The sequence below is a fragment of the Trichosurus vulpecula genome, chromosome 6 (genome assembly GCF_011100635.1).
Source record: "Trichosurus vulpecula isolate mTriVul1 chromosome 6, mTriVul1.pri, whole genome shotgun sequence".
Classification (NCBI taxonomy): Eukaryota; Metazoa; Chordata; class Mammalia; order Diprotodontia; family Phalangeridae; genus Trichosurus; species Trichosurus vulpecula.
In genome coordinates this window covers 260,068,432-260,212,610 of record NC_050578.1, presented here as the reverse complement: position 1 = coordinate 260,212,610, position 144,179 = coordinate 260,068,432, and the positions used below count along the sequence as shown (strand labels likewise).

Sequence of the window (144,179 nt, the reverse complement as noted above, 5' to 3'; positions counted from 1 at the left end):
AGATACAAGAAGGGATGAGATAGAAACTGCCTGCAACACCTACTAGCAGTATTGTATTAGTCATCATTTAACCTCTCTCAGGCTCAGTGTCCTCATCTCTAAAAGGGATATTATCACACCTAGTTGTCAAGATTTTCCTCAGACTTTAATTACATAATATGTATAAAATGTTTTATAAGGTTTAAAGTGCTATACAAGTATTATTATTGGGAATGTTAATGTTGCTATTAGTTATTTAACAATCTAAAACTACAATAAAGACAAACCAAAGCAGTAACCATTAAATCACCATTATAGACCAGAACACCTTCACAGGTATGGCAAGATTCCTATGCCCACCCTCCTCCACAGTCTGATTTTCATATATTCTTTATCCATTAATCCTCAATTTGTCCCTTTTACCGCAAAACTGGTCTATCCTGTCTGTATCATATTATGGCTCACGTGTAGCAAGACCCATAAGTAGTGAGGACCTGTCCCCAACACATAGCATGAGGGTGTCATTACGTGGCTCAAAGGAAAGAAGAAGAGACATTTCTAGTTTTTCTTCTCCCCATATTTCTCTGGAGGAGACTCAAATTCCTAGAAGAAAGTCGTGTCTTAGACACCACTCTGATCTTTTCAGAGATAATGAATATTGAACTAAAATTATATGTCTTTGCTCAATCTAGGTACTCAAGTGTGACCTTTGGACTGAATCCAAACCTCACAAAACAAATCCACTTAATGAAAGGAAGTATTCTCTAAAACTTGGACTCAGTTCAAAGGATACACCCAAGGACCTAGAAGGCCACATGAGGACTCAAGGCAGCAGGTTTCCCACCCCTAGTCTATGAGATGTGACCTTGTGGAAGCTAACTTCTAATCACTATTTCATTGTTTGGGGGAAAGAAGCTCTATATTCAAGGTTTGGCCCTGTTCTCTAAATACCATTTTAAAAAGGAACACACATATAACATTTGGCACAGAAAAGGCGTATGTCTAAATTAGTAATAAAACAGAAATCATAGAAGGTTGCATGAGAGAATGTATAAGAGCCAATACGGTGTGAAGGAGCACTCCCATTGGGAATGAGGTAACTCACTTTGACCAAGAGCTAGTCCTAGATCACACCCAAGAGGAGGTTGCCCAAAGTCTCTAGAGTAGCAAGTGAGGGAGAGGGAGATGATGGAGCATGCCAACTCCTCTCATCTCTTCCCAGAGTCGTTTTTTTCAGCAGCCTGAAATGAAGTTGGTCTCATCAATCTTCGCTCTCTAAGTTAGAAGCCAGAAGTTCCCAAACCCTGAAGTGAATTGAAACTTGAAGAGAACTCAAAGAAGATTCTTGAGCTTAAAGAAGGTCTGTACGAGCCTGGAAAGCTCTTTCTCTCTCTTACACACTCAGCCCCAGGGCTCACTCAAGTTAGGGTATTCAGCACCTTCCCTGAGAAGAAAGTCTTCAACCAATGAGCTTTGGGAATGAAGTTCTAATAGAACCTTGCCACATGTTGAGTCTAAATGACTTCTCCAAGGATGAATAGGCAATAATTTTCAGAGATCGGTTTGAACCCACTTCTCTGACTGCAGAACCATCAATCACTACTGCATCTTATTGCCTCTACAGCTGTCATTGTCCCTTGTACCATGCTCCCTAGCCCTTTCAACATGCTACTTCCCTCCTTTACATGCTCTCAAGGATATCAATGTCATTCCAAAACTGGCCACAGAAATTGATACAATACTCAAGCTGTGGTCTGACCAGGGAAGAATATATTGGGCCTCTAAATTTCCTGGTCCTGGACAATACTGCTCTTTGAATATAGTCTAAGATCTCAGTAGTTGTCTAGTGGCTGTGTATGTGTGTGTACATATAATACATATGTGTACAATAAAGATACATAAGTGTACATATGTGTGTATAACATATATATGGTATACATGTGTGTTATGCATATGTGTAACATTTTCCCCCATACACACATATACAAACACATAAGAGAATGTAGGAGAAAAAGTGGCAAGCAAGAGGGGAATTCCTTGTTTGGCAATGTCTTCAATACTCTGTCAACAGAGGAGACAGATCACCTCATGCACTATTTGAAATTTAATTTTATATCTCTATCAATATGCCTCTCATAATGGATCAGGTTCCCTGATATAAAGGACTTAGCTCCACTGTATCTTCTTCCAACCTCATCCCCAGGACCTTATCCAAAGCTAAAAGCATAAAACACAGAAGAAAGGGAACTGGGTTTGGATTGAGAGGTTCCCTTTTCAGTTCTTTCCCCAACACTTATTAACTGTGTGAAATTGAGAGCCAGTTAGCATTTAGGAGATTCAGCCTCCTTGATGCTACAAGTTTCTGAATGAGCTACAACACAGGGGACATCACTTTGGACCACTCACTTCCCAGAAGGTCTAGAAGGAAAGTATTTCCTAAAATGGCTTTGACCCATTTTAACTGGGAAGAACTTCTGCTTCCTATTGGAAAAATAAGGAAATTATAAAATCTCATCAGAAAGCTTAGGCTTAGATAGTCAGAATTCCATTTTTTCCTCCTCAGGTGGCATTGGATTGGAGAGCAGTTCTACTAAGCAAATCATCTAAGGAATGACTTTCAATGATGAATTCATGGGAATTATCTACCTGGTGCAGATGCTAATTGGAGTCCTAGGGAACTTTTTCCTCATTTACCATTACTCTTTTCATTTTATTACTCAGAAGAGGCCCAGACGCATAAACTTTATTCTTATCCAACTGTCCTTTGCTAATGCCATTTATCTTCTTTGCAGGGGAATCCCCAGAGTAGTATTTTCTTGGGAGGCCAATATTCTTCTGAATGATGCTGAGTGTAAAATCATCGGTTATCTACAGAGAGTATTCCAAGGCCTTTCTCTCTGCAGCACATGCCTCCTTAGTAGCTTCCAGGCCATTGCCATCAGCCCCAACAGCCCAAAGTGGGTAGGCCTCAAAGTTAAAGCCCCAAAGGGCATCATTCCCTGCTGTGTTTTCTGTTGCGTCCTCAATCTCATAATGGATGTTCCTCTTCTTGTGTACAGAACTGGTCTAAGACAGAATAGCACAAAGATTAAAGGCAGACAACCATCAGGGTTTTGCACTGTTAGCACATATATCACGGATTCACTAAAATTTCAAATCTGGAAGTCTTTTTATGATTCTGTCTTTGTAGTTTTAATGGCTGTTACCAGTGGATACATGGTGTTTCTCCTGTACCGACACCACCAGCAAGTCCAGCATATTCATAGCACCAGCCTTTCCCCCAGAGTCTCCCCTGAGATCAGTGCCACGAAAGCCATTCTGTTGCTGGTGAGCACCTTTTTCTTCTTCAACACAGCTTGCTCTGTCCTTACTATTTATATATCTTTTTCTCGAGTACTTAGGCCATGGATGTTCTATGCCCCTACCTTTCTGTCCATGTCTTTTCAAGCAATCAGCCCCTTTGTACTGATTAGTAGTGAGTCTTGGGAGCCTTGGGAATTCTGTTGCTTTATCCAAGTAATGAAAGACTCACATGCTACACCCATATCATGCCAAACACATACAGTACCACAAAACCAAAGATTTGGGAAGTAGAAGGGAAAATTGGAGACCATCTAGCCCATTCCACTAGGGCTTCCAGAGGCCATAATCAAGATTCCTTTAAATAAGAAGGATTTTTTCTTCAACAATAGGTACATTATATATGAACAATTCAAGCAAGGACCACTGTTACCTTGGAAAGTAAATAATAAGTGAATACACACTGAAAAGTGGTTACTCTTTCAGGTCGAGACATTTATATGTGCCTAAAAACAGAAACTCTTTCCCTTTCCCCCGTGGTATTTTTTAAACCAGCATCCACACAACTGGCCACCAAGATGGAGAGTCCTATTAAGATGATCAACATTACTTCTTTTTCTAGAAATAATATCCACTGTAAACTTTGAAATTTAGTCTCCTTAGTGAACTTGACCCTTCCAGTTCATTGCCATGTTGTGGCAGAAGGGCGTGCATAGTTCAATTAAACTATGAGCGATATGTGCAGGTTTACCCAAGACATAAGGTTCAAAACTCATTGGATTATAGAGAAATTGTGGGATTCACAAAAACATCCCTTTCTAATTAATTGACTAGAATAAAGCATTTGACTATGTGGATCGCAACAAAATGTGTCCAGTCCTCAAAGAGATAAGAGTACCTCATCATCTTATTTGTTTCCTGAGGAACCTGTATGAGCTAAGAAGCAACAGTAAGAAATGAATATGAAAGAACTGATTAGCCGAAGACGGGGAAAGTCTGTATATTGTCACCTTATTTATTAAACTTACATGCAAAGTATATCATGTGAAATATCATGGTTGATGAATCAAAAGCTGGAATTAAGGTTTCTGTGAGAAATACCAACAATCTCAGATATGCAGATGATACCACTTTGCTGGCAGAGAATGATGAAGAATTAAGAAGCCTCTTGATGAGGGTATAAGAGGAAAGTGTAAAGCTGATTGGAAGCTTAACATTAAAAAATTAAGATCATACCAATTGGGGCAATCATTTCTTGGCAAGGAGAAGAAGAAATGGAAGAAGTGTCCGATTTTATAGTTAAAAATTACTTCAAACAGTGACCACAACCATGAAAGTAAGACAGTGGCTCTTTGGAAGGAGAGCTATGTCAAATCTGAACAGCATGTTAAAAAGTAGAGACATTACCTTGACGAAAAGGTCCCTATAGCCAATGCTATGGTTTGTCCAGTATAAATATATGATTGTCAGAGTTGTGTGTGATAGTGTGTATAGTGTGTGAGAGGCAGCTGAGGGCTGCCTGGAGAATCGATTTTCAAATTGCAGGCTAAGGAAGAATGTTGGGAATCCTTTGCACAGCAAGGAGATCAAATCAGTAAATACTTCAAGAAATTAATTCAGACTGTTCACTGGAAGGACAAATACTGAAGCTTAAGGCCACCTAATGAGAAATCAAGACTCATTGGAAAAGACTCTCATGTTTGGATAAATTGAGGGAAAAAGGAAAGGGGGAGAGCAAAGGATGAGATGGATAAAGGAAGCAATGAACATAAGCTTGGACAAACTTCAGGAGGTAGTGGAGGATAGAAGGGCTTGACATACTCTTGTCCATGAGGTCACAAAGAGTCAGACATGACTGAGTGACCGAACAAAAACAACAAATAACTGGTGTTATAAGATTGTCAATGTCTTCTAACCGTATAATAGCAGAGAAGGAAGCATAATCCACACTGATTTGAGAAAAATGCTTTTATAAATTGGATTGATACTCTTGTATGTCTCTGGTTACTTTAACTACATAGCTATAATGATAGCTACAGGTATTTCATTAGTTCTAATTCACACTTAACTTTCACTTAGGAAAATCTCATCAAATGTTTTCCAGAAGAAACATTATCAATCTGAATTTTCCCAAAACTCTCTGCTTCTCAACATTGAACAAAAATCTATTTTTCTATCACTTTGAAATGTTATCTTATTAGATCTAGCCAATCACTCCAATTTGTCAATACTTGAATCCCTATTTTGGCATTCTACATCATAAATGCCCCTCATAATGTAGCGCCATCTTTAAAATTAATACACCTTGCATTTATACTTCATTTAAATCCAGTCTCAGACATTAGCTGTATGACTCTCAGTAAGATACTCACTTTCTTCTTGCCTCAGTTTCCTCAAGTATAAAATGGAAATGGAATGGAAAATGGAAAAATCAGAAAAAAATAACAGCACTTCACTTTCAGAGTTGTGGGGCTCAAATGAGGTGTTATATGCAAAGGAGTTAGCATAGTGCTTGGAGTATAGCAGATGCTTTAGAAATGGGTATTACCTTCACTTTGCACAAGAAATTAATAAAAATGAGTGGGCCAAAGAACAAATCAGAGAAACAACTAATAACTTCATTCAAGAGAATGACAATAATAAGACAACATACCAAAACTTATGGGATGCAGCAAAAGCAGTTCTTAGGGGAAGTTTTATATCCCAAATGCTTACATGAATAAAATAGGGAAAAAGAGATAAATGATCTGGGCATACAGCTGAAAAAGCTAGAAAAAGAGCAAATTGAAAATCCCCAATTAAATACCAAATTAGAAATACTAAAAATCAAAGGAGAGATTAATAAAATTGCAACCAAGAAAACTATTGAATTAATAAATAAAACAAAGAGCTATTTTTATGAAAAAACCAATAAAATTGATAAACCTTTGGTCAATTGTAACCACAATGGCCTTTCTTTTCTTTGAATGACTCAGTTTACCTCATTGAGCTTCCCTGGACACTGGGTCTTGCTCTTCCGGGGCAGGAAGCCCAGAGACCATGTCAGGAATCAGAGAACTTCCTGTGTGATGAGTCATGGGGCTGGCTGAGGGGAGGTTTGTTAACCTGGTCTACGCTAGGGGGAGGGGCCAAGTCAAGAACCAATTGTCCCTGGTCATTCAGGCGGCGCTTGATGATGTCAAAAACTCTTTAAGAGGGGAGAGGACAGCTTGAAGACCCCTTTTCCTTTTCCAGTTGGAGCCAGAGACACCTACAGCCAAAGCTGAGCTGCTGGTAGCAGAGCTGACCCACATGGAGCGAGGAGTGCTGAGCCAGGACTGGAGGCCAGTGGGTAATCTTCTTACTGTAGAGGGGAAGCATGTATACGATTTTTCCTTATACCATCTCGCTTCTCTGTGGCCTCCTGGTTACCCTTGTGAGGCGGACTTATTGGGCCTGGAAGCTTTTGATGAAAATATCAAAATGGGGACGCTGGTTTGTGGGCTTGTTACTGTGGAGTGTAAATACATGCTTTAGTTCTCCTGCCTTCTGCTTAGGGAATTCCTTATATCCTGCGGTTCCGAACCTTTCAGGCACATATGAGATTCTCTTTGAAATCATGAATTCTGCCTTCCTAATATATTTGGAGACGAGGTGGATGGGATTGCTAGTATAACATCTCTATTCAGAATCAGAAGAACTTCAGAGGAAGAGATGAATATCCCGGGGTGGGAGGATCCATTTTATTCCTCCCTAGCAAAGGAATTGGCTAAAAAAGCCGGACCTGTGAAAACTGGGAACCAAGGCTACAGAGAGGAGATCCTAAGGATTTGGAAAGGTGTTTACAAGAGGTTGGGATTCAGTCAGGGGCATCACTATCTAGGCAAAGCTAGATAGTGTTATTAGCCTACTGGCTAGTATATGAAAGATTGAGATTAAGTGAAAGAGATGGGGGCACTCCTACCCCACAGCAAGAAAGGGAATCTCAGGTAGCAGGAGAACAAATTACTGCTCAAGAACCCACTGACTCAGATGAGAACTTTTCTATTAATGTGGCTAGGAGCAACAGGAGGCCAAATAAGCCAAGAGTGCATCCCAATTCAGCCCAGACCAAGCCTGACTGCCTGCTTTCTCCTTGCCATGGTGGCAGGGGAAGCAAGTGCAGGGAAAATGAGACAATGTTAGGGGCTGAGACAGAAAATGCTACTAGGGTTCAGGACATCCCTCGCACAGAGAATGGGAGATGGTTAAATACTCAGACAAGCATTCATCCGGTAGAGAGGAGGAGGACAGAAACCCGAGGTGGCAATTTAGTTATGAGGGAATTTCAGGAAGATTTCTCACCACAAGAGGTCACAGATATTTTGAGTAGATGCAGCCAAAGAGTAGGAGAACCATTAATATCTTGGATGGTAAGGCTCAGTGATCAAGAGGCCAGTGGAATATTAGTAGATAAGAGGGACTGTATGAGATTCATAGGTGTCAGCCATGATCCTCTAGTTCAGCAAGCTTTTAGGTAACATCATCAGCAAGGAGATGATGCTAGAAGGACTACTCTGCTGGCATTAGCTGCTGCGGGATGCAATAAGAGATATACTAATGATTCTATGTGGCCCACTGAGCACAGACCCTGGTATTCACTTAAAGATTGTATCACGAGACTAAAGGAGGAGGTAATGAAGACTGCTATTATGACAGCGACTGCAGACAAATATTACAATGATCCCATAGGAATCCCTCATAGGAATTTAATAATTAGGACAGCTCCCCCTGCTTATAAATAACTAATTTTGAATCTGTTACTTGGGGAAGTAGGGAGCCATCTTACAGAGGTGATAAATAAGATTTTACAGTTACATGACTTAGGAGACTGGGGAAGGAATAGATCTCCTTGAGAGAGAAGGGTGAATAGCCAGCAAACTTGGTGTCAAAATGGAGTGACAAGAAAAGCAATGTTCACTGCTCTATTGAGAGCAGGGGTAGGTTTTGGAATGATAGATGGCATTCCAACCAATGAATTGTACAGGATATACCAAGATAAAGGACTCAATAACAGGATTAAAAAAAAGAAGAAAATCAAATTACCAGTATCAAAAATGAAAAAGGTGAGTTCACCTCTAATGAAAAAGGAAATCAAAACAATAATGAGGAATCATTTTGCCCAATTGTATGGCCATACATTTGACCTTAGAGATATGGATGAATATCTACAAAAACATAAATTCCCCAGGTTAACAGAAAAGGAAGTAAAATTTCTAAATAACCCCATCTCAGAAAAAGAAATTGAGCCTGCCATCAATGAACTCCCTAGGAAAAAATCTCCAGGGCCAGATGGTTTTACATGTGAATTCTGTCAAACATTTAAAGAACAACTAATTCCTATACTTTGTAGACTATTTGGGAAAATAGGTGAAGAAGGAGTCTTACCAAATTCTTTTTATGATACAAATATGGTACTAATACCCAAACCAGGGAGAGTCAAAACAGAGAAAGAAAATTACAGACCAATTTCTCTAATGAATACTGATGCAAAAATTTTAAATAAAATATTAGCAAAAAGACTGCAGCAACCTATCCCCAGAATAATACACTATAGCCAGGTAGGATTTATTCCAGGAATGCAAGGCTGGTTCAATATTAGGAAAACTGTTAACATAATTGACCATATCTACAACAAAACTAGCAGAAACCATATGATCATCTCAATAGATGCAGAAAAAGCCTTTGCCAAAAACAACATCCATTCCTATTAAAAACACTAAAAAGCATAGGAATAAATGGAACCTTCCATAAAATTAAAAATAGCATCTACCTAAAACCATCAACAAGCATTATTTGTAATGAGGATAAGCTAGATGCATTCCCAATAAGATCAGGGGTGAAACAAGGATGTCCATTATCACCCCTACTATTCAATTTGGTACTAGAAACATTAGCTGTAGCAATAAGAGAAGAAAAAGAAACTGAAGGAATCAGAAAGGAAAAGAAGAAACTAAATTATCACTTTCTGCAGATGATGTGATGATTTATTTAGAGAATCCTAGAGAATCAAGTAAAAAACTACTTGAAATAATAAACAACTTTAGCAAAGTTGCAGGATATAAAATAAACCCACATAAATCCTCAGCATTCCTATACATTACTAACAAAGCCCAACAGCAAGAGATAGAAAGAGAAATTTCATTCAAAGTTACTGTAGACACTATAAAATATTTGGGAGTCTATATGCCAAGACAAACTCAGGGCCTATATGAACATAATTATGAAACACTTTTCACGCAAATAAAGTCAGATCTGAATAAATGGAAAAATATCAGTTGCTCATGGTTAGGCAGAGCTAATATAATAAAAATTACAATTTTACCTAAATTAATCTGTCTATTCAGTGCCACACCAATTGAACTACCAAAAAATTATTTTACTGAGCTGGACAAAATAATAACAAAATTCATCTGGAAGAACAAGAGGTCTAGAATATCTAGGGTATTAATGAAAAGAAATGCTAGAGAAGGTGGCCTAGCCATACCAGATATTTAACTGTACTATAGAGTAGCAGTCATCAAAACTACCTGGTACTGGCTAAGAAACAGAGTTGTGCATCAGTGGAATAGGATAGGAACACAAGAAGTAGAAGTCAACAACTATAGCAATCTACTCTTTGATAAACACAAAGAGGCCAGCTTCTGGGCTAATAATGCACTATTTCACAAAAATTGTTGGGAAAATTAGAAAATGGTAGGGCAGAAACTGGGCATAGACCAATATCTTACACCATATACCAAAATAAAGTCAAAATGGGTTCATGATTTAGGAGTAAAGGTTGATACTATAAGTCATTTTGGACAGCAAGGAATAGTTTACTTATCAGATTTATGGAAAAGAAAAGCATTCATGACCCAACAAGTAATAGAGAGCATTACAAAATGCAAAATGGATAATTTTGATGATGTTAAATTGAAATGTGTTTGTACAAAAAAAAATCCAATGCCACAAAAATTAAGAGGGAAGAAGAAAATTGGGAGAAAATCTTTACAACTAGTATCTCTGATAAAGGCCTCATTTCTACAATATACAGGGAACTAAGCCAAATATATAGGAATACAAGCCATTCCCCAATTGAGAAATGGTCAAAGGATATGAACAGGTGGTTTTCAGAGAAAGAAATTAAAGACATCTATAGGCATATGAAAAAATGCTCTGGATCACTACTGATTAGAGAAATGCAAATCAAAACAACTCTTAGATACCACATCTCTCCTGTCTGATTGAGTAAAATAACAAAACAGGAAATGATAAATGCTGGAGAGGATGTGGGAATATTGGAACATTGTTATATTGCTGGTGGAGTTGTGAGATGATCCAGCCACTTTGGAGAATAATTTGGAACTACACCCAAAGTGCTATAAAAATGTTCATACCCTTTGACCCAGCAATACCACTTCTAGGGTTGTATCCCAAAGAAATCACTCAAGCGGGAAAAGGACCCATATGTACAAAAATATTTATAGTGGCTCTTTTTGTGGTAGCTAAGAATTGGAAATCAAAGGGATGCCCATCAATTGGGGAATGGCTGAACAAGCTGTGGTATATGAAGGTAATGGAATACTATTGTGCCATAAGAAATGGGGATGATAACGGACTTCATAACAACCTGGAAAAACCTACCCGACATAATGCTGAGTGAGCGGAGCAGAGCCAGGAGAACCTTATACACAACCACAGATATATGGATTCTGTGAGGACCAACCCTGACAGACTTCGCTTTTCTCAGCAACACAAGGTGCAAGGATAACTCCAAAGGACTCACCATGAAGAATGCTATCTACATCCAGAGAAAGACTACAAAGCATGAATGCAGATTGAGGCACACTTCATGGTAGCCTTCCCCCTCCTTTTTTTTCCTTTTCTCTCCTTTGTTTTTGTTTTTGGGTCGTTTTATTTTGGTCCTGTTTCTTCTCTCGCATGATTCATTTCATTGATCACAGTTCTTCTCCATGACTTGACTAGTGTGTAAATCAATTCAATGCAAAGTTATTCCTGGAAGCTATATGGGATTCCATGCCATCTTGGGGAGGGAGGGAGGAAAATCTGGAACTCAGAATTATGCATGTTGTAAACTAAAAATAAAAAAAATACTAAAAAAAATTAATAAAACTTCTGCCAGCACAAGTCTCATGAAATACTACACTAAAACTCTATCTCCAGGGGGACATCTATTCTTTCATTGACAATCATGGGTTCCCATGATACGAAAAGTTCTGGATTCACCTAATTATATTCTCCTCTATCCCCCAGATTCTTTATTATTGTATGCAATATTGTGCTGAAAGATTTTCTGAAATGTCTGAATAAATTCATGTTATATTGTGATTTTATTACTCACTGGATCGGCCAGGAAGATATTTCTTTATTCCAAAAATGTATGTGTGTATTTCAGATACTAATATTGCTACCCTTGATGATTGCCTGTAGCCCTAAAATTTGCTACTTTGTGAATAAGCTTTCTTTTGTAATGAGGAACTCCGTATTTGATAAGGCTAGCCCAATAATGCATTAACGGGTCTACTACTCACTTTTGTAGGACTTGCCAAAGAAACCATGGATGAAGCATTGATGTAGGATATAAATGAATGGAAGGGATATATATTCGGACCAAGCAGAACCTTTCAGATCTATGGATACAGGGAAACCTGTCAAAACTGTGGATAAGGGAAAAATTTATGACCAAACAGGAGATAGAAAGGATCACAGAATGAATAATGTATAATTTTGATTGCAATATATTAAAAGGTTTTTCACAAACAAAACCAATGCAACCAAGATAAAAAGGAAAGTAGGAAATAGGGAGATTTTACAGTGTTTTTTTTCTAATAAATGTCTTGGTTTTTTCCAATATATATATAGAACATAATCAAATTTATAAAAATGAAGGCTATCATCCAGATGATAAACGGTCAAAGGATATGTAGAGGCATTTTTCAGAAGGATGACTATCTGTATTCAATTGAAAAATGCTCTAAAATCACTATTGATTGGAAAAATGCAAATTAAAATAACTTAATTACAACCTCATAGCTATCAGATTTGCTAATATAAGAAAAGGAAAATGATAAATGTTGGAGTAGTTGTGGAAAAATTGGGACACTAGTGCATTGTTGATGGGGCTTTATACTGATCCAACCATTCTGGAGAACAATTGAGAATGATGCCTAACAGGCTATAAAACTGTATTTATTCCAGAAATATGGGATATTTGATCCAGAAATAACACTGCACAAACAGACACATACACACATACATACACACACACACACACACACACACACACACACACACACACACAAACAGAGCAAGGACTCTGCCTCAATTACCCCTGCTCCTTGACTGAGAAATATGATTCAGCAATGAGTGCGCTGCAACCATAAGTAGAGTAAACTTTCCTCTTTCTTCTATACTTCTTCTGCAGAGGGTGACAAAGGTTACAGCTGTGCCCTATTGCTTATTTCCTTAGATTACTAATGTGAGGCCAGAAGCAAGTAGTGGGTTTTCAGTTTGCAAAAAATGTAGCAGCAGCAGCAGAAGCAGCAAGGAAATTTCTGAGGGGATGTCAGAATACAAGTCTATGTCAGCTTTCTATTTGTCAGAAATTTATTATCCTTCTATACATAATAAGACTTTGCTTTGTGCATGTCTAGGTCACCAAAAACAGATGTTAAAAGCAAAACTACATGGGTCATAATGCAAAAGCAAGCAAGTAGAAAATCCTTTTGAGTTGAAGGAGGGAAATATTTAGTAGAGTGTTAACCCAGTATTTACATAGGTCCTGAGTCCTAGTCATTTCTTTATCTGTGTCTTTTTCAACATCTTGGAGGAGAGGAAATGAACGCAAATCAAAGGAGTCATGGCACAAGTGTTTGAGTGAGCAGACTAGAAAATTGACTAATATCGTAGCCTTATGTTACCTCTAACAGGCAAAACGGAGTGAACAGATTGCCTGTGGACAGGATACAGAGAAGCCATTGGCAACCACAGACAGTCACATGACAGAGTATTAGATTCTAAACTGGCCTAAATTCCAAAGTCCATTGTGAAGTCTCTTGGAGGACTTAACTACAAAACAAAATTCAAGATGAGTTAGGAAACTCTGCCTCTCCTGAATGATCTGTCCTCTTTAGCTTTTCATGACACTTTTTGCCCCTGGTTCTTCTATCTGTCTTACGGTTTCCCTATTTTCCTTTGATGACTCCTTATTCATATCATGCCCACTAAAAGGACACCAGAATCCCTCCCTAGTCTTTTTTTTCTCTTCTCTCTACCATTTCACTAGATCAATACATCAGTTACTTTAAATTCAATTATCCTGTCTACGAATAGTAACAACAATCATGATGACAAATACTTTAATTCGGATGTCTGCTTGCTGTTTCTTGTTGATGAAACTGTGCATATATGTTGATGTATATGTATATACATATATGGATGTTTATATACATATATGTGTGTTTACACATATAAATGCATTTGGAGGCATAGATATGTATCCTTGAACATTTCAAGGAGTTTGATTCCTATGAATTTCTAGATACCTCAGTGTCTCATCTCTTATTTATTCTTCCTTGCAGCTTATCTGAATGGTATATAAGTTAGGTTTTGCACATTCATAGCCTTCCCTATTTTTTTAGCTTGAAGCTTTTTTGATTAGGTTCCCGTTATTCCCAGAAAGTACAATTATAACAACTTGTATTAGATGTACTTTATCTCTCATCAGGAATCCCTGGAATCCCTATAATTGAAGCAGCAACCCATGTTCTGTCCTCAGATTCCCATTTACTTATGAAATGGGAACTTCTTAAAATAAAATTTTTAATCGATTGCCTTCATTGGAAAATGGTAAAAAAAAATACAATTGATATCCCCAGGATACTGTTTCTTGCCAATACTTCCATCATTATTGGCACTTCTAAAATTTTTAATGTAAAATATTAAATCATTATGTTCTTTTTTGCTATGTAATGTATGTTGACTTGAATCACATGAAATTGGATATGATACACCTGTTAAATCCATGAGAATTCTCAGTTGTCACCTGAATAAGTGGCCCATGAAGAAAAGTGGTAGAAACTTCAAAAAATCATGATGACTGGGCACATTACAAATTTATGTTTCATAATCTGAACTTGGCCTTCACTGCAGCATGGCAATCCCTTTACCTAACTAACCAATACAATATCAAACTAAACAAAGTAACTTTTTCAAAGCCCTCCTGACTATCTGAAAACTTTTTAAGCAATTTACTGAAAAAATTATTCACCAAAATCTCTCTCTTCTGCCCCTCCTGATCTCATATCACTAAGATATAATGACAATGCCACTTGCCAGTACTGTGGCTGTGTAAGACCAATAACACCAATGCACAGTAGGACAACTAGCACAAGTTCTTTGATCTACTTTTCTAAGGAAAGCAACTTTAAGGGGTTTACAATATCATTTTTATTATATATATATATATATATAATTTAGTTAGTCACTTTGTTCAAGGGTAAAGTTAGCACCCTGAACTTCAGAGAAAATGCAAAAGGAAATTACAAGGAGAAATTACATAAACAGAGCAAATAACACAAATAAGCAGACAAGGGCTTCCAACCGTCTGCCCATAGCAATACATATAGTATTGAGAGAAAAGCATCAACATCTGGGTTTTCCTTAATGACTACCCAGAGTCTTATTGGACTGAATCACGGGAAAGCTCTACTAACAAGTAAGCCCCAAGCAAAATATATATATGAATGTGTGTGTGTATATATATATATATATATATATATATATATATATATATATATATATATATATATGTGTGTGTGTGTGTGTATATATGTATGTGTATATACACACACATACATATACATACACATACATATACATATATACACACATGTATATATAATAGCAGTATGTAGTAGTATAATACTACTATATATACACTATATATGTGCACTATATATATATATATATATATATATATATATATATATATATATATATATATATATATATATACTACTTCAAGGTCAGAGGGTGTCATAACCTTGCAACTTAAGGCCATGTGACCTGGGTTCTTGAGTGACTTAAGCAGGTCATCAAAGCCTCCCCATTCAAATAAAGACTCTTGATTAAAACAAAGGCAAGACTCAAAGGCACTTGATTGCCTTAGTGCTGAAAAGCACTCCAAAATAATAAAACAACAACAAAGAGTCCACCCTGCCTGCCATTACTTAAGGGATCTTCCACCAGTACCTTTTCCTTTATCACTGTCCCACATAAAGGGGTTGCCCTTAATGTCAAGGTAAACTCATCTTTGCACAACAATGATGTTATCCCATCTTTTATTCTCTAGTGTTTTGACCTTTTTACCATCCACACTCTCTCTTTAATTTTCAAACTCTCTCTGATTATTGGCTGCCTCTATGTCTCCTGCAAACAAACCAAGTTTCCTCCATTTTGAAAAAACCTCCTTTGATCCATCCTTCCCTCAAAGCTACCATGCTATATTTCTCCTCCTTTTCATGGTTAAACTAGAGAAAGTAATTTTCAATCAAGGTCACCATTTGTCTTCCTCTCTCTCTCTCTCTCTTATTACCTTTTGAGGTCTGACTTCTAGGCACAACCAAAAGTATCCCCTCCTAAATAACTAACATGTTTTCAGTCATCAAATCTAATGGCATTTCTCATTCCTTGATTTCTTGATAGTCTCTGACACCATCAATTGTGCTCTTCCTGATTTTCTCTTCTCACTAGGTTTTTATGATATTATCTCTACTGATTCTCCTCCAATTTTTCTAACTGCTTTTTTCCCATCCTTCTTTCCTGGATTGTCATCCTTGCTTCATTTGCTAATGGCGGATCTTCACCCTACCCACACCAGAAGAAATGAAGCAGATGGAAGAAAGGAAATTAAAAAAAAAACAAAATGGCATTGTCAAAGTCTATAAATGAAATAATATATAATTTAGAAAGGATGGGGGAAAATCATGCCTAACTGGTATTTCCAAAGTACCTTAATTATTAAATGGAATCAACAGAACTTAATGACTCCTAAGGAATGCAAAATATTGTTCCCAAAAATTTAATTATCAACATAAATAGCCTAGGAAGAGGTTCAGGCAAGAAAATTTATGAATCACAGACTCTTTGAAAATCATAAACAAAAACCTGGATTATACTTCCGGAAACCATGAAAGAAAATTGCTCAGGCTTTTTGAAAATAGAAGAAAAAATGAAATGAGAAAAAATCCATTAGCCTCAGAATATTAAAAAAAACATTGAGGAATAGGTGAGGTGATTGGCCATCCTGTAACCTTCCTTTATCTGAAGTGGATAAAAGAATGTTGAACACACAGAGACACATACATGCACACACACGCACAGACATATATATAGTTATACATATATATGTATATAGGTACAGAGTTTGATTCATTAAAATCAACAAAAAAGCAGCTAAAGACAGGAAAAAGGAGAGAAATGTGAGTGAATGCAGATTCTGGAAGAGGAGTGTCAAAAGTCAGTAAGTCAGTCATTGAACTAACATATTAACCACCTACTATATGTCAAGCACTGTGCTAAGTAATCAAAAAGGGATTTCATTTGTAGAGGGCACCTTATAATAGATGATTTAAAAGACAGAAAGTCTAAGACACAGAGGTTTTCATCTGGGATCAGTGAAAAAATGAGAAGAAAAATTGGAACAGACTACTTCAATTGCAGATTCACATATAATGTTGGTCAAATTTCTTCTATGACAAACACACACATATGCACTTTTTTCCCTTGTTAAAAGAAGTGGCTTGTAGGAAAACAGAAAAATGTATAAAAATGTATAAGACCATGTTTAAGAGAGAAATACAGAAGTTACAATTTGAACTACTAATGTAAAGGGGAATATCTCATTCATAAACAAGAAGAGGGAAAGAGACTATATCAGTAGATCAAATAACACAATATGTTGATTACAGTAATCTTGCTTGCATCCTAAAAGTTCCACGTAGACAAAAAAAGAGCAGATGGGATAAGATTTACTATTCTTCAGGTGAAGTCAAATTTATTAAGTGGTAAAAAAAAAAGTTACCTCACACGAAGGAATGGACAGATATTACCTAAACCAGGATTAGCAGCTCAAGGAGTACATGTATTGGCTGGAGTGATAGATTCAAATTATCAAAAAGAAATTGTTGTGACTCTCCAGAATTTGGGTGAAAAACTTGTACAATTTGGCAGGAATGATAGGATAGTTCAAGTGATTATTATCCCCTGTGAAAAAATACCCTTTGTGAAAACTGACCTTCCTCCCAAAATAACTACTAGAGGGGCAAAAGGGGCTTGATCCATTGATAGAATAAAGTTGGGAGCTAAGGTATGGGTAAAACGGAAGCCAGATGATATTCCAAAGGCTGCAGGAGTCATAGCCCATGGGAAGAACAACACTGTAACAGTTGTCTATTCAAGGGAAGATAATTACCAAATCGTACCCCTGAACCATATGTTTTACCGTGAGTAGGGCTATAATATTAGATTCACGGACCCCACAGGTATGGCTGACGCTGGTAATTGCCACAAGCCACTCAGAGGGAAGGTGACTTTGTGTGATTAACGGATGAAAGCTTGTACATCTGGGGAAAGTCTGGGAGGACAATCCTAGTCTATCTAGGATGGAATCCTCCTGGTTTCCCTTGTACATCTGGGGAAAGGCTGGGAGGACAATCCTGGTCTCCATCTAGGGTGGGATCCTCTTGGCTTAGTTTCCTCATTGTGTTCCATTTAAAAAGAAACATTTCCCATCTGAGTTTGGCTCTGATATTGGATCTCTGCATAACTGAAATTTCAACTAAACTGGAGATGAGTTTATTTGAAGGATAATAGCCCATACTTGCCTACTCTTTTTGTTCTCTGTTTTAGTTAACCTTGTCGCTAGTTCTGTCTCCTGCAGGCTTAACCACCCTGCAGTTTCCGGTGACTGCCTAAGCACATAGCATTCTTGGAATTCCTGCCAGCTCGCTAAAGAACTGAACTCTGGAATGGGACTCTTTGGGGCAGGGACACCTCTACATCCAATTTCAGCAAGAAGAAGCTATGGAAAATGAGACCTTCATGCCTTACCCCAAGATTTTGAGCCCCAATTGTTTGAGGGGGGGAATGATGATAGTGTTCTGTGTACTTATTTTGTGTTATCCTTGCTATATTGTTTTATTGTTATGATATTATTGATCCTATGTAATGGATACAAAGTTCTAGGGGTGGACATTTGAATTATTAATACTTATTTTGGGATGATTTATTGAAGAGACTATCTGGCTGGGATATAGGGGTGGATCACATTTGAATCGTAAACCAATATTTGGGAATGTCACTGAATGATATGTTTTGCTTTATTGTGAATGATATGTTTTAGTTTCCTGAATAATTGGATCACAATGTTCTAGGATATAGAATTTAATTTAAATTATGATTGGATTATGCATCCTAGAACATTGTGAGGGGTGGAGTGTAACCAGAATGGACTTTGTTTTCTTTGAATGACTCAGCTTACCTCATTGAGCTTCCCTGGACACTGGGGCTTGCTCTTCTGGGGCAGGAAGCCCAGCAACCATGCCAGGAATCAGAGAACTTCCTGTGTGATGAGTCATGGGGCTGGCTGAGGGGAGGTGTGGTAACCTGTTCTACGCTAGGGGGAGGGTCCAAGTCAAGAACCAATCGGCCCTGGTCATTCAGGCGGCACCTGATGTTAAAAACTCTATAAGAGGGGAGAGGACAGCTTGAAGATCTCCTTTTCCTTTTCCGGTTGGAGCCAGAGATGCCTACAGCCGAAGCTGAGCTGCCGGTAGCAGAGCTGACTGGAGGCCAGTGGGTAATCTTCTTACTGTAGAGGGGAAGCATGTATACGATTTTGCCTTATACTATCTCACTTCTCTTTGGCCTCCTGGTTACCCTTGTGAGGCAGACTTATTGGGCCTGGAAGCTTTTGATGAAAATATCAAAATGGGGATGCTGGTTTGTGGGCTTGTTACTGTGGAGTGTAAATACATGCTTTAGTTCTCCTGCATTCTGCCTAGAGAATTCCTTATATCCTGTGGTTCTGGACCTTTTAGGCACATATGAGATTCTCTTTGAAATCATAAATTCTGCCTTCCTAATATATCCTCCCAGCATGTAACTTAGGCTTCCTGTGTCATAAACAAGTCACATGGCCTATTAAAAGATGGAAAAGATCTACAAACCAAAATTGTTACAGCCACAGATTATTAAAAGAATAACCATTGAGGAATGAGTGAAAGGATTGAACATCCTGTAACCTTTCTCTTATCTGAAATGGATTAAAAAATTGTGAACATACAGAGAAGCATACATACATATATACACAGTTACAGAGTTTGATGCATTAAACTCAACAAGAAAGCAGCTAAAGACAGGAAAAAGGAGGGAGATATGAGTGAATGCAGATCCTGGAAGAATTTAGTCAAAAGTCAAAAAGTCAGTCCTTGAAGTAACATATTAAGCACCTACTATGTGGCAAGCATTATACTAAGTACTGGAAAATAGACTTCATTTGCAGAGGGGACCTCGTGATAGATGACTTAAAGAGAAAAAGTCTAAGACAGAGATTTTCATCTGGGCTCAGGGAAAAAAAAGGAGAAGAGGAATTAGAACAGACTACTTCAATTATAGATTGACACTATAATTTTGATCAAATTTCTTCTATGACAGACAAACCCAAATGCACGTTGTTTTTTCTTGTTGAAGAAGTGGCTTGGAGGAAAGAGAAAAATGTATGAGCATATTTTAGAGAGAAATACAGAAGCTCCAATTTTAGCCATTAATGTAAATGGGAACATCTCATTCATAAAAAAGAAGGAAACAGAATATATTGGTAGGTCAAATAACACAATATGTTGATTACAATAATCACACTCACATCATAAAATGTCCATGTAGACCAAAAAAGAGCAGATGGGACAGAATTTATAATTCTTCAGGTAAAGTCAAACATATTAAGTGGTAAAAAAAATCTCAGACAAAGCAATGTTATAGGTATTTATGGTTGAAACGATGAGCAGAAAACTACATTATGCCAGAAGTATTCATAAATAATAAAATATTTCTTTTTAAATAAATGCACTGAATGGCACAATATCTAAGTTATTCAAGGAAAAGTTAATTGAAAAGATGAGGGAAATTGACCTCTAAAGTATATTAGTGTGTTGATTGTGGAGAAAGCTTTCAACTCTGGCATGCAAAACCTCCCTCTCTCCAAAAAGTAAAAATCCTGAAAATGTCAAAATGTAACTAAACACGTAAATAGAAATTGTAAAATTAAAAATATACAAAGCTGAAGAAAATCACTGAGTTATTCAAAATGCTAATTAAATAGACGTGTCATTACCTAATATAATGGCAAACAGAAGAACATCAAGTAGCCAGTATCAAAAATGAAAAAGAACCTAAAAATGAAAGAAGAACTAAAAGAAAATATTAGTAACTATTTTGAAAGAGCAAGCAAATTGAAGAAAAGTGGGGGAATATTTAAAAACAATGAATATTGATGAGATCTGGAGAACAAGAAAGGAGAGTTTAAATAACAGTCTTAAAACAAGCAAATAAATGAGAAATAGATTCCAAAATAATAATTCAAAAATGTGACCAAAGACATTCACAAGAAATTTAATCAAGTATTCAAAGAATTAAGGGAAATTACATCCTACTAAAATATATCTATAAAATAAATATTGTCCTGATTAGTCATCCTATGAGAGAAATATCAGAGAATTATAGGTCAGAATGTGTAATGGATATTGTTGAAAAAGATGAACAGAATATTAACAAAGGGACTACAAAAAGGTCAAATACTGGAAGAGGTATGGAAAAATTGGGCCAATACATTGGCAGTGGAGTTGTTAATTCACCCCACCATTCTCAAGAACAATTTAGAGCTACGCTCAAAAGGCTATTAAACTATACTTATCTTATGACCCAGCAATATAAATACTAGCTCTGTATATCAAAGAGATCAAATACAAGAGGAAAGAAACTGTTTTTACAAAAATATTTATAGCAGCCCTTTTTTGTGGTACTAAATAATTGGAAATCAAGGGGATGTCCATCAATAGGGGAATGGCTAAACAATGTGTGGTGTATAATTATGATGAAATAGTATTGTGCTATTTGAAATGACAAGCACAATGGTTTCAGTAAAAACCTGGAACAACTTCCATGAACTGATGCAAAGTGAACAGAACCAGCAGAGCATTGTATAGGGTAATAGCAATACCGTAAAGAAAATCAATTGTGAAAGATAGCTACTCTGATTGAGACAATGATCCAAGATAATTCCAAAGGACCCATAATTAAAAATGCTATCCACCTCCAGAGAGAGCTGATGAACTCTCAGTGCAAAATGAAACATATTCTTTTTTACTTTCTTTATTTTTATTGTTTTATTTTCTTTTTGTGCTCTTTTGCAGCATAGCAGAAATGGACATATGTTTTGCATGACTTCACATGTATAATCAAAATATGATTGCTTCACTTCTCAAGTAAGAAGAAGGAAAGGAAGGAGGTGAGAATTTAAAACTCAAATGTTTAAAAAATATTACCAGAATTTATACATTTGATTGAGATATATTTGATGAAATAAAAATATTTTAAAAGTTTTGAATTTGAAAAGTTATTGAAGAAAACATAAATGGAGAATTTCGTTTGACCACTTAATGGAAAGGAAGAAGAGAGTGAAAAATAGCTAGATAAAAGCAAGCAAGAAAAAGGAACTAATAAGTGAATCTCCAAAACGAGGAAAAATTGTAACAAATAGGGATGGGATGATAGTTGCTAACTGGTCAGGGGATAAGAACTGTTGGAATATATTTTCCTTACACCTGATAAAGATAAAACAAATGAAGAAACATAATCTTGTTTTTATGAAGAAAGGGGGAAAGAAACCTAATATTAAGAAATATTAGAAAAATGAAGAAAGTATAAGTCTAATTATCATAACTTTAAATCTGAATGGAATAAACATTCCAATTTAAAGAAAAAGAATGACAAATTGGAATTACAATAAAACATAACATGTTGCTTAAAATAAAAGCACATAGAGAAAAAGACACAAAATAAAATTGAAATATGTGAAAAATTATTTATTATGATGAATCCAATAATGTTATCAGACAAAGCAACACAATCATTCAAAATATGGAGAAGGGGGACAAAAAGGGAAACATTAAGCTGAAAATACCCATTGAAAACCAACCAACATCAATATAAAATGTAGTTGCTACAAATACCTTAGCATCTAAATTCATAAACGGCACAGTAACTACAAGAAAATCTTGGAAAAACACAATGGCAGGAAATTTCAATGACGCTTTCTCAGTTTTAGATAAGTCCAATAAAAAGATTAAAAATATATATATTTCAGTACCATCTGGAACTTCTACAAAAATCGATCAGGTTTTTTGGTGTAAAGATTTTCCAAACAAATATAAAGTGGCAAAAAGAAAATCTTCTTTACAAACTATATTGTGCTAAAAATAGTAATTAAATCAGGGAGGAAAAAAAGAGACAAAAATGGTAACAACAATGAAATTCCAAATAATTAATGACTTGAGAAACACATTATAGAAATAATAATTATGTGGAAGAAAATTATAATGATAAAAGAACATACTAAAATTTCTGGGATATACCCAGAGCATTCCTCAGAGGAAAAAATAACATCACTAGAAACATATATTAACAAAATAAAAAAGAGAGGATCTATGAATTGAATATGCAAATTTTATAATTAGCCATCAAACAAATAAACCTAAAATAATCACAAAGGACTTGATATTAAAGATAACAAGAATAGTAGATTAAATGGAACCCCAAAAACCCTATAAAATATAAATAAAAATAAATGCAGGATTTTATTGAAAAGATTAATAAAAATGTTAAACCTTCAACTAATCTAATATAAAAAGAGCATGGAAAATAATCAAAGTGACAAATGTACAAGGTAAAATAACAATAAATCGAAATGATATAAAAAGAATAATCATAACAAACTAAGACCACAATAAAAATAGGGGAATACTGTCACAAATATAAAATGTCCAAAGACCAAACAGATATTTTATATAACCCAATCATAGAAAAGAAAACACAATTTTCTCTAAAAGAACCTCTCCAGAAAAACTTTTGGTTCTGGTAGTTTTACAGAAGGATTCAATTAATTTTTAAAGAAAAATTAGTGTCCATAGCAAACAAATTATTCTCAAAAACTGAGAGAAAAGTACCCTATCAAATTAATTTTAGGAGACAAATACAGTCCTAATACTTATACCAGGGTAGGATAAGCTGGAGAACTGTAGCTCAATATTATTAATAAACATCAAATAAAAATGTTAAATCAAATCCTGCAGACCAATTACAATAATTTATCAAAAAAAAACATTCGTTATGGGGGATGAAGTTATTGTTTAACATTAGAAAAAAATCAACAGAAGTAATATTTTAAAACCAAGCACTACAAATCACATGATCAACAACGTATACAGAAAAAGCCTTTGACAAATTACCACTATCATTTGTGAAATAAATCCTACAAAATGTAGACATAGATCTTTTTGGTAGCATTAAAAATAAAACCAGAAGCAAATACTGCATGTATCAGCATTTTACAGTTGGGGAAACTGAGGCAACTGGGTTATGTTATTTGCCCAAGGTCACATTTATGTTCAATATCTCAGAACAGATTTACATACAGGTGTTCTTCAGTCCAGGCCCAGAAATCTATCAACTACACCACCTAGCTGGGTACAAAAAATGGGAAATATAAATGGATTGTGTTTCTGCAATGAGGGCATAGTTGGGATAGTGTAACTGATCTGTAGTGCAACGAGTCAGCAACTACAATTTCATAATTTTTTTTGTAGCTTCCTTCAGTAGAATGTAAATAAGGATGAAAACAGGGTATGGTGAATGTGATCCAACGTCATACTTCACATTTCACATTGGAGGTCAGAGTGAGAATAAAGAACATGGTTAGAAGTTATAAAACAAAGGGAGAGGAAAGAAAAAAAATATGATCAGACAACGGGATTTCATTAATATATGGAAGTAGAACACTTGTGGTGGTTGCCAAGATCAAGAGTACAGCCATCTCTGTGTGCAGCTTAGGTAGAATGGAGGAGTTGGTTGTTGTCTTTCATTCTCAGAGAGGACAAAAATGGCATCACTATGTTGGTGCCAAGGTACCATGTCTCCAAATGTGGTCAACATGGTGTCACTTAATAGTAAAAAAAGAGAAGCAAAAAGAGAGATGCTATTGTCATGTCAATCCTCGCAATGATTAAAGTCCTTGGTATGACAGCAGAAATTGGGGAGGCCAGAAAGTCTGTGATCTGGACACTTAACACATCAAGGGAAGAAGAAGAATGTTTTAAGGGATGGTAAAAAAAATTGCCATAATATTGACTGGGTAATTGAATTGAAGGAAAGGTAAGTGAGTTAGTGTAGTCTGAAAGTGGCAATGGGGAGCAAGGAGCATTTTGATTCTCCTACCCAGCTGATTGGGGTGGAGATGATGACAATAAGTGAAAATGTAGTAAAAGCTGGAAACAGTGGTGAGAGACACTATTTCATATGTAGGGAGACAGTCAGTGACTATAAGATGCAAGGAGTGAGGAAAGGGAAAGGTTTAAGAAGAATGCAAAATTATTACTTATGCATCAAACATTTGAGAGAACACAATGGGAAGGGTGGTTAGATATGGGATTATGCACTGCAAATGGGGGTGGGAAGGACAAATTTAAGGTTATATGAATGAGTGAGAAAGCATTGGAGAATTGGCAACAGGGATCAAAAAATGATATCCAGGGGATTAGAATCACAGAGTGTGGTATAGCAGAGGTATGCTAACAGTTAAGTGAAGAATTTAGAGTATCACACTCCACTCCCCACATTACCAGGCCCCAAGGCTAGATAGCTGGTGTATATATTGAGAATAGGAAGGAAGTGGAGCCTGTAGTAGAAAGTGAGCAGTGTGGATGGGTCTTGTCCCAAAAACCAAAAGTCATCCTGTTTGATTTTCAAGTCCTTCCCATACATCATAATACTGAAAGCATTACTTTTTGCTCCAACAGGTACTATAAGAGAATTAGCTTATCTTTTGGGGAATGACTAAAAGAATTTGGGGATATAAAAATTAATGAAACCTAAGTGTACTCTCTGAAACAATGAACCGGAGGAGTACAGAGAAGCATGAAAAACTGGTAGGAATTGCTTCAAAGCAAATAAGAAAGAGGAGGAAATATATATAGGTTAAAACAAAGTAATTGGAAATATAACCACAAAATAATCAAAATGAAAGCCATGAAACTATAATGGGCAAACTTAGTGTCATAAAGAAGAAAAAATAACTTCTGCTACTTCTTTTCAGAAGTGAGGTAATATGGATGTGGAATACTGCAAATAATATCAAATGTTCTCATATGTTGTTAGTTTTACAGTTAATTTTATATTTTTTCTTCTTTAGTTTATATGTCAATTTAAGGGATATCTCTTCAGGACAGTGGGAAGGGTTGTTGTGAGCTAGATATAACTTGGGATTGTCTCCTGGTTAATCCTTTTTCTGAATTACATTGAAATAAAAGATTTGTAGTTCACCCAACAGTTAACAAATTCAGGTACATGTCACCTTTGGCATAAAATGATTATTTAGCAATAAAGAGAGAGGATTCAGTCTGGTAAATCTAACCGTCTCCCTTTAACTTCACAAAGAAATGCATCTGAGTAGCAGAGAAAGATTTGGTGGCTCATTTCTCATCAAATCTGAAGGGCCCAAAATCCATGTGGAAAGAATGTTTTACACCTACAGGTGATCTGGAACTCCATTTATATACGGAAAGTATTTGGGAACAGGAAGATTGTGAACAGGCCCAACTGCTCAAAACTACAGTGCCTTTCTTGACTTTTGTCCCACCTCTTCCTCCTCCTTTTCTGTAGTAGACGGAAGGTTAGACAGTGTTGAGAAGAATGGATCATCAATTCATTTTATGGAATCAGTCATAGTTTTATCTAAGGCTGGACTTGGCCTTCAATTTTTTTTCTCCAGGTATAACAAGCACACCGAGTTGTGTGAATTGGACAAGAAAGACTGAGCTAGAACCAAAGGAGCACCTCGGGTGGAAGCCCAATCCACAGGGTTAAGTGAACTTATTGCCTCCCCCTGGCAGTCACCTGACAGCCCCTCATTTCTTCTTCTACTCTCATCCAGACAAGAAAAGTTTCTCCCCACTGCTTATTGATGCTACACTAGAGATCTTAAATACTCAATAATCCATGTAGAAAACTAGAAACACCTGCAACAACAGTTAACTTTCTTTTAGTCTGGTCCCAGATAACCTAGACAGACAGTGCCATTTCTCTGCAGGTGACATGATAATTAGAGCCTTGGGAAGAAATGAGCTCAGACACAGCAGCATCAGTAACTGCAACACTGGTCCTTCCCTATATATGACACACACAGTCGTACAAACACATATGCTCCCTCAAACACTGACTGCTGCTCTACATATTGACACAGACCAGCCTGGTAAGTCACTATGCCTTAGCACCACAGACAGAGATTGGTAGAACTAGAGGGAATCTTTAATTTAATGATTTTGTGCCCAGAGCCTAAGACAAGGTCTTACTGAATGCTGAAGAAATGAATCAGACTATCACAAAGCAAAATAGGCACATACCAATAAACCAGTCACTGTCCTAAGTGTACAGAGACAAAGAAAGGCAAAAAACATTCCCTGTTCTCAAGAAGTTCGTAGTCTAAAGGGATAGACAACATGCAAACAGCTAGGTACAAAAAACAGTTATGGTGTAATTTCTACATATTATCATAGAAAAGGCATTTAGATTATAAATTACTTGGAAAGGCTTCTTCCAGAAATTGGGGCTTTGGCTGATACTTGAAGGAAGCTAGGAGATCTAGGAGATAGTGATGAGGGAGGAGTTTACAAATGTAAGAGACTGAGTGATTCTGGGTAAAGGAATCCAATGTCCCTGGGTCTCTCTGGAGTGGACCTATAAACCCCTCCAAAATGATTGTGAAAAGGGATGAGACCTCACCTGCCATCTAGAACTAACAATGTACATGCTCCAGAGGTGGTTAAAGACTTCTCAACTCTTCCTGATCTGCATTTCACCTAAGATGGGTCCAGTGAGTAGTTCAGGGTTAATTTAATTGATAAGAGTTTCTGCCCCTTAGATATTTTGCCTAATTCCCTTTCCCAGCCACATACATACTTGGTCTTTGTTACAGTCTGATGAGAAGATGGTAAGGGGATATTATTACTCACTCGAACCGCAGCCTGAAGAACAGGATTTCTGTCCTCTAAACCAGGCTGTGTTAGTGAAACGGTTGTTTTATTTTGTAAGTTCAGAATAAAATAAATATTTTTTAAAGGAAAAGGATAAAGCAAAGAATTCTTTCTTTGGAGTGAGAGGCACAAGGTTCAGATTCTGGGCCACGTACTTACTGCCCATACTACTTTGGGTAAATCCCATTCCTTCCTTAGGTCTCAGTTTCATCATTTATAAAATAAAAAAAAATAGTAATGACTTGCACTAGTTAAGTTCAAATGTTCATTCCCACTCTAGATGTAATATATTGGTCTCTTTACAAGTTGGGAAAGATTCTGGGGTTCTGTTCCTGGCTGACATATAGAAGAGCCCTCAGTAATCCATATTACCCACCTAATACTTTCAAGGTTGAGAGATTGTAGAATCTGAAGGTTTCTTGAGTTTCTGCTTCATTTTTCTTAAGGAGGAAGTAGAAGAGCTAGCCACGCAGGAGAGATTGACTAACAGTGGTGATAGCAGAGAGGAAGCCTGGTTAAGAAATCACTTCATATTTGTTTTTAAAAACTTTGTAATGTTGTGATTACATGTGTTTTAAAATTAATTGCTAAAAAACTCTTAGATTTTTTATAACTCTTATTCCTTCAAGTAGGAAACAGAGACTTACTTATACGTTAGTGTCTTGTCTTATGGGATAAAATTGTATAACTCATATTCACAAAAAGCTCAGTGCTTGCAAAAATAGGAGGGAAGAATAGGAACAGCAATTAGACATTCCTGAGGGGAACAGTCGAGGGGAAGGCCTCCATCTAAGTTGAAATTATCATTCAAAGAACATTTGTTAAACATCCACTGTATGTCAGGATCTATGCTAAGAACCAGGGATCAAAAGAAAGACAAAAGACACTATCTGCTCTCTCTTAAGCTCACAGCATAATGGTGGAGGCCACATGTAAATAACTGTGGACAAATGAGTTATTTCCAGGATCAGTTGGTAATATTAACAGAGGGAAGATACTACCATGAGAGAGGATAGGGAAATCTTTTTTGTAAAAGACAGCATTTTAGAGGCTTGCAAGAAGGTAGGGAAGTCAGGAAGCAGAGATGGAGATTAAAAGCATGCCAGACATTTGGGGACAGAGAGTAAAAATCAATGGATTCCAGAGATTCATTCTCTTGTTCAAGGAACAGCAAGATGGCCAGTTTCACTGGATCACAGAGTATACAGTTGGGAATAAAGTTTAAGAAAGCTGGGAAATGTAGGAATCAACGAGGTTAGAAAGAGCTTTGAATCCCAAAAGGGCATTTTATATTTGTATGTGAACATAATAGGGAACAATTATAGTTTGCTTAAAAAAAGCTGCTGACATGATTATACCAGGACTTTAAAATTACCTTAATAGATGAATGGAGGATGGAGTGAAGTGGGGAGGGACATCAGACAGGGAAATTTTTCTGACCTCCCCAAGTGTGGTAGCAGTGTCAGAGGAGAGAAAAGAACATATCTAAGACATGACAAAAAAGTAAAATTGACAGAATTTGGACAAAAAATGGATATATGGGGGAAAGAAAAATGAGTAGTCAAAGGTGACATTTAATCATGAATAAGATGGTGGCCACCTTAGCAGTAACAAGGAAGTTTGAAAGAGAGGAGGGTTTGGAAAATAAAGATAATGTGTTAAGTTTTAGAAATGATAAGTTTACAACATCTATGGGATGTTCATTTTGAGATAGAGAATAGACAATTGTAGATGTAATAATGGAGGTCAGGAGGGAGGATGGGTCTGTATAAATTGATTTTAGAGTCAGCACAGAGATGATACTTGAATCCATGGAAAGCTAAAGATTTTTGCAAGTAAAATAGTACAGAGGAAGAACCAAAGATGTCACAGAAAAGAAACCTGGGAGACACACACATACTATGCATTGTAGTTTGTGATGTAGATATTTTAATTATTTTTTATTTTAATTTATGGAATAAAACAACTATTTCTATAACATAGTACAACAAAAACACGATTGTATAGGAAACTGCAAATCTACTGTACACACCTTACTATTCCTTTCAAATATACAACAAAATTGTCATGTAAATTTCTTCTTTTTTCTTCCCTTCCACTCCCCACCCTCCACCCTAGAGATGGTTACCCTTAGACACCAATAAGTGTATATGTAAAATTGTTCTATATGTAATTCTATTCATCAGTTCTTTCTCTGGATGAAGATAGTGTCTTTTTCATATGTCCTTTATAGTTAATTTGGGTATTTATAATAATCAAAATTACTTATTTGCTCAGTCATTCTTAAAACAATATTGCTGTTATGGGATAAAATGTTCACTTGGTTCTGCTCATTTCTCTTTTCATTATTTCATAAGGTAGATTAAGGTCCAGAAAAGAAAAAGGAGCAGGGAGTTTTGAAAAAGGCAATTATATTTACAAGTTGAGAGATCATTGCCAACTTTGGAGAGACTGGCTTCAGCTGAATGATGAAGTCAGAGTACAAGTGTCAGGGGGTTTAGAAAGGTGAGAGCAGAAGTAGAATTATGCAGAAGAAGATCATTAATAAAAAGTCTCCATTTCTTCAAAAATACTTTTAGATGCACTTAATGTGATAGCAAAGATTTGGAAAACAATTACATACCTTTTAATTGGAGAATGGCTAAGCAGATTGTAGGATACGAATGTAATGAAATATTATATTGCTATAAAAATGATTGACCTCATTATTCCACCAAAACTATTGCTCCATAGTTAAAAATATCTCTTCAATGTGAAATCTAATGGCTTTTTCTCAGTCCTCATTCTCTTTTACCTCTCTACAGCCTTTGACACTTTTGATCACTGTCTCCTCCTTGACTCTCTTTTCTCTCTAAGTTTCCAGAATACCACTCTCCTAATTGTCATGCTACCTATCTGCATGATCCTTTTCTCTCTTCCTTTGATTGATTCTCCTCCAAATCACATCCTCTAGCTGAAGATGTCCCTCAAGGTTATGAACTGAGCCTTCTTCTCCTCTATTCTATTTCACTTGGTGATCTCATTAGCTCCCATGGATTTAGTTACCTTCTCTTTCCCAATGATCTTCAAATCTACTTATCCTGGTCTCATTCCTCTGCTCACTTCTAATCAACTGCTTTCCAGAATCTCAAACTGGATCTCCAGAAGTGTAATGTTAATGATATATAAGATCTCCCCTGCTCATTAATAGGCTTTATGTGGAGTCCTCACACAGAGCCAATTAGGCTCTGGGTCACAGAGATTTCCATACCTTTTCAACTAAGTACTGATTTCCAAGCTTTTCAGCACTAAGCCAATGAAGTCCTAAGTCTTTGATTGGAAACAGTACATATTGTAATACTTGGCAAGAGAGAAGCATGTGGAGAGAGAAGCAGGCAGAGAGAGAAACAGGTGGAGGGAGGATCTTGCCTAGGAGAAATTAAAGAAAGCTTAAGAAGTCCAAGCTGCCTGGAATGGTGATGAGTACCTAGCTCAGTGTCGCCTTCTGGTATTTTAATAGTGATGTTCCAAAAAAATAATTGGGTTTTATCTTAGAGGAAGAGAGCTTATTATATTTTGTGAACCAGTCCTGGAAATACATACGCATATTCATATGAGCTGCTACAAGTATCACATTGGCATTGCAAGCAATCCTCTGGCTATGTGTAAAATTGAACTACTTATCTTTCCCCTAAAATTTTCACACTTCCTTCTATTTTCCCATTACTCTAGTGGGCAACAAACACCACACTCTCAATCCCTCATGATCAGAATTTAGGAGAATCCTGGATACCTTGCTGTCTCTCTACCTCCTACATCCAATCTGTTGCCAAAGCCTGTCAATTTCACCTTTACAACATCTTTAGAATAAGCCCTCTCCTTTCCTTGTATTTTTCTACCACTCTAAGGTAGTCCCTATGCCTCACACCTGGATTATTGAAGTAGCCTGCTGTTGGCTCTGCCTATCCAATCCATCCCCTATTTAGCCACTAAAGTGATATTCTAAAAGCTGTGGTCTGATTTTGTCATTCCCCCTACTCCATAAACCTTTGTGGCTTCTTCTTGCCTCCAGGAACAAATACAAGGTTCTCAGTTTGGCATTCGAAGTCTTTCATAACTTAGCCCTCTCCAACCATTCTAGTCTTCTTACAACATATTCCCTGACATATATTCTTCAATGGAGTGACAATGGTCTCCTGGTTTTTCCATGAACAAGATTCTTCATCACTCAGCTCCAGGCATTTTCCCTAGCTGTTCTCCATGGCTGGAGTGCTATTTATTGTCTGCTTGAACAGTTGACCTACATGGCTTCCATTTCATCCCCACTAACATCCTACCTTCTTGGCCTAGCAATATCACATTTAAAACTATGTTACAAAGGAGCATTCATGAAAACAATCTGGTACAGGTTATGAAATAGAGTAATAGATCAGGCAAATAGATTAGGTATAAAATATACAGTAGTAAATTGCCATAGTAATCTAGTGTTCGATAAATCCAAAGGTCCAAACTTTCAGGATAAGAGTTCAGTATTTGGCAAAAGTTCCTGAGAGTAGTCTATAAACTTTTGTTGAAAAAAACTGAAAATCATTATCTGAAAATCTGCAGAGGGGTTTTATCTGTTATTCCCATCTGAGTTTTCCTCATTGAATCATGTTCTTGAAGCCTGGAACTTGGGTCAAAGAAAAGATGTCTATAAATAATCTTTCAGTTTATCTAAACCAGATCCTGAGACCACTTCAAAATACAAAATGAAAACATTATGCTTACAAAGAAAAAAAAGTTCCTGGTCAACCAGGCCCAACACTCTATTCATTGTACCAACTTTCCAGGACATTTTCAGGCATAGGGAAATATAGAATTACAGAATATTTTCATCTAGGAAGGGAATTTTTGAGTTCAATAGTAAAGCACTAACCACTGTCTGAGAAATTTTATTGCTCCTTATATGGGAGATCAGAAAGTCATGGAAATTCAGTGGAAAAATTTTACTATGTAACGACCATAATTTCATGTTTTATCCATAGGTCCCAGATCATCTTCATAAGACATCTAAAGAAATGCTGACTTTTGATGAAATTCTGGGGATAGTATACCTTCAACCAACTGTAGCTGGATTCCTAGGGAACTGTATCCTCTTCTTCCTAAACAGCTTTAATTTCCTCCTTGTTCGGAGAACAAGACCTAAAAATCTAATTTTCATCCATTTGGCCTTTTCCAATGCCATGGTGCTTCTCTTTAGGGGAATACCTACTATAGCAAGACTTTGGAGGGTGAGATGTCTCCTGGATGAGATTGGGATTAAAATCATAACATACATGCAGACACTAAGCCGGAGTCTCTCCTTGTGTAGCACCTGCCTCTTGAGTGCCTTCCAGGCCATCACCATTAGTCCCAACAACTCCATATGGGCACAGCTCAAAATGAGAGCACCAAAGTGCATCATTCCATGCATTATTCTTTGCTGGAACTTCAATATACTATTAGGTATCATTATACCTCTATACCAAATTGGTCCAAAGAATAGCACAGACAGTAAATATGGATGCAACACTGGTATAGATCTATAGATGTATTTAATAACAAATATATAAAAGTTGCAATCATAAAATGTGTTCATGATATTTTGTTTGTGTTTCTCATGACCTCTTCTAGTGTCCATATGGTCTTAATCCTATACAGACACAAGAGGAATGTCAATCATATTCATAATAATAGCTCCTCTATAAAAACACTGCCTGAAACCAGAGCAACAAAAGCTATCCTGCTTCTAGTTGCCACCTTTCTTTTGCTTAATATATTCAGTCCCATTTTGATTTTGCATGTGCTCTATTTCAAATACATAAACAATTGGATGATACATACCTCAGCCTCTCTCTCTCTATGGTATCCAACACTCTGTCCTTTTATTCTGATCAGCATTGATACCCAGATCCCTCGGACTCATGCTCATTGATAATTTGAACATCTACAGGGTCCCCATAACCCTGTAATGTGGATTCACAAAGAATACCTATACAGGCCTAAAGACTCAGAACATTTCAGTTAGATGGAACATTGAAGAACATCTAAACCAGTCATTCAACAGATTCCTCAAACTGAGGTAAAGGGTCAATGAATTATAATGAAACATTTGCTTTCTCAACTCTAACATCCTTTCCATATTTGGCAGTTCCATGAAAAACTGCAAAGCACCTGAATGCATCCTAAAAATATAGTCATTCTTGGGGCAGCTAGGTGGTACAGTGAGTAGAGCGCCAGCCCTGGAGTCAGGAGGACCTGAGTTCAAATCCGGCCTCAGACACTTGACACATGTACTAACTGTGCGACCTTGGGCAAGTCACTTAAACCCAACTGCCCTGCCAAGAAAAAAAAGAATAATCATTATTCTAGGCTGGGATTGTGGGAACTTTTAGGCTTTCCTTATACCAAATCCTTTCCCTTTAAATTCCATTTCACTCTTCCCTTTCAAGCCACGTCATTCCCAGCAAGCCATGTCAGGAAACACCATTGCTGGTAATTACAAATAATAATAATAATGATAATATATAGTACCATGGGGAACTAAGAACGAAGCTAAGGCTGAGGTAGTCCCAAAAATGTTGACTGTAAATAGGCTCAGCTTAAAAAGGTGACAAGAATATATTTGTTACATGTTTTGGTAATCTCATCAGAGTTCCTTTAAACAACCAAGAGTAGGGGAAGGAGGTGTCTCTGTGTGTGTGTGTGTGTGTGTGTGTGTCGTCAAAGGTATAAACCACAGATAGAAAGTAAAAAGTATAGTGAAAAATGAGACACCTAGGATTTCAGAATAAAAAAATTCCTTGAAGACAACAAAGTATAAAACCCATTATCTCAAGTGCTTATAGAGAAAAGCCTACAAGTTAGTCAACAAATAGGAACTAGAGCTTCTATTAAGCAAGTAGAGAAATTTGACCTCTAGGTATTAGAGATCAAACTTAGGTATCTCCACTTTCTTACTCTATTTTAACCCGTTAAAATGAAGCTTCTGATCTTATGATTCCACAAGAACTCCTTTCTTCAAAGTTAAAAAAAATTATCTCTTAGTTGCCAAATACAATGGCCTTTTCTCAATCCTCAATCTCCTTGACCTCTCTGCCGGTTTTGACACCACTGATCACTCTCTCCTCCATGATACTCTCTTCTCTCCAAGTTTTCCTGCCACCTATGTACATGAACCCTCTCTCCTTTGATGGATTCTCCTCCAAATCATATCCTCTAATAGAGATGTCCCTCAGGGTTACCACCTGGGTACTTTTCTCTTCCCCCACTATACTAATTCACGTGGTGATCTCAATAGCTCCCATAGATTGAACTAACTTCTCTATGCTAATGATTCTCAATTCTAACTCCCCTGATCCCATCTCTCTGCTAACCTCTAATCTCACATCTTCAACTGTCTTCCACACATCTTTTTTTATTTTTTTATTTAAATTTATTTATTTAACATATTTAGTTTTCAGCATTGATTTTCACAAGAGTTTGAATTACAAATTTTCTCCCCATTTCTACCCTCCCCCCCACACCAAGATGGCATATATTCTGGTTGCCCTGTTCCCCAGTCAGCCCTCCCCTCTGTCACCCCACTCTCCTCCCACCCCCCTTTCCCTTCCTTTCTTGTAGGGCAAGATAAATTTCTATGCCCCATTGCCTGTGTATCTTATTTTCTAGTTGCATGCAAAAACTTTTTTTTTTATTTTTGAACATCTGTTTTTAAAACTTTGAGTTCCGAATTCTCTCCCCTCTTCTCTCCCCCCACACAAATTCCCTAGGAAGTCAAGCAATTCAACATAGGCCACATATGTATCAGTATGTATAACCCTTCCACAATACTCATGTTGTGAATGACTAACTATATTTTGCTCCTTCCCAACCCATCCCCCTTGTAGTATTTTCTTCAGTGGTATTTTGGACCTCCTTTTCCATTTGGCTAATTCTGCCTTTCAAGGCATTCTTCTTCTCATTGGCTTTTTGGAGCTCTTTTACCATTTGAGTTAGTCTATTTTTTAAGGTGTTGTTTCCTTCAGTGTATTTTTCAGTATTTTTGGGGGTCTCCTTTAGCAAGTCATTGACTTGTTTTTCATGGTATTCTCACATCCTTCTCATTTCTCTTCCCATTTTTTCCTCTACTTCTCTAACTTGCTTTTCCAAATCCTTTTTGAGATCTTCCATGGCCTGGAACCAGTTCATGTTTTTCTTGGAGGCTTTTGGTGTAGGCTCTTGCACTTTGTTGACTTCTTTAGGCTGTATGTTTTGGTCTTCTTTGTCACCAAAGAAAGCTTCCAAAGTCTGAGACTGAATCTGGGTGTGTTTTCGCTGCCTGGCCATATTCCCAAACAGCTAACTTGACCCTTGAGTTTTTCAGCAGGGTATGACTGCTTGTAGACTAGAGAGTTCTATGTTCCACGTTTGGGGGGGAGGTGCCAGCTCGTCTCACCAGCCCTACTCCTTCCCCAAGAACCCCCAACCCGGACTGGGCTTAGATCTTCAGCAGGCTGGGCACTCCTGCTCTGATCTGCCAGTTAATTCCTCCCACCAGGTGGGCCTGGGGCCAGAAGCAACAACAGCTGTAGCTGCCCCACTTCTGCTGCCCCCGGGACTGGTAGCTGAACCGCGAACTCCTTCCACTCCCGAAGCTTTTCCCACTAACCTTCTCTGCTGTCTTTGGTTTTTGTGGGTTGAGAAGTCTAGTGAGTGCCGCAGCTCACTGATTCAGGGTTCTAGGGCCCCCTCCGCCCGGCTCCTGGTCTGGTAGGTCAACACCGCTCAGGCTGGGCTCTGCTCCACTCCGTTTCCAGCTCCCAGCTTGGTGTGGGATAGACCTCACTCAGAGACCGTTCAGGCTGTCCTGGACTGGAGCCCTGCTTCCCTCTGCTGTTTTGTGGGTTCTGCCATTCTAGAATTGGTTCAGAGACATTTTTATAGGTTTTTGGAGAGACTCGGCAGGGAGCTCACACTAGTCCGTGGTTTCTGGCCGCCATCTTGGCTCCGCCCCCCAGACAGCTCTTTTTAAAATTTATTTATTTAATTTATTTCATATATTTAGTTTTCACCATTGATTTTCACGAGATTTTGAATTACTAATATTCTCCCCATTTCTACCCTCCTGCCCACTCCAACATGGCATATATTCTCGTTGCCCCATTCCCCAGTCAGCCCTTCATTCTATCACCACATTCCCCTCCCATCTCCTCTTCCCTTACTTTCTTGTAGGGCAAGATAAATGTTTATGCACCATTGCCTGTGTATCTTCTTTCCTAGTTGCATGCAAAAACTTTAATTTGAAAATCTGTTTTTAAAACTTTGAGTTCCAAATTCTCTCCCCTGTTCCCTCCCCACCCACTCTCCCTAAGAAGGCAAGCAAGTCACCATAATCCACATGCGTATCATTATGTAAAACCCTTCCACAATACTCATGTTGTGAAAGACTAACTATACTTTGCTCCTTTTTATCCTATCCCCCTTTATTCAATTTTCTCCCTTTGCAAAAGGGTTTGTTTTTGATTACCTCCTCCCCCTACCTGCCCTCCCTTCTATCATCCCACCTTTTTTATCTTCTTCCTCCTTCTTGCCTGTGGGGTAAGATACCAAATTGAGAGTGTATGTTATTCCCTCCTCAGGTCAAATCTGATGAGAGCAAGATTCACTCATTCCCCCTCACCTGCCCCTCCTTCCCTTCCAACAGAACTGCTTTTTCTTGCTGCTTTTATGAGAGATAATTAACCCCATTCTATCTCTCCCTTTCTCTCTCTCTCAATATATTCCTCTCCCATCCCTTAACTTGATTTTTTTAGATGTAAACCCTTCATATGAAACTCACCCTGTGCCCTCTGTCTATATATATAGAGACATATACATATATATGTATGTATGTATATGTGTATGTGTATGTATGTACATATGTATGTATGTATATATGTATGTATGTATATTCCCTTCAGCTACCCTAATGGTGAGGTCTCATGAATTATACACATCATTTTTCCATGTAGGAATGTAAACAAAACAGTTCAAATTTAGTAAGTCCCTTGTGATTTCTCTTTCTTTTTTACCTTTTCATGCTTCTCTTGATTCTTGTGTTTGAAAGTCAAATTTTCTATTCAGCTCTGGTCTTTTCACCTAGAAAGCTTGAAAGTCCTCTATTTTATTGAAATCCATATTTCACCTTGGAGGATGATACTCAGTTTTGCTTGGTAGATGATTCTTGCTTTTAATCCTAGCTCTATTGACCTCCAGAATATCATATTCCAAGCCATTCAATCCTTTCATGTAGAAGCTGCTAGATCTTGTATTATCCTGATTGTATTTCCACAATACTCAAATTGTTTCTTTCTGGCTACTTGCAATATTTTCTCCTTGATCTGGGAGCTCTGGAATTTGGCAACAATATTTCTGTGAGCTTTCTTTTGGGGATCTTTTTCAGGAGATGATGGGTGGATTCTTTCAATTTCTATTTTACCCTCTGGCTCTAGAATATCAGTGCAGTTCTCCTTGATAATTTCTTGAAAAATGATATCTAGGCTCTTTTTTTGATCATGGCTTTCAGGTAGTCCAATAATTTTTAAATTATCTCTCCTGGATCTATTTTCCAGGTCATCGGTTTTTCCAATGAGATATTTCACATTGTCTTCCACTTTTTCAATCCTTTGGCTCTGTTTTGTAATATTTTGGTTTCTCATAAAGTCACTAGCTTCCACTTGCTCCAATCTAATTTTTAAGGTAGTATTTTCTTCAGTGGTCTTTTGGACCTCCTTTTCCATTTGGGTAATTCTGCCTTTCAAGGCATTCTTCTCCTCATTGGCTTTTTGGAGCTTTTTTGCCATTTGAGTTACTCTACTTTTTAAGGTGTCATTTTCTTCAGTATTTTTTGGGTCTCGTTTAGCAAGTCACTGACATTTTTTTCATGGTTTTCTCGCATCCTTCTCATTTGTCTTCCCGATGTTTCCTTCACTTCTCTAATTTGCTTTTCCAAATCCTTTTTGAGCTCTTCCATGGCCTGAGACCAGTTCATATTTTTCCTGGAGGCTTTGATGTAGGCTCTTTGACTTTGTCAACTTCTTCTGGCTGTATGTTTTGGTCTTCTTTGTCATCAAAGAAAGATTCCAAAATCTGAGACTGAATCTGAGTCTGTTTTTATTGCCTGGCCATGTTCCCAGCCAACTACTTGATCCTTGAGTTTTTCATCAGGGGTATGACTGCTTCTAGAGTAGAGAGTACTTAGTTCCAAGCTTGACGGGATGTGCTGTAGTTTTCAGAGCTATTTTTATAAAGCCAGCTGTGCCACACCATCGCTCCTCCTCCCACAAGAACTGCTAACCCGGACTGGACTCAGATCTTAAGCAGGCTATACACTCCTCCTCTCATCTCCTACCAGGTGGGACTGGGGCTAGAAGCAACTTCACCTGCAATTCTGTAGCTTCACCACCCCCGCTGCCCCTGGGGCAAAGGCCGAACTCACGAACTCCTTTCACTCTGTCCCCTGCAGCTTTTCCCACTAACCTTCTCTGTTGTCTTTGGTGTTTGTGGGTTAAGAAGTCTGGTAACTGCCACAGCTCACTGATTCAGGGTGGTAAAGCCTGCTCTGCCTGGCTCCTGGTCTGGTTGGTCCTGCCACCACCCACGCTGGGCTCTGCTCCACTCCACTCCCAGCTCCAAGAGTTACAGACCTTACCCAGCGACCATCCAGGCTCTCCTGAGCTGGAGCCCTGCTTCCCTCTGCCATTTCGTGGGTTCTTCAGTTCTTTTCTGTTGTCTTTGGTGTTTGTGGGTTGAGAAGTCTGGTAACTGCCACAGCTCACTGTTTCAGTACTCTAGGGCCTGTTCTACTGGGCTCCCAGTCTGGTTGGTCCAGTGGCGGCTCATGCTGGGCTCTGCTCCACTCTGCTACCAGTTCTGTGTGATAGACCTTACCCAGAGACCATCCAGAATGTCCTGGGCTGGAGCCCTGCTTCTCTCTGCTATTTTGCGGGTTTTGCAGTTCTAGAATTTATTTAGAGCCATTTTTTACAGGTTTTTGGAGGGACCTGGGGGGGACCTCACACATGTCCCTGCTTTCCAGCCACCATCTTGGCTACACCCCCCTTCCAGATATCTTAAACTGGGTGTTCAGTAGATATCTGAAATACAATATGTGAAAGTGGAACTCCTTATCTTTCCCCCAAAATGTCCACCCTCCCCTTCCTCCTCTAGTACTGTACATGGTTAAAGCGTATTCCCATTCACTCATTCTCAAAATTTAAGAGAAATCTTGGATTCCTTGCTGTCTTTTATACTTTTATAACAATCTCTTGCCAAGGATGGCATATTTCTCCTTTATATGTCTTGGCTACATCCCTTTCTTTACTATGACTCTTCCACCACATTAGGGTAGTCCCTCCTCATCTCCTGCCAGGGCCATTGCAATAGCCTGCTGTTGGATCTGCCTATCTCAAGTGTCTCCCCACACCAATCCATTCTCCATTCAACCACTAAAGTTCTTTTCTAAAAGCTATGGTCTGATCATCTCAGTTTCCTTACTCATTAAACCATTGTGGCTTCTTATAGTCTCAAGAAACAAAGACAAGATTCTGTGTTTGGCATTCAAACTCTTCATTACCACCCCCCTCCTACCTTGCTAGTCTTCTTGCAGTATATATATCTATAACATATACTCTTCAATCCAGTGACACTGACCTTCCTGTCTTTCCCCAAACAAGACACTTTGTCACTCAGCTCCCAGCATTTTCCATAGAATATCTCCATGCCTAGAGAGTTTTCCATTCTCTGCTTGAATTGCTGAAGTCTGTAATTTTCTTTAAATCCCAATTAAAATCCCAGGTTCCTGCCCTAGCTTTCAAGATTTAAATCTATATTACAAGGCAGCAATCATGAAAACAATCTGGTACTGGCTTGGAAACAGAGTAGTAGATCAGTGGAATTGATTAGGTAAACAATATATGGTGGTAAATGAATAATAATCCCCAAAATTCAAGCTTTGGGGGGCAAGAACTCATTTTCATCAATAATTGCTGGGAAAACTGGAATGCAGTTTAGAAGAAATTAGATATCATCCAATCTCTTACCTGGTTTACCAAGATAATGCTTAAAAGGGGTATGGTTTAAAAAGAAAGGGTGATATCATTAGCAAAATAAGGAAGCTAGGAACAATTTACTAGTCAGATTTATAGATAAGGAAGGAATTTATGACCAAAAAGGAGATAGAGACGATCACTAATAGCAAATTGATAGTTTTAATTGCATGAATTTAAAAAATTTTGCACAAACAAAACCAATTTTTCCAAGTTTAGAAGGATAACAAAAAACAAACAATATTTTTTTTCTGATAAAGACCTCATTTTTCAAATACATAGCAAACTGAAAGAAATTAATCAATATAAGTGTCATTCCCCAAATTATGATCAAGGGATATGAACAAGCAATTTTCAGAAGACAAAATAATAGTACTCCATAGTCACATCAAAAAAAGCATGCTCCTAGTCACTATTGATTACAAAAATGCACATTGAAACAATTCAGCTCCCACTTCACACCTACCAGATTGGGTAACCTGATAGAAAAGAAAAAGAACAATTGCTGGAGGGGGTGTGGAAAAAATTTGACCGTAATGTACTGGTGGTGGAGTTGTGAACTGGACGAACCATTCTCAAAAGGAATTTAGAGTTGTATGCAAAGGACATTTAATTGGTACATACCCTTTATCCTAACAATGCCACTACCAGGTCTATTCTCCATAGAGATCAAGACAATCAGAAAAGAACCTATATGTGCAAAATATTTAGAGCAGTTCTTTTTCCCATGGCAAATAATTGGAAAATGGGGGGATGCCCATCAATTGGGGAATGGCTAAAGAAGTTGTAAGTAATGTTGTTGGAATATTATTATAGCATAAGAAATGATAATTGGCATGACTACAGAAAACCTAAGGAAAATGTATTAACTGATACAAAGTGAAGTGAGCAGAACCTGTAACTAATTGTACAGAGTGTCATTAATAACAGCGATGAAAACTCTGAAAGACTCGACTACTCTGATCAAGACAATGATCCAAGAAATTTCAAAGGACTCATCATGGAAAATGCTATCCGTGTTCAGGAAGAGAACAGATGAAGTTGGAGCACAGGTTGAAGAATTTTTTTACAATATTTTTCTTGCTTGTTTACAACATGGCTAATATGGAAATATTTTTCATGATTTCACGTGTATTATTCCTATAACATTGTATGTCATCTCAATGGTTGGGGGTAGGATAGGAGGGAAGGAGAGTATTCAGAACTTAATTTTTTTAATGTATTATGAAAATAAATTGTTACGGGCCGAGTTAGAGCCGAGCCCTGCCCTCCTCGGACCTCCACACCCAGGGGCCTGCTGAGATAAACTCAGACATCTGAGATATGGGTGGAGCCAGGAGGAGGGGTCTCCCCTTTGTTGCCTCTCTAGCAATTCCAGGTCTTTGCCAGGACCTGCTTGAGCACATGGAACTTCCGGCTCTCTGTCTGGGCTTGGCAGAACACATGGAACTTCTGGTTCTTTGCCTGGACTGCCTGCCCACAGGGAGCTTCGGGTTAGCTTGGGAAGAGAAGGGGAGGAGAGTAGGTGGAGTGGGGTGGTCCTAGTACCCAGGTGTCTTGATTTTACCTGTTCTTTCACCCACGTAACCAAAGAATGTACCTACATCACTAAAGATATAAAAATGCTGCTTGCTGAAATAATAAATGGAGTCATTCACCATCTTTCGGCTCCCACCCCATACATTGTCCGCGAGATCAGGCCCTTTGCTAGGCAAAGGCCTGGGGCTTGGGGGGAACCCCGAGTATGGTTGCGAGGCCGGGGACCTGCAACAATAAATAAGTAATGTATTTATTTTAAAGAAATAAAAAAATTCTACATTCTATAGGAGGTTTTCTCCAACCTTTTTTAATTCAAATTCTTTCTGTTGATTATTTCCTATTTGTCTTACATATACCTTGCTTTTTATATATTCATTTGCATGTTGTCTCCCCTATTATATTGTAAGCTTCTTGAGGCCAAGAACTGCCTGTTGCTGTTCAGCACAGTGACTCACAGTCAGTAGGCCCTTACTAAAAATAGATCAATTGATTAACCATGGCCCTAATGGGAATAATTTATTAAAGGGGAAAAAAGACAGTCCCTGCTTTCAAAAATTACAATGTAACAAAAAGAGACAAGACATACTCAGAAAAAGGTTAAAGCTAGGGAATAGGACTGGGATCTATCATGAAGGCTTGATGAACAAATCCAAAGAATTTGAAAAGAAGTTTAGCTTTTGGGAATGGGGAAAGGACTATACTGATCCCCTTTCTTAAGTAGAGACCCTGAACCTATGGCCCTTCATCTATTCAGAGAATCCAAACACAAGGGCTAAGAACACTGAAGTGATGTACCAGACATAATCAGTCTTGAGGAATAAGAGGAATTGCCAGTGATGAGTTTGCTGTGGGGGGGGGGGGGCAGGGTGGAGGAATGCATGATGAGCAAGTCCAGAGAAGCCCAAAAGCGGCATAGTTATTGGAAAATGGGGAAAAGTCTATAGTGAGTTCCTTTCTTAAATAAAGGCTCTGGATCTCATGACCCTGCCATATAGTCAGAGATTAGAATTGGAGGAGCAAAGGGTGCTAATAAATGAGTGCCTGGCAGATTCAGTCTTTCAGCCCTTTCATGAGATTTGCAAATGGTGAATATCCCGGAGAATAACACATGATGAAAAGGTCAGAAAGCAGAAGTAGGTGAGGATTAGGGGAAGTAGTTCAGAAACCTCCCATGATAGCTTGGTCAACTTTTAATGAAATCATTCAATCAATCAGATATGTTCGAAACTCTCTCTACTAAAAGCAAAACAAATAATAACTTCTTCACTTCATTTAGTAATTTTATTTTCCCAAAGATGGAGGAAAAATAAAACACAAAGATAGGCTATACTCTAAATTGGTTTCCTCATTTAGGAAAAGAAATTAGTACTTCTCATGGTTATAATGAAAATGTGGAGAGTAAGTGACATTCTCTCCTATGCATTGTGATGCAGGTTAAGAAATCCAGATAGCTTGACAGGCATTGTAGTTTTTTGGAGAACATATTGCAAAATGATTTAGCAAAAAGATAATAGCATTCAATGCACTAAATGGTGGAGGGAGTAATTCCAAGTAGGATGGGAAATTCTCAGGAGAGAATCATATTGTAAAGGTGCAAGAGGAAAGATTTCCAATTATTAGGAATAGATGAAGCTCATCTGAATTTAACCACATGTTAAAACACGGAAATCTACAACAAAGTCGATTTTAAAAAATGAATGGTCAGACTATGACAACAAAGCAAAGGAACAGCAAGGATATTTGAGTGTTGTTCTGTCTGATAAAAATACTCTCAAGAACATTAAACCTCAAAATGAGCAAAGGCTAATAAGTCACAAGGAAGACCCACAAGGAAGAAAAAGACCGTTGTGTGCTTTGGATGATAAAACGAAAACCACAATCGTGAGAATACCTAGGTACTCGAGTTTTACTTTCTTCATATATATTTTTCCCTGCCAAATGGAATGATCTTTGCACTACAAATGACAGAACAAAAATTACCAACAAAGAGTTGATACACAAGAAAGTTAACAATGTTTAATAAAGGAGAACATAGTTGATATTGATGAATTCATATGACTTAGAGAAGACCAATTGTATTCTCAGGCACCAGAGAATGTATTTGAACTGACACCTCATTGTTAAGCTGCTGTGAATGGCATTTGAAAGAGCAAAGCACATGAGAGGGTTAAACTAATATTGGGGGGAAAATGCTGCCCCAAATTTCATAAATGGGGGAAAATGAATTCCCCACACGTGTAAGAGAGATTGACTTGAATTCTTAGGGAAATTCTAGAAAAAGAACATAAAATGATAATAGGTTAGTATTTACAATGAAAAAAGAGGTTGACCCAACAAAGTTCAAAGGATTATTGCCATTCTGGATGCAATGCCCTAGTCTGTCCACTGAAAGATTCTTGGGTTTTGTCCCTGTTTCATCTGCTAACCAACAGAATAGTCTTCAGAAATCGATGATAGATACCCATTTATTTTGACATATGGTGTAAGATATTGGTCTAGGCCCAGTTTCTGCCATACTAGTTTCCAGTTTTCCCTGCAGTTTTTGTGAAATAGTAAATGCTAAACCCAGTAGCTGGACTCTTTGGGTTTGTCAAAGAGTAGATTGTTTTAGTCATTGACTACTCTGTCTTCTGTACCTAACCTATTCCACGGATCTATCACTTTATTTCTTAGCCAGTACCACCTCTTTTTGATGACTGCTGTTTTATACTACAGTTTAATATCTGGTATGGCTAGGCCACCTTCCTTACCATTTCTTTTCATTAATTCCTTTGATATTCTGGACCTTTTGTTCTTCCAGATGAATTTTGTTATCATTTTATCCAACTCCATAAATTTTTTTTGGTAGTTTGATTGGTATAACAAATAAGTGAATTAATTAGGTATAATAAGTAAATTAATTTAGGTAAAATTGTAATTTTTATTATATTAGCTTGGCGTAACCATGAGCAACTGATGTTTTTCCATTTAATTAGATCTGACTTTATTTTTGAGAGAAGTGTATAATTGTGTTCATAAAGGTCCTCGGTGTGTCTTGGCAGGTAGACTCCCAAATATTTCTTAGTGCCTACAATAACTTTAAATGGAATTTCTCTTTCTCTCTCTTGCTGTTGGGCTTTGTTTGTAATGTACAGGAATGATGGTGATTTATGTGGGTTTATTTGATATCCTGCAACTTTGCTATTTTTTATTATTTCAAGTAGTTTTTTTTCTCGATTCTCTAGGATTCTCTAAGTAAATCATCATATCATCTGCAAAAAGTGATAACTTACTTTCTTCTTTGCCTATTCTATTTCCTTCAATTTATTTTTCTTCTCTTATTGCTAAAGCAAACATTTCTAGTACCACATTGAATAATAGGGGTGATAATGGACATCCTTGTTTCACCCCTGATCTTTTTGGGAATGCATCTAGCTTATCCCTATTACATATAATGCTTGCTGATGGGTTTAGGCAGATGCTGCTCCATTTATTCCTATGCTTTCTAGTGTTTTTAATAGGAATGAGTGTTTGAATGATAAATCATTATAGAAGATCTTCCATATTGTAGTGTAAGCCCAGTTTTTCTTCCTTTCCCACCATTCCCCCTACCCCGCAAGACTCTCTGGTTTGGAACATCAGACATTCCTTTCCCCATTTCTTTCTTGCAAAGACCTTTCCAGCTTGGAATAAAGAATCAGACATCCCTCTCCAACTGATAAACCTTAAGAATGGACCTCTCAGACACTCCTCTCTCATTAATTGGCCCAAAACAAAAGAATGGAATACACAAGGAGACAGGCCCAAACAAAGAACAGGTAACTCTTAAGACAAAGGACAGGAAATTCTGAAACTGCTTCTTGAGGACCTAGCCAGTTCTCAAAAACAAAATGAGTGACAAGATCTTCCCCTTCCAAGGGGAATAGCTACCCCTTCTGGAGGAGAACATCCAGGACAGTTAGCAGTAGACCCTCCTTGCTCACGAAGCTATAAAAGTCCCCATGTGGAAGAAGCTAGTGGGATCTCACTATGGAGAGGAAGCTTCCTGGGATCAGTATCTCTTTCCGGCCTCAATCGAGCTGGGCTGTGTAAACCGGGATCCCCCTCAGCTTCGAGGGGATCAAGTGCTGGAGTTCCCCTGACAGGTGATGAATCTACGTTGTTTGTGTCTTTGTTGTGTTAACTGTGTTTGTTAGAGTATTTTCCCCGTCTTTCAATAAAAACCATGTTCTCTCAGGAGTGTACCTTATTGCCAGCGCAAATCCGAATCTGAACCTAACTATACTCAGTCTGACTCTATCCTGAGGAATAGGATTTCTGTCTTCTAAGCCAAGCTCTCTTTATGAGCAGAGAAATTGCTTCATGTCTAATGACCTGACACAATATGTTCAGGGTCTGGGATTTCTTGCTGGGTTTGGATAGGAGCATGAGAGTAAAAGTTGCCAGGCTTCTGATCTCACTTTTTCCCCATCCTAATCCATACCTTAATGTGCCCCAGAACTCGCTTCTGTATTCTGAGAGAATGAGCAAAAGGTTAAAAATTCTCATGGGAAAATTTAAATTGATCCAAATACCCCTGATAGAAAGTGTTTGCTCCCTACCTCTGTTCAATAAGCCAGAGTTTGCATTTGGGAATATAATACTGATATGCAAACTTAGAGGTCAGTGACCATAGCCTCTGAGTTCTCATTTCTACCTCCTAAATATCACCATCACTCAGCATTCCCTGTATCCCAGGATCCTCCAGGCTCTCAGTTGTGTTTAATAACAATCATACACATGATTCAGTGACTTCCTACATTTTAAAAAAGTTCTTCATATGAGGGTAAAAAGGTTCTTTGTCTTCCTGTTACGTGAATTGCAACAAGATATTGAGTTGGAAAGAATATTGACTTACTTACTCACCAAAAGAACATTGTATATAGCAGTGGCATTATTGTTTTAAGAACAACTTTGAGTGACTAAGTCGTTTTGACTATTGTAAATACCCAAATTAATTACAAAGGACATATGAAGGAAGATGCTATCAGCATCCAGAGAAAGAACTGATTAATATAAATATATTTAGAATGTTTTACATATATGTGTTTATGCATACATACACACATACATACATATATGTGTGTATGTCTAATGGTAGCCATCTCTAGGGCAAAGGTGGGGGACTGAAGAAAAAAAAAGACAGTTACATGATAACTTTATATTTAAAAGGAATAGCAAATTGCACATAATAGATTTGCAATTTCACATAAAATTATTTCTTTTCCTATTCTACTATGTTATGGAAATGTTTGTTTTATTTCATAAGTTCAGAATAAAAAAATAAATTTTTAAATGATGGCATCACACACACACGAAAGAATTCTTACTCTGGAGTTGTAGGGGCAAGGTTCAGATTCTGAGTCTCCTACTTACTGCTTATGTTACTTTGATCAAATCCCACTCCTTCTTTAGGTCTCAGTTTCATCATTTTATAAAATAAAAAAGGAGTAATGATTTGCACTAATTAAGCTAAAATGTTCATTCACACTCTAGATGTTATATTTTGGTATCTCCACCAAGTTGGGAAAAATCCTGGGGTTCTTTTCCTAACATGTAGAAATGTCCCTAGTAATCCATATTACCCATCTAATCCTTTCCAAGTTGAGAGGCTGTAGAATCGGCAGTTTTCTTTGGTTTCTGCTTCAATTTTCCTCAGGAGGTAGCTAGGCAGGAGTGATTGACAAGCAGAGGTGATAGCTGAGAGACCTTGTTAGAAAATCACTTCATATATGTTTTTAAAACATTGTAATGTTGTGATTAAATTTTAAAATCATTTTCAATTTAAATTTTATTTAAATATTTATTAATTGTATTTAAATTAAATTTGAATTTTTGAATTTCAAATTAATTGCTAACAAGCAATTTATTAATTTATAACTCTTAGTCTCTCAAGTAGGAAACAGAGGTTTAATTATATGTCTGCTCTTAGAGGATCAAATTGTATAATTTGTATTCACAAAAAGTTCAGCACTTACAAAACATGAGGGAGGAAGAGGAACAACAATTAGACATTCCTGGAGGGGGGGGAAAATGGTAGAGGGGAAGGGCCCCAACCTAAGGGGAAATTATCATTCAAAAAGCATTTCTCAATCCTCTACTGCATGCCAGGATCAATGCTAAGAACGAGAGATCAAAAGAAAGACAAAAGACGCTATTTGTTCTCTCTGAAGCTCACAGTATAATGGGGGAGTCTACATGTAAATAACCAAGGACAAATGACTTATTTCCGTTATCAATTAGCAATATCAAAAGAGAAAAGATACTACCATCAGAGGGGATAGAGAAATCCTTCTTGTAAAAGGTAAGATTTTGGCTGAGGCATGTAAGAAGCCAGGGAAGTCAGGAAACAGAGATGGAGATTGAAAGCATGCAAGACATTGGGGACAGCGAGTAAAAATCTAGATTCCAGAGATTCATCATCTTATTCAAAGAATAGCCAGAAGGCCAGGTTCCCAGGATCACAGAATAAGTAGGGAGGAATAAGGTTTAAAAAAACCTGGAAGTAGGGATTAACCAGGTTATGAAGAGCTTTGAATCTAAACAGTGTATTTTTTATTTTTGTCTGAACACAATAGGGAGTAACTAATAGTTTACTTAAAAAGGGATGTTGACATGATTAGATCAGCACTTTAGGAAGATCAGTTTGACAGATGAATGGAGGATGGAGTGAAGTAGGGAGGGACATCATGCAGAAAGCCATTGGATTTCGATGGTAAAATCTTCGTATGTAACAAACATAATGTTATGTGTTTCTCTGTAGGTCACATTGAATTTGACAGCAAATCATCTTCACAAAACAGCTAAGGAATGCTGACTTTTGATGAAATTCTGGGGATAGTATACCTGCAACTAACTGGAGTTGGATTCCTAGCAAACTATTCTTAAACAGCTTTTATATCCTCATTACTCATAGAACAAGACCCAAATACCTAATTATCATCCCCTTGACCTTTTCCAATGCCATGGTGCTTCTATTTAGATGAATACCTACTACAACAAGGCTTTGGAGGGTGAAATGTCTCTTGGATGAGACTGGAATAAGAATCATAAGATACATGCAGACACTAACCAGGGGCCTCTTCTTGGGTAGCACCTGCCTCTTGAGTGTCTTCCAGGCCATCACTGTTGGTCCCAAAAACTCCATATGGGCACAGCTCAAAATGAGAGCACCACAGTGCATCATTCCATGCATTCTTCTTTGCTATACCTTCAATCTGCTATTAGACATTTTAATAGTTCTTTATCTTTGTTTGAAGAACAACACAGACAGTAAATATGGATGCAACACTGGGTATAGGACTCTAGATGTATATAATAAGAATCAAATAAAGCTTAGAATCATAGCATGTGTCCATGATGCTTTGTTTATGTGTCTCATGACCTATTTTACTGTGTATATAGTCTTAATCCCATACGGAAACAAGGGGAATGTCAATCATATTTGTGGTAATAGCTCCTCCTTAAAAATATCACCTGAAATCCGAGCCACACAAACTATCCTGTTTCTATTATTTTGTTTAATTTATTCAGTCCTGTTTTATTTTCATGTATGTTGTATTTTAAATACAAAAACACTTGGATGATACATATCTCAGCCTTTCCGTCTCCGTGGTATCCAACAGTCAGCCCTTTCATTCTGATCAGCATGGATAGTCAGATCCTCTAGACTTGTGGTCATTGATAGGCTGAAAAGCTTTTCTTTTGGCTCGTGGATGAAATGGATTTACTTGAGACAGACTTGTGCACAGTCATTAGCCTCACTCTTTCTGTCAGTATCATCAAGTCTAGTGAAAGAACAAAATCAAGAAGACTGAAGATGGCTTGGGATGCAGTTGATGGCACTGGTATCATCAATGCCTAACCAAGGTTTAAGCACTCCACAGAGTATGCTGCCACCACCTTCATGGCCTTTTCGAAAAAGTTGTTCACATCAACACATTACACCATGGGAAGTCTTCGCAGGCTCAAGGTACTTACCCACCTGAAACATTTATGTGTTTGAGGGCTACCAATTACCCTCAATATGGTGTAGCCTCTCTGCCAGAATTGTTTTCCAAGGTGTGAATTCTGTGTATGCTATAGCTTCTTGGAGGTACAGGTTAGAATTGGGTTGGGGGGAGGTGAATACCAAAAGTGGAAAGCAGCCCTAGAACCAGAGGAATCTGTCTTCCATGACAAATGTACACCCAGCAAAAATAAACTGCAGGATCTCCACCACCCTTTAATACAGATCAACACAGAAGACCTAGACAGGCATAGAGACTTACAGTATTGCAATTGGAAGGGACACTGAAGAACATCTAAGCCAGGCATTCAACAAATTTCCTGAAACTGAGCTCCAGGATCAATGAATTATGAAGAAAAATTTGCTTTCTCCACTCTTATTCCTTTCCATATTTGGTAGTTCCATAAAAACTCCAAAGATTTGAATGACATAATTGCCATCTGGTCAGGAAAAGAAAAATTCATAACATAAAGGAAAGTAGGAAAAAGAGATAGAAAGTAAGAAAAGAAGGAAGAGGGAGGAAGGAAGGAGAAGGAAAGAAGGAAGGAAGACAGGAAAGGAAGGAAGTAAGGAAGACAAGAAAGGAATGAAGAAAACAAGAAAGGAAGGAAGGAAAACAGGAAAAGAAGGAGGGAGGAATGGATGTAGAAAGAGTGAAAGAGGGAAGATAGAAAAAAAATTAACAGCTCTCAGGAGAGAATAAGTGTATAATGCAGGGAAGACTAGAAATTACATAGTTTGTCTGTCTCATTTGCAAGTAAAGTATCCTGGATCTAAGTGATCTGGTTCCTGTATTAGGGATGCTGTGTCTTTGAAAGTTACACTATATTTCCACATGAGAGGAGATGAAGATGGACATTCATTACTGGCTGAAAGCTTTTGATATCTCATGACAGTGCTGCTGTTAATGCCAGGAGTACTGAGCTCAGGGTTGCTCTCCTGTGTTTAAAGAGATGGAAACAAAGCAAAACAGTTTGGCAGAGCCTTCTGTTTGACAATGCATGCTGCTCTGAATGGCATTTTGAAGTAATTAACATTTTTGCTGAGGGGAGGGAAAATATCTGGTGCTTTACTAGAGCCAATTTTTCAAAATCCTCTCACTGGAAGTTGCAGAAAAGTATTATATTTCACTGTTGCTGAATGTGAGCCAAGCTATCACTCCTTTTAAGCCTTTTGAATAGTTGAAACTATTCAAACACTCCTAAGAAAACACTTTTTACTTCATTTCACACATATATCTGTATCTCCAATTCTGGAATGGTGTCTGAGATCCAGGGGAAGATTAGGTATTGCCCATGCACATATACTTCTATAGACTCATACCAAAAAGCAACAATGAAAACCTCATGGTACAATTCCCATGGCCTTACAAATGTCCTCTTAAAAGTCCTAAGCAATTCTCTCAGCAAAAGCCTTCAGCAATATGAAAAAAAATCTCTCGATTTAGGGATTTTATTTTATATTACAAATCAAACTTGGAGCATGAGGGCCATACCAGAAACTAATGTGATCTTAGGCTGAAATAAGAGAGCTGTTGTGAGAAAATAAAATATAAAAGGAATAAAAAGACCAGGTAGAACAATGATTACAATGATTACTGATATCGTGAGAATACCTAGCTATGGTAGTTTTATTTTACTTTTTGTTTCCCTGCCAATTGGAATGATCTTTGCATTAGAAATGACAGGGGGAAAAATATCCATAGACTATTGACACGCAATGTAAGAAATAACACATATTAAAATAGAACATAGTCAATATTGATGAATTCATATGACTTGGACAAAAACAATTGTATTCATAGCAATGAAAGAATCTGTCTGAACTGAGTAATGTGATTGTTGATCAACTGTAAGTGACATTTGAAAAAAAAACAAGGAACATAGGAGGACGACACTTAGTTGGGGAAGAGAAAATGCTGCCCCAATTTTGATAAACAAGAAAAGGAAGTCTTCCACATATATGCTAGTGAGATTGACCTGAATTGTTAAGGAAATTCTAGAAAAAGAAAATTAAAGTGAAAATGGGCTAACATCTACAAATAAATGGGATGAATAAGAAAGGCCAGCATGGCACTATGAAGATCATGTCGTGCCAAACTAACCCGATCTCCTTTTGGCATAGGAGTGAATGATGAAGACATGTTTATGCAGATTTTAGTGAAGTATTACATGTGTTGGAGCATACCATTCTTGAGTAGAAAATGGAGAGAAAAGGACTAAACAATAATACAGTTAGACAGCTGTGTAATTAGGATGATGGAATCCAAAGAGTAACTGTAGATAGTTGCATGTTAATGTAACAATTCTCTATTGGCGTACTCAGACATCAGTGCTTGGCTGTCAAACATTTTTTTCCATTCACATTTTAGATAATGATATCTATTGAGTGATCATCAAATTTTCAGGTAATGCACACAAAGCTAACACTGGCAAATGGTCTGGAATATGCTCAGTAATTCTTTTTCTGTTGCTGCAGTCTCTAACAGCTAACCCCTCTACACACACATGCACACATACACATAAACACACCCACACACATATACATACACATGCACACACACACACACACACACCTGCCCTTTATCCATTAGTCTGTGACAACAAGCAGCAAAATTCTACCTTCCTCCTCCTTCCAACTCAGGAAGAGTGAAGATTAGAATGAAAGTGGGGGAGATAATTGGGGCCTTCTGCTAGAGAAGATGGAAAGACAATATTTTTAGAGATAGAAATGGAGGAGATAGAATGGGTTGATGTTAAAGGGATAGGAAATGAGAAGGCAAGAAGAAGAAATGCCATATGAGATGAGTTCCTCTACTGAGAAAATGTGAGGCAAGAAGGTCTGTGAGAATAGTCCTATGTTCTATAGAGAATGGGATAGGGTATGAATTCTGGAAGAATTGCTACTTTGCTGAGTTGAGATCTTAGTTAAGAGAAAATAGCATAAATTGTTTAATAGACAATAAACTCTATACAACAGTATTTTATTAGGAGCAAAGGAAATAGACTGTGAGAATATGCAATCTGCAATGAATGTTTTGCCTTCCCCCTGCCCCATGCTGGAGTTCAACCTAGCTTCCAAAAACTAACCTAGAGACAGTAGACCAAGCATCCCTTTTGTGGAGTCCTACATAGCTTGCTCTAGGGAATAGCATTTCTAGCCTTTCAATGAGAAAGGACACAATATATGGAATATGCAAAATATGTTCAGTAAGTACACTCAACTAGGCCTGGATGTAAGGAAGCCTTGCTAACACCCAGTCAAGAAACCCAGATGGAATCCAATCTTACAAACATGTAGTCCATTACTTCCCTTTTCTTGCACACCTGAGGGGGCCTCACTTAGCACTGTCATCATGACAAGGAAAACGTATCTCCCAGATGCTCATGTGTGCTCTTTAGAGATTTTAGTTAATCAGTAGTCATTATCTTTAAGGATTAGCACCTGGGACAAAAGTTCACTTGTTCTTACAAAAAGTCCCTGATTCCCCATGGAAACAGTAACTTCTCTGCAGTTGACATGATAATCACAACTCCAAGGGGAAATTAGTTCAGCCAGTGATGTCTTTATGATTTGAGTGAGACTAACAAAAAAAGGGGAAAATAGTGCAAAAGCAATAGGCACTTCACAGATATTGTGGAATGAAATACAATGGCCTCTTATCCCTCCATGTGCTGTGTCTCCGTATAGGCTGGGTCAGGGGAGTGTGGACTAGGGTCAAGGGATCCTATGGTTAGTGGATTGTACCCAAACAATAGAACCAGGCATATACATGTGGTGTCCGTAGTCATTTACAGCACAATGAGAGGATGAGCCTAAATTACTGAGGCTAGACTCAGATTCAATAGACAGAGGCCCTTTGCAGTCATCTATTATCTTAGAGTGGGCAGAAAAAGTGTATCATGTCTCATGACTAGATAGGGCAAACTCAGAGTCTTGGATAGGAAAAAAAAGTAAGGCTTTAAAGATACCTGGTATCTGTTCTAAATGCCTTCATTCACTCCCCATTCTAACTCACTAACTAACTGTAAGGGGATCTAGCAATGACCTCTACACTCTAAAAAATGTAATCAGCAGAATAAAATTTCTTTAGGGGTCATCTGAATGATGCAATTGCCCCTGAAATGAAAATTATTGTTCCCTTTCTCTGCTTCTTAACTCAGAGCCTACCAAAGGAGAATGCAGCACTCATATGGAAACTATAATCACGCTTAATGTAGGGTCTCTGAACCTTCATTTATATCTTGCAAATCTCATCCTCTGTATTTCTCTCTTCCCCTGTTCACCCTATTCCCAGTTATGTTTAATGACTCTCATACAATAGGATTGAGTGGCTTTCTATATTCAAAAAATGATCATTACAAAAAAGAAAAAAAAAAACAGAATCCTTCTCTTCCTCTACAAGCAATAGCTGTCCATACTGAATGGTGCCATGCTGGAAAGACCATGTATTTTGGAGTCAGAGGAGCACGGTTCAAATTTTTATTCTCATATTTACTGCTTGTGCAATCTTGGGCAAGGCACTTCAACTACCTTGGGCTCATTTTCGTCATTTTAAGAAGAAAAAACTGCAGTAAAAAGAAGGGTAACAGGATTCCCAAATGCCTGGGAATGATGAATATACATCAGAAGGAAGAAGTGATCATATGAAGCAGCCTGGTACAATGTGAAGACTACTGGAGGAGGGGAAAAGGACCAGGTTTCATATTTCACCACTACTTCTTCCTGCCAGATTGACCATGGGTAAATCACTTAACTTCTTTGGGATTCAATTTTCTCTTCTATACACTGAATAAAACTATTATCCCTTCAATTCTGACTGTATAATATTGTGATTTTTGAGGGTTTATGGCAGTTAGACTTATTTAAAGCATCTATTGATAGAACACGTCATATGTGCAAAGAAAGGTAGGATATGCATAAATGTATAAGATCTGGCCCCTTTCCGTAATGACTTCAGCAATTAGTTGTGGAGGTAAGACTAATTCAAGTGAATAAGGAAATGCTACTGTCCTTTAAAATGGGGTGTTGAGGATCTGAGTAAAGTATTCTAGCTAGATGTAATCAGAGGAGTGCTGAGCACAGTGGGATGATCACATCACTCATTCCTGGTACTATCACTCTCAGTGCAGCCTAAGTTCATGCTAGCTCTTGGGGAAGCTGCACAGCACAGTTGATGCCCACATTTGTGTTTATTTCCATGAGTTAGATCACTTTCAAATTCAAGAAATTTGATGAGATGCTACCTTTTGTCCAAGTCACTGAAAAAAAAATGTGAAGCAGCAATTCTCTGCTTATAGCAGATTGGAGACTTTCGTCCATGTTAGCTCCCATTCATTAATATCTCAGAAACTACGCTGGATGAATATCCTCTTCTTTTTACAGCCAAGTAAATATATTTTGTTAACTATTAAAAGACTTGCAAAGTTCTCATTTTGTTCTGGTGCTGAATCCAAACTACCCAGAAACTAGTAGTGAGTGAGATCCAGCCCAGAATATCTTTGAAGAAGACTCTATGTGAGCAAAAAATTGATATTTCCCAATGAGTGATTAAGGAAGAAGAATAAGTATCAATCACGTCTTTATTAAGCTCCAGATACTGCTAAGCTCTAAGTGCTCTGTAAATATTATCTCAGTTAATCCTTATGAAGACCCTATGATGTGGGGGTGGACAAAAGATGACAAAGTAAGTGAGGAATTTACCTGAACTCTTCCAAATTCCTGTCCCAACAACTATAAAATAATACCTTAAAATCAATTCTGAAATGATGGAACCAACAAAAGGACTGGGCAAAACAGGTTTCCAACTCAAGGTGACTTAGAAAGGCACCAGAAAAGATCTGTCTCACTAAGGTAAGAAGGGAAGCATAATCTAGGGCAGATGTTATCTGGGCAACTAAGCAGCAGGCCGAGGCCCAGAAATCCAGAGAGGTCCTGAGCCCCAGAGCAGGTCAGAGGACCCACAGCTCCAGGTTAGCAGGCCACTGAGAGGCACCAGGGTGTCCTCTTGCAGCAAACCAGTGACTAGGCCCCATACATTAGGTTCAAACCTCTGAGTAGGCACCACCTATGGCACAGCAGGGCAGCTATCATGCCTTGAGCTCCCAGCACAGCAATACAGTGGCAAGGCCCCACACCCCTGGTGCAAGAAGCCATCAAAAAAAAATCTTACATTTAAACTACTATAACAACAGTGAAGATCAAAGCACAAACTAAGAAGAACACAACAATGTCTAAATGCCTATACGTGAAGCCTCAAAGAAAATTTTTAGTCGGCTTCTTCAAAAAGAACTCCTGGAAGAGCTCAAAAAGATTGAAAATAATCAAATAAGATAGATAGAAGAAAAGTGAGAAAATAAATGAGAGGGATGCAAGACAATCATGAAAAGGCCAACAGTTTGGGAAAGAAAGTACAAAAATGGGAAAAAATGTACAAAAAATTCCTTAAAAAGTAAAATTGGCCAAATGGAAAAGGGGGTGCAAAAGTTCACATGAAATGAAGCTGATGCCTCCATAAAACATCAAGAAACAATCAAAGAAAATTTAAAAATGAAAAACTAGAAGAAAATGTGAAATATCTCATTAAAAAAACTGACCTGGAAATAAATCCAGGAGAGATAATTTAAGAATCATTGGTCTGTCTGTAAGCCAGGATCAAAAAAAAAAAATGCCTGGACATCACATTTTAAGAAAATATCAAGAAAAACCTACTCTTCTATCCTAGAACCACAGGGTAAAATAGAAAGTGAAAGTATACACAGATCACATCTGGAAATAGACTCCCAAAATGAAAACTATGAGAAATGTTACAGCCATATTCCAGAGCTCTTAGACCAAGGAGAGAATACTGCATGTAGCCAGAAAGAAATAGTCAACTTTGGTGGAGCCACAGTAAGGATGACACAAAATTTAGCAACTTCTACACTAAAGGATCAGATGGCTTGGAATATGATATTCCAGAGGGCCAATGAGCTAGTATTACAACCAAGAATCAACTACACAGCAAAACTGAGTATAATCCTTCAGGGGGAAAATTGGCATTCAATGAAATAGAAGACTTCCAGGCATTCCTGATGAAAAGCTGAATAGCACATTTAACTTTCAAATACAAGACTCAAGAGTAGCATAAAAAGATAAACAGGAAGTAGAAATCATAAGGCATTCAGTAGAGATAAAGTCTTTACATTCCTACACAGGAAAATAATACTTCTAACTCCTAAAGCTTTCTCCTTATTTGGGTAGCTGAAGGAGTTCACATAGAGAGAAGAAACAAGTGTGAGTTGAATGTGATAGAATGACTGTCTAAAATAACTAAATTAAAGGGTGAGAAAGAGGAATGAAGTAGGAAAGGGAGAAAGAGAGAGGTAAAAATGAGGTAAATTATCTCATGAAAAAGGCATGAAAATAGGTTTTATGATAGAGAAGATAGGGGAGGCAAGGGGAAGCACTTGAACATTTCTATCATCAGAATTGGCTCAAAGAGGAAGTAATATACACACTCAGTTGGATTTAGAAATCTGTCCTCACATAAAGGAGAGTAGAAAGGTAAAGGGATTAAAAGGGGAAGGGGAAGGGGACTGATACCGGGGAAAGTGGATTAGAGTGTTAAAATTCAGAAGCAAAACATTTGAGAATAGTCAGGGTGAAAGGAGAGAGAGAGCAAGATTAACAGGGGAAAATAGGATGGAAAGACAATATGGTAATCACTATTGCGAAAAAAAAATTATAACAAATTTCTCTAATGAAGACCTCATTTCTCAAATATATAGAGAACTGTATCAAATTTATAGAAATAAGAGCCATTCTACAATAGAAAAATGGTCAAATGATATGATATTTTCAGATGAAATGACTAAAGTTATCTGCAGTCATATGGAAAAAATAATTAAATCATTGTTGATTAGGGAAATGAAAATTAAAACAACTCTGAGCTACCACCCCAGACCTATTAGATTAACGAACAGGACAGAAAAGGAAAATGACAAGTACCACCTTCTACATAATACCTTACTCTATTCCACCAAGATTAGTTCCCAATCAACCTACCACACATTTATCTTGTTTTTATTTGGCATGCATGATTGTTCCAATATTATTTATATACCATTCTCTCACCTTCCACCCATAGAATATAAAGTCCTTGAGGTTAGAATATTTTTATCTTTTTTTTTCAACCATCACATGTGAACCCAGCTGGCCCATATTAGGAACTCAATAAATGCCTGATTGATTGCTTGATTGGTGATGAATAAGGGGAAAGAAGAGATAAAATGTGAAGAGGTTATGTCAGCAAAGCAACGACACTATTCTTGATCATGAAAATGAAGCAGTCATGTTTGATGGCACAATCAAGTTAGGCACATGCTTTGGTGAGTGGAATAAAAAAAAATATTCCATGGGAATTGGAGAGATTGAGATATTGGGAAATTAGGTTTCTTGACAGAACATAACGTAGATTAATATACAGCAGTAAAAATAATGTAGAGCAGCTAAAATAAAGGGGTATATCAGTTGTCCTCCTAAAATAACTTTGGAGGACCTCAGGAACTACAAGACTTCCAGAGGCTGGGCTTTGGCCTGAGTGAAGTGTAATTATCTCCAGTCCAACACTACTGAATCAACAAACAACAAGCACTCCCTGGGGGCAATAGGAGGGGTAGCAGAATAGGCCTCAAGAACTTTCACTTCCTGCCCTCAGGAACTCTCATCTCACAAACTTTCAATTTACAAATAGTGTGGGATTAGATGGATTAGTGGATATTCAAGAACTCCCACTGTTTCCAAATGCCAGGCCTAGTGGTGCTGACCTGACAGGATCATAGGTTCCAGCTGTGGGTGAAGAGGAATAAGCACATGTCTGGTGAATGCAGTGCCTCAGAGAGCAAGTACGTTTTCGGAACAGCATGACTAGGGGCCCTAAATATGACCGAGAGGAGGAGAGGAGTGCCTGAGGTTGGACCCCACCAGACAGAATTCACAAAACAACAATTTACGAGGACCAGAGTCATGGGGCACCATTAGCCACAACTCAGGATTGAAACCTGATTACAATAGTAAACTGCTAAAAATTAAATAAAACAAAATTAAAATGAATAAGCAAAAGGAAAAAAAGAACTTGACCATAGATAGATATGACAGCATAAAAGACAATTTGTGCTTCCTATTTAGAGGAAGTTAGTGGAGTTAAAAAAAAAAAAAGCCATTCCCACCCTGGGGGCAATAGGAGGGGTGGCAGACTAGGCCTCAAGTACTTTCACTTCCTGGCCTCAGGAACTCTCCTCTCACAAAATTTCAATTTACAAATAGTGTGGGATTTAGATGGATTAGTGGATAAAGATTCAAGAACAGCCACTGTTTCCAAATGGCAGGCCTAGTGGTCCTGACCTAACAGGATCACAGGCTCCAGCTGTGGGGGAAGAGGAATAAGCACATGTCTGGTGATATCAAATGGTCACAAACTCAAAAAGAGTTCTTGGAATAACTTAAAAAGGAATTAAAACATCAAATAAGAGAGATGGATGAAAAATTAGGTGAAAAATTAAAGCAATCCAAGAAAGTCATGGGGTGAAAGTTAACCAATTGGGATAAAAAAAGGTACAAAATCTTGAGGAAGAAAATAACTCCATGAAAATTAGAACTGGGCAAGAGGAGTTGAATGGTATTTAAGACACCAAGAAATAACAAAACCCTGCAAGAAGAGATAGTAATAGATAACCCATTTAAAATAACTCTAGACATTTTAAACTACTTGGGATTACACCTGCCAAAAAACAAACCCAGGAAAAATATTAACAAAAGTATTAAAAAAACTTTTTATAAAAATAAAATTATATTTAAATGATTGGAGAAATATTTAATGTTCATAGGTGGACAGGGCCAATATAATAAAAATAACAATTTTACCTAAAAATAATTTATATATTTAATGCCATCCCAATTAAATTACCAAAAAATATTTTACTGAATTAGAAAAAATAATAACAAAATTCATTTGGAAGAAGGAAAAGTCAAGAATATCAAAGGAACTAATTGAAAAAAAAAAGTAAAGATAGGAGATTTAGCAGTACCAGGTCTATAAACTATATTACAAGGTTCTAATTATCAAAACTATCTAGTGTTGGCTAAGAAATAGAAAGATAGATTGGTGGAACAGAGTAGACATACAATTTACAGCAGAAAATAAAGGAACCTTGTATTTGACATGTGTAAATATTCATTATTTGCTAAAAATTGTTGGGAAACTGTAAAGCAGTCTGGCAGAAATTGGGCATAGACAAATATCTTAAAACATTTACCAAGATAAGATCAAAATGGATACATGTTCTAGCTATAAAGAGAAATATTACAAGAAAATCTGAAGAACACGGTTGATGAATAAATGAGAGATAGAGAGCAATGTAAGTTGTAAAATTCATGATTTCAATTACATTAAGTTAAAAAAGGTTTTATAGAAATAAAACAAATATAGCCAAGATCAGAAGAAAATGAGAAAATTGGCAGGGGAGGGGAGATTTATAGACAGATTCTTAAATAAAGGTCTTCTATCTGAAACCTGTAGTAGAAAGTTAGCAGCATGGTTTGAGCTTTTCACAAAAACTATTTACTAGTATTAACTTCTGATAATTTTCAGATTTTTTTTTATCATTGCCTTTCTTGGTCAATTTTAAACATTTCTTAGGCTATCTATGGAATTCTTGACTTGTCTAGGACTTTTCAAATTACTAACATAACCAAGGGTCATACTGTTTGATTTTCCAAGTCCTTCACACACATATCAAAATACAGATAGATTGCTTTTTGTTGTGACAAGTATTATAAAGGAAGTAATTAGCTGTCCATTGAGGAATGACTATAGGAATTTGGAAGTATGAATATTAATGAAGAATACTGGACTGTCTAAAACAGTAAACCTGATGAGTACAGAGAAGCATGAAAAGACTCATATGAATTATTGGGAAGTGAATAAGTGCTAGGAGGGAAACAATGTATACAAAGATTACAATAAAGTAAATGGAAATATCACAACCAAAAAATAATCAGAACTGAAAGCTATGAAACTCTAATGACCAAGCTTAGTGCCAAGGAAAGAAGCAAAGTGGACTTCCTCTGCTCCTTAGAAGTGAGTTGGTATGGATGTCAGATACAACATATAGCATCAGACGAGTACTATCTTCTACATGATGCCTTACTGTATTCCACAATGGTTAGTCACCAACTGAACCACCACGTATTCTTTTTTATTTTTATTTGACATACACAATTGTTTCCACACATTTATATATGGACATATTGGATCTCTGACCTTCCACCAATAGAAGATAATGCCCTTGAGATAAGATTACTTTAAATTTTTTCACTATCCTCATGTGTGAACCCAGTGCCTGGAACATGGTAGGAACTCAATAAATGCCTGATTAATTGCTTGATTGGGGAGGGGCAAGGAGAGATAAAATGTGAAGTTACATCATCAAAGGAATATCACTATGTTTGATTAGGAAAGTGGAACAGTTTTTGCGATGGTAAAATCAAGGTTAGGAACATCCCCTGATGGAGTGGAGTAGAAAAGGAGGCCATGGCACTTGAAGAGTTTGAGGAATTGGGAAGTTAGGTTTCTTGACTGAACATAAACATACAGGATGGAGTCTTCTAATGTAGGAAAAGGAGTTGAGAGGAAGAGAATTAAGAATAGGCTCAATCCCTAAAATCTGCAGTGTCTTTCCTTATTTTTTCCAAGGTCTTAGTCCTACTTTTCTATATGATATGGAAAGTGAGACAATCATAAGCACAACTGATCATCAATTCCTAGTTTTTCCTGAGGCTGAACTTGGCCCTTCCTGTCTCTCCATTAGAAAGGATGCAAAATAGGGAGACAACAAGGAGAGGTATAACGGGCAAACCTAATGATGTCAATTGGACAAGGGAGACTGAACTGTACCCAAGGGACTACCTAGGGAGAGTCACATGACAGGCATTTATTTCTTCCCTACTTCCCACCCACTCATTGATACTGCACTAGAGATCCTATGTAAACAATAATTTTTATAAAAAGATACATACACAAAGGGCAAAAGTTAACTTTCTTTTAGACAAGTCCCAGGTATCCCAAGCAAACTATCATTTCTCTGCAGATGACATGATCATTAAGGCCTTGGAGAGGATGAGCTCAAGCACAGCAGCCTCAATAACTTTAACTGTGGCCCTGCCCTATATCTATAAACATTCACAGTCATATATACATATATACCCCCTCAAATGCTGACTGCTGCTCTTTTGCTGTCTACTCTATTGACACAGACCAGCATGGTGAGTGATTATGCCTTATTACCAGAAACAGAGATTTTAAGAGCTGGAGAATATCTTTAATTAGATCTGAAATTTGAGTTGTATGAAAGAAAGGGGACACAGTTCTCTAGGGTTTCAACTCCATTTAGTTGATGGTATATCATCTCCAGCATTTCATTATCAGAAAGCATTCTGGAGATGTCTTGGGAAGATGATTTGCCATCAAATCCAATGTGACCTATAGAGAAATACACAGGATAATGATTGCTATATACTCCAAATTTCCCATCCTGGGGACCAATGATGCATCTATAAGTGGGAGAGCGTGATGCAGCATCACAGTGCATATATTCTAGTGCATAATGTTCATCACTAATTGACCCACTATCCACTTACTATTGCTACTTTTCCAAATATATTAATCCCTTCTCAAACTACCCATGGCTCCTTACTATCATACCCCTTTCAAAAATCAGCAAGAAATTCAAGACCCTGAAAATGCTGTGCGAGGTCAAAGTAAACGGAGCTAACATATTTTAATGAGCAAGAGTGTGACATAGTCAGACTTGTCCTCAAGGAAAATCTGAGATCATAAAACTGATCATTCCAGCAGAAACATGGGTTTACCATAGATGCCCTACTCAGCAAGTAGTAGACTCTTTGAGAGCAGAGTGATGTCACTAAAAGGCCTATGTAGCCTTGAATTGCCACAGGAAATTACCACCTGTTAAATTGACACTTTAGTCTCATAAATTTGCACACTCCTTTTCTATAGTATGTGTCCTAATTAGAGGATGTGTCCTAAGTTTATGGGTGGTCCTCTTGCAGATGTTTTTATGCTGTTATATCTTTAAAAGCTTCTTGTTCTCACAAATAATATCCTCTACACCATTAGAGAAAGTGTGAATCTGTTGGTAAAAGGGTTACTTTGCATTTTCCTTTTGACTATATGGAGACTTAAAGAGTTAATAATTTTAATACACAGAAGTAGTTGTAGAAATAATAATGATAAGTATTAACCCAGTATTTAAGGTTTGTAAAATACTTTATAAAATATCATTTTATCCTTATAACAACCTGGAGTAGTAGATGGTTTTATTATTCCCCATCTATAGATGAGGAAACTGAGGCAGACAAATGTTAAATGAATTGCCCAGGGACACATAGCTAATGAATGTTGAAGGCTAGATTCGAAATCAGATGTTCATGATTCCAAGTCCAGAACTCTATACCCTGATCCATCTTGCTGCCTCTAAAGGCATTGTGGGGAGCTCACTAAGAAAGACCAAGTGCCTGTTTTTGCATGCAACAGGGAAATAAGATATACAGGCAATGGGGCATAGAAATCTATCTTGCCCTACAATAAAGTCGGGGGAAAGTGATGGGGGGAGGGGAAGGGGGTGATAGAAGGGAGGGCTGATGGGGGAACAGGGCAATCAGAATATATGCCGTCTTGGAGTAGGGGAGAGGGTAGAAATGGGGAGAAAATTTGTAACTCAAAATCTTGCAGAAATCAATGCTGAAAACTAAAAAACAGTATCAAATAAAAAGAATTGAATGATGAAAAAAAAGAAAGACCAAGTGCTACAATTTTATTACTTTTTTGTTGTTAATGCTGGTTAATATAGTTAATTAACTCTCTTATTTCTAATAATTCCACCTATATAGTGATAAAAAAATAAAAAGTCACCTCACCTACACAACCAGGATAACTATATTGTTTCACTTTCTTCCAGCTTAAAACATTATTTTAATCTTTGAGTTACTAAGCCAGTCGGAATTCACTTAGTTATTGAGTGTTGGATATGATGTATGTCTGTTTGCACTCAGGACTCAAGCACAGAAATAAAACATTTAATATTCAGCATTTAGAGACAAATATTACCTTGTTCTGTAACTGTAAGAATTAGAAGCTAAAGGGGATATATCAACATATATAAAAGTATAACCCCATATATACACATGTATATGAATATGTATATACATATATGTATACTGGGATACCGGCAGGATTTTGATGATGAAAAATAAAATGCAAACATGTTTGTGTGTAAATATTAATGTGAATATTTTACATAGATACACATTTATGTGTGCATTTATCAAAATGGGCATAGATGTCATTTTCATAGAGATAATAATTTAACTACAGGAGATGAGGAGTTAATCAAGACAAATAACATAAAGAGGCAGCTAAATGTCCCAGTGAATAGAGCACTGAGCTTGGTATCAGGAAGACTCATACTCGTAAGTTCAAATCTGGCCTCAAACACCCTCTGTATGACCCTGGGAAAATCACTTAACACTGTTTGCCTTAGTTTCCTCATCTATAAAATTCACTGGGGAGAGAAATGGTCAACTACTCTGGTATCTTTGCCAAGAAATCCCCCTAATGGGATCACAGTCAGACATGGCTGAAAACTAATGAACAAGGGGAAAAAAAGTATAAAGAGAAAAGAAAAGAAAAATAAAGAGAGCCAAAGACAGAACTCTGAGAAAAACTTGAGGTTAGTGTTTCTGATGTGGATGGAGAAGCATCAAAAGATAGTGGAAAAGAACAATCAGGAATGTATGAATAGAACCAGGAGAGATCAGCATCATGATCCACACATATCTTCCTAGAGAAGACAGTGTGTCTGGGAAAAGAATGCAATTAATAATGTTAATGGCTGCAAAGAGGCAGAGGAAAAGGGAATATCAAGAAAAGGCAATTATATTTACTAGTTTAAAAAAAATTATTGGCAGTTTTTGAGACCTTGACTTCTGTGGATGACAATGTCAGAGCACAAGGGTCAGAGGGTTTAGAAGTATAAAAAGAAAGGAAGTAGAGTTATAGCCAAAGAACATCATTAAAAGTGTCCATTTACTTAAAAATACTTACAAATGTATTTAATGTGATAGCAAAGAATTGGAAACCAACTACATTCCCTTTCATTGGAAAATGGATAAACAGATTATAGGACATGAATATAATGAAAGGGAATTTCATCTATGAAGAGAAGTTTGGAATTCAATAGTTAATCACTACCCACCATCTGAGAAACTTTATTCTTTCTCATATGGGACCTCATGACCAGAAGTTCATGGAATTTCAATGAGAAAATCATAGTACGTAACAAGTATGATGTCATTTTTTTTCCTTAAGTCACATTGAATTTGAGACCCAATCATCTTCACAAGACAGCTAAGTAATGCTGACTTCTGATGAAATTTTGGGAATAGTATACCTGCAACTAACTGTAGTTGGATTCCTAGGAAACTGTATCCTCCTCTTCTTAAATGGCTTTAATTTTTTCATTGCTCATAGAACAAGACCTAAAAATCTAATTATCATCCATTTGGCATTTTCCAATGCCATGGTGCTGCTCTTTAGAGGAATGCCTAGTACAACAAGGCTTTGGAGAGTGAAATTAATCCTGGATGAGACTGGAATTAGATTTATAACATACTTGTAGAGATTAACCCGGGGCCTCTCCCTGAGTAGTACCTGCCTCTTGAGTGTCTTCCAGGCCATCACCATTAGTCCCAACAACTCCAAATGAGAGCAACAGATTGCATCATTCCATGCATTCTTCCTTGCTGGCTCTTCAATCTAATATCAGATCTGAATCTACTTCTATACCAAAGTGGTCCAAAGCATAGTATAAATACTAATTATGGATGTAACATGCAGTATGGGTTTATAGATATGTATAATAAGAACCATATAAAATTGGCAATCATGGCACTTGTCCAAGTTGCTATATTTGTGTTTCTCGTGACTTGCTATAGGGCCTATACAGTCTTAATCCTCTACAGACATAAGAAGCATGTCAATCATTTACATAGTAATAGCCTTTCCATAAAAATATCCACTGAAACCAGAGGCACCAAAGCTATTCTGATTCTAGTGGGTGCTTTTGTTTTGCTTAATATGTTCAGTCCCATTTTTATTTTGCATATGCTCTATTTTAAATACCCAAGTAATTGGATGATACATACTTCAATCTTTCTTTCTCTATGGTATCCAACAGTCAGCCCTTTTATTCTGATCAGCATTGATAACCATATTCCCAGGACTTGTGCTCATTAATAGATTGAAAAGGTACAAGGTCTTCATGACCCTATAATTCAGATCCATGCAAAAGACCTTATACAGGCATACAGACTTGGAATGTTTCAGCTGGAAGAAGCATTGAAGAATATCGAAGCCTATCACTCAACAGACTCCTGAAACTGAGCTTCAGGATCAATGAATTATGAATTAACACTTGCTTTCTCCACTCTAACCTCCTTTTTCATATTTGGCATTATATACCTTTCTACCTTCATTCAATTTTATCCACAGGTCTATCATATCTAACTTTTCTAAAATTCTATCTTCCATAATATCTTTTCTGTTTATTTTGTTGTTAGATGTATCATACTGTGAAAGGGGAAGGTTTTTACTTTATTTTAACTAGTATACTGAATGTTACTATTTCCTCCCGTAACTCACTTAACTTTAGAAATTTGGATGCTATACCATTTGGCGCATATATGTTTTGTATTGATATCACTTCAATATCTATGGTACCTTTTAGTAGGATGCAGTTTGCTTCCTTGTCTCTTTTGATTACATCTCTTTATTTTGCTTTGCTTTATCTGAGATCATTATTGCTACACCTGCTTTGTTTTTACTCAGCTGAACATAATATATTCTGTTCCAGCCTTCTACCATTACTCTATGTATGTCTCTCTGCTTCAAATATGTTTTTTTTTACTTTTTTTGGTAAACAATATATTGTAGGATTCTGGTTTTTAATCCACTCTGCTATCTGCTTTCATTTTAAGGGAGCATTCATGCCATTCACGTTCATGGTTATAATTATCTTTTATTTCCCTCCATCATATTTTCCACCTGTTCATACATTTCTCTCTCTCCTTTCACCCCATCACCCCTTACTGATGTTCTGCTTCTGCCCACTGCTTCTCTCAATCTCCCCTCCTATCAACACCCCCCGAATTTTTTGTCCCCTTCTCCTCCTACTTCTCTATAGATAAAGATATACTTCTATACCCAACTGAGTGTGTATGGTATTCCCTCTTTAAGTCAAACCTGATGAGATTAAGGTTCAAACAATGCTAACCCCCCCCCCACTTTCCCTCAACTGTAATAGGTCTTTTGTACCTCTGAATGTGATATAGTTTACTCCTTTCTACCTCTCCCTTCCCTTTTCTCCCAATTTCATCCTCTTTTTCACCTCCTACTTTTGATGTCATCCCATCAAAGTCAACATACACCCACATCCTCTGTCAATGCATATTCTTTTTTAATTATTTAAATTTTAATTTATAGAATAAAACAAGTATTTCCATAATAGAGTATAATTTTAAAAAAATGATTGCTCATAAAACTGCAAATCCATAAAGTACAACTTGCTACTCCTTTTAAATAAATAATAGAGTTATCACTTAAATTACCATTTCTTTTCTTCTTTCTCCCCGCCCTCCTGCCAAGATTGCTACCATTAAACACAAATGTATGTGTGCAGAGAGGGAGGAGTTGTACTAAGTGACCTATTAGAGATACAGTCCTTAAGCATTGCAAGTACCATCTTCCTGTGTCAGGATGTAAACTATTTGACCTTATTTTATAACTTATGTGTGTTTTTCTCTTTGCTGTTTACTTTTTATGTTTCTCTTGAGTCTTGCATTTGAAAAATTGAATTTTTGGTTTAGCTCTAGTCTTTTCATCAGGAGTGGTTCAGTTTCCTATTTCATTGAATGTTCATTTTTTCACTGAAATATTATGCTCAGTTTTTCTGGGTAGTTGATTCTTGGTTGTAATTCAACCTCCTTTTGCTTCCAGAATATCATATGTTAAGCTCTTTGATTCTTTAATGTAGAAGTTGCTAAATCCTGTGTAATCTTAACTGTGACCGGTTGATATTTGAATTAATTTTTTTTTCTGGATACTTGCAGTATTTTCTTCCTCACCTGAGAGTTGTGGAATTTGGCTGTAATGTTCCTGGGAGTTTTAATTTTAGGCTCTCTTTCAGGACATGATAGGTGGATTCTTTTGAGTACTATTTTACCCTCTGGTTCAAGGATATCAGGGTGGTTTTCTGTGATAATTTCTTTTAAAAATGATGTCAAGGGCTCTTTTTTTAAAATTACAGCTTTAAGGAAGTCTAATAATTTTCAAATTATCTCTTGTGGATCCATTTTCCAGATCAGTTGTTTTTCCAAAGAGGTATTTTACATTCTTCTGTTTTTCATTCTTCTGATTTTGATAACAAAAGACCAAATAAATATCATAAAATAACTCAATGTCAGGAAAAGAAATCTAATTTGCTTTAAAATAACCTCTCAATAAAAAGTTTTGGCTATGATACGTTTATAGGAGGATTCAATCAGACTTTTAAAGAGAAATTAGGACCCATAGCACACAAATTATTCTCAAAAACTGAGAGACAAGTACCTTACCAGATTAATTTGAAGAACAAATATGGTCTCAATCCTTTCTGAGGGAAGGATGAACCAGAGAAGAACTTTAGATCAATATCATTAATGAACATCAAATTTAAAAAAAAGCTAAATTAAATCCTTTCAAAGTCTACAGCAATTCATCCAAAAATTCATTTTTATGTGGGATGAAATTATTGTTTAACATTAGAAAAACCATCAATATATTTATTTAACAAAAGAACAGCTCCCTAAACCACAGGATTATCTAAATATACGCAGAAAACTTATTTGACAATGAACTACTGTCATTTCTCCTGTATGACTTACAAAGGACAGACATCGAGGGATCTTTTTTATATCATTAAAATTGCAAGCAAAAGTAAGCATTATTTCTACCCCATTTTACAATTGGAGAAAGTGAGGCAAACAGGTTAGATTATTTGCCTGTGGACACATGTTTATAAAGTTGCTAAAAACAGATTTAAACTCAGGTCTTCATTAGAGGCCTGGAATCCTATTGTTCTATCTACCCAGCTACAATAAATAGGAGATGTAAAAAGATTTCCTTTATGTAATGATGGCCCAGTTTGGATTATGCAACAAATTTATGCAATTTTGAAATTATTTTGTAGCTTCCTTGGGCAGCAAGTGAAATGTCTGGAATTCCTTGGTGTGGATTCTCAGAAGCAGGAAGAAAAATGGAAAGAAAAAGCAATAAAAGTGTTGGAAGCATGGTATGCAAGGCAAGATGAACAGCTACGAAAACAAAAGTAAATAACAGGGCAGCTGAAGAAGCTTTTGTAAATTATGATGAAGAGACTATTCCTGGCTCTGAGTGGGAACATGTGGCTCGGCTGTCTGACTTTAACCCCAAGTCTGGCAAGCAGGCCAAGGATGTGTCCTGCATGTACTCAGTCTGCATCTCCCTCAAGCAAGCCCTCCCCCCCCCTCCCGCCCTGGTTCACTAAAGGGAAGCCCAATGAAAACACTAGGATTGTAATATCTTAATCTTACTGAGCAAAGCTGTTCACAGTTATTGGATTAATTATGTTGGGGTTTTTTGGACCAAACCTCTTGTATTTAGAGTTGATCATTGTTTGTGATTGGATTTTTCTTCAACTCTTTTCTCCCTGGCGTTCCAAGTGGGAGGGAAGTGAGACCTTCAGGACGATAGCCTCTTGTTCTTTTGTGCATTGTCATTTTAAACTCTACTAATAATAAAATTCCCTTTCAAATAGAAAAAAACACAAGGTTTTTACTTCTGATACTTTTCACATTTCTCTTATCATTGCCTTTCTTGGCCAATTTTAAACATTTCTTTGGAGTATCTTATGGAATTCTTGTCTAGGACCTCTCAAATTGCTAGCCTAACCAAAAGTGATTCTATTTATGTTATAATTTCCTGAATTATAAGACTCAAAGCTCACACAACAGTTAACTGCAGGTGCCCTTCACCTTCAGCATAGAATGGTTATTCAGCAAAGAGAGAGGACTCAGCCTGGGTAAATTTAACCACCTACCTTTTACTTCACAAAGAAATTCATCTTAATAGCGGAGAAAGATGTGGTGGCTTATTTCTCACCAAATCTGAAGAGCCCAAATCCAAGAGGAAAGAATGTTTTATACCTACAGGTGATCTGGAAGATTCCTCAATATGGAATAAGGATACTAGTAAGTAAGGAGGAAAAGGACAAGAGAGGGATGATCATAGAAGGGAGGACATATTGGGGGAGGAGGTAATCAAAAGCAAGTACTTTTGAAAAGGGACTGGGTCAAGGGGGAAAATTGAATAAAGGAGGATGCATATAGGATGGAGGGAAATATAGTTAGTATTTTACAACATGACTGTTATGGAAGTGTTTTGCATAATGATACATGTGTGGCCTATGTTGAATTGCTTGCCTTCTCAAGAAGGGTAGATGAGGAAGGAAAAGGGAGAGAATTTGGAACTCAAAGTTCTAAAAACAAATTGGGAAAAGGAACATTGTGAACATTCCCAACCCCTCATAACCACAGTACGTTTCCTGATTTTTGTCCCACCTCTTGCCCCTCCTTTTCTGTAGCAGATGGAAGGTGGGACAATGTTGAAAAGAGTGGATCACCAATTCCTAATATGGAATCAGCTCTAGTTTGTCCTCAAGTTTAACTTGCCCTTTATTTTTTTTCCAGGTATAACAAACAGACCCAATTGTGTCAATTGGGTAAAAAAGACTGAGCTAGAACCAAGGGAGCACTTCAGCTAGAAGCCCAATCCACAGGGTTAAGTATACTTATTGCCTCTCCCTGGCAGTCACCTGACAGCCCCTCATTTCTTCTTCTACTCTCATCCAGACAAGAAAAGTTTCTCCCCACTGCTTATTGATGCTACACTAGAGATCTTAAATACTCAATAATCCGTGCAGAAAACTAGAAACACCTGCAACAAGAGTTAACTTTCTTTTAGTCTGGTCCCAGATAACCTAGACAGACAGTGCCATTTCTCTGCAGGTGACATGATAATTAGAGCCTTGGGAAGAAATGAGCTCAGACACAGCAGCATCAGTAACTGCAACACTGGTCCTTCCCTATATATGACACACACAGTCATACAAACACATATGCTCCCTCAAACACTGACTGCTGCTCTACATATTGACACAGACCAGCCTGGTAAGTCACTATGCCTTAGCACAGAGACAGAGATTGGTAGAACTAGAGGGAATCTTTAATTTAATGATTTTGTGCCTAGAGCCTAAGACAAGGTCTTACTGAATGCTAAAGAAATGAATCAGACTATCACAAAGCAAAACAGGCACATACCAATAACCCAGTCACTGTCCTAAGTGTACAGAGACAAAGAAAGGCAAAAAACATTCCCTGTTCTCAAGAAGTTCGTAGTCTAAAGGGATAGACAACATGCAAACAGCTAGGTACAAAAACAGTTATAGAGTAATTTCTACATATTATCATAGAAAAAGCATTTAGATTATAAATTACTTGGAAAGGCTTCTTCCAGAAATTGGGGCTTTGGCTAAGGAAGCTACAAGATCTAGGAGATGGTGATGAGGAAGGAGTTTACAAATGTAAGAGACTGAGTGATTCTGGGTAAAGGAATCCGATGTCCCTGGGTCTCTCTGGAGTAGACCTATAAACCCCTCCAAAATGATTCTGAAAAGGGATGAGACCTCACCTGCCATCTAGAACTGACAATGTACTGCTCCAGAGGTGGCTAAAGACTTCTCAACTCTTTCTGCTCTGCACTTCACCTAAGATGGGTCCAGTGAGTAGTTCAGGGTGAATTTTGTTAATATGAGTTTCTGCCCATTTAATATCCATATCAAATATCCATTTTGCCTAATTCCCTTTCCCAGCCACATACATACTAGGTCTTTGTTACAGTCTGATGAGAAGATGGCAATATTATTACTCACTCAAACCACAGCCTGAGGAAGAAGATTTCTGTCCTCTAAACCAGTCTATGTTAAAGAAATGGTTGTTTTATTTTGTAAGTTCAGAATAAAATAAATATTTTTTTAAAGGAAAAGGATAAAGTAAAGAATTCTTTCTTTGGAGTGAGAGGCACAAGGTTCAGCTTCTGGGCCATGTGCCTACTGACCATGGCGCTTTGGGTAAATCCCATTCCTTCTTTAGCCCTCAGTTTCATCATTTTATAAAATAAAAAAAGTAATGAATTGCACTAGTTAAGTTCAAATGTCCATTCCCATTCTAGATATGATATATTGGTCTCTTCACATGTTGGGAAAGATTCTGGGGTTCTGTTCCTGGCTAACATATACAAGAGCCCTCAGTAATGCATATTACCCACCTAATACTTTCAAGGTTGAGAGATTGTAGAATCTGAAGGTTTCTTGAGTTTCTGCTTCATTTTTCTTAAGAAGGAAGTAGAAGAGCTAGCCAGGCAGGAGGGATTGGCTAACAGAGGTGATAGCTGAGAGGAGGACTGGTTAAGAAATCACTTCATATTTGTTTTTAAAAACTTTGTAATGTTGAGATTAAATGTGTTTTAAAATTAATTGCTAACAAACTCTTAGATTTTTTATAACTCTTACTCCTTCAAGTAGGAAACAGGGACTTAATTATATGTTAGTGTCTTCTCTTATGGGATAAAATTGTATAACTCATATTCACAAAAAGCTCAGTGCTTGCAAATATAGGAGGGAAGAATAGGAACAGCAATTAAACATTCCTGGGGGAAACAGTCAAGGGGAAGGCCTCCATCTAAGTTGAAAATATCATTCAAAGAACATTTCTTAAACATCCACTGTATGTCAAGATCTATGCTAAGAACCAGGGATCAAAAGAAAGACAAAAGACACTATCTGCTCTCTCTTAAGCTCACAGTATAATGGTGGAGGCCACATGTAAATAACTGTGGACAAATGAGTTATTTCCAGGATCAGTTGGTAATATTAACAGAGGGAAAATACTACCATCAGAGAGGACAGGGAAATCCTTTTTGGAAAAGACAGCATTTTAGCTGAGGCTTGCAAGAAGCTAGGGAAGTCAGGAAACAGAGATGGAGATTGAAAGCATGCTAGACATTTGGGGACAGAGAGTAAAAATCAATGGATTCCAGAGATTCATTATCTTGTTCAAGGAACAGCAAGATGGCCAGTTCCACTGGATCACAGAATACATAGTTGGGAATAAAGTTTAAGAAAGCTTGAAAAAGTAGGAATCGGCCAGGTTAGAAAGAGCTTTGAATCCAAAAATGGCATTTTATATTTGTATGTGAATATAATAGGGAGTAATTATAGTTTCCTTAAAAAAGCTGTTGACATGATTATACCAGGACTTCAAGATGACCTTGACAGATGAATGGAGAATGGAGTGAAGTGGGGAGGGACATCAGTCAGGGAAATTTTTCTGACCTGCTCAAGTGTGGTAGCAGCGTCAGAAGAGAGAAAAAAACATATCTAAGACATGATACAAAAGTAAAATTGACAGGATTTGGACAAAAATGGACATATGGGTGTGGGGAAAAGAAAAAATGAGTAGTCAAAGATGACATATAATCTTAAGTAAGATGGTGGCCACCTAAACAGTAACAAGGAAGTTTGAAAGAGAGAAGGGTTTGAAAATAAAGATAATGTGTTAAGTTTCAGAAATGATACATTTACAACATCTATGGGACATTCATTTTGAGAGATAGAATACTCAGTTGTATATGTAATAATGGAGGTCAGGAGAGAGGATGGGTCTGGATAAATTGATTTTAGAATCAGCATAGAGATGATACTTGAATCTACGGAAAGCTAAAGATTTCTGCAAGTAAAATAGTACAGAGGAAGAACCAAAGATGTCACAAAAAAGAAACCTGGGAGACACACATCCACCACACATTGTAGTTTGTGATGTAGATTTTTTAAATTTTTTTTATTTTAATTTATGGAATAAAACAACCATTTCTATAACATAGGACAATAAAAAGATGATTGTATAGGAAACTGCAAATCTACTATACACAACTTGCTATTCCTTTCAACTATACAACAAAATTGTCATGTAAATTTCTTCTTTTTTCTTCCCTTCCACCATCCACCCTCCGCCCTGAAGATGGTTACCATTAGACACAAATAGATATATATGTAAAATTGTTCTATATATAATTCTATTCATAAGTTCTTTCTCTGGATGAAGATAGTATCTTTTTCATATGTCCTTTATAGTTAATTTGGGTATTTATAATAATCAAAATTACTTATTTGCTCAGTCATTCTTAAAACAATATTGCTGTTATGGGATAAAATGATCACTTGGTTCTGCTCATTTCCCTTTTCATTATTTCCTGAGGTAGATTAAGATCCAGAAAAGGAAAAGGAGCAGGGAGTTTTGAAAAAGGCAAATATATTTACCAGTTGAGAGATCATTGCCAACTTTGGAGAGACTGGCTTCAGCTGAATGATGAAGTCAGAGTACAAGTGTCAGAGGGTTTAGAAAGGTGAGAACAGAAGTAGAGTTATTATAGAGAAGAAAATCATTAATGAAAAGTTTCCATTTCTTCAAAAATACTTTTAGACACACTTAATGTGATAGCAAAGATTTGGAAAACAATTATATACCTTTTTTTATATACCTATGATTGACCTTATTATTCCACCAAATCTATTTCTCCATAGTTAAAAATATCTCTTCATTGTCAAATCTAATGGCCTTTTCTCAGTCCTCATTCTCTTTTACCTCTCTACAGCCTTTGACACTTTTGCTCACTGTCTCCTCCTTGACACTCTTTTCTCTCTAGGTTCCCAGGATACCACTCTCTTAATTTTCATGCTACCTATCTGCATGATCCTTCTCTCTCTTCCTTTCGTTGATTCTCCTCCAAATCATATCCTCTAGCTGAAGATGTCCCTCAAGGTTATGAACTGGGCCTTCTTCTCCTCTATTCTATTTCACTTGGGGATCTCATTAGCTCCCATGGATTTAATTTCTTTCTCTTTCCCAAATGATCCTCAAATCTACTTATCCTGGTCTTATTCCTCTGCTCACCTCTAATCAATTGCCTTCCAGAATCTCAAACTGGATCTTCAGCAGTGTAATGTTAATGGGATATAAGATCTCGCCTGTTCTTTAATAGGCTTTACATGGAGTCCTCACACAGAGCCAATTAGGCTCTGGGTCACAGAGATTTCCATACCTTTTCAATTAAGTGCTGATTTTCAAGCTTTTCAGCACTAAGCCAATCAAGTGCCAAGTCTTAGACTGGAAACAGTAAATATTGTATTATTTGGCAAGAGAGAAGCATGTGGAGGGAGAAGCAGGCAGAGAGAGAAACAGGTGGAGGGAGGATCTTGTCTAGAGGAACTTAAAGAAAGCTTAAGAAGTCCAAGTTGCCTGGAATGGTGATGACTACCTAGCTAAATCTCACCTTCTGGTATCTTAATAGTGATGTTCCAAATAAATAATTGGGTTTTGTCTTAGAGGAAGAGAGCTGATTATATTTTGTGAACCAGTCCTGGAAATACATACGCATATTCATATGAGCTGCTACAAGTATCACATTGGCGTTACAAGCAGTCCTCTGGCTATGTGTAAAATTGAACTACTTATCTTTCCCCTACAATTTTTGCACTTCCTTCTATTTTCCCTATTACTCTAGTGGGCAACACCACACTCTCAATCCCTCATGCTCAGAATTTAGGAAAATCCTGGATACCTTGCTGTCTCTCTACCTCCTACATCCAATCTGTTGCCAAAGCCTGTCAATTTCACCTTTACAACACCTTTAGAATAAGCCCTCTCCTTTCCTCGTATTTTTCTACCACTTTAAGGTAGTCTCTATGCCTCACGCCTGGATTATTGAAGTAGCCTGCTGTTGGCTCTGCCTATCCAATCCATCCCCTATTTAGCCACTAAAGTGATTTTCTAAAAGCTGTGGTCTGATTTTGTCATTCCCCCTACTCCATAAACCTTTGTGGCTTCTTCTTGCCTCCAGGAACAAATACAAGGTTCTCAGTTTGGCATTTGAAGTCTTTCATAACTTAGCCCTCTCCTACCATTCTAGTCTTCTTACAACATATTCCCTGACATATATTCTTCAGTATAGTGACAATGGTCTCCTGGTTTTTCCATGAACAAGATTCTTCATCACTCAGCTCCAGGCATTTTCCCTAGCTGTTCTCCATGGCTAGTGTGCTATTTATGCTCTGCTTGAATGATTGACCTACATGGCTTCCATTACGTCCCCACTAACATCCTACCATCTTGGCCTAGCAATATCACATTTAAAACTATATTACAAAGGAGCATTCATGAAAACAATCTGGTATAGGCTATGAAATAGAGTAATAGATCAGGCAAATAGATTAGGTATAAAATATACAGTAGTAAATTGCCATAGTAATCTAGTGTTCGATAAATCCAAAGGTCCAAACTTTCAGGATAAGAGTTCAGTATTTGGCAAAAGTTCCTGAGAATAGTCTATAAACTTTTGTTTAAAACAACTGAAAATCATCTGAAAATCTGCAGAGGGGTTTTATCTGTTACTCCCATCGGCTTTTTCCTCATTGAATCATGTTCTTGAAGCCTGGGACTTAGGTCAAAGAAAAGATGTCTATAAACTAATCTTTCTGTTTATCTAAACCAGATTCTGAGACCACTTCAAAATAAAAATGAAAACCTTATGCTTACAAAGAAAAAATTGTTCCTGGTCAACCAGGCCCAATACGCTGTTCATTGTACCAAGTTTCCAGGACATCTTCAGACACAGGAAAATATAGAATTACAGAATATTTTCATCTAAGAAGGGAATTTTTGAGTTCAGTAGTAAAGCACTAACCACTGTCTGAGAAATTTTATTGCTCCTCATATGGGAGATCAGAAAGTCACGGAAATTCAGTGGAAAAATTTTACTATGTAACAAGCATAATTTCATGTTTTATTCATAGGTCCCAGATCATCTTCACAAGACATCTAAAGAAATGCTGACTTTTGATGAAATTCTGGGGATAGTATACCTTCAACCAACTGTAGTTGGATTCCTAGGGAACTGTATCCTCCTCTTCCTAAATGGCTTTAATTTCCTCCTTGTTCGGAGAACAAGACCTAAAAACCTAATTTTCATCCATTTGGCCTTTTCCAATGCCATGGTGCTTCTCTTTAGGGGAATGCCTACTATAGCAAGACTTTGGAGGGTGAGATGTCTCCTGGATGAAACTGGGATTAAAATCATAACATACATGCAGACACTAAGCCGGAGCCTCTCTTTGTGTAGCACCTGCCTCTTGAGTGCCTTCCAGGCCATCACCATTAGTCCCAACAACTCCATATGGGCACAGCTCAAAATGAGAGCACCAAAGTGCATCATTCCATGCATTATTCTTTGCTGGAACTTCAATATACTGTTAGGTATCATTATACCTCTATACCAAATTGGTCCAAAGAATAGCACAGACAGTAAATATGGATGCAACACTGGGTATAGATCTATAGATGTATTTAATAACAAATATATAAAAGTTGCAATCATAAAATGTGTTCATGATATTTTGTTTGTGTTCCTCATGACCTCTTCTAGTGTCCATATGGTCTTAATCCTATACAGACACAAGAGGAATGTCAATCATATTCATAATAATAGCTCCTCTTTAAAAACACTGCCTGAAACCAGAGCAACAAAAGCTATCCTGCTTCTAGTTGCCACCTTTCTTTTGTTTAATATATTCAGTCCCATTTTGATTTTGTACATGCTCTATTTCAAATACATAAACAATTGGATGATACATACCTCAGCCTTTCTCTCTCTATGGTATCCAACACTCAGTCCTTTTATTCTCATCAGCATTAATAACCAGATCCCCAGGACTCATACTCATTGATAATTTGAGCATCTACGAGTCTCCATAACCCTGTAATGTGGATTCACAAAGAATACTTATACAGGCCTAAAGACTCATAACATTTCAGTTAGATGGAACACTGAAGAACATCTAAACCAGTCATTCAACAGATTCCTCAAACTGAGGTAAAGGGTCAATGAATTATAAAGAATCATTTGCTTTCTCAACTCTAACATCCTTTCCATATTTAGCAGTTCTATGAAAAACTGCAAAGCACCTGAATGCATCCTAAAAATATAGTCATTTTTGGGGCAGCTAGGTGGTACAGTGAGTAGAGCGCCAGCCCTGAAGTCAGGAGGACCTGAGTTCAAATCCGGTCTCAGACACTTGACATATATACTAGCTGTGTGACCTTGGGCAAGTCACTTAACCCCAATTGCCCTGCCAAAAAAATAATCATTATTCTAGGCTGGGATTGGGGGAATTTTTTAGGCTTTCTTTATACCAAATCCTTTCCCTTTAAATTCCATTTCACTCCTCCTTTTCAAGCCATGTCATTTCCAGCAAGCCATGTCAGGAAACACCATTGCTGGTAATTACAAATAGTAATAATAATGATAATTTGCAGTTCCATGGGGAACTAAGAACAAAGCTAAGGAGGCTGAGGTAGCCCCAAAAACGTTTCCTGTAAATAGGCTCAGCTTAAAAAGATGACAAGAATATATTTGTTAAGTGTTTTGGTAATCTCATGAGAGTTCCTTTAGACAACCAAGAGTAGGGGAGGGAGGTGTGTGTGTGTGTGTGTTTGTGTATGTGTGTGTGTGTGTGTGTGTGTGTGTGTGTGTGTCCTCAAAGGTATATACTACAGATAGAAAGTAAAAAGTATACTGAAAAATGAGACACCTAGGATTTTGGGGAAAAAAATTCCTTGAAGTCAACAAAGTATAAAACCCATTATCTCAAGTGCTTATAGAGAAAGGCCTACAAGTTAGTCAACAAATAGGAACTAGAGATTCTATTAAGCAAAAATGATCTCTTAGTTGCCAAGTACAATGGCCTTTTCTCAATCCTCATTCTCCTTGTCCTCTTTGCAGCCTTTGACACCATTGATCACTCTCCCCTCCATGACACTCTCTTCTCTCCTAGGTATCCTGCCATGTATCTGCATGAAATCTCCCTCCTTTGATGGATTCTCCTCCAAATCATATCCTCTAAATGGAGATGTCCCTCAGGGTTACCACCTGGGTACTTTTCTCTTCTCCCACTATATTACTTCATGTGATGATCTCAATGGCTCCCATAGATTGAACTAACTTCTCTATGCTAATGATTCTCAATTCTAACTCCCCTGATCCCATCTCACTGCTAACCTCTAATCTTACATCTTCAACTGCCTTCCAGATATCTCTTTTTTCAATTAATTAATTTAATTTAATTCATATATTTAGTTTTCGCCGTTGATTTTCACAAGAGTTTGAATTACTAATTTTCTCCCCATTTCTACCCTCCCCCCACTCCAAGATGGCATATATTCTGGTTGCCCCATTCCCCAGTCAGCCCTCCCTTCTATCACTGCACTCTCCTCTGATTCCCTCTTCCCTTACTTCCTTGTAGGGCAAGACAAATTTCTACACCCCACTGCCTTTGTATCTTCTTTCCCAGTTGCATGCAAAAACTTTTTTTTGAACATCAGTTTTTAAAACTTTGAGTTCCAAATTCTCTCCCTTCTTCCCTCTCCACCCACTCTCCCTAAGAAGGCAAGCAATTCAACATAGGCCACATGTATTTCATTATGTAAAACCCTTCCACAATACTCGTGAAAGACTAGCTATATTTTGCTCCTTCATATCCTATCCACCTTTATTCAATTTTTTCCCTTTTCAAAAATGTTTGTTTTTGATTACCTCCTCTCCCTACCTGCCCTCCCTTCTGTCGTCCCCCCATTTTTATCTTCTTCCTCCTTCTTGCCTGTGGGGTAAGATACCAAATTGAGAGTGTATGTTATTACCTCCTCAGGTGAAATCCGATGAGAGCAAGATTCACTCATTCCCCCTCACCTGCCCCCTCTTCCCTTCCAAAAGGACTGCATTTGATTTTATTTTTTTAGATAACAACCCTTCATATTCAACTCACCCTGTGCCCATTGTGTATATATATATTTGGACCTCCTTTTCCACTTGGCTAATTCTGTCTTTCAAGGCATTCTTCTCCTCATTGGCTTTTCAGAGCTTTTTTTGCCATTTGAATTACTCTATTTTTTAAGGTGTTATTTTCTTCAGTATTTTTTTGGGTCTGCTTCACTCATTGACTTTTTTTATGGTTTTCTCGCATCATTCTCCTTTCTTTTCCCAATATTTCCTCTACTTCTCTAACTTGCTTTTCCAAATCCTTTTTGAGCTCTTTCATGGCCTCAGACCATTTCATGTTTTTCCCGGAGACTTTTGATGTATGCTCTTTGACTTTGTTGATTTCTTCAGGCTGTATGTTTTGGTCTTCTTTGTAATCAGAAAAAGATTCCAAAGTCTGAGAGTGAATTTGAGTCTTTTTTCAATGCCTGGACACGTTTCCAGCCAACTACTTGACCCTTGAGTTTTTCATCGGGAGTTTGATTTCTTGTGGGATAGAGAGTACTTAGTTTCAAGCTTGATGGGATGTGCTGTAGTTTCCAGAGCTATTTCTACAAAGCCAGCTGTGCCACACCAGTGCTCCTCCTCCCCCAAGAACAGCCAACCTGGACCGGACTCAGATCTTAAGCAGGCTCTGCACTCCTGCTCTCATCTGCCACTTAATTCCTCCCGCCAGGTGGGACTGGGGCTAGAAGCAACTGCACCTGTAGTTCTGCAGCTCCACCACTCCCACTGCCCCTGGGCCTGTGGCCAAACCCATAAACTCCTTTCACTCTGTCCCCCGCAGCTTTTCCCACTAACCTTCTCAATTGTCTTTGGTGTTCGTGGTTAAGAAGTCTAGTAACTGCCACAGCTCACTGATTCATGGCACTAGTGCCTGTTCCGCCCAGCTCCTGGTCTGGTTGGTCCTGCCGCCTCCCATGCTGAGCTGTGCTCCACTCCACTCCCAGCTCTCAGCGTGACAGACCTTACCCAGTGACCATCCAGGCTGTGCTGGGCTGGATCCCTGCTTCCCTTTGCTATTTCATGGATTCTACAGTTCTTCTCTGTTGTCTGTGCTGTTTGTGGGTTGAGAAGTCTGGTAACTTCCACAGCTCACTGATTCAGTACCCTAGGGCCTTATCTGCTGGGCTCCCAGTCTGGTCGGTCCAGGGGCAGCTCACACTGGGCTATGCTCCACTCCATTCCCACTTCTGTGTGATAGACCTTACCCAGAGACCAGCCAGGCTATCCTGGGCAGAGCCCTCCTTCCTTCTGCTATTTTGTGGGTTTTGCAATTCTAGAATTTATTTAGAGCCATTTTTATAGGTTCTTGGAGGGACCTGGTGGGGGAACTCATGCAAGTCCCTGCTTTCCAGCCGCCATCTTGGCTACACCACCCCCCTTCCAGATATCTTAAACTGGATGTTCAGTAGATATCTGAAGTACAATATGTGAAAATGGAACTCCTTATCTTTCCCTTAAAATGTTCACCCTCCCCTACCTCCTCTATTACTGTGGGTGGTTAATGCATATTCCCATTGCCTCATTCTCAAAATTTAAGAGAAATCCTGGATTTCTTGGTGTCTTTTACAGTTTTATACCAATTTCTTGCCAAGAATGGCACATTTCTCCCTTGTATGTCTTGGTTACACCCCTTTCTTTACTATGACTCTTCAAAAACATTACAGTAGTCCCTCTTCATCTCCTGCCAGGATCATTGCAATAGCCTGCTGTTGGATCTGCCTATCTCAAGTGTCTCCCCACTCCAATCCATTCTCCATTCAACCACTAAAGTCCTTTTCTAAAAGCTATGGTCTGATCATCTCAGTTTCCTTACTCATTATACCATTGTGGCTTCTTATATTCTCAGGAAAAAAAAGACAAGATTCTCTGTTTGGCATTTAAAGTTCTTCATGACTAACCCCCTCCTACCTTTCTAGTCGTCTTGCAGCATCTTCAATCCAGTGACACTGACCTTCCTGTCTTTCCCCAAGCAAGACACTTTGTCACTCAGCTCCCAGCATTTTCCATAGAATATCTCCATGCCTGGAGTGTTTTCCATTCTCTGCTTGAATTGCTGAAGTCTGTAATTTTCTTTAAATCCCAATTAAAATCCCAGGTTCTTGCCCTAGCCTTCAAGATTTAAATCTATATTACAAAGCAGTAATCATGAAAACAATCTGGTACTGGCTTGGAAACAGAGTAGTAGATCAGTGGAATTGATTAGGTAAACAATATATGGTGGTAAATGAATGATAATCCCCAAAATTCAAGATTTTGGGGGCAAGAACTCATTTTTCTCAAAAATTGCTGGGAAAACTGGAATGCAATTTAGAAGAAATTAGATATCATCCAATATCTTATCTGGCTTAAAAGGGGTATGGTTTTTAAAAAAAGGGTGATATCATAAGGAAAACAAGGAAGCTAGGAGCAATTTTCTAGTCAGATTTATAGATAAGGAAGGAATTTATGACCAAAAAGGAGATAGAGATGATCACTAATAGCAAACTGATAGTTTTAATTACATGAAATTAAAAATTTTTACACAAACAAAACCAATTTTTCCAAGTTTAGAAGGATAACAAAAAACAAAGAAATTTTTTTTTTCTGATAAAGACTTCATTTTTCAAATACAGAGCAAACTGAAAGAAATTAATGAATATAAGACTCATTCCCCAAATTATCATCAAGGGATATGAACAGGCAATTTTCAGAAGACAAAATCATAGTACTCCAGAGTCACATGAAAAAAGCATGCTCCTAATTACTATTGATTACAGAAATGCACATTGAAACAATTCAACTTACACTTCACACCTACCAGAATGGGTAACCTGATAGAAAAGAAAAAGAACAATTGCTGGAGGGGGTGTGGAAATAATTCAACACCAATGTGCTGGTGGTGTGATCTGGTGTGATCTGGGCCAACCATTCTCAAAAGGAATTGCGAGTTATATGCAAAGGACATTTAATTGGTACATACTCTTTATCCTAACAATGCCACTATGAGGTCTATTTTCCAAAGAGATCAAGAAAATCAGAAAAGAACCTATATGTGCAAAATATTTAGAGCAGTTCTTTTTCCCATGGCAAATAATTGGAAAATGGGGGGATGCCCATCAATTGGGGAATGGCTAAAGAAGTTGTAAGTAATGTTGTTGGAATATTATTAAAGCATAGGAAAAGATAATTGGCATGATTACAAAAAAACCTAAGGAAAATGTATTAACTGATACAAAGTGATGTGAGCAGAACCTGTAACTAATTGTACAGCGTTTCAATAATAACAGTGATGAAAACTCTGAAAGACTTGGCTACTCTGATCAAGACAATGATCCAAGGCAATTTCAAAGGACTCGTCATGGAAAATGCTATCCAGGCTGAGGAAGAGAATAGATGAAGTCTGATCACAGGTTGAAGAATTTTTTTTTACATTATTTTTCTTGCTTTTTTAAAACATGGCTAATATAGAAATATTTTTCATGATTTCACATGTATAATTCCTATGACATTGTATGTCATCTCAATGGCTGGGAGTGGGATAGGAAGGAAGGAAAGAATTCAGAACTTATTTTTTTAAATGTATTATTAAAATAAATAATTTTATATTAAAATATTTAAATATTTTAAATATTTTAAAGAAATAAAAAATCTACATTCTGTAGGAGGCTTTCTCCAACCTTTTTAATTCAAATACTTTCTTTCTGTTGATTATTTCCTATTTGTCTTATATATAGCTTGCTTTTTATATATTCATTTGCATGTTATCTCCCCTATTATATTGAAAGTTTCTTGAGGCCAAGAACTGCCTGTTGCTGTTCAGCACAGTGACTCACAGTCAGTAGGGCCTTACTAAAAGTAGATTGATTGATTGACCATGGCCCTGATGGGAATAATTTATTAAAGGGGGAAAAAGACAGTCCCTGCTTTCAAAAAATTACAATCTAACAAAAAGCGACAAAACATACTCATAAAAAGGTTAAAGCTAGGGAATAGGACTGGGATCTATCATGAAGGCTTGATGAACAAATCCAAAGAATTTGAAAAGAAGTTTAGCTTTTGGGAATGGGGAAAGGACTATACTGATCCCCTTTCTTAAGTAGAGACCCTGAACCTATGGCCCTTCATCTATTCAGAGAATCCAAACACAAGGGCTAAGGATACTGAAGTGATGTACCAGACATAATCAGTCTTGAGGAAAAAGAGGAATTGCCAATGATGAGTTTGCTGGGGGGAAAATGCATGATGAGGAAGTCCAGAGAAGCCCAAAAGCAGCATAGTTATTGGAAAATGGGGAAAAGTCTATAGTGAGTTCCTTTCTTAAATAAATGCTCTGGATCTCATGACCCTGCCATGTAGTCAGAGATTAGAATTAGAGGAGCAAAGGGTGCTAATAAATGAGTGCCTGGCAGATTCAGTCTTTCAGCCCTTTCATGAGATTTGCAAATGGTGAATATCCTGGAGAATAACACATGATGAAAAGGTCAGAAAGCAGAAGTAGGTGAGGATTAGGGGAAGTAGTTCAAAAGCCTCCCATGATAGCTTGGTCAACTTTTAATGAAATAATTCAATCAATCTGATATATTTGAAACTCTCTCTACTAAAAGCAAAACAAATAATAACTTCTTCGCTTCATTTAGTAATTTTATTTTCCTGAAAGATGGAGGAAAAATAAAACACAAAGACAGGTTATGCTCTAAATTGGTTTCCTCATTTAGGAAAATGAATTGGTACTTTTCATGGTTATAATGAAAATGTGGAGAGTAAGTGACATTCTCTCCTATGCATTGTGATGCAGGTTAAGAAATCCAGATGGCTTGACATGTATTCTAGTGTTTTGCAGAACATATTGCAAAATGATTTTGCAAAAAGAAAATAGGATTCAATGCACCAAATGGTGAAGAGGGAGTAATTCCAAGTAGGATGGGAAATTCTCAGGAGAGAATCATATTGTAAAGGTGCAAGAGGAAAGATTTCCAATTAGTAGGAATAGATGAAGCTCATTTGAATTTAACCACATGTTAAAACACGGAAATCTACAACAAAGTCGATTTTAAAAAATGAATGGTCAAATGATGGCAACAAGGCAAAGGAACAGCAAGGATATCTGAGTGTTGTTCTGTCTGATAAAAATACTCTCAAGAGCATTAAACCTCAAAACGAGCAAAGGCTAATAAGTCAGAAGGAAGACCCACAAGGAAGAAAAAGACCGTTGTTTGCTTTGGAACCATAAAATGAAAACCACAATCGTGAGAATACCTAGGTACTCGAGTTTTACTTTCTTCATATATATTTTTCCCTGCCAAGTGGAATGATCTTTGCATTACAAATGACAGAACAAAAATTACCAACAAAGAGTTGATACACAAGAAAGTTAACAATGTTTAATAAAGGAGAACATAGTTGATATTGATGAATTCATATGACTTAGAGAAGACCAATTGTATTCTCAGGCACCAGAGAATGTATTTGAACTGACACCTCATTGTTAAGCTGCTGTGAATGGCATTTGAAAGAGCAAAGCACATGAGAGGGTTAAACTAATATTGGGGGGAAAATGCTACCTCAAATTTCATAAATGGGGAAAAGTGAATTCCCCATATATATTAGAGAGATTGACTTGAATTATTAGGGAAATTCTAGAAAAAGAACACTAAAATGATAACAGGTTAGTATTTACAATGAAAAAAGAGGTTGACCCAACAAAGTTCAAAGGATCATTGCCATTCTGGATGCAATGCCCTAGTCTGTCCACTGAAAGATTCTTGGGTTTTGTCCCTGTTTCATCTGCTAACCAACAGAATAGTCTTCAGAAATCGATGATAGATACCCATTTATTTTGACATATGGTGTAAGATATTGGTCTAGGCCCAGTTTCTGCCATACTAGTTTCCAGTTTTCCCCGCAGTTTTGTGAAATAGTAAATTCTAAACCCAGTAGCTGGACTCTTTGGGTTTATCAAAGAGTAGATTGCTATAGTCATTGACTACTCTGTCTTCTGTACCTAACCTATTCCACGGATCTACCACTTTATTTCTTAGCCAGTACCAACTCTTTTTGATGACTGCTGCTTTATACTACAGTTTAATATCCGGTATGGCTGTGCCACCTTCCTCAGCATTTCTTTTCATTAATTCCCTTGATATTCGGGGTCTTTTGTTCTTCCAGATGAATTTTGTTATTATTTTACCCAACTCTGTAAAATAATTTTTTGGTAGTTTGATTGGTATAACAAATAAGTGAATTAATTTAGGTATAATTAATAAGTAAATTAATTTAGGTAAAATTGTAATTTTTATTATATAAACTTGGCCTAACCATGAGCAGCTGATGTTTTTCCATTTAATTAGATCTGACTTTATTTGTGAAAGAAGTGTTTTGTAACTGTATTCATAAAGGTCCTAGGTTTGTCTTGGTAGACTCCCAAATATTTTATGGTGCCTACAATAACTTTAAATGGAATTTCTCTTTCTGTCTTTTGCTGTTGGGCTTTGTTTGTAATGTACAGGAATGTTGGTGATTTATGTGGGTTTACTTTGTATCATGCAACTTTGCTATTTTTTATTATTTCAAGTAGTTTTTTTCTTGATTCTCTAGGACTTTCTAAGTAAATATCATATCATCTGCAAAAAGTGATAACTTACTTTCTTCTTTGCCCATTCTAATTCCTTCAATTTCTTTTTCTTCTCTTATTGCTAAAGCTAACACTTCTAGTACCACATTGAATAATAGGGGTGATAATGCATATCCTTCTTTCACCCCTGATCTTATTGGGATGCATCTAGCTTATCCCCATTACATATAATGCTTGCTGATGGGTTTAGGTAGATGCTGCTCCATTTATTTCTATGCTTTCTAGTGTTTTTAATAGGAATGGGTGTTGTATTTTGCAAAACCTTTTTCTGTATCTATTGAGAAAATCATATGGTTTCTCCTAGTTTTGTTGTTGATATAATCAATTATGCTAATAGTTTTCATAATATTGGACCAGCCTTGCATTCCTAGAATGAATCCTACTGGGTGGTAGTGTATTATTTTTGTGATTAGTTGCTGCATTCTTTTTGCTAATGTTTTATTTAAAATTTTGGATCAATATTCATTAGGGCAATTGGTCTATAATTTTTCTTTCTCTGTTTTCACTCTTCCTCATTTAGGTATTAGTACCATATTTGCGTCATAAAAATAATTTGACAGGACTCCTTCACTTATTTTCCCAAATAGTCTATAAAGTATGGGGATTAATTGTTCTTTAAATGTCTGATAGAATTCACATTTAAAACCATCTGACCCTAGAGATTTTTTTCTGGGGTGTTCCTTGATAGCTTCCTCAGTTTCTTTTTCTGAGATGGGGTTATTTAGATATTTTACTTTCTCTTCTGTTAACCTAGGCAATTTATATTTTTATAGATATTCATCCCCTTCCCTAAGATTGTCAAATTTATGGGCATACAAATGGCCTCATTTTTTTTTTTTGCTTTTTGGCAGGGCAGTTGGGGTTAAGTGACTTGCCCAAGGTCACACAGCTAGTACATGTGTCAAGTGTCTGAGGCCGGATTTGAACTCAGGTCCTCCTGACTCCAGGGCCGGTGCTCTACTGACTGCGCCACCTAGCTGCCCATGGCCTCATTTTTTATGAGTAAAGATGTTTGGCTGAGAAAGTAAGAGAATTTAGTTGTTTGAGAGGTTTGAGGAGATTCATGAAGATTCCTTACAGCCACTGGTGAGAATGATAAAAATAAATGGATTTGGGAAGCTTAAAACCTTTGCCTTTTGGCCTTGAAGGCTATAGTTGAGTTTACAGAATAAAAATTTGTAATTAACTCATTCATCACGCACCTCAATTTCTTCCAGCTCTTTTCAAATTCACGTGATAATAAGCAAAACATACTTAGGTGAGAGGGATGGATGAAGAAAGGAGGGGAAGAAGGGATGGATGAAAAATTAACAGATCTCAGGAAGAGAGATTATTTTTATAATGCTGAGAAGAGCAGAAATCACAAACTTGTGTCTCCCATTCCCAAGCAAAGAGTCCTTGATCTCAGTGATGTGGTCCTTGTATTAGATGATGGTGTGTCTTTGAAAGCCACACTATATTTCCACATGGGAGGAAATAAACATAGGCATTCAACACTGGATGAAGATTTCGAGAGCTCTTAACATCTCAAACTCACTATGCTAGGAATGTACAACTCAGGGTTGTTCTCCTAGAGATAGACACAAAGCTAAATATTTTGCAGAGATTTTTGTTTGATAAGATATGTGCTCTAAATGGCACTCTTTTTTAATAATTAAGATTTTTTATTTTTAGTTTACAATGCTCAGTTCCACATGATTTTGAGTTCCAGATTTTCTTCCTCCCCCCTTCACCTTTCCCTCCCCAAGATGGCATGGAATCTGATATATCTTTTACATATAACTTCGCATTGAACATATTTACACAATAGTCAAGTTGTAAAGAAGAATTATGACCAATGGAATGAATCAGGAGAAAGAAGAAACAAATCACCCCCCCCCAAAAAAAGAAAAAAACAAAGGGAAAAAAGGAGAGCCAACAGTGTGCCTCAATCTGCATTCATACTTCATAGTTCTTTCTCTGGATGTAGATAGCACTCTCCATCGTGAGTCCTTTGGAGCTGTCTCTGCATATTGTGTTGCTGAGAAGAGCAAAGTCTGTCAGGGTTAGTCCTCACAGAATCCATATATCTGTGGTTGTGTATAATGTTCTCCTGGCTCTGCTGTTGTACCAGAAGTCAGTGAGACATGCCACAGAATATAAGTTTTAAATGGAGAATTTATTAGCCGGTGACCATTTTGGGGTTCCACCCAAATCAAAATAGCCCCGAGTTGGGGTGGAGATGTGGCTTATATAGAAAATATGGGGTACAGAGGTTAATTATCTCTTGGAACTTACAGCCTAGGTCACAGCATGATGGGTGGTCCCAGGGAACAGGAACAAAGATCCTGACAGATCAAAAGATTCTGACAGGTTATGGTTAAGTGGGATAATCTTATCTATTGACATTCCTTGGAGGAGTCACTGAATCCCAGGGATGTTTGCTAAACCAAAGCATCTAACAGGTTATCGTTCAGTGGGATGGTCCTATCTACTGACATCCCTTGGAGGAGTCACAAGGCCCCAGGGATATTTGCTAAATGCCGAAGAGACCTGAGTCCATTCTTTCTGGGGGTGTTTGTCAGAGACTAGGGGTTTTCTAACAGTAACTGATTTTTCCAGTACCACACTGCTCCTCTCACTCACATTATATCCTGTAGGTATTTCCAGTTATTACAAGTCTGTATCATCCCCTTTTCTTATTGCACAATAGTACTCTATGACCTTCATATACCACAACTTGTTCAGCTATTCCCCAGTTGATGAGCATCCCCGTGATTTCCAATTCTTTGCTACTACAAAAAGAGCCACAATAAATATTTCTATACACACGGGTCCTTTTCCCACTCATGTGACCTCCATGGGATACGACCCTAGAAGTGGTGTTGCTGGGTCAAATGGTATGCACATTTTCATAGCCCTTTGGGCATAGTTCCAGCAATGTAACAGTATTCCAATTTTCCCACATCCTCTGCAGCATTTATCATTTTCCTGTTTTGTCATTTTAGCCAATCTGACAGGAGAGATGTAGTACCTAAGAGGTTTTTTGGTTTGAATTTCTCTGGTCAGTAGTGATTTAAAGCATTTTTTTCATATGCCTATAGATACGTCTAATTTCTTTCTCTGAAAACTGCCTGTTCATATCCTTTGACAATCTCTCAATTGGGAATGACTTGTATTTCTATGAATTTGACTCAGTTCCCTGTATATTTTAGAGATGAGGCCTTTATCAGAGACACTGACTGTAAAGATTTTCTCCCAATTCTCTGCTTCTCTCCTAATCTTTGTTGCATTGGCTTTTTTGTACCAAAACTTTTAAATTTAACATAATCAAAATTATCCATTTTCCATTTTGTAATGCTATCTCTTGTTGGGTCATGAATACTTTGCTTTTCCATAAATCTGATAGGTAAACTATTCCTTGCTCTCCCAAATTGCTTATGGTATCAGCCTTTATTCCTAAATCATGAACCCATTTTGACTTTATTTTGGTGTAAGATATTGGTGTATGACCAGTTTCTGCCCTACCATTTTCCAACTTCCCCAGCAGTTTTTTTTGAAATAATGAATTCTTACCCAGAAGCTGGATTCTTTAGGATTCTCAAAGAGTAGATTGCTATAGTGATTGAGTACTACATCTTATGTACCTATCCTATTCCACTGATGCATGGCTCTGTTTCTTAAGCAGTACCAGGTAGTTTTGATGACTGCTGCTTTATAGTACAGTTTAATATTTGACATGGCTAGGTCACCTTCTCTAGCATTTCTTTTCATTAGTACCCTAGATTTTCTAGACCTCTTCTTCTTCCAGATGAATTTTTTTTTTATTATTTCATCCAGCTCTGTAAAATAATTTTTTTGGTAATTCGATTGGTATGGCACTAAAAAAATTAATTAATTTAGGTAAAATTGTGATTTTTATTATATTAGCTCAGCCTAACCATGAGCAACAGATATCTTTCCATTTAATTACATCAGACTTTATTCGTGTGAAGAGTGTTTCATAATTATGTTCATATAAGCCCTGGGTTTGTCTTGGCAGATAGACACCCAAATATTTTATAGTGACTACAGTAACTTTAAAGAAATATCTCTTTCTATCTCTTTCTGTTGGGCTTGTTAGTAATGTATAGGAATGCCGAGGATTTATGTGGGTTTGTTTTATATTCCGCAGCTTTGCTAAAGTTGTTTATTATTTCAAGTAGTTTTTTACTCCATTCTCTAGGATTCTCTAAGTAAATCATCAACTCATCTGAAAAAAGTGATAATTTAGTTTCTTCTTTGCCTATTCTAGTTCCTTCAATTTCTTTTTCTTCTCTTATTGCTACAGCTAACACTTTTAGTACCAAATTGAACGGTAGGGGTGATCATGGACATCCTTGTTTCACCCCTGATCTTATTGGGAATGAATCTAGCTTATCCCCATTACCAAATAATGCTTGTTGATGGTTTTAGGTAGATGCTATTTATAATTTTAAGGAAGGTTCCATTTATTCCAATGCTCTCTAATCTATTTAATAGGAATGGGTGTTGTATGGTTTCTGCTAGTTTTGTTGTTGATATGATCAATTATGTTGATAGTTTTCCTAATACTGAACCAGTCTTGCATCCCTGGAATAAATCCTACCTGTCCGTAGTGCATTGTTCTTGTGATAAGTTGCTGCAATGTTTTTTCTAATATTTTATTTGAAATTTGTGCATCAATATTCATTAGGGAAATTGGTCTCCACTTTTCTTTCTCTGTTTTGACTCTTCCTGGTTTTGGTATTAGTACCATATTTGTGTCATAAAAATAATTTGGTAGGACTTCTTCTTCACCTATTTTCCCAAATAGTCTATAAAGTATAGGAATTAACTGTTCTTTAAATGTTTGATAAAATTCACATTTAAAACTATCTTGCCCTGGAGATTTTTTCCTAGGGAGTTCATTGATGGCTTGCTCAATTTCTTTTTCTGAGATAGGGTTATTTACGGATTTTACTTCCTCTTCTGTTACCCTGGGCAATTTATATTTTTGTAGATATTCATCCATATCCTTAAGGTTGTCAAATTTATGGGCATACAATTGGGCAAAATAATTCCTAATTATTGTTTTAATTTCCTCTTCATTGGAGGTGAATTCACCCTTTTCATTTTTTGATACTGGTAATTTGATTTTCTGCTTTCTTTTTTTTCATTAAATTGAGCAAAGGTTTATCAATTTTATCTTTTTTTCATAAAATCAGCTCTTGGTTTTATTTATTAATTTAATAGTTTTCTTTTCTTTTTTTTTCTTTCTTGACTTTTCTCCCACTTCTTACTCATGTTTTTCTACAGAAGATGGAAGGTGAACAGAGCTGATTATCAACTCCTAATGCAGAATCCCCCACAATTTGTCTTGGAGCTAAACGTGGACTTCAGTCCTATCTCCGTTAGGTAGGATACAAAATAGGGAGACCACAGGGAGAAGCATAACAAGCAGACCCAATTTGACAAGGGACACTGAGCTAGAACCAAGGGAGCATCTCAGCTAGAAGCCCAATTCGCAAGTTTGAGTGCCCTTATTGTATCTCCTGAGAGTGACCTAACAGGCCCACATTTCTTCTATACTCTCTTCAAGACAAGGAAAGTTTCTCCCCACTTGCTCATTGATGCTGCACTGGAGGATTCTAAACAATCAATAGTGTTTGATAAAAGGCATAAGCACCTGAGATAAAAGTTAAATTTCTTTTAGACAAGTCCCAGATACCATTTACCTGGGGGTGTCATTTCTCTAGAGATGACATGGAAATTCCAGACCTGGGGAAATGTGCTCAGGTACATCAGTCACTAAAACTGCAACCCTGGTCCTGCCCTATATATACACATAAACTGTCATACACACATACATGCCCCCTCAAACACTGATTTCTGCCATTCTGCTATTTTCTATTTTGTTTTTTGATTGTTTTGTTTTTTGAAAGAAATTGGACTGGTAAGTGACTATGCCATTATACCAGAGACAGAGATGGGTAGAAATGGAAAGCAGCTTTAATGCCTATAGCCAAGAACAAGAATGTACTAAATGCTTAATGAATAAATGAGTCAGTGAAAAAGCAATGTAGGCACATATCTATATACCAGTCACTTTGTTAAAATGGGGGGAAGGCAAAAAGAAAAGCAAAAAAAAATTATCCCTATTCTCAATAAGTTCAAAATCTAATGGGATAGAAAACATGCAAACATCTATGTACCAATGGGTGATAGGATGACATGTACATATTATCATAGAGAAGGCATTTAGATCATGGATAACTTGGAACAGCTTCTTCCAGAAGATGGGGCTTTGGCTAAGACCTGAAGGAAGCCAAGATATCCAGGAGATGGTGATAAGGAAGGAGATTACAAGTGTGAGAGACTGGGTAGCTCAGGTTAAATGAAACCACTGTTTCTGTTTCTCTTGGGAGTGGCCTAGTTATAAATCCCCCAAAATCATAATAAAAAGAAATGAGGCCTCACCTGACATCTGGAACTTAAATTGTACCTGCCCCAGGGCTGGCTAAAGACTTCTCCTCTCTTCCTGCTCTGGGCTACCCCTAAGAGGGATCAAGAGAGTAGGTTGGGGGAAATCAGTTGACATGAGCTTCTGACCCTGAGATACTTTGCACAAATTGCATCCTCAGGCACATACACACAAGGACTTAGTTACATTCTGAAGAGAAGATGAGAACAGGATATTATTACTCATTCTGACCCAAGGTGAGGAGTAGGATTTCTGTCCTCTAAGCCAAGTTCTGTTAATAGGCAGAGAAATTACCTTTTATCTTGTGGCCAGCACTGTATGTTCAGTGTCTGGAATTTCTTGCTGGGTGTGGAAAAGGATGAAAGTAAAGATCCCTGGCTTCTGCTCTCACTTTTTTCCCATCCTAATCCAACACCTGACCTCAACGTGTCCCAGCACTGGCCTTTGTACTCTGAGAAAATGTGAGCAAGTGGCTGAGAGTTCTTAGGGAAGAAGAAAAGTGATCCAAATACCCCGATGGGGGAATGTATGTTCCCTGTCCCTGTTCAGTAATGCAAAACCTGCTATTTCAGAATACAACACTGACATGCAAACTGAAAGGTCACTGACAGCAGTCTCTGAGTCTTCAATTCTGCCTCCAAATATCACCAGCTCTCAGTATCTTTCCCCATTCCAGGATCTTTCCTGTTCCCACCAGTGTTTTAATAATGTTTATGAATTTGGTTTAGTGGATTCTTACATTAACAAGGTTATTTACATGGGGATAAAAAGGTGTTGAGAAGGAAAGAATACTTTGGAGTTAGAGGATTCTGGGTGTTCTACTTACTTCATTCACCTTACTTTGGACAAATCCCATTCCTTCTTTGGGTCCCAGTTTCATCATTATAAAAAGTACATAGTAATGATTTGGAGCAGTTAAGCTCAAAGTTTCATTCCCATTCTAGATGTAATCCCTTGGTCTCTCAACTGAGTTAGGAAAGTCTCTGAGGTTCTGTCTCTGCCTAACCCATAGAACTGTCTTCAGTAATCCATATTACTTACCTAATTCTTTCGAGGGTGAGGGGCTACAGATATTTGTTTTCTTTAGGGTCTGCTTCATGTTCCATAAACAAGGAGTAAAAAAGCTGGCCAGCTAGAACAGAGTGGCTAGCAGAAATGATAGCTGAGAGTCTCAATTAGAAAATAACTACACATTTTTTTAAATGTTGCTGTAGTGTGATTAAATTTATTTTAAAATTAATTTCTAACAAAGTCTGGAATTTTTATAATTATTTGTGACTGAATGAGAAACAGAGATTTTAACAGAGATGTTTATGTTTCTCTTAGAGAATCAGATTGTATAATTTGATTTTCCAAAAATGTCAGTTTTTAATGATCTGGAAGGAAAAAAATAAGATCAGTCAGACATCTGTGAATGAAAAAATAGTCCTGCAGAAGGTACCCCAGTCTAAGACGAAATGATTAACCAAAAAGTATTTCTTAAAACACTCTCTATGTATCAGGAAATATGCTAAGAAACAGGGATCAAAAGACAGGCAAACGACGGTATCTGCTCCCTGGGAAGCTCACAGAATAATGGGGGAGAGTACATGCAAATAACCAGGGAGAAACTACTCATTTATTGCATGAATTGGTAATATCAGCAGAAGATAGATGCTACCATTACTGGGGATAGGGAAATGTTTCTTGTAGAAGAAAGGATTTTAGCTGAGACTTTCAGGAAGCCAGGCAAATCAGGAGGCAGAGATGGAGACTGAAAACACCCAGGCACAGGGGAAAGCAAATAAAAATCTATGCATTCCAGAGATTCAGCATCTTGTGCAAGGAACAGCAAAAAGGCCAGTTTCCCTAGATCACAGGGTATATAGTGGGGAAAATGTTTTAATAAGAATGAAAAATGTAGGGAGGGGGCAGGTTATGCAGGTGTTTGAATCCAAACAGTGCCTTTTATATTTCTGAACATAGTGGGTAGTATTTGTAGTTTAAATAACAGGGGTGTTGACATGATTTGACCAGCACTTTAGGAAGATCAGTTTGACATATGACTGGAGGATGGACTTTTAGTCAGGAGAGATTTAAACCAGGGAACCTAACTAGCACTCTATGACACAGATAAAAGGAGATAGTTAAGGGACCTCACCAAAGCAAGGAATCCTCAGGTAACATAAGGCCTCATTGTCAAAAATAGAGATGAAAAAGGTATGTTTCCATAATGATCATTACCTTGGCACCAATGTATGCGTTTGGAAGGATTTTCAGTTAGCAGTTAACAGGATGATGGTCCCTAATGGCAGTGAAAGTGTCCTGGAGATAAGTTTAATCAAAGAACATACAATTATTTTAGTCATAGACCTTTAATGAAATCTGTAGTAGACTAAAAATATTACACTAGATTATGCCCCCTATCATGTACAGACATACTGTCCCACTTAGATACATTTATTGGCCCCACAATGGGAAACATTAAGTATATAACAACCATAATATTCCATATTTCTCCACAGGTCATACTGGATTTGACAGCAAATTATCTTCCCAAGACACATAAGGAATGGTTTCTGAGAATGAAATGCTGGGGATAATGTACTGTCAACTGGTTGGAGTTGGAATTTTAAGGAATTGTATCCTCCTACTCCTATACAGCACTCATTTCATGTCTGGTCCAAGACCAATATAGTTAATTATCATCAATTTGACCTTTTCCAATGACACATTGCATCTTTTCAGTAGAATCTCTATATCAACAAGGCTTTGTGGGTGTTTGTGGAATGTTTCCTAGGTGAGCTTGGAAAAACAGTTACTATGAAAGCTTTTGTACATAAAGGCCCTTTGCATCTTCCTTAGATTCCTTTTGTATATAGATCTAGCAGTCATCTGTGGCATATTGAGCTCTTTTTTCTTCCTTCCTAGAGTCTATTCATTGTATCATTCAATCCAAGTATAGGTATGTTTGGGTGACTTTTTAAAGTTAATTTATGTATTTTTATTTTTTAATATTCACTTCCATAAGTTTTAAATTGGCTCCTCCTCCTTCTTCTCCCCCTTCCCATGATGGCATGCAATCCAATACAGGCTCTACATATACATTCCTATTACAAATATTTTTACATTATTCATGTTGCATAGAAGAATTAAAATGAATAGGAATATCCATGAGAAAGAACATAAAATGAAACAAAAAAAAAAAAAAGAAAATAGTCTGCTACAATCTGCATTCAGACTCCCTATTTCTTTTTCTGGATATGGATGGCAAGTTCCATCCTGAGTCTTTTGGAATTATTTTAGGTCCTCGCATTGCTGAGAAGAGCTAAATCTCTATCAAAGTCAGTCATCGCACACTGTGGCTCCTACTGTGTACACTCTTCTACTGCTTCTGCTCACTTCACTCAGCATCAGTTCATGTAAGTCTTTCCAGGCTTTTCTAAAGTCTTCTTGTTCATCATTTCTTATAGCACAATAGTATTATGTTACTTTCATATACCACAACTTTTTCAGACATTCCCCAATTCCCTTTAATTTCCAATTATTGGCCACCACAAAAAGAGCTGCTATAAATGTTTTTGTACATATGGGTCTTTTTCCCATTTTTATGATCTCTTTGCAATACAGCCCTAGAAGTGGTATGGAGTATACACCTTCTTATAACCATTTGGGTATAGTTCCAAATTGCTCTCCAGAATGATTGGATCAGTTCACAACTCCAACAATGAATTAGTGTTCCAGTTTTCCCACATCTTTTCTAACATTTATCATTTTACTGTTCTGTCATGTTAGCCAATCTGATAGGTGTCTTGCGGTACCTCAGAGTTGTTTTGATTTGTATTTCTCTAATCAATAGTGATTTAGATAATTTCTTCATATGACTGTAGATAGTTTTAATTTCTTTCTCTGAAAACTGCCTGTTCATGTCCTTTGACCATTTACCAATTGGGGAATGACTTGTATTCTTATAAATTTGACTCAGAACCATTAGCATAAGTTTATATGTGTGTGTATCATATATAGATACATATACAAATGGATCCCACATACACATATATGTGTGTATGCTTATATATATATATAATGTACACACATATATGCATATATATATATATATATTTACACATGACTATGAAAAATAGAGGTGCCAATGTATGTATGCATGCTTTGGTGTAAACAAAATATACAGAACCAAATGTAACAAGATACACAATGATAACACTTTAGGTTGTAAGAAGAATGAAAAGACAATAGATATTGAAAAATGTTAATAATCAAGCCTACATTAAAACAAGAGGCATGACAAAAGACCCCCACACTTTGCATAAAATGGAAGGTTCGTGAGTGTGTTCTTATATCTATCAAACTTTTTGATGCATTGTTGAGATTTAGGGGTTTCTGGCACCACAAAATAGAAACACAGGTCCTACCTGAATGAATTTGATCCAAGCCTTTCTTCAGCCAAAGACAAGATTTATGAGAACACCAGTCAGGATGGGAGTGATTCTAAAAATCTGCCATACCATCCCGACTCTTAAGGAATTTAAGCCGTTGACAAGACTCGTAAGGAATCTGAGCCAGTTAATGGAGGTAAGATCGATCTTATATACAGAAAGACTGTGGGAGGAATCTAGGAGTGGCCAAGTAGTTTGGGATGACTGGGAGGTAACAGAGAAGGACCCTGTGCCCTAGGCAAATGCCAGGGATTTAGATCATGTGGCCAAGGGAGAATGGGGTCTAGATAGAATCCAGGGTGGGAAGTAGCCAGGGGTGATCAGGAGGTAACAGACAATGAAGAGCCAGAATACATTAATGGTCACAGAGAACTGGGAGATCTGGCTTAGGCCACAATGACAGGCAAGTTGACTGGGATTAGTCAATGCCTCAGATAAATACCAGAGACTTGTTCAAGTGGGAAAATTCAAGAAGTTTGAAGGGAAAGTTCAAAGGAGAGTTCCTAGAGGCCATAAACAAATGGGACCTAAATTATTTCAAGGTAACAGGTAAAGGTTGCAGCTTGGTCCCATACTCCATCAGCATTATTTAGGTTTTATGATTTGTTCTCATTTTTTTTTCCTTAAACGTATTGTTTCTTATGATGATGGCTCTATGGCAGGGGAGAGATACTGGGAGAATTTTGGTGATGAAAAAGAAAATATCAAGAAATTCAGTAAATAATTTCATAAAAAGATATTCAGTTATATCTAAAGAGGAAAGTAACATCTAATAAGGGAGTTATAGGGAAAGGAAAGACAAAGGAAAGATGGCAAACAAGGGTATCATAGAGAAGGGAAAGACAAAAAAGTTTGCAGACAGGAAAGAGTGAGCCAGGAGATTAAAAAGTGTAGTAGGACAAAGAAGGGTGGAGTTTATCAAGTTGAATATAAATGTTATCAATAAGACTTGGGGAGATAGGGTGAAGGATTTCTTGTAAGGGCTATTTCTTTATATCAGAATGATAGGAAATAAACAGAAGGAGACAAGTGGGACCTTTCTTTGAGTGACCTCAATTATTCACTCAGTGAGTTACAAGCAAGATCCTCACCTGAGAAGGTGGGTCAGTTTGGTGCTATGGCACACATGAGAAGAGATGTGAAGGATGCTGAAAGTAACTGGAGAGAGAGAGATACCAGCTGGAGAAATGAGGAGTAGAAAATTGACCTTGGTGCAATGTGGATTCCAAGTGACACTGAATGATGCAATTTTGTAGTGAATGTATTCAGACAAGTTTCCTGATTTCCTGTATAGTCCATCAGAGACTCCTGAAGAAGAGCAATAGAGATTTTAGGAATCATTGAGGGACAAATGAGAAAGGGATACAAAAGTAGATAATAAAGTTTGCTTAATTTAATAAGGGTATTGACATGTGAAAACAACAACAAAGAAGAGTTTAGTTGCTGCAATGATGAAAGGCAGAGAAACAAAAAGAAGATGGTAGGATTGAAGGTCACTGTGAGGAAGAATAGGCTCAAAGGTCTTCTTGTTTCTGTTTTCTTGATCAGTCATGTCTAATTCTTTCTGAACCCACCTGGGGTTTCTTTGCAAAGGAGTGGAGTTGTTTGCCATTTTCTTCTATAGCTCGTTTTGTAGATGAAGACACCTAGGCAAACATGGTTCACAGAGTAACCCATAACCACACAGATAGTTAGTATCTGAGCCTGCATTTGAACACAGGTCTTTCTAACACCAGGGCCAAAACCTTATCCATTGTGCCAGCTTGCAGCCTGGAGGTTTCCAGGCCTATGGAAAGATGGAATGAGAAAAGATTTTCATCTAAGAAGGGAATTTTGGAATTCAATAGTAAGTCACTAACCACTGTCTGAGAAATTTTGTTGCTCCTCAAATAGGTGATCAGAAGGTAATGGAATTTCAATGGGAAAACCTAAGCATGAAACACTCACAATACCATCTGTCTTCTCATAAGTCATGTAGAATTTTAAAGCAAATCACCTTTACAAGATAGCTAAAGAATACTAACTTTTTATGAAATTCTGGGGATAGTATACCTGCAAATAACTGTAGTTGAATTCCTAGGGACCTGTATCCTCTTCTTCCTAAACAGCTTTAATTTCCTCAATGCCCAGAGAAAAAGATCTAAAAACCTAATTATCATCCATTTGGCCTTTTCCGATGCCATGGTGCTTCTCTTTAGAGGAATACCTACTGCAACAAGGCTTTGGAGGGTGAAATGTCTCCGGGATAACATTGGATTTAGAATCAAAACAAACATGCAGACACTAACCAGGAGCCTCTCCTTGTGTAGTACCTGCCTCTTGAGTATCTTCCAGGCCATCACTATTAGTCCCAACAACTCCACAATGGCACAGCTCAAAATGGGAGCATCAAAGTCCATCATTCCATGCATCCTTCTTTGCTGGATCTTCAATTTACTATTATATGTCGTTCTATTTCAATACTACGGTGGTGCAAAGAACAGAACAGAGTAAATACTGTTGCAACAATGGGTATAAATCTGTAGATTTGAATAATAAGAATCATTTTAAACTTTTATCATAATCTGTGTTTATGATACTTGCTTTGTGTGTCTCATGACCTTTTCTAGTGCCCACATGGTCTGCATCCTATATAGACACAAGAAGCATGTAAATCATGTTCATAGTAATAGCCTCTCCACAAAAATATCCCCTGAAACCAGAGCCACCCAAGCTATCTTGCTTCTAGTGGGCATCTTTGTTTTGTTTAACATATTTAGTCCCATTTTTGCTCTGTCTATGTTCTATTTTAAATACACAAAACTTGGATTATAAATACCTCAGCCTTTCTGTCTCTGTGGTATCCAGCTGTCAGCCCTTTTATTTTGATCATCACTGATAACCAGATTCTCAGGACTTGTACTCATTGATAGATGGAAAGGTTACAGTGCCTTCCTTACCTTGTAATACATATCCACACAGAAGACCTTCACAGGCATAGAGACTCAAAATGTTTAAGCTCAATGCAACATGAAAGAACAGCAAAGAAAGTCATTCAACATATTCCTGAAACTGAGGGACAAGACCAATGAACCATGAAGAAATGTTTGCTTCCACATCTCTAGCCTCCTTTCCATATTTTGGAGTTCCATGAAAAAATCCAAAGCATCTGAATAAACCTTAAAGAATAATGACTCTTCTAGGCTGGGACTATGGGAACTTCCTTATTTATCTGATGCTAATTCCTTTTTTTTGTAAATTCTTTTGACTTTTCCCTTTGAAGTTTTATTCCCAATGAACCATGTAGGGAACTGTGCTGGTTTCCCCTCACCCTCTCCAATTAGATATAGCTCCTCTTGTAATCCTGGCAATTTCATCTCCTGAATGAATTTTCCAACCAGAAAGTGATTGCTGATCAGAGAACATAATTATTTTCAACTTTCAACTGTTGCTTTTTATTAACAGATATATCAATTGGTTTATGAAATATTCATCTGAATTTTTTACGGTGTTAATGGATTTTTCATAAAATGAACTAATAAAAAGAGCTAAAAAATATATTTCCATGGGAAATTGAGAACCAAACCAATACAGAGGTGGCCCCAAAAATGTTGCATATAAACAGGCTCAGCTTAAAAAGACAATAAGAATATATTTTCGGAGTCTCTTGGAAATCTAATTAAAGGTTCTTTAAACTAAAAAGAATGGGCAGTGGAGAAGATTGTGTATGTATATCCTCAAAGGTCTATAGCAGAGAGAGAAACTTCAAAGAGTAATGAAAAGTGAGACACTTAGGATTCCATAGGAGACAAATTCTTAAAGGATAAGGAAAATTCCCAATAATGAGTTTCCTAGGGAAGGGATGCATTATGAGGACCTCTTCAGAAGCCCAAAAGGAGTATAGTTATTGAGAAATGGGGAGAAGTCTATAATGAGTCCCTTTCTTAAATAGAGGCTCTGGATCCCATAACCCTGCCCAAAATCAGAAGGGACAATCAGAGAAGCAAAGGGTTCAGATAGGATGTGACTGCCCGGAATCTTCAATTTTTCAGAATAACGAGATTTCCAACTAATAAAGTTCCAAGAGAAGGAAGACATGATGAAGAGGTCAGAAAGCAGAAATAGATGAGGATTGGGGGAAAGAGTTCACAATACAATTTACCAGATATGTTTGGAACTCTCCCAAAACCAGAACAAATAATAACTTCATGATTTCCCTTAGCAATTTGGTTTTCCAAATGACAAAGATAAAAAATCAAAGGTAGATCATTTTCTAAGTTGGATTCCTCACTTAATATAAGAAATTGCTACTTGGCATGGATGTAATATAAATGTGGAGATTAAATGACATTGTCCCCTAAACATCAACAAAGGTTAAGAAATCCAGAAAGTTTAACATATATGCAAGTTTTTGGGAGAACGTATTACAAAGAAAATATTAATGGTGAAGAGGGAGTAACTCCAAGTAGGATGGGCAATTCCTATAAAAAAATAATGCTTTAAAGTTTCAAAGTGAGTGATTTTCAATTTTAAGGAAAAATTAACCATGTATATCCACATGGAGATCAAAAATAGTATAAAAATGTTCTCATTATGAAAAAGAGGTAAGGTAACAACATGAATATTTGAGTGTTGTTCTACCTCATAAAAAATATTTTCAGGATGATCAAACCTCAAAACGAACATAGGCTAGGAAGTGACAATAAAGACAAGAAAAACATGTCTTAATCATGTTGTGGAAAATGGTGTATAAAAAAAATAAAAGACATGCATATTAACATATAGTTTGATTATAAACATCTAAGGAGATATGTGTGTATTTAAGTGTATGTATGTACAAAAAAATTATAGTATTTTATACAGTTTATCTTGAAATGGAAATTTATTGCTGCATATCTTGAATCCTTTCTTCCATTCTGCTATGGACATGACAATGCTATTTTTTCTTTTCCTGTTTTTATTTAAATTTTAGTATTTAAGTTTGTGTTTCTATCTCTTTTCTTGTGTATTTACTTTAGTATTTAAGTTGAAGATAAATTAATGAAGAAATTTAAAAATAAACTTTAAAACATTGTTTTTTTCAGAGAATAAAATGATAACTGATATCCTGAGAATACCTAGTTGCTCTAGTTTTACTTCCCTTAAATTTTTCCTGCCAAAGGGAATGAACTTTTCATTAAAAATGAAAGAACAAAAACTATTGAGAAAGATGATACTGAACATGAGTAATAATTTTTTAATAAAAGTGCACATAATTGGTCATGCTGGATTCATATGACATAGAAATGATCAATTACATTCCCAGGTACAGAAAAATGTGTTTGAACTGACTAGTATGATTTTGAGCTACTCTGAATGACATTTAAAAGTGCAAGGAACATGGGAAGGATATGCTAAGATTGGGGAAGAAAAAATGCTACCACAAATTTCATAAATGGGAAAAACTGAATTCCCATACACACTAGTGAGATTGACTTGAATTCATAGGGAAATTCTAGAAAAAAGGACATTAAAGTGATAATAGGTTAATATTTACAAATGAATGTGATGAATACACAGAAACAGCATAGAATTATGAAGATCTTGTCATATTAGAATAAGCTTATTTATTTTTTTGCTACAACAAAAGGAACTTTATTTTAAAATATTTTTTACAGACATGAGTGCACGGAAAAGCTCTTTAGTTGGCTTTGGGAATGAAAAATAATTAATAAATAATATTAGTATGACAGACTTCTAAAAATTAACAAAGCACTGGCAAAAAAGTGGACTTAACCTAAAATGAATCTTAACACTCTGCAAGGGGGCAGAGGGAAAATGGCAGCTGGAAAACAGGGACCCTCTTAAGCTCTCCCCCAAATCCCTCCAAAAACCTATAAAAATGGCTCTGCACAAATTCTAGAGTTACAGAAGCTGAAAAATAACAGAGAGAAGCAGGTCTCCAGCCCTGGATGGTCACTGGGAAGGGTTTATTGTGCTGTGCTGGGAGCAGAGTGCAGCCACATGCAGGACAGACCAGGGAGGAGGAGATCTAGTAAGCAGGCCCTAAGGGGCAGGAATCACTAGGCTGCAGCAGTTTCTAGACTTCTCAATCCACAAACGCCAAAGACAATGGAGCAACACAATTTGGCTAGCAGCTGCTATGGGGGTAAAAAACCAAAATGAGCCCAACAAGAACACTGCAAGTTCAGGTTCTATTGATTTGCTTTACTAAGGAAAGCAACATTAAGGGGTTAACAATCTTACTTTAATCCAACATATAAATATCATTCACTCAGCTCAGGGGGAAAATCCAGCACCTTGAACTTCAGAGCAAATACAAACAAATTACAAACATACATTTATGAACAGACCAATTACAATTCACAGTTACCAAGGAACCATCAACATCTGAGTTCAGGCTCGACAATGACTGGCTCAGAGTCAAGCAAGTCCCCTGAAGCTTGGGACAAAGCACTCTCCACTTTCAAGGCAGTCATAACCTGACCAAAAGCTCAAGGGTCAAGTAGTTGGCTGGGAACATGAGCAGAAAGCAGCATAAAAGGACTCAGACTCAGACTAGAGGATCTTTTTTTGGTGACAAAGAAGATCAAAACATACAGCCAGAAGTAGTAAACAAAGTCAAAGAGCCTACATCAAAAGCCTCCAAGAAAAATATAAATTGGTCTCAGGCCATGAAAGAACTCAAAAAGGATGTGGAAAATCATGTAAGAGAAGTAGAGGAAAAATTGGGAAGAGAAATGAGAGTGATGCAAGAAAATCGTGAAAAGCAAGTCAATGACTTGCTAAAGGAGATCCCCCCCCAAAAAATAATGAAGAGATTAACAGCTTAAAACATTGACTAACGTAAATGGCAAAAGAGCTCCAAAAAGCCAATGGGGAGAAGAATGCCTTAGGCAAAGTTAGGCAAATGGAAAAAGAGGTCCAAAAGACCACTGAAGAAAATACTACATTAAAAATTAGAATGGAGGAAGGGGAAGCTACTAATTTTATGAGAAATCAAGAAATTATAAAACAGAATCAATAGAGTGAGAAAATGGAAGACAATGTGAGATAAATATTTCATTGGAAAAACCACAGCCTTGGAGAATAGATCAAAGAGAGATAATTTTAAAATTATTGGACTACCTGAAAGCCATGATCAAAAAAAGAGCCTAGACATTGTTTTTCAAGAAATTATCAAGGAAAACTGCCTTGATATTCTAGAGCCAGGGGGTAAAATAGAAATTGAAAGAATCCACCTATTGCCTCTTGAAAAAGATCCCAAAAAGAAAATTCCTAGGAATTATATAGCCATATTCCAGGGTTTCCAGGTCAAGGAGAAAATATTGCAAGCAGCCAGGAAGAAAGAATTTGAATATTGTGGAAACACAATCAGGATAACACAAGAACAAGCAGGTTCTCCATTAAGGGATTGAAGGACTTGGAATATGATATTCTGGAGGTCAAAAGAGCTAGGATTAAAACCAAGAATCACCTACCCAGAAAAACTAGGTATAATACTCCAAGGCAAAAAATGGACCTTCAATAAAATAGAGGATGTTCAAGCTTTCTCAATAAAAAGACCAGAGCCTGAATAGAAAATTTGACTCTCGAAAACAAGAATTAAGAGAAGCATGAAAAAGTAAACAGGAAAGAGAAATCATAAGGGACTTACTAAAGTTGAACCGCTTTGTTTACAATCCTACATGGAAAGATGATATTTGTAACTCATGAAACCTTTCTCAGTATTAGGGTAGTTGAAGGGAATATACATGTACATATACATATACATATACATATACATGCACATGTACATGTACATGTGCATATACATATATAGACAGAGGGTGCAGGGTGAGTTGATTATGAAGGGATGATATCTGAAAAAAATAAAATTTAGGGGTGAGAGAGGAATATCTTGGGAGGAGAAAGGGAGAGATATAATGGGGTAAATCATCTCACATAAAATTGGCAAGAAAAAGCAGTTCTATTTGAAGGGAAGAAGGGGCAGGTGAAAGAGAATGAATGAATGTTGCTCTCATTGGATTTTACTTAAAGAGGGAATACCATACACACTCAATTGGGTATCTTAACCTACAGGAAAGTGGGGGGAAGAGGATAAGAGAGCGGGAATGATAGAAGGGAGGGCAGATCAGAGGAGGAGGTAATAGAAAGGAAACACTTTTGAAAAGGGACATGGTCAAGGGAGACAATTGAATAAAGGGAGACAGGAAAAGGATGGAAGGAAATATAGTTAGCCTTTCACAACATGACTGTCATGGAAGTGTCTTGCATAAGCATATATGTGCGGCCTATGTTGAATTTCTTGCCTTCTCAAGGAGGGTGGGTGGGGAGGGAAGAAGGGAGAGAATTTGAAACTCAAAGTTCTAAAAACAAATGTTCAAAAAAAGTTGTTTTTACATGCAGCTGGGAAATAAGATATACAGGCAATGGGGTAGAGAAATCTACCTTGCCCTACAAGAAAGTAAAGGGAAAGGGAATCTGGGAGGGAGTGGGGTGACAGAAGGGAGGGTAGACTGGGGAAAGGGGGCAATCAGAATATGCCATCTTGGGGTGAGGGGAGGGTAGAAATGGGGAGAAAATTTGTAACTCAAAATCTCATGGAAATCAATGTTGAAAACTAAAAATATTAAATAATAAAAGAAACATTTTTTTAAAAAAAGTTCTGCTAATTATTCTCTGCAAGAGTATTTACCTTCTGGTTCTTTATAGGTGAGAAGTGATTACATACTGCTAATATAAACTTTATATTAAGGACACATACTTTTTAAAATTGTCCATGAAAATCTTGTCTTGAGTTGTTTTTTTTTAAACACTGATATACAAACTGGGACTCTTCTTTCTGAAGAGAGAAAGTTACTGGTTCCTCTCTCCAGCTACACCCATATAAAGAATTTTGAAAGGAGAAATAAGTATGAATAAAAAATAACGTATCTCCCAATCCTTTTGTTAGTTACAAGTAGGGAGAAAATGAGGGGAACAAAATAGAAAAAATACTATCAAGTAGGAAAAAAAAAAAACATTTTCTTTGCTTTAAACCAAAACTTATGGCAACAACACAGAGGTTCTCTGAGGGGTGAGGAGAGAAATGATTTGTGGCTGCCTCAGATTTGTCTACCTGGGAGTCTGCCCTGTCCAGGCACTGACTATTCCATGCTGAGTTTAAAGCCTTCACCTAGGGAGAAGACCAACGTGTCAGGAAAGGCAGGAGGCTTGGAATTGTACATGCAATACACGACGACTATTCTGGTAACATGGACATTTCTACCCGTCTCTCTTTTCTGGCTAACACCTCCATGGTAACCAAATGACTTGAACCACCCCAGTGATCCTGGGACATGATGCTTTAGAGTAAGCTTATTTCATATTGGAATAGGATTACTAAACTGGAAGATAAGAGAAATGCTGAGGACTTAGTTTACCTTGATTTAGTGAAGTATGTCATATATTTGAGGCTAGTATTCTTGTGTAGAAGATGGAGCTAAAAGGACCAAACAATAATACAAATAGTTTTGTAATTTCTCAGATGATTGGATACAAAGAGAAATTGTAAATAATTCCACAGTAATGTAGCAATTAACCACTGGAGTTTCCAGGCATTTTTGTTTACCCATTAAACTTTTTTTCTATTCCGATCTTTGAAGATTTCTTATGGAATTATCCTCAAATTTGTAGTCAATGCAAAGTTGACAGAGGGCACTGCTCTGGAATTCATTTGGAAGTCCCCTTTCTAATGCTGAAGTCTCTAACAGCTAACCTCTTTGCATGCAAACATACACACACACACACACACACACACATACTGCTGCCCTTTATCCATTAGTCTCAAAGAAAAAGTAGCATTTCTACTTTCCCACTCTCTTTAGTCATATAGTAAAATGGGTAGTAATTCATTGAGTGATTGGATGATGTAGGGAAAAAGAAACCAGTACTTTGGGTTTTTCTGTGATAGGACTAGGGTTAAAACCCTGATAACAATAATGAAAAAGGTATGCTTCTTCCCTGACAAGTGGTAAGGACATCTTACTGACTTCAAGGGCCAGGCTAATGACCTCTCAACCACTCATTATCTGAATCCAGCTCTGGGCTGCGTTTGTGGAGTATGCCAGGGTCAAATCAGTTGTCATGGGATCCTGATCCTGAGATTCTACCAAAGTAAAAAGAAAACCAAGAACACATACGCTGGGTGCTTGGGGTTTATAATTTTATGAGAAGAGGGGAAGGAATTATAATTCTTTGGTGTTAGCCAACTGAGGAATAGGATTGATGTTCTCTCATTAAGCCTCTTTCAGAGCAAGGAGAAGTTGCCTCCTGTCTAATGACTTGCAGCATCAAATTCAGGGTCTTAAATTTCTTGCTGACTTTGGAAGTGTATAGGAGCCAAAACACATGGGTTCTATTCTCATTGCCATCAACTTCATACCATCCTAACACACCACCTGCTCCCAGTGGGATCCATGAATACCTTCTGGACTCACAGAGTGCAGGGTATCATAGATGTGAGATATCTGCTGCAAATGTCCCTGGTGTGACAATGGGTATCCCCTATCACTCTCATTTAAACCAGAGATTTCCATAAGAGAATGCTGCCCAAAGAGAAAAAACTGAGATGTCACTCTGATTGGAGAATCTATGAGATTTTTTTTTCTTGCTCCTAAATCTCACTCTTTGACTTTCTTTTGCCCGTAGGCTAGGATCATTATTCATCTCAGCTGTGTTAAGAAAATGTTACAGTCAGACAGTAGTGACTCATTATATTCTCAAAATTACCCTTTATATGTGGGGGGGGGGACAAAATAACTTCCCTACATGTTATATATATATATATATATATATATATATATATATATATATATATATATATATATATATATATACATACATATACACAATATATAGACACCTGTATGTGTATATGCTTATATATGCATACAAATGTGTGACAAATGGATGATATATGTAGGTATACACACATATATGTATATACACACATGTGCACATACAAACATACACATGGATTCCAACAGAGTCTTTAGGTTTGATAGAAAGAAGGTCCACCTATTCAACTAGAGTGAAGGAAGAGAAAATGGGGGAAAGAGTATGAATGACATGAGATAAAGAGTTGGGGAAAAGAAACTGTACATGAACTGCCTCACTTTTTATGAGTCAAGATGTTTGACTGAGAAGGAAGGAGAATGTGATTGTCTGATATATTTGAGGAGATTCATGAAGATTTCTTACAATCACTGGTAAGAAAGAGTAAATGGATTCATGAGGGACAAAATATTTACCTTTTGGCTGTGAAGGCTACAGTCACGTTCACGGAACAAAAATTTGTATTACACTCAGTTACCCCAATATCAATGTCTTCCAGCTCATTTCATATGCACATCATGATAAGAAATGCAAACTTAGGAGAGTGGGATAGATGAAGGGAGGGAAAAGGAATGGAGGAAAATTTAACCATTCTCTGAAGGAGAAAATACATTTATAATGTTGAGAAGAACAGAAATTACAAACTTGTCTCTCCTCTTTACAAGCAGAGTCCTGGATCTCAGTGATATGGTCCCTGTATTAGATGCTGTGTCCTGGAAGGCTACATTACATTTCTAGGTGTGAGGAAAGGAAGATGGACATTCAGCACTGGATAAAGATTTCAAGAATTCACAACATCTCAAGCTCACAATACTAGGAATATCCAGATCAGGCTTGTTCTCATGTGTTTAAAGACAGACACAAAGCTAAAGACTTTGCAGAGACACGTACATGTGCTCTAAATGGCATTTTGAAGGAATCATCATTTTTTTTCACCGAAGTGAGGAAAGCCTTCCTGTGCCCTACTGGAGCCAATTGTTCAAGGATCTCTCACTGGAAGTTGCAGAAAAGTGTTTTATTGCACAGTTGCTGAGTAGCAGCCAAGCTATCAATACTTTTAAGCATTTTGAATAGTTGAAGCTGTGCAAGCCCACCTAAGACAAGGAGTTACAATTCATCTGGTGCATCTCTCCATATCATCATTTCTGGAGATGGTCTGGAATGGTCTCTGAGCTTTAGGGGAATATTAAGCAGTACCCAGGCATATAATCTTCTATAGACCTGAACAAAAAAGCAATGATGAAAAGCACATTGCATGGTTCCCAACGGCCTCTCAAATGTCCCACTAAAAGTTATAAGCAGTTCTCTTAGCAGAGAGCTTCAGCAATTCTAAAAATCCTTAGACTTGGGGATGTTTTTGTTTTGCAAATCAAACTTAGATCATTAGGACTGTCAATTGGATGAAATTGGCCTCTCACCTGTGGATGTCCAGAGGCAAACAGAGGAGGCTAGAAACAGGACAATCAAGATTCAGACAGAAGTTTGATTTCAAAGTGAGGGAAACAGCTTACAAGCAAAGAGGCAATCTAGATACACGTGCCAGGGCCCAACCCTAGTGAAGGAGCTGCTTTGGTGTAGGCAGATCTAAATACTTGTACTACTGGCTACACAGCGAACTGTAGCCCTGACAATGAGAATTAGCAGCAAAAATGTGACAAGTTTGATTCATAGCAGGTCCTCAGGATCAGAATTTGTCTGAGGTTTGTCCAGTGCTTGTCCAAGCTCAGAAAATACCTGGTACTGGTCAAAGCAATATTTTGTCACAGTGTGAGCACAAAGGACTGTTGCTATGCGAAGCTCAGGGAACAGCTTGTTTGCTGGACCTTAGCTCTGGAAACAGGGAGGTCTCCTAATATTCTGATAGGACCATCCCAGAAATTAATATACTCTAATATTGAAATAAGAGAGCTGGACTTCCTTGAGCACAATAACCAGCATAAACACTGAACTCTAGGGGTGCAAATTGCCTTACAGATATAATTAAATTTAGAAAGCCATTGTAATTGATAAATGATCGACAAATATGAACAGGAAATTTTCAGAAGAAATAAATCCCCTAAATTATTAATAAATAAAAAAGCCAAATTAAAACATCTCTTTGGTACTACCTCAAACTCATTAGATTGGCTAACATGGAAAAGAAAATGATACACACAGGAGGAGAAGTACAAAACAGGTATACTAATGCACTCTTGGTGGAGTTGTCAACTGGCCCAAATATCTTAAGGAATAATTTGGAACTATGATGAAGGGACCAAAGAACTGTTCCTACCCTGACCTATAAATACCATAACTAAGTCAATATCCTGAAGACATCAAAATAAAAGAAAAATATTAATATTTTCAAAAGGTGTATGGCAGTTCTTTTTGTTGTGGCAAATAATTGGAACCTGAGGGGATACTCATCAGTTGGGGAATGACTGAACAAGTTTTGGTGTGTAGTTGTGATGGAATACCTTTTGCTATTAGAAATGAAAAGCAGTATGGTTTCAGAAAAACCTTATATGAAGTGATACAAAGTGAAGTAAATAGAACCAAAAGATCATTATATGCAGAAATAGCAATATTTGAACAATGATCAACTGTAAATTCCTTAGTTATTGTGATCAATACAATGATTCATAACAATCCAAAGGAGGCAGGATGAAAAATGCTATCCACCCTCCAAAGAGTAAACTGATAAACTCTGAGGGCAGATTAAATATATTTTTCTGTTTCCTTTCTTATCTTTTTTTTAAAACATGGTTAATGTAGAAATATTTATTGCATGACTCTTTATATATAATGAAAATCATATTTCTTGTCTTCACAATGGGTGAGGAGGAGGTTGGAGGGAGGAAAAGAATTCTGAACTGAAAATAATAATAAAAAAATTATCTCATCTTATCCTGCTAATGACGGTAGGAAGTGCTATAATTGTATCCATTTTACAGTTGAAGAAACTGAGGCAGACAGTGATTAAGTCACTTGACTATGGTCACATAGATAGTATGTATCTACTAGTAGATACATATGCTCTGACTATGTTCAGCTGTGGTCACATCATGTTAAAGTATTATGCTCAAATCTGGGAACCTCATTTTAAAAACAAAGTATTCACTGTTCATGTGTCTTTCTAGTACCTGGATGGATAGGCTATAAAGATTTTTATCAAAGAGGAATGCAGTGGGGAGGAGAGCCAAGACTGTGGGGTAATGGCAGGGACTCACCTGAGCTTCCCCCCAAACTCCTCCAAATATCTGTAAAAATGACTCTACAAAAATTCTACAGCAGCAGATCCCCCCAAAAGACAGAGTGAAGCAAATTTCCAGCCCAAGACAACCCATATGGTTGACAGGAAAGGTTTGGTGCACCAGGCTGAGAGAGGAGCACAGCCCAGGGCAGGCCATGACAGTACAGACCCTGCCCCAGGAAAGACAGAGCAGGACTCAGGGGACTGAATCACTGGCAGCTGTGGCAGTTTCCAAATTTCTCAACCCACAAATGCCAAAGACAACTTAAAGGTCAGTAAGAAAGGCTTGGCCAACCTTCGATCATACCAACTTGGAAGAAGTGAAAACTTATAGTTCCCTAGAAGAATATCGGAGAAATATATATGTGTCTAGAATGCAAGCCCTCATCACCTCTGCTTCATCAAATCTATCATTTCCTTTATTGTTACATTTATTAGTAGTATTTACATTAGAAAAAACACCTGACATTTATAAATCCCTTTGATGTTTACCAACCACTGTACAACAGTTATCCCATTTCATCTTCATAGTAACCTACTTTTACTTCCATTTTTGAATGAGGAAGCTGATATTGAGAGAGGTTATGTGACTTCTCCAAGGTAAAACAACTGGTGAACATCTGACAGTTTTTTTTTTAAATTAATTCTTCTTGGATCTAAATTCTGGGCTGAAAAAAAAAATATTCCAACTAATTGACTAAAAACACAGCTCAAGTGCAACCTTCTAAAAGAGACCTTGCCCTATGCCACTATGGGCAGTTCTCCAAACTACCTACAACAGATTTGTCTTGTTTTAGTTGGCATACACAATTGTTTCTATACATTTATATATGGACACATTGATTATGTCTCCGTCCACCAATAGAATGTAAAGTCCCTCACATGAGAAAAATTGTTTTTTCTTTTTTGTCACTATCACCATATGCAAGCCCAATGCCTGGAACATAGTAGCAGCTTAATAAATGACAAACTGCTTATTTGAGGATGAATAAGGGTCATAGTGAAACAAAATGTGAAGAGGTTAGATCACCATTACTCTTCTTGATCACGGAAGTGGAGTACTCGTGTGATAGCAAAATCAAGGAGAGGCCCATCCCTTGGAGAGGAGGAATAGAAGAGTAGGCCATAGCAATTGAAGAGATTCAGGAGCTGGGAAGTAAGGCAGCTTGAAGGAACATAAATATATAGATTGAAGTCTCCTATTATATGGAAAGGGGTTGGGAAAAGGAAGATTATGAACAGGACCAATCCCTCCAACCTACGCAGTCTTTCATGACTTTTGTCTCACTTCTTGGTCCCATTTTTCTGCAGAAGATGAAAGGTGAGACAGTCTTGAACAGAGCTGATCATGAGTTCCTAATGTGGAATACTCTGCTGTTTGTCCTAGAGCTGAACTTGGCCTTCAGTATCTTCTCCATTAGATAGTATGCAAAATAGGAAGACCACAGGGAGAAGCATAACAAGCAGACCCAATTGTATCAATGGGACAAGGGAGAGTGAGCTAGAATCAAGGGAGCACCTCAGCTAGAAGTCCAATATACAAGGTTAAGTGTCCATATTGTCTCTTCCTGAAAGTCACTAAACAGGCCCTCATTTGTTCTATACCCTCAGCTACACAAGAAAATTTCTCCCCACCTGCTCATTGATGCTTCAATAGAGATTCTAATCAGTAGTGATTATTAAGAGACAAACACCTGGAATAAAAGTCAACTTTCGCTTAGACAAGTCCCAGATACCATAAGCAAACAGTGTTATTTCTGTACAGGTGACATGATAATTACAGCCCTGGGGGAAGAAATGTGCTCAATTATGACAGTCACTGTAACTACAACCCTGACCCTCCCCTATATATAGGACAAGGATACTCAGACATACATACATATATACCTGCTCAAACACTGATTGCAGCCATTCTGTTTTGTTGAAAGAGATCAGCCTGGTAAGTGACAACACCATAAAATCAGAGACAGATGGGTAGAAATGGAGAGGGTCCATAAATTTAATATCTGGAGCCTAACACAAGGACTTACTGGATATTAATGAATGAGTCAGTCAGTCAAAAAGCAATATAGGCACATATTTATGTACCAGTTCCTTTGCTAAGCATAAGGAAAAAGAGAAAGGCAAAAAGCAATCCCTATTCTCAAGAAATTCAAAGTTTAATGGGTTAGAAAACATGCAAACAAATATGTACAAAGGAACAATTGGGTGACTTGTACCTATTATTATAGAGAAGGCATTTAGATTATGGATATCTTGGAAAGGCTTATTCCAGAAGGTGGGGCTTTAGCTAAGACTTGAAAGAAACAAGAGATCTAGGAGAGGGTGATGAGGGAGGGGATTACAAGTGTGAGAGACTGAGTGATTTAGGAGAAAGGAAACCACTGTTCCTGTTTCTCTTGGGAGTGGCCTAGGGATAAATCCCACAAAATCATAATAAAAAGAAATGAGGCCTCACCTGACATCTAGAACTTAAATTGTACCTGCCCCAGGGCTAGCTAGAAACTTCTCCTCTCTTTCTACACTGGGTTACACGTAAGAGGAGTGGAGAGAAGGTCAGGGGGAAGGAAATCAGTTGACATGAGAGTCTGACCCTAAGACACTTTGCACAAATTGCATCCTCAGGCATATACATGCAAGGACTAAGTCAGTTACATTCTGAAGAGAAGATGGGAACAGGATATTATTACTAAGTCTGATCCCAGGTAAGGTATAGGATTTCTGTCATCTAAGCCAAGCTCTGTTACTTGGCAGATAAATTACCTTTTATCTTGTGACCAGCATAGCATGTTCAGAGTTGTAAAGACCCCTGGCTTCTGCTCTCACTTTCTTCCCATCTTATTCCATCACCTGACCTCAATGTGTCCCAACACTGGCCTCTGTTCTCTGAGAGAATGTGAGCAAGAGGCTGAGAGTTCTTGAGGGAACAGAAGAATGATCCGAATACCCCTGAAGGAGAGTGTATGCTCCTTATCCATGTTCAGTAATGCAGAGCCTGCCATTTCAGAATACAATACTGACATGCAAACTGGGAGGTCACTGAATATAGTCTCTCAGTTTTGATTTCTGCCTTTTATATATCACCATCCCTCATTACTTTTCTCCCATTCCAGGCTCCCATCTGTGTTTTAATAACACATATAAATATAATGTAGTGGCTTCCTACATTAACAAAAGTTATTTATATGGGGGTAAAAGGGTTCTCTGGAATCCTGTAATAACAATGTCTGTCCAAGCAGCATGATACTGAGATGGAAAGAATAATTACTTTGGAGTTACAACATTCAGATTCTGGGTGTACTACTTACTGGTTACTTTGGACAAATCCCATTCCTTTTTTAAGTCCCAGTTTCATCATTATAAAAAAAAGTATAGTAATGATTTGGAACAATTAAGCTCAAAGTTTTATTTCCACTCTAAATGTAATACCTTGGTCTCTCAATTCAGATAGCAAAGATTCTGAAGTTCTGCCCATGGCTAACACATAGAAATTCATATTACCATAGCTGCAGATATTTAAGTTTTTTTAGGGTCTGCTCCATATTCCATAAGCAAAGAGTAGAAAAGCTGGCCAGGTAGAATGGATTGGCTAGCAGGAATGATAGCTGAGACTCTCAGAAAATAACTACATTTTTTTGTTAATATTGCTACGCTATGGTTAAATTTATTTTTAAATCAATTTCTAAAAAACTCAGATTTTTTATAATTCCCTGTCTCTCAAGTTAGAAACAGAGGTTTTATTTGTTACTGTTTTCTCTAAGAGGAACAAGCAGTATAATGTGATTTTACTAACATGTCAGTGCTTAAAGAATCAGAGGGAAAATAAAAACTTCAATTAGACATCCATGAAAGAAAAAAAATAGTCCTGCAGAGGCCCCCAGTCTGAGATGGAATGGTCATTCAAAAAGTGTTTCTTAAATAGCCACATGTGTCAGGAAATACACTAAGAAACAGGGATCAAAAGAAAGGCAAAAGACGGTACCTACTCTCTGAGAAGCTCACGATATAATGAGGGGTGAGAGTGGAGTACCTGCAAACAATCGGGGAGAGAGTACTTATCTGCTACAGGAATTGGTAATATCAGCTGAGGGAAGATGCTAACATTAGTGGGGATAGGGAAATGCTTCTTATAGAAGAAAGGATTTTAGCTGAGACCTTTAGGAAGCCAGTCGAGTCAGGAGGCAGAGGTGGAGACTGAAAACAGCCAGGCACTAGGGGAAGCAAATGAAAATCTATGCATTCCAGAGATTCAGCATCTTGTTCAAGGAACAGCAAGAAGGCCAGTTTCCCCAGATCACAGTGTATACGGTGGGGAGTATGGTTCAAGAAGACTGGAAATATAGGAAAGGGGCAGGTTATGCAGGGCTTTGTGTCCAAACAGTACATTTTATATTTGATTCTGAATGAAATTGGGTGGAATTATAATTTAAATAAAGGGCGTGTTGACATGATTAGACCATCCCTTCAGGAAGATCTGCTTGACAAATTAGTGGAGGATGGACTAGAGTGGGGAGAGACTTAAGCCAGGAAACCTAACTAATAGTATGAGATATGTAAAAGGAGCTAATTAGGGGACCTCACCAAAGCAAGGAATCCCCAGGTAACATAAGGCCTCACTATCAAAAATGTAAAACATAAGTTTCCATAACAAGTATTTCCACCACTTTAGTGATAATGTGTGATTGGAAGTAATTTCAGTGAGCAAATTACAGGAGGACAGTCACTGGTGGCAAGGAAAATGTCCTGGAGATAAGTTTAGTCAAAGAACATACAATTATATTAGTCATAGGCATTTGATAAAATTTGTAGCAGACTAAAAAATGTTACAACACTAGAAGATGTCCACTATGTTGTAGAAGCATACTCTCCCACTTACAGACACATTATTGGTCCCCACAATGGGAAACCCAAAGTATATAACTATCATAATCCTCTGTGTTTCTCCATAGGTTATATTGGATTTGACAGCAAATTATCTTCCCAAGACACCTAAGGAACGGTTTCTGAAAATGAAATGTTGGGAATAGCATACTATCAACTGACTGGAGTTGGAATCTTAGGGAATTGTATTCTCCTATTCCTATGCAGCTCTCATTTCATGTCTGGTCAAAGACCAATAAACTTAATTATCATCAATTTGGCCTTTTCCAATGTCACATTGCATCTTTTCAGTAGAATCCCTACTTCAACAAATCTTTGGGTGTCTGTGTGAAATATTTCCTAGGTCAGCTTGGAAAAAGAGTTGTATGAATACTTTTGTACATAAAGGTCTGTATTGGTAATTAAGGTGGGACCTTTTTTTCTCTTTTCTCTTTTGAAGCACTTAATCAAGTGCCTTTGATGAGTCTACTCTTTGTTTTCTTTTAGATTAAATCAGGAGTCTTTGATGACCTGCTTATCTCAATGGAAAGCCTAGTTTATGTAGGTTTGAGTAGCATATTTGTGAGGCCAGAAGCTTTCAGTTGACATGGGTTTGAGTCTCATGTTGTGATGCTCTTTGACCCTGACCAGGGTATATAAAATCTGAGATTGTTGTTTGACTTCTGGGGCTCACTCATGGAAGGAATGTTAAGACTCTGGGCAAGTTATAATGGTAACTGCCCCAACCCGGTTGGCTAACCCAGACCTATTGATTCTTCTCTGGTAACTAACTATTGTGATTTGGTTTGTTTATATTGTCTCTGTTTGTAATTTGTATTTGCTCTGGAGTTCAGGGTGCTGGCTTTCCCCCCTGAACTAAGTGAATGATATATGTATGTTTAATTAAACTAAGATTGTTAACCCTTTAAAGTTGCTTTCCTTAGAAAAGCAGATAAAACAACCTGTGCTGGCAGCTTTTGTTGCTGGACTTGTTGGGAAATACACCTCAGTAGCAGCTGCTAGCCACATTGTTGTTGTTACAAGGTGTTTTTCACCTTTATTAAATTTCTTTTGGATACAGATCAAGGAGTCATCTGTCATATATAGAGACCATTTTTTTTCCTTCTCTCACATAATCTATTTGTTGTACCATTAGGACCAAGCATTGGTACATATTGGTGATATTTCTAATATAATTATAACTAGTATTACTATATAGTTGGGGCAATTTGGTAACTTAATCAAAAATGTATTAGTGATCTTCCCAAAAACACTCTAACATTAACCATCTTGATTTTTTATAATCATTGTCTATCAGAACATAGTGACATCGAATCTCAGAGTAAGGTCAAAAGGAATTTCTCTTACTATAAAGAATTTTTATTGATGACTAATGGTTATTGTGGTTCTTATAATATTCTTTGTTATGCTTGTGGACAACTTGAATACCTCTTGAAAGTTTCATGATCATATATGCTTTGATGACTTACCTATCAGAGAAAAATTCCTACTCACATCTGTGGATATCATTTATACCTATACTTTAGAAACCAGAATCATATGACATAAGGCCTATAAAGATTTTCTCTTTTTACTAGTAAAGTATAAAGACAAGAATTAAGAAAGAGTACAGGTGAGAGAGAAACAGAGACAGAGCAATGGAAGCAGACAAAAACAGACAGAGACAGAGAAATGGAGATATAGAGATACAGAGAGACAAAGAAAGAGAGAGACAAAGACGGAAAGAGTGAGAGAAAAAGTAGAGAATTTCCAATTGAAATGCAATAAACTGGATGAAAAGAACAAGAGATTGGGCATTTAAGAGGTCACATAGAACTTTGGAGGGAACAGTTTCAATTGAATCATATCAAAAGCTGTATTTCAAAGGGTTTAGAGGAAGCTGAGGTAATTGGTCATGAAGCAGACAGCTTTTTTTCCTCTAAGTTGGGGTGAGAAGGAAAAAAAGAGATAGAGGACAATAGCTTAAGGGAAGATGTGGGAAATTGATCAAATATGCATTTAGAGTGACAGGCCTGGTAAGAGAAAAGACATTTATTTGTCTAAGATTGGAGAAAAGAAGAGAGTAAAGGATGACGTCAAGGATTTTAAGAAGAGAAAGAAGAAAGGGGAGCTAATATTTTTTCGTGACAGAGACTGTGACATAGTAAGATCTGTCCTCAAGGAAAGTTGAGACCACACAACTGAGAGAGGAAAGTGCTAACAAAGACAGTTTGCCAAGCACTTGTCAGGTGGCTTCATTCCAGCAGAACCGTGAGTTCACCATAGATGTCCTCCTACTCAGCAAGTAGTAAAACTTATTGAGATCAGAGTGATGTCACTTGAATTGCTACATGAATTTCCCATGCATATAACCATCAATTTAGTCTTATGCATTCTCACAGTCTCGATATATAGTTTTCATCCTTATGGAAGAATATGTCCTATGTTCATGGGTGGTTTTTGCTAATGTTTTTAAAAAATCCTCATTCATTAAAGGCTTCTGCTTTGCACAAATAATGTCCTCTACACAATTAAAGAAACAGTAAATCAACTGGTATATGTTTTGGAACTTTTTACAAAGTTGATTATATTTACATGTCATAGTGGTAGAAGTAGAAGCAGTAATAAAAATAATAATACTAGTGCTAATAATAATCACCTACACAACTAGGATGAATATTTTGCTTCACTTTCTTCCAGTTTTTAAAAAAATCATTATTTTATTGTTTCAGTTGTTGCTCCAGTCAGAATACACTGAGCTGTTGGGTGTTGTATATGACACCTCGGTGTTTGCTATGGGGTTTGGGAGGCAGAATGTAAACTGCTAGCATTCAGTAATTAGAGACAATTATTAGCATGTTCTGTGATAATAAGAACCATTTGCCGAAGGTGATATATAGGATATATATATATATATATACACATATGTATATACATGTGTGTACATATATATGTGTACATATATATCACATATAGATACATATACAAATGGATTTCCATATATACATATACACGTGTTTGTGTATGCTAACATATGTGTACACACATATATGTACACATATATGTGTATATATGCCTAAGTGTGAATAGATACAGATAGCCATATATGTATACATGCTTTAGTAGGAACGAAATAAGCAGAACCAAAATAAAACATACACAATGATAACACTTTAGCTTGCAAGAGGAAGGATAAAACAATAGCTATTGAGAAATTTTAAAAGCCAAGCATACACTAAAAAAAGAGGCATGACAAAATACCTCACATTTTACAGAAATGGAAGTTTCATAAGTGTGTTCTTACATCTATCAAACTTTTTCATGTTGTTGAGATTTAAGGGTTCCAGGACCCTAAAACAGCCACATAGATCCTGCCAAATGAATTCGACCCGAGTCTTCTTTTAGCCAAATATAAGCTTTATGAAAACACCAGTCACGGTGGGCATGATTCTTAAAATTCACCATATTGGCCAGACTCTTAAGGAATCGAAGCCATTATCTGGACTCTTAAATAATTTGAGCCCCTTAAAGGAGGCAAGATGAACCTTAACACAGAAAGACTGTTGGAGAAATACAGCAGTGGCCAAGTAGTTTGGGATGACTGGGAGGTAACGGAGAAGGACCTGGTGCCATAGACAAATGCCAGGGATCTGGACCATGTGGCCAAGTAAGAATGGGGTCTAGATACAATGAAAGGTGAGAAGTAGCCAGAGGTGATCTGATGATAACGAACAATGAAGGGGTAAGCTAGGTTAAGGGTAACAGAGACTTAGGAGATTGGGCACAGGACACAATGAAAGTCAGTTGACTAGAATAGGTCACTGCCTCAGGTGAATATCAGAGACTGCACCAACAGGAAAAATTCAAGGAGAGTTAGGGGAAAGTCCAAGAGGTAGCTTTCCAGGAACCATAAACAAATAGGACACAAATTCTTTTTGGGTGAGGGTTAAAGGTCTCAGTTTGGGCCTGTACCCCATCAGCATTATTTAGGTTTTATACTTTTGTTTCTCTTTTATTCTGTAAACATATTGTACCTTATGAAGATTGTTCTGTGGCAGGAGAGAGATACTGGTGAATTTTGGCAATGAAAAACAAAACATCAATAAAATTCACTAAATAATTTCATAAAAAGATATACAGTGATATCTAATGAGGAGGGCAACATCAAATAAGGGAGTTATAAGGAAGGGAGAGACTAGAAAAAGTTTGCAAATAAGGGTGTTATAGGGAAGGGAAAGACAGAACGTTTACAGACAGCAAGGAATGAGCTAGGAGACAAAAAGTGTAGGAGGATAAAGAAGGGTGGAGATTGTCAAGTGGAAGCTGACTTGAGGAGATAGGGTCAAGGACTTCTCATAAGAGATATTTCTGTATTTACAATGAAAAGGGAGAAAGTGTGGGAAGAAATCAGAATGACATGAAATGAGCAGAAGGGGAGAAGTGAGAACTTTCCTTGAGTGACCTCACTTATTCATTCAGTGAGTTATGAAGCTAGATCCTCACCTGAGAAGGTGGGTCAATTTGGTGCTATGGGACACATAAGAAGAGATGTGAAGGATGCTGAAAGTAGCTAGAGAGAGTGAGAGATACCAGCTGGAGTGGTGAGGAGTAGAAAATTGACCTTGTAATGTGGATTTCAAGTGAGTTTGAATGGTGCAATTTTATAGGAAATGTATTCAGGGAAGTTTCCTGATTTCTTGTAGAGCCAATCAGAGGCACATGGAGTAGGGCAATAAATGAAGATTTTAGGAGTCACTGAGGGACAAATGAGCAAGGGATGCAAAGGGAGATGATCAAGTAGAGTCTACCAAAATGAATAAGGTTATTTACATGTTTTTTTTTAAAGAGTTTAGCAGTTGCAATGATGAAGGGCAGAGAAGCAAAAGGAAGATGGTAGGATTGAAAGTCACTATGAGGCAGAATAGGCTCAGCGGTCTCCTTGTTTTTGTTTTGTTGATTAGTCATGTCTAATTCTTTCTGAACCCACTTGGGGTTTTCTTCGAAAAGGAATTGAGTTGTTTGCCATTTTCTTCCCCAGCTTATTTTGTAGATAAGGACACCTAGGCAAACATGCTTCACAAAGTAACCCGTATTCACACAGATGGCTGGGATCTGAGCCTGCATTTGAACACAGGTCTTCCTGATACTAGGGTCAAAACCTTGCCTTTTGTGACACCTTGCAGCCTGGATGGTTCCAGGCCTATGGAAAGATGGAATGAGAAAAGATTTTCATCTAAGAAGGGAATTTTGAAGTTCAATAGTAAGTCGCTAACAACTGTCTCAGAAACATTATTGCTCCTCACATGGGAGATCAGAAGGTCATGGAATTTCAATGTGTAAATCTAAGAGTGTAAGAGGTATAATTTCATGTGTCTTTCCATAGTTCACAGAGAATTTGACAGCAAATCATCTTCACAAGCTAAAGAATGATGACTTTTGATGAAATCCTTGGAATAGTATACCTGCTACCAACTGTAGTTGGATTCCTTGGAAACTCTATCCTCCTCTTCCTAAACAGCTTCAATTTCCTCAATGCCCAGAGAACAAGACCTAAAAACCTAATTATCATCCATTTGGCCTTTTCCAATGCCACAGTGCTTCTCTTTAGAGGAATACCTACTACGACAAGGCTTTGGAGGGTCAAATGTTTCCTGGATGAGACTGGGATTAAAATCATAACATATATCCAGTCACTAACACGGAGCCTGTCCTTGTGTAGCACCTGCCTCTTGAGTCTTTTCCAGGCCATCACTATTAGTCCCAACAACTCCATATGGGCACATCTCAAAATGAGAATACCAAAGTCCATCATTCCATGCCTTCTTCTTTGCTGGATCTTCAATCTACTATTGTATGTCATATCATTTCAATACCATAGTAGTGCAAAGAACATAACAGATAGTAAATATGGTTGCAGCAATGGGTATAAATCTGTAGATTTGAATAATGAAAATAATGTTAAATTTTTAATCATAATCTGTGTTTATGATGCTTGGTTTGTGTGTCTCATGACCTTTTCTAGTGCCTATATGGTCTTAATCCTATACAGACACAAGAAACTTGTAAATCATCTTCATAGTAATAGCCTGTCCACAAAAGTATCCCCTGAAACCAGAGCCACCCAAGCTATCTTGCTTCTAGTGGGCATCTTTGTTTTACTTAACATATTCAGTCCCATTTTTGCTCTGTTTATGTTCTATTTTAAATTCATAAGCACTTGGATGATACATTCTTCAACATTTCTGTCTCTGTGGTATCCAACAATCAGCCCTTTTATTCTGATCACCACTGATAACCAGATCCCCAGGACTTGTGTTCATTGATAGATGGAAAAGTTACAGTATCTCCTTTACTTTGTAATATAGATCCACACAGAAAACCTTTAGAAGCATAGAAACTCAAAATGTTTCAGCTCATGCAACATGAAGGTACATCAAAGCCAGTCATTCAACAGATTCCTGAAACTTAGGGGCAAGATCAGTGAATCATAAAGAAATGTTTGCTTCCTCAACTCTAGCCTCCTTTCCATATTTTGGAGTTCCATGAAAAACTCCAAAGCATCTGAATAAACCTTGAAAAATAATGAGTCTTCTAGGCTGGGCTGTGGAACTTCCTTAGGTTTATCTGATGCTCTTCCTTTTTGTAATTTCTTTTGACTTTTCCCTTTGAAGTCTTGTTCCCAACATGCTATGTTAATGAACACCTGTTCTGGTTTCCTTTGACCCTCTCTAATTAGATATAGCTCTTCTTGTAGTCCTGGTGATTTCAGGTCTTGAATGAATTTGCCAACCACACAGTCACCGTTGATCAGAGAGGATAATTATTTTCGACTTTCTGATAATATACTTATTGTTTATTAACACATAGGTCAATAGGTTTGGAAAATATGCCTCTGAATGTTTTATGGTGTTAATGGATTTTTCATGAAATAAACTAATAAAAAGATCTAATAAGATATAGTTCCATGGGAAACAGAGAACCAAAACAGGACAGAGGTGGCCCAAAAAATGTTGCATATAAACAGGTTCAGGTTAAAAAGATGATAAGAATACATTTGCTAAAGTGTCTTGGAAATATAATTAAAGGTGCACTAAAGTAAAAAAAAAAAATGGGCAATGAAGAAGACTTTGTATGTATATCCTCAAAGGTATATACCAGAGAGAGAAACTTCAAAGAATAATGAAAAGTGAGACACCTAGGATTTCATAGGTGACAAATTCTTGAAGAATAAGGAGAATTCCCAATGATGAGTTTCCAGTGAAGTAATGCATGATGAGGAAGTCCTCAGAAGCCCAAAAGGACTATGTATAGTTATTGGGAAATGTGGAGAAGTCTATAATGAGTCCCTTTCTGAAATAGAGGCTCTGGACCACATAGCCCTGCCCAAAATCAGATGCGAAAATCAGAGTGGCAAAGAGTTCAGATAGGATGCTAGTACCTGGCATCTTCAATCTTTCAGGATAATGGGATTTCCAAATAGTAAATTTCCCAGTGAAGGAAGGCATGATGAACAGGCTAGAAAGCAGAAATAGATGAGGATTAGGGGAAAGAGTTCAGAAGCCTCACATGATGGCATGATCAACTTACAATGGAATAATTAAATTAACCAGATATGTGTGGAATTCTCTCAAAAGCAGAACAAATAATAACTTCATGATTTCCCTTAGCAATTTGTTTTTCAAATGATGAAGATAAAAATTAAAAGTAGGTTGCTTTCTAAATTGGATTCCTCACTTAGCAGAAGGAATTGGTACTTGTCCTGCATATAATGAAAATATGGTTATTAAGTGACATTTTCTCCAGAACAGCAATGGAGGTAAAATATCCAGAAACTCTGACATATATTCTGGTGTTTTTGGAGAACATATTACAAAGGAAATGTAAATGGTGAAGAGGGAGTAACTCCAAGTGGGATGGGAAATTTCCACGGAAAATCATTTGGTAAAGTTGCAAAGAAAGTGATTTTCAATTGTGAGGAAAAAATGAAATTGATCTCAATTTAACCATGTACAGGGTGCTCCTAAAGTCTAAACATATAGGCAAAAATGCATATTTTCAAGAAATGAAATGATTGAAATTTTCAACATTTTAGTTAGTTGGAATATTAACAAATATCTTCAACTTCAAATAACATCATATGATTTCATATACATATTCCAAGAGTAAATGTGCTAAAATTGATGGCAATGTGGAGTTATTGAGTTATTGCAATGAGTTCACATGAATCTTGCAAAGCTCAACCTCTGCTTCACAAATGATGGAAATGATATTGAAGAAACTATTTGTAAATATTCCAATTAAATGAAATGATGTTGAAAATTTCAATCACTTCATTTCTTGAAACTATGCATTTTTGTCTAATGTCTCCAGGCTTTAAGAATACTCTGTATATCCACATGGAAATCTAGCAAAAAAGTAATTTAAAAAAATGTTCTGATGATGGAAACAAGGTAATATCATGAATATTTGAATGTTATTCTGTACTGTAAAAATACTCTCAGGAGGATCAAGCCTCAAAATGAACAAAGCCTAGTAAGTGACAATAAAAACCAAAAAAAGGTCTCTTAAATTATGTCGTGAAAAAATGGTGTATAAGGAAAATAAAACAATTGCATGTGTATACATATGTTTTATTATAAATATCTAAGTATATGTATGTGTATATAAGTGTATGTATACGTGAATGAACACAATATCTATTACTTATTATATAGTTTATCTCATTTTTGCAGGGGGGAAGGCAGGGCAATCAGGGTTAAGTAACTTTCCCAGGGTCACACAGCTAGTATGTGTGTCAAGTGTCTGAGGTCACATTTGAACTCAGGTCCTCCTGACTCCATGGCCAGTGCTCTAATCACTGTGCCACCTAGCTGCCACTTTATGTAGTTTATCTTGAAGTGAAAATTGATGGCTGCATATTTTGACTCCTCCTTTCCATTCTGCTGTGGACATGTCAATGTACTTTGTTTTCCTATTTTTATTTAAATTTTATTATTTAAGTTTATGTTTCTTTGTCTTTTCTTGCTGTGCATGTGTTTTAGTATTTAAGTTCAAAATAAATTAATAAAAAATTTAACAAAAAATAAAAAAAAATCTTTGCTTCTTTTGGAATATAAAATGATAGCCTATGTCTGGAGAATATTTGCTCTAGTTTTACTTTATTTTGTTCCTGCCAAAGGGAATAACCTTTTCATTAAAAATACAAAACAAACATTACCAAGAGGAAGATGATGCTTAATATAAGTAATCATTTTTAATAAAAGATTACATAGTTGATGGTGCTGAATTCATATGACCTGAAGACCAATTACATTCTCAGGCACAGGAAAATGTGTTTCAACTGACTAGTCTGACTTTTGAGCTACTATGAATGACATTTAAAAGTACAAGGAACATGGGAGACATATGCTAAGACTGGGGAAGAAAAAATGCTACCACAAATTTCATAAATAAGAAAAAAATCAATTCCTCATACACACTAGTGAGATTTACTTGAATTCTTAGGGAAATTCGAGAAAAAAAGAATATTAAAGTGATAATAGGTTAATGTTTACAAATGAATGTAATAAATTTACAACAGCAGCATGGAACCATAAAGATCTTGTCATACTAGACTAAGTTTATTTCCTTTTGGCATAGGATTACTAAACTAGTAGATAAGAGGAATGCTGAAGACTTAGTTTACCTAGATTTAGTGAAGTATTTCATGTATTGCAGCATGCTATTCTTAAGTAGAAGATGGAGAGGAGTAGATTAAGTAAAAACACAAATAGACAATTATATAATTTCTCAGATGATTGAATTCAAAGACAAATTGTAAATAGTTCCATGTCAAAGTAGCAATTTGCCATTGGAGTATCCAGGCATTTGTGTTTACTTGTTAAATTATTTTTCTATTCAACATGTGAAATTTTTGTGCTCTTGGTGGAGTTGTAAATATTCTGGAGGACAACGTGGGACTGTGCCCAAAAGGCTATACAAATCTGCATCTTTTGAACCAGCAAGGCTAATACTAAGTCTGCCTCCCAAAAAGATCAAGGAAAAGAGAAAAGGACATATTTGTACAAAAATATTTATAGCAACTCTTTTTGTGGTTGTGAAGAATGGGAAATTAAAAGGATGCCCATCAGTTGGGGAACAGCTAAATCAAGCTATGGTATATAATTATAACGGAATACTATTGTATGATATGAAATGATGAGCAGTACGGTTTCACAAAAATCTGGGGAGACTCATATGAACTGATACAAAGTAAAGTGAGAACATTATATACCATAATAGCAATATTGTAAGGATAATCAATTGCGAAAGATATTAGACCCAAACAACTCTTTGAGATTCAATAGAAGGTACTTCAGCATAAGTATTTGTATGGGAATGCAGATGGATAATTAGGAATTGAATCATTTTTTTAAAATAATTTTAGAGTAAAGAGAGAGGCATTAGACAGAGAAATTGATGCTGCCATCAGATAGAAGGGAGTTATAAAATTTGAATTAAACTTAACTGGGAGCTATTCTACCTATTTTCAGAGGTTCATCTATCAACAAGGAGCCATTAGCCTGCCTTTTCCAGGAAGAGCATTTCTGACTAATCAAGTCTTGCTAATGGAATCCAAGATTTACAGCTGTTACAATGAAGTGATGAAGACTAATTGCTGGCAGAAGAGAAAAGCTGGGAGAGCATACAAAGGGAAGAATTTGTTCAAAATTTCCTCTACAGGAGATCACTTGTAATACATTGCCCATCAGGAAGAAGGCCCATCTACATTAGTGCCTAGCATAGAAACTACATAAATATTACAACAAACTAATTGTAAATATCAAAAGCACACAATAATCAAAACTGAAAGCAAGGAAACTATAATGACCAAGCTCAGTGCCAAAAAAAGAGAAGAAAAGAGCTTCTACTTCTCTTTAGAAATGTGATGGTATAAGTGTAGGATACTGAATATAGCATCAGAATTTCTCATATACTTTTAGTTTTATGGAACTTTTTTTTCTTTTTCTTCTTTGTTCTTTTTTTATACATTAATAGAAAGGATCTCTCTTCAGGATAGGGAAAGGGATATTATGGGCCAGGCCTAACTTCAGATTGAAGTTCTTTATCTGAATTCTGATAAAGCAAGAGACTCAAAGATCACACAACAGTTAACAAATGCAGGTGCACTTTACCTTCCACATAGAATGGTCATTCAACAAAAAATAGAGAAAATAGTCTGGGTAAATTTACCATCTCCCTTTTACTTCACAAAAAAAAAATGCATCTGAGTAACAGAAAAACATGTGGTTCTTATTTTCTACCCAATCTGAAGGGCCCAAATGCCAGATGGAAAAGCTGTTTTATCACTAGAGGTGATCTGGAAAATTCTTCAACATAGGATGAGAACACTAGGACACTCTGTCAACAGCATATTGCTTTCATCCCTAAGTCACTGGAAGCAATCCTAAGAACACTTTCCTTGATTGTAGAAGGTGAAAAACCAACAAAACTAGCCTTAACTTCACGAAATGGGGTATATAGAAAAAGAGAAACCAGTCAGATATTGATTCTATCCCAGAAGAGGAATACAATGGAAAATGCTGGTATCGAATGCTACGCACAGATAGATAGATAAAGTAGATAGATGGAGAGATATAGATACAGACATAGGTGCAGATATATGTAACACAATTAATTCTTCCCTAACTTGGCCCTCTCCAATCTTTTTCCAAATTACTATACTTGTTCCACTTTCCATACTTCATGATCCTACCAAACTAAACATCTTTGTTTTTCTGATATCCCTCTAACTTTTAAAACCTCATTTGTGTCCTGGCTATCTCTTGCGTCTAGAATGCATTACTCATCGACTCTGCTTCACCAAATCAGTCACTTCCTTTATTTTTACAGTTAGTATTAATATTAGAAATAACACCTGGTATTTGTAAGTCCCTTTCAGGTTGACCAGCCACTACACAAAAGTTTGCCCATTTCATCCTCAAAAGAACCTGCTCTTATTTCCATTTTTGAATGAAGAAGCTGAAAATGAGAGAGATTATTTGACTTCTCCAAAGTAAATCAAATTGTTACCATCTGTATTATGAAGGTAGAATTTATAATTTCAAAGAGGATCATATATATGTCTGAAAGGTTCAGAACCTTTGAAAGGTTTCAGAACCGCCGGATATAAGGAATTCTCAAAGTAGGAGGCAGAAGAATCAAAGCATATATTTAAGCTCCACAGTAACAAGCCCACGAACCAGCATCCCCATTTTGATATATTGATCAAAAGCCTCCAGACCCAATAAGTCCGCCTCACAAGAGTAACCAGGAGGCCACAGAGAAGCATGATGGTATGAATCAAAATCATATACATGCTTCCCCCTATGGCAAAAAGATTACCCACTGGCCTCAAGCCCTTGTTCAGCACTCCTCAATCCACACGAAGGTCAGCTCTGCTACCAGCAGCTCATGCTTCCGCTTCAGCTGTAGCTGTACCTGTCACTGGCTCCAATAGAAGCTGTTTTTAACCATCCAGCTAGCACCTTCTGTGGGGCTGTAAGGTACGCCAGGGAAAGCACAGGTTCTTTGGATCTGCTTAAGCAAGGTGAAGGGGTTGACCGGGAAAGCACAGGTTCTTTTGATCTGCTTAGTCAAGGGAAGCAAGGTGAAGGGGCTGACAAGCTTACTTTAATCCAGCATTCAGTCAGTTCAGGGGAAAAAAACCAGCACTCTGAACTTCAGAACTTTCATTTAGTTCAGGGGAAAAAGCCAAACTACTGAACGGCACTTGTTGACTAAGTGCTAAGGAGCCCATTTTTGGTTGCCAACACACCATCTAAGGAAGTTTTTGAACGCAGTTATTCTTGGCTTTAAACTCTGGGCTCTAATAACTATTTCAACTCATTGACTAAAAGCATAGCTCAAGTACCACCTTCTAAAAGATACCTTGACCTGTTCCAGCATGAAGAGTCCCCAAACTTTATATGATGGGTTTGTCTTGTCTTATTTGGCATACATGATTGTATACATCTATATATGGACATATTAGTTCTCTCACCTTCCAAAAACAGGATGTAAAGTCCCTTAGATGATGAGAAAATGAGTGATCAAATTCAAATAGACTGCAAGAATATTTGTTGAGTGCCAGCCGTATACTTCTCACTGGCAGCAATAAGGGACTCCAGAACCATCCAAAACACCAATCTCAGTAGGAGTCCCTGTATTAGGAGGGCAGAGTTTATAATCTCAAAGAGGATCATAAACATGTCTGAAAGGTTCGGAACTGCCAGATATAAGAAACTCTTAAAGTAGAAGGCAGAAGAATCAAAACATATATTTAGGCTCCACAGTAACCAACCCATGAACCAGCAACCCCATTTTGATATATTGATCAAAAGCTTCCAGGCCCAATAAGTACGCCTCGAAAGAGTAACCAGGAGGCTACAGAGAAGCATGATTGCGTAAAGCAAAATCATGCTTCCCCCTCTATGGTAAAAAGATTACCCACTGGCCTGAAGTCCTTGTTCAGCTTCCTCCCATAGGTCAGTTCTGCCACTGGCAGCTCCTGCTTCGGCTGTGGCTGTGGCTGTGGCTGTGGCTGTGACTGTAGCAGCCTCCGGCTCCAACGGAAGCTGTTTTAACCATCCAGCTTCTGCGGGGGTGTAAGGTACGCCGGGGAAAACACAGGTTCTTTCAATCTGCTTAAGCAAGGTGAAGGGTTTGACCAGGAAAGCACAGGTTCTTTCCATCAGCTTAAGCAAGGGAAGCAAGGTGAAGGGGCCGACAAGTTTACTCCAGTCCAACATACAAACAGCATTCAGTTCAGGGGAAAAAGCCAAACTAGTCAAGGCCACTTGTTGACTGAGTGCTAAGGAGCCCACTTTTGGTTGCCAACACAGTCCCCCACACAAAAAGGGAGAAGACAACAATAAAGGACTGAGAATGAAAATGAGAGGTACAAACTCTTATGAACTATGGGAGTTCAAAGACCAGAGACAGCAATGAGGGTAAGATAGTCATTGTGGAGGAGGTGAAATTTGAAATGCAGTCTAAAAGATTAGTATATTTACTACATAGCATTTTAAGGAAGAACCTCCAGCTGTTTTAAGTAAACATTAACTGACCCTTATCAGTGCAAATGTGGAATTCTAACATTGCTCCAGAAACCACTTTTTGCTCTTACTCAGCAGCTGCCCCCAAAAAATTATTGACAGGGAAAGAGATGAGTTTTTTCCTCCTTATGGAGGGAAAATGTCTCACATGCTGTTGCTCATTTCTCTATCATTCCCCTCCCCCAACTTTCTAATTTAAAACCACAGCTATTTGTCTTTGTGAAACAGAGCAAGAGTTTTGATAGGTATGGATCAGACATCAATGAGACCCTTCCCATTTTTGTCCCTCTTGGCTGTGGTTTCCTGCAGAAAGCCCTGGGAGTTAAAGCCAGGTAGGCAAGCCCTAAGTTCACCTAACCAGTCCTACAAGTCTCATTTTAATCTACCTTAGGAATCATCACACACACACACACACACACACACACACACACATATACACACACACACACATTTGGACATTTTCTTTCTTTTTTTCCCTGTTGCTACCAAAATAAAAGGTACGATGGTACGATTCTTCTTTATAACCAATGCAAATTATTAATCTCATCCAGTAGTGTACTTTTCTTACTTCAATCATATATAACATTCTGTGAACAGGTCACTTTATATTTGATAATTTTCACGTTGCTGATACCACAGTGATATCCAAGGTGCCAGTTTCCCTAGCCAAGACACCTCTTTCACAGTCACAGAAATGGAAGTGAAGAACAGAAAGGAGACAAAGTGGTTTCTGAGCCATGGAAGCCACCTAGTAATAGTAGTAAGGACAGAAAGAGGACAGGAAGTAAAGGAAAAATTAACAGGATCTGGTTGTTAGTGGCTGTACACTAACTCACCAATGAATTCCTGGAAACAGTTAAAGGCCACTTAATTTTTTTGAATACTTAGGTATTTATTCTGGCCCAGTCATAACCAATTGTTAGGTGTTCTCTTTGCCTTTCTGGTGACTTGGGGGAGAAAAGGGAAACTTGGTCCTGTGACATAGTGCTTAAAAGGAGAAAACTAATGAGAGCATATGTAGTTCAGGATAATCTTAAAAGTTTTTGAGCGGGGTTTGTGAAATTCCACAATGCCAGAAACTTTGTGGGGAGGAAATTAAAACTGTGAAGTGACCTCTGACATCAGTATATCTAGTCTTTGTGATTTTGTACCTGTTAACAACTGCTTCAGTAAAACTCAATACTCAAACAGCCTTACAATAACACAGCACTAAAAGGCAAAATGTTCAGAAAAAATTTTTAGCCTTCAAGAAAATATCAATTTATTAAACTGACATGGGATGATTGCATATACTAAGCTGTTTGTACTTTTTTATATACAACTTTAATAGCTAATTCTGCTAAGACCATTTTTTAGAAAATATCATCACTGACAATGTTTCATAAAAATAAGCACACAGACCCTGGAGGAAGACTTAGCAGTTGTCATCCAGGGTTCCAATGGCATGAAATGGCATCTGTGAAATACAGTTGCACTATTTTTTTAACTTCTCTGGGGATTTGTGCCATTTTGAAAACTTTGGAAGTTCTGGTGGGATTCGTTAGTAGCCCAAACCCCTCTGTAGCCATAGAAGAGATATTGAAGACAAAAATACATAAAATCCAGGAACAATTGTCTTACAGGAAAGATGCACTTATTGTACTATTTCAATTGGACACTTGTAGTCAGTCATAAGTCATGTGATTCCCTGAGCCTCCTGTACGGTTTTCCTTAGACATACATAGATGTCTACACTGCTAGTTTCAGTGCAAGCCGTTACCTTACCTTGCTTTGCTTATTTCTGTCCCTACATACCCAATAACCCCTTTCCTCCATGTTTACACATACTTCTATGTAACTTCCATGAGAAAGAATGAGCAGCATACCTGCCGGTTGGTGTTGCTTTTTACATAGTTGATGGTGTAGACAACTGATTTTCAGAAAAACATACATTAATTAGACTTAATTAGAACTCTTACTAAAATAAGCCAAGAAAAATTGGATGCTGCATTTTTCTGGTTAAAAATTGTGCAGAAATCAATTTTGTTTGCATCATGTCTCTTTAAGACTATGCCTGTAGATAATCAATGATTATGGTTTTTCCCCCCTTTCTGGAAGAATTTGGTTCTTTTCCTGGGGATTAGGGGTGGAGGATGTGATAATAAACTTACAAACCCCTTGCAATGGAAGCAGTGATTCCTCTGGGTCTAAACATTTTGCTAAAAATTAAAATCATGACCTTTGTTTTAGGATCTTTTTAGCAAAAGACTCATTATTTTGGGCAGTGGCAACATTGCTTTTGTGATGTTAATTTTTAACAACAAAAAAGCCACTTGAAAAGTGCTAAACCTGCAAATTACCAGAAGATCCCCAAATTTATATTTGTAAGAAGGAAGTTATTTTATTTTAACAACTACTAAGAAATGTAAAGGCCATTTGAATGTCAAGCAACATCTGGAATTAAAGAAAAAAAAACAAGAATGATGTATAAATTATTGGTACCTTGTTTGTATTATCAGCTTTGTTAAATATATTAATTGTAGTTTGAAAGCAAGTGTGTATGAATAAAGATAATGGTCATTCCTGGAAAAGAAAGAAAAATTGTTTTATCATTTTTTTGCACTATCACCCTAGGGAAACTAGTATGTGGCACCTAGAACAAGCTTAATAAGTGATTAATTGATTGCTTATTTGAGGAGAAAAAAAGGGGGCATAGAGAAACAAAAAGTGAAGAGGTTAAATCAGCAAAGGAATATCACTATTCTTGATCATAGAAGTGGAGTGCTCATGTATGACGGCACTGTCGAGGATAGGCTCATCACTTGGAGAGGAGGAATAGAAGAGTAGGCCATAGAAATTGAAGAGATTCAGGAACTGGGAAGTAAGGCAGCTTGAAGGAAAATAAACACATAGATTGAAGTCTCCTATTAGAGGGAAAGGAGTAAATAAAAGGAGGATTATGAAGAGGACCAACCCCTCAAACCTAAAGGGTCTTTCTTGACTTTTGTCTCACTTCTTGGTCCTATTTTTCTGCAGAAGATGGAAAGTGAGACAGTCTTGAGCAGAGCTAGATATCAGTTCCTAATGCAGAATCCCCAGCAGTTTGTCCCGGGGGCTGAACTTGAACTTCCATCTCTTCTCCATTAGGTAAGATGCAAAATAGTGAGACCACAGGGAGAAGCATAACAAGCAGACCCCAATAGTATGAATGGGACAATGGAGACTGAGCTAGAACCAAGGGAGCACCTGTAATATCAGTTAAGTTGGGACTTTTTACTGTTTTAGAATGATAAATTAATAAGTGTCTTTGACTGAGCCTTACTAGGTGCAAAGCCCCAGGCCCAAACCCCTATCTACTAGGTGGTATGCCTACGTGGGCATGAAGCCCTCAGGGTCCTAAGGGGAATTGCTAAGACTAGAGATAATAGTAGGAGCCTAAGTTCTGGTCACTCAGATGACATTTGATAACAGCTAAAGAGTGTATTAAAAGAGAGAACACAGTTATTCTCTGGGGCTCTTACTCGTCAGAAGAGTGTCACTGTGGAGACTCTGGGTAGCTGTTGAGGAGCCCCCTGGCTTTGAAAAACCCAGCTATCAGGACTTTGCTGGTAACTATGTATGTTGTGATCTGGTCTGTTACTAATATATATTTGTATTTGCTCTGAAGTTCAGGGTGCTGGCTTTTTCCCCATGAACTAAGTGAATGATATTTATATGTTGGATTGAAATAAGATTATTAAGCCCTTAATGTTACTTTCCTTAGTAAAGCAGATCAAAAGAACCTGTGCTGGCAGCATTTTTGTTGATGGCCTTGTTTTGGTCTTTCACCCCCACAGCAGCTGCTAGACAAATTGTGGCACCAGCACCTGTTAGAAGCCCAGTGTACAGAGTCGAGTGTCTTTATTGTCTCTCCCTGACAGTCACCTGACAGGACCTCAGTTCTTCTACACTCTCATCTAGACAAAAAAGTTTCTCCCCACCTGTTCATTGATGCTGCACTGGAGATTTTAAATAATCATTAGTGTTTGTTAAAAAGCGTAACCCCTGGGATAAAAGTTAACTTTCTCTTAGACAAGTCCCAGATAGTCCAAGCAAATGCTGTCATTTCTTTGCAGGTGACATGATAATCAGAGCCCTTGGGGAAGGAAATGTGTTCAGCTATGACAGTTACTATAACTGCGACCCTAACCCTCCACTATATAGGACATGCACACTCAGATATTCACATATACCTGCTCAAACCCTGGTTGCTGCTGTTCTGATTTCTGTTTTGTTGAAAGAAAACAGCCTGGTAAGTGACTACACTATAATACCAGAGACAGAGATGGGTAGAACTGGAGAATGTCTTTAATTTGATGCCCCATAGCACAAGGACTTACTGAATATTAATGAATGAATCAGACAGTCAAAAAGCAATATAGGCACATAAATATGTACCAGTCCCTTTGCTAAGTGTAGGGAGAAAAAGAAAGGTAAGAAAAAATGTCAGGTGTCAAGAACTTCAAAGTCTAATGGGGTAAAAATCATACAAACACATATGGACAAATGGGCATTTGGGTTATTTGTAGATATTATTATAGAAAAGGCATTTAGATTGTGGATAACTTGAAACTGCTTCTTCCATAAAGTGGGGATTTGGCTAAGACTTGAAGGAAGGTAGGAGAGCCAGGATATAGTGATGAGGAAGGAGGTTACAAGTATGAGAGACAGAGGGATTTGGGGGAAAAGAAATTACTGTTTCTGTTCCTCTTGGTAGTGGCCTAGGGATAAATCCCAAAAAACCATAATGAAAAGAAATGATGCCTCATTGTGATGTCCAGAACTTAAATTGTACCTGCCCCAGAGCTGGGTAAAGACTTCTCTCTTCATTCTCTGGGTTACACCTAACAGGGGTTAAGAGAGTAGGTGAGGGGGAAATCAGTTGACATGAGATTCTGACCCTGAGATACTTTACACAAATTGCTTACTCAGGCAAGGTCTTAGTCAGTTATATTCTGAAGAGAAGATGAGAACAGGATACTATTACTCATTCTGACCCAAGGTGAGGAATAGCATTTCTCTCCTCTAAGCCAAGTTCTGTTAATAGGCAGAGAAATTACCTTTTGTCATGTGACCAGCACAGTATGTTCAGTTTCTGGAATTTCTTGCTGGGTGTGGAAAAGGGTATGAGAGTAAAGATACCTGTCTTCTGCTCTCACATTCTTCCCATCCTATTCCATCACCTTATCTCAATATGTCCTAGCACCAGCCTTTGTGCACTGAGAGAATGTTAGCGAGAAACAGGGATCAAAGGAAATGCCAAGACAGTATCTGAGAAGCTCAAAGAATAATGGGAGGTGGGTAGGACATGGAAAAAACCAGGGAAAGAATACTCATCTACTGCAGGAATTGGTAATATCAGCTGAGGGAAGATGTGACCAGTAGTGGAGACAGGGAAATGTTTCTTGCAGAAGAAAGTATTTTACCTGAAACTTTCAGGAAGCCAGGCAAGTAAGGAGGCTGGGAAGGAGATTTAAAACATTCCAGATTTGACAGCCTTAGAGATATGGATGAATATCTACAAAAACATAAACTGCCCAGGTTAACAGAAAAGGAAGTAAAATTTCTAAATAACCCCATCTCAGAAAAAGAAATTGAATATGCCATCAATGAACTCCCTAGGAAAAAATCTCCAGGGCCAGATGGTTTTACATGTGAATTCTATCAAACATTTAAAGAACAACTAATTCCAATACTTTGTAGACTATTTGGGAAAATAGGTGAAGAAGGGGTCCTACCAAATTCTTTTTATGACACAAATATGGTACTAATACCCAAACCAGGTAGAGTCAAAACAGAGAAAGAAAATTATGGACCAATTTCTCTAATGAATATTGATGCAAAAATTTTAAATAAAATATTAGTAAAAAGATTGCAGCAACTCATCATGAGAACAATACACTATGACCAGGTAGGATTTATTCCAGGAATGCAATGCTGGTTCAATACTAGGAAAACTATTAGCATAATTGACCATATCAACAACAAAACTAGCAGAAACCATATGATCATCTCAATAGACGCAGAAAAAGCCTTTGACAAAGTACAACATCCATTCCTATTAAAAACACTAGAAAGTATAGGAATAAATGGAACCTTCCTTAAAATTGTAAATAGCATCTACCTAAAACCATCGACAAGCATTATTTGTAATGGGGATAAGCTAGATGCGTTCCCAATAAGATCTGGGGTGAAACAAGGATGTCCATTATCACCCCTACTATTCAATTTGGTACTAGAAATGTTAGCTGTAGCAATAAGAGAAGAAAAAGAAATTCAAGGAATTAGAATAGGAAAAGAAGAAACTAAATTATCACCTTTTGCAGATGATATAATTTATTTAGAGAATCCTAGAGAATGAAGTAAAAAACTACTTGAAATAATAAACAACTTTAGCAAAGTTGCAGGATAATAAACCCACATAAATCCTCAGCATTCCTATACATTACTGACAAAGCCCAACAGCAAGAGATAGAAAGAGAAATTCCATTCAAAGTTACTGTAGACACTATAAAATATTTGGGAGTCTATTTGCCAAGACAAGCCCAGGACATATATGAACATAACTATGAAACACTTTTCAGGTGAATAAAGTCAGATCTAAAAAAATGGAAAAATATCAGTTGCTCATGGTTAGGCCGAGCTAATATAATATAAATGACAATTTTACCTAAATTAATCTATTTATTCAGTGCCATACCAATTGAACTACCAAAAAATTATTTTACTAAGCTGGAGAAAATAATAAGAAAATTCATCTGGAAGAAGAAGAGGTCTAGAATATCTAGGGTATTAATGAAAAAAAATGCTAGAGAAGGTGGCCTTGCCATACCAGATATTAAACTGTACTACAGAGCAGCAGTCATCAAAACTACCTGGTACTGGTTAAGAAACAGGGGTGTGGATCAGTGGAATAGGATAGGTACACAAGATGGAGAAATCAACAACTATAGAAATCTACTCTTTGATAAACCCAAAGAGGCCAGCTTCTGGGCTAATAATTCACTATTTCACAAAAACTGTTGGGAAAATTGGAAAATGGTAGGGCAGAAACTGGGCATAGACCAATATCTTACACCATATACCAAAATAAAGTCAAAATGGGCTCATGATTTAGGAGTAAAAGCTGATACTATAAGTAATTTGGGAAAGCAAGGAATAGTTTACTTATCAGATTTATGGAAAAGGAAAGAATTCATGACCAACAAGAGATAGAGAGCATTACAAAATGCAAAATGGGTAATTTTGATTATGTCAAATTGAAATGTTTTTGTACAAAAAAGCCAATGCAACAAAAATTAGGAGGGAAGCAGAAAATTGGGAGAAAATCTTTGCAACTATTATCTCTGATAAAGGCCTCATTTCTAAAATATACAGGGAACTGAGCCAAATATATCGGAATACAAGCCATTCCCCAATTGAGAAATGGTCAAAGGATATGAACAGGCAGTTTTCAGAGGAAAAAATTAAAGCTATCCATAGGCATATGAAAAAATGCTCTGGATCACTACTGATTAGAGAAATGCAAATCAAAACAACTCTTAGATACCACATCTCTCCTGTCAGATTGGCTAAAATAACAAAGCAGGAGGATGATAAATGCTGGAGAGGATGTGGCAAAATTGGAACATTGTTACATTACTGGTGGAGTTGTGAGATGATCCAGCTATTTTGGAGAGTAACTTGGAACTATGCCCAAAGAGCCACAGGAATGTTCACACCTTTTAACACAGCAATACCACTTCTAGGGTTGTATCCCAAAGAAATCACACAAGAGCAGAAGGGACCCATATGTACAAAGATATTTATAGCGGCTCTTTTTGTGGTAGCCAAGAATTGGAAATCAAAGGGATGCCCATCAATTGGGGAATGGCTGAACAAGCTGTGGTATATGAAGGTAATGGAATACTATTGTGCCATAAGAAATGGGGATGATACGGACTTCATAACAACCTGGAAAAACCTACATGACATAATGCTGAGTGAGCGGAGCAGAGCCAGGAGAACATTGTACACAACCACAGATATATGGATTCTGTGAGGACCAACCCTGACATACTTCGCTCTTCTCAGCAACGTAAGGTGCAAGGACAACTCCAGGGGACTCACGATGGAGAATGCTATCTTCATCCAGAGAAAGAACTGTGAAGTTTGAATGCAGATTGAGGCACACTACATGCTCGCCTTTTTTCTTCTTTTTTGTTTTTGTTTTTGGGGTTTGTTTGGTTTTTTTTTTTTGGTTCTGTCTCTTCTTTCTCATGATTCATTCCATTGGTAATAATTCTTCTCCACAACTTGACTAGTGTATAAATTAATTCAATGCGAAGTTATACATGGTATTATATGAGATTCCATGCCATCTTGGGGAGGGAGGGGGAAGGGAGGGGAGAAAATCTGGAACTCAAAATTATGTAGAACCGTGTGTGGTAAACTAAAAATAAAAAAATATTAAAAAAATATTCCAGGCAAAGGGGGAAGCAAATAAAAATCTATGGACTCCAGAGATTCAGCATCTTGTTCAAGGAACAGCAAGAAGGCCAGTTTCCCTAGATCACAGTGCATATGGTGGGGAATATGGTTTAAGAAGACTGGAAATGTAAGAAGGTGCCAGCTTGTGTCGGGGTTTGCATGCAAACAGTGCACATTACAATTGATTCTGAATGTAATGAGGAGTATTTGTAGTTTAAATAAAAAGGGGTATTGACATAATTAGACCAGCCCTCTAGGAAGATCAACTTGACAGATGAGGGAGGATGGACTGCAATGGGGAGAGACTTAAACCAGGGAACCTAACTAGCAATCTATGACATAAGTAAAAGGAACTAATTAGGGACCTCACCAAAGAAAGGAATACCCAGGTAACATAAGGCCTCAGTATCATAAAATAGAAAAAAATACATACGTTTCTGTAACAAACATTTCCGTTACCTTGGCACCAATGTATGTGACTGGAAGTATTTTCATTTAGCAGCTAACAGAAGGATGGTCCCTAGTGGCTGTGAAATTATCCTGGAGATAAGTTTAATCAAAGAACATACAATTATTTTAGTCCTAATGAAAGTAATGAAATTTGTAGCAGACTAAACAAATTACAACACTAGATTATGCCCCTATGATAGAGACATGCCCTCCCACTTTTAGAAACATCATTGATCCCCACAATGGGAAACCCTAAGTACATAACAACAATAATTCTCTGCATTTCTCCATAGGTCCTACTAGATTTGACAGCAAAATATCCTCCCAAGACACCTGAGGAATGGTTTCAGAGAATAACATGTTGGGGATAGCATACTATCAACTGAGTAGAGTTGGAATCCTAGGGAATTGTATCCTCCTACTCGTATATAGTCCTCATTTCATGGCTTGTCAAAGACCAAGACCAATGAACTTAATTATCATCAGTTTGTCCTTTTCCATTGTCATATTGTGTCTTTTCAGTAGAATCCCTACTTCAACAATGGTTTGGGCATCTGTATGAAATCTTTCCTAGGTCAGCTTGGAAAAAGAGCTGCTAGGAATACTTTTGCACATAAACGCCATTGTCACTGTTCTTAAATTTCTTTTGGATTATATATCTAGCAGTCATCTCTGGTATATAAAGCTCTTTTCTTCTTCCTTCATATAGTGTACTTATTGTATGATTAGGAGCAAGCATAGGTATTTTTGGGTGACATTTTAGTATAATTAGAACTAATTTTACAGTATAGTTGCAGAAATTTGGTAACTTAATCCACAATGTATTATTGTGTTGATCTTCCTAAAAATACTCTAATATTCACCATCTTAATCTCCTATAATCCTTATCTATCAGAATGTAGTGACATCAAATTTCAGAGTAAGCTCAAAAGGAATTTCTCTTACTCTAAAGAATTCTTACTGATGACTGATGATTTTAATAATTCTTATACTATTCTTTGTTATGGCTGTGGACAACTTGAAAGTCTTTTGAAAGCTTCCTGATCGTATATGCTTTGATGACTTACCTATCAAAGAAAAGTTCTTATTCTTTTAGCACATCATTTTATTATTTTATTATTATTATTTTATCACATCATTTTCTCTATACTTTCGACATCAGAATCATATGATATAATGCCTATAAAGATTTTCTCTTTTCACTAGCAAAGGGATTCAAGAAAGAATACATGGGTGAGACACAGAGGCAGAAAGAGTGAGAGAAAATAGAGAATGTTCAACTGAAATGCAACACACTGGATGTGGAGAGCGGGCATTTAAGAGGTCACCTGGAACTTTGGAAAGAACAGTTTCAATTGAATCATATCAAATACCGTATTTCAAAGGGTTGAAAAGAAGCTGAGGCAATTGATTATGAAGCAGACAGCTTTTTGCTCTAAGTTGGAGTGAAAGGGGGAAAAGAGAAAGAGGACAATAGCTTAAGGGGAAGATGTGGGAAATTGATCAAACATTTCATTTAGAGTTACAGGCCTTGGTAAGAGAAGAGACATTTATTTGTCTAAGCTTGGAGAAAAGGAGAGAGTTGGGAATGATGTCAGGGATTTTGAGAAGAGAAAGAAGAAAGGGGAGCTAATATATTTTCATAAGTGACAATATCACATAGTAAGATCTGTCCGCAAGAAAAAGTTAAGACTATGCAACTGAGAGAGGAAAAAGCTAAGAAAGGCTCTTTGCCAAGCACTTGTCAGATGGCTTCATTCTAGCAGAACCATGGGCTCGCCATAGATGTTTTCCTACTCAGCAAGCAGTAAATTGTTTGAGAGCAGAGTGATGATGTCACTAAAAGACCTGTATAGACTTGAATTGCTACAAGAATTTCCCACATGTTGAATCATCAATTTAGTCTTTTGCATTCTCGTAGTCTTGCTATATGGTTTGAATCTTTATGAGAGAGTACGTCTTATGTCCATGGGTGGTTCTCTTGCCAATGTTTTTAAAAATCCTCATTCATTAAATGCTTCTGCTTTGCACAAATCATGTAATCTATTGGTAAAAGTTTGGCATTTTTGTTTTGACAATATGAATACTTAGAAAATTAATAATTTTTACATGTCATAGTGGTAGAAGTAGAAATAGAAATAATAATAATAGTAATAATAATAAAGCATTTATACAGCATTTTAAGTTTTGAAAAATACTTTACAGATATGACATTTTATGACAGTAATGACTTTGGGAAGCAAGAGCTAGTATTATTCCCATTTTGCAAAAGAGCAGCTGAGGCAGGCATGTGTTAAGTGACTTGCCCAGAGTCACATAGCTAAGAAAGTTCTATGGCAGGATTTAAAATCAGATTTTCATGACTCCAAGTCCAGAGCTTTACATGCTGGACCAACTTGCTGCCTCTAAAGCCATTGTGGTGAGCCCACTAAGAGATCAGTTGCTGCAACAATATTATGGTTTTCTTTTGTTGATCCTGATTAATATAGTTCATCACACCTCTCATTTCTAAAAATTCTGTCTATTTATTGAATATAAAAATCAAAAGTCACCTAACCAACACAACTAGGATGACTATTTTGCTTCACTTTCTTTCAATTTAAAAAAAAAATTCTTAATTTTAATGATTGAGTTGTTGAACCAGTTGGAATACATTAAGCTGTCGGGTGTTGGATAAAACACATTTTTGTTTACTTTGGGAGTTGGGAGGGAGAAAGCAAATTGTTAGCATTCAGTAGTTACAGACAATTATTGGTATGTTCTGTGGTTATAAGAACCATTTTCAGAAGGAGATATGTATATATGTGATATATACACATGTACATACATATGTACATGTGTGTATATACATACATATACATATATCACATATAAATACATATACAAATGGGTCACCATATATACATATACACATGTGTATGTATATGTGTCTATATACATATATAGGCACACATATATACACACAGGTATATATGTATGAATAAATATGGGTACATATATATGTATATATATATATTCTTTGGTATAAACAAAATAAACAAAACCAAAAATAACAATGTACACAATGATAACAATGCTTTAGGTTGTAAGAAGGGGGAGAAAGCAACTTATATTGAAAAATTTTAAAGAGAAGCATATGTCAAAAAAGAGACATGACAAAAGGCCTGTCACATTTTACAGAAATGGAAGTTTCATGAATGTGTTGTTATATCTATCAAACTCTTTGACATATTATTGAGGTTTAGGGGTGCTTGGACCCCAAAATAACAACACAGGTCCTGCCTGAAAGAATTTGCCTACTTTCAGCCGAAGACCAGATTTATGAGAAGACCAGTCAGGGTGGGCATGATGATAAAAATCTTTCATATTGTCTAGACTCTTAGGGAATCTAAGCCACTGGCTAGACTCTCAAGGAATCTCAGTCCCTTAATGGAGGGAAGATGAAGCTTACATACAGAAAGACAATGGGAGGGATATAGGAGTAGCCAAGTATTCCAGGGTGACTAGCAGGTAACAGAGAAGGTGAATGTGCCCTATTTGAATGCCACGGACCTGGACCATGTGGCCTGGCAGACTGGGGTCTAGATAGAATCAAGGGTGGGAAGTAGCCAGGAGTGATCCAGAGGTTACAGACAATGAAGGGATGGACTAGGTTAGGGGTAACAGAAAATTGGGAGATTGGACACAGGCCGCAATGAAAGGCCAGTTGACTAGGATGGGTCAATGCCTCAGGAACACCAGAGGCTTGACCAAGTGGGAAAATCCAAGGAGAATTCAAGGAAAGTTTGTGGGGGAAGGGTTTCCAGGGGCCATAAACAAAGAGGAAACAGATGCTTTTGGCGTAAAGGGTGAATATTTCAGCTTGAGCCTATACCCCATCAGCATTGTTTGGGTTTTATAAATTTTTGCTCTTATACTTTTCATTAAAAATACTGCTCCTTATGGAGATGGCTCTACAGCAGGGGAGACATAATGCATGATTCCAAGTGAGATTAAATGACACATTTTTGGAATGAATGTATTCAGGAGAGTTTCCTGATTTCCTGTATATTCCATCAGAGACACACAAAGACCAATAAATGGAGATTTTAGGAGTCACAGAGGGACAAATAACCAAGGAATCCAAAAGTAGATGATAACATAAAGTTTACTTAAATGAATAAGGGTATTGACATGTAAAAAACAAAGAGTTTAGCTGCTACAATGATGAAGGGCAGAGAAACAAATGGAAGATGATAGGATTGAAGGTCACTGTGAGGAAGAATAGGCTCAGAGG

At 37.2% G+C, this 144,179-nt stretch overlaps 3 protein-coding genes and 5 pseudogenes across 3 annotated transcripts; all 8 read left to right on the top strand.

The window, feature by feature from the left end:
* Positions 1-2,589: 2,589 nt before the first annotated feature.
* Positions 2,590-3,573, top strand: LOC118854982 (vomeronasal type-1 receptor 3-like). Its single transcript, XM_036765138.1, has one exon. The coding sequence runs from the start codon at positions 2,590-2,592 to the stop codon at positions 3,571-3,573; it is 984 nt and encodes a 327-aa protein (XP_036621033.1).
* Positions 3,574-32,701: 29,128 nt separating this feature from the next.
* LOC118852901 lies at positions 32,702-33,597 on the top strand (annotated as a pseudogene).
* A 15,499-nt stretch (positions 33,598-49,096) lies between these two features.
* LOC118854981 lies at positions 49,097-49,955 on the top strand (annotated as a pseudogene).
* Positions 49,956-65,767: 15,812 nt separating this feature from the next.
* On the top strand, positions 65,768-66,648 carry LOC118852929 (annotated as a pseudogene).
* A 2,951-nt stretch (positions 66,649-69,599) lies between these two features.
* On the top strand, positions 69,600-69,973 carry LOC118854980 (annotated as a pseudogene).
* A 7,452-nt stretch (positions 69,974-77,425) lies between these two features.
* LOC118852930 (vomeronasal type-1 receptor 1-like) lies at positions 77,426-78,322 on the top strand. The gene has a single exon (XM_036762658.1). The coding sequence runs from the start codon at positions 77,426-77,428 to the stop codon at positions 78,320-78,322; it is 897 nt and encodes a 298-aa protein (XP_036618553.1).
* A 19,639-nt stretch (positions 78,323-97,961) lies between these two features.
* LOC118854979 lies at positions 97,962-100,830 on the top strand (annotated as a pseudogene).
* Positions 100,831-122,296: 21,466 nt separating this feature from the next.
* On the top strand, positions 122,297-123,193 carry LOC118852881 (vomeronasal type-1 receptor 1-like). Its single transcript, XM_036762590.1, has one exon. It carries the CDS (start codon positions 122,297-122,299, stop codon positions 123,191-123,193), a length of 897 nt encoding a protein of 298 aa, XP_036618485.1.
* The last annotated feature ends 20,986 nt before the right edge of the window (positions 123,194-144,179 follow it).

Coding starts and splice junctions, on each gene's coding strand:
- LOC118854982 (XM_036765138.1), top strand. CDS start 2,590: ATGACTTTCAATGATGAATTCATGGGAATTATCTACCTGGTGCAGATG.
- LOC118852881 (XM_036762590.1), top strand. CDS start 122,297: ATGATGACTTTTGATGAAATCCTTGGAATAGTATACCTGCTACCAACT.
- LOC118852930 (XM_036762658.1), top strand. CDS start 77,426: ATGCTGACTTTTGATGAAATTCTGGGGATAGTATACCTTCAACCAACT.